General features: G+C 41.3%; 1 protein-coding gene and 1 pseudogene across 8 annotated transcripts; one reads left to right on the top strand and one right to left on the bottom strand.

Annotated features, from left to right (window-relative positions):
• Nucleotides 1-6,423: 6,423 nt before the first annotated feature.
• Nucleotides 6,424-78,725, bottom strand: FHL1 (four and a half LIM domains 1). 8 transcript variants are annotated; one of them, XM_028135975.2, is made up of 9 exons: nt 78,627-78,725; nt 71,221-71,321; nt 51,898-51,968; nt 11,118-11,299; nt 10,514-10,688; nt 9,732-9,901; nt 9,105-9,291; nt 8,313-8,512; nt 7,778-7,924 (listed from the first exon to the last, which is right to left on the bottom strand). In XM_028135975.2, exons 4-9 carry the CDS (start codon nt 11,271-11,273, stop codon nt 7,841-7,843), a joined length of 972 nt encoding a protein of 323 aa, XP_027991776.1. In that variant the 5' UTR covers nt 11,274-11,299; nt 51,898-51,968; nt 71,221-71,321; nt 78,627-78,725; the 3' UTR covers nt 7,778-7,840. The 8 variants fall into 8 exon arrangements, with proteins under 8 accessions (XP_054584441.1, XP_008157360.1, XP_027991776.1 ...); XM_054728362.1 differs by lacking the exon at nt 78,627-78,725 and adding an exon at nt 72,301-72,358; XM_054728314.1 differs by lacking the exons at nt 51,898-51,968; nt 71,221-71,321; nt 78,627-78,725 and adding exons at nt 16,327-16,368; nt 18,910-18,976.
• A 29,774-nt stretch (nt 78,726-108,499) lies between these two features.
• Nucleotides 108,500-109,027, top strand: LOC114228903 (ferritin light chain-like; annotated as a pseudogene).
• The last annotated feature ends 18,343 nt before the right edge of the window (nt 109,028-127,370 follow it).

Raw genomic sequence — 127,370 nt, forward strand, 5'->3', positions numbered from 1 at the left:
GAAGGCAGAAGGACCAGACTCACAGCCATCGAGGCTCACCGCACCATGGCCTGTTGGCGCCCTGAGACCCCGCCCCGCCATGGGACCCGCCCCGCACGTTTTGAAGACCTGCCCCGCAAGTCTTGCAGGCACACCTGCGCCCCAAGCAACGGTTTATGCATGTGGGTGGCCTGCCCTCTGGCAGCGGCCCAGATGATCTGCTGTTCTAGTCGGACTGCTCCAGGGCCACTCAGACAGGAGGAAGAAACTACAGTTTTTGCTGTAATCCTTGCTGAGTGCCTAAGGCAGTAGCTGATCTACACCCCATTGGAGACCCAGAAACGAGGGCATCTAGTGGTCTGTGGGAGATGACACCAGATTTCAACCACGTGCATAAGGGACACATTCAACGGGAATATTCAGTGAGCGCCAAAGCTTTGCTGCACCAAGACCCAGCCCATAAACGTGTCTCCTGCACAGCAACTCTTCCTTTATAGACAAAGAGAGCCCCCCCAGTGACACCAACAACAATCAAGACTTAACTATACAAAGGAGGACCAAGATGGAGGCATAGGGCGGAAGCCTGATTGTTGCCTACCACAACAACTTTGAGACTACGACAAGAGAGCAGAGCAGACACCATCCAAGACCACCATAGGGCTGGCTGAGTAGATGCTCTACAACTAGAATAAAAGAGGGGTATGTGGGATGATGCTGATGCCGGTGACCCAAAGACCACACTTTAAGAACTACAGCTCAGGCGACACAAAAGAACTATGGCTCAGGCGATACAACAGCGGCCTGGAACGTGCTCGGTGCAGTTCCCCCGGCGGTCTCCGGCTGAGGGGACAGCTCCACTGGCAGCCAAGCACGGACAGACGAGCCCCTATGAGACATGGGGTGGGAGACTCCGTGCTTGCTGACCTCTGAGTCCGTCAAGAATCTCAACGCCCCGGAAGCAGCCAGGTGCGCATGCTCGGCGACCGGCCACCGATGCAGACCCAAGGGCCGACGCAGCGACGCCAGACTGGCCCACCGCCATGCATCGGGTGCACCGGAGCTTCGCCGAGCCGCTGCCCGACGAGTTCTGCAGCAGCCATACTGGAGCTCTGGAAGGATGGCCAGGGGAATTGCTGAGGGGGGATTGACCGGCAGGAATTGGGATCGGGAAGACGGGGCCCCGCTGAGACCCGGGTGCGGGCGGGGTTGTGCGCCTCTGGGCTCGGGTGTGGTCACACGCCTCTGGGTATAAGTGAGGCCTCACGTCCCTGGGTCCAGGTGAGGCCGGACTCCGGGTCCGGGTGAGGCCATGTGCCCCTGGACCCGGATGACGCTGGATCCCGTGCCCGGGCGAGGCCAAGCGCCCCTGGGTCTGGGAGAGCCCACACACCCCTGGGTCCAGGCGAGACCATGTGTCCCTGGATCCGGGGGAGGCCTCGTGCACCTAGGCCCGGGTGAGGCCACGTGCCCCTGGGTCTGGGAGAGGCCAAGCGTCCCTGGGTCCGGGCGAGACCATGTGTCCCTGGATCCGGAAGAGGCCTCGTGCATCTAGGCCCGGGTGAGCCCAAGTGGCCCTGGGTCTGGGAGAGGCCAAGCGTCCCTGGGTCCGGGTGAGACCATGTGTCCCTGGATCCGGGTGAGGCCTTGTGCACCTAGGCCCGGGTGAGCCCAAGTGGCCCTGGGTCTGGGAGAGGCCAAGCGTCCCTGGGTCCGGGTGAGACCATGCGTCCCTGGATCCGGATGAGGCCTCGTGCACCTAGGCCCGGGTGAGCCCAAGTGGCCCTGGGTCTGGGAGAGGCCAAGCGTCCATGGGTCCGGGTGAGACCATGCGTCCCTGGATCCGGATGAGGCCTCGTGCACCTAGGCCCGGGTGAGCCCAAGTGGCCCTGGGTCTGGGAGAGGCCAAGCGTCCCTGGGTCCGGGTGAGACCATGTGTCCCAGGATCTGGGTGAGGCCTCGTGCACCTAGGCCCGGGTGAGCCCAAGTGGCCCTGGGTCTGGGAGAGGCCAAGCGTCCCTGGGTCCGGGTGAGACCATGTGTCCCTGGATCCGGGTGAGGCCTCGTGCACCTAGGCCTGGGTGAGCCCAAGTGGCCCTGGGTCTGGGAGAGGCCAAGCATCCCTGGGTCCGGGTGAGACCATGTGTCCCAGGATCCGGGTGAGGCCTCGTGCACCTAGTCCCGGGTGAGCCCAAGTGGCCCTGGGTCGGGGAGAGGCCAAGCGTCCCTGGGTCCGGGTGAGACCATGTGTCCCAGGATCCGGGTGAGGCCTCGTGCACCTAGGCCCGGGTGAGCCCAAGTGGCCCTGGGTCTGGGAGAGGCCAAGCATCCCTGGTTCCGGGTGAGACCATGTGTCCCTGGATCCGGGTGAGGCCTCGTGCACCTAGGCCCGGGTGAGCCCAAGTGGCCCTGGGTCGGGGAGAGGCCAAGCGTCCCTGGGTCCGGGTGAGACCAGGTGTCCCAGGATCCGGGTGAGGCCTCATGCACCTAGGCCCGGGTGAGCCCAAGTGGCCCTGGGTCTGGGAGAGGCTAAGCGTCCCTGGGTCCGGGTGAGACCATGCGTCCCTGGATCTGGATGAGGCCTCGTGCACCTAGGCCCGGGTGAGCCCAAGTGGCCCTGGGTCTGGGAGAGGCCAGCGTCCCTGGATCCGGGTGAGACCATGTGTCCCTGGATCCGGATGAGGCCTCGTGCACCTAGGCCCGGGTGAGCCCAAGTGGCCCTGGGTCTGGGAGTGGCCAAACGTTCCTGGGTCTGGGTGAGACCATGTGTCCCTCGATCAGGGTGAGGCCTCGTGCACCTAGGCCCGGGTGAGGCCACGTGCCCCTGGGTCTGGGAGAGGTCAAGCGTCCCTGGGTTCGGGTGAGACCATGCGTCCCTGGATCCGCATGAGGCCTCGTGCACCTAGGCCCGGGTGAGCCCAAGTGGCCCTGGGTCTGGGAGAGGCCAAGCATCCCTGGGTCCGGGAGAGACCATGTGTCCCTGGATCCAGGTGAGGCCTTGTGCAACTAAGCCCGGGTGAGGCCACGTGCCCCTGGGTCTGGGAGAGGCCAAGCATCCCTGGGTACGGGTGAAGCCAGATCCTGGGTCCGGGCGAGGCCGTGCGCCCCTGGATCCATCCGGGTGAGGCTGGGTCCCAGGCCCGGGTGAGACCACGCGCCCCTTGGGTATGGGTGAGGCCACGTGCCCCTTAGTCCAGGTGACGCCGTGCCCCTGGGTTCGGCCGAGACCAAACCAGAGGGAGTCGGACCTCCATTACCACCATTTGTCCACCATCCAGAGCTGAGGGGTCAGTGCTGACATGTACACATAAGGAACTACTGGACATTGAAATTGGGTCTCAAAAGAACTGTTGGTCCAGGGGGAAGCTCGCTACAGATTGATTCATTTGCCTGTCAGCATAAATATTATTGCTCGTCTCACATTCAGTTCTTATTAGTATATATCTAGATTAGTATATATCTATATAACGACATTTGATCTCGTTCATCTAGAGGAAATGATGAACAACATAGACTGAGGAACAAGAACAGAACCAGAAGCAAGGAGGCATCGATCGGACTATCGGGCCTCAGAGGGAGGATAGGGGAGGGTAGGGGGAGGGTGGGGGGGAGGGGGAGTGTTCAACCAAAGGACCTGTATGCATGCATATAAGCCTATCCAACGGTTAAGTTCAACAGGGGATTGGGGCATGCGTGGGGAGAGGGGTGGGATGGGAATGGGGGGATGAGGACAAATATGTGACACCTTAATCAATAAAGAAATTTAAAAAAAAAATTTCTATTGGAAGTTCATTCCATGGTAAAATTGCTTAACATGCAATGAACCTAAAACAGTCATATTTTTGTACAAAAAAATTAAAATTTAAAGTGATCAAGACTGCATTATAAAAATTTTCCAAAAGCCTCCCAATAATTATATCAAAAAGGGGGGATAGTGGAAAAATATTATGTAAGGAAAAATATCCAGAAAACTGTTTTTTCTTTGAAAACTAATTTTCATTTGTAATACTAAAAGCAGGACACCTATGAAAAAACACACATGGTGACAGAATAAGCCAAAGGAAAATCATTTGGGCTCAAATAAAAAGGATCCCAAGTAAAATTTATAGAAAAGATTCCTTTAACTTTTGGTCGAGAATATGTTTGTATATTTTCAGAAAACAACTCCAAGACCATGTGGATTCCTGCAACAGAGAGGAATTGACAAGAATGCTCCAGCCATAGACAGAAGAGAAGCAGTCCAGAGATGAAAGACACTGACGACACCTTGCCATGCTAGCAGTCAGCGGCTGTGTGTTGCTGCAGGTTGCCCAGGACCAAACCAGAGGTTGGACCTGCATTGCCACCATTTGTCCACCATCCAGATACCATTGCTGACATGTTCTCAAAAAACTGTTGGACATTGAAACTGGGATTCAAAAACTGTTGGACCAGAAAAAAACTTACTGCAGACTGATTTCATTTGACTCAGCATAGCCATTGTTGCTTGTCTCATTTTTTGTTCTTATATGTTTATTTCTAGTCTGCATATGCAAGATTTTTTAAGAAAAGAAAAGAAAACGGGGGAGATGCCGGAAACAAATCAGTTTCACTAAAAGAGAGATGTTGACAGGAAGCCAGGAAGGCTGGTCAACAACCTTAATTGCTCTAACCACTCACCCTTTAGTTGAGACATTGTTAGCTGAAGCAGCCTCCACCTTTGTTTTTCCCATGTAAATTTCTGTTTATCCTGGCTAAGATGTTTTCCCGAAAGCCTCAATAAAAGGGATGGCAGGGCCAGAGCAAGTAGTAGTTCTCCCACTAGAGTTGGACTACCGCCTGGCCCCCCATATCGCCAAATTGAATTTCTTCAAGTCTCCTTTCATTTGTGTGCAGCCCTTCTCCAGAATTCGAACCCTGAACTGGAACTCTGAGCCACGCGGGATGTGGAAAGGGATTCCTACAGAGAAGTCTGTTAGGAAGTAGAGGAAGTGGTGCAGAGGCGATACAGGGCTGAGGGCCTGGCAGAAGTACATGCAACTGGTGGCTGCAGTCTGTAATTGTGTGGCTTTTCTCATCAGAGCTTTTTGGCCCTGATGTGGGCTGGAGTTTTGCAGGCCAAGTGGAAAAGGAAAGCAAAAGGGTAACAGGATTGAGGGGATGGGGATGAAGAATGGTTGAAGTGACAGCATAAAATCTAAGGCAGATACAGAGGAAGGGCCAGGAGAGAATAACCTGGAGTAGTCAGTGGACTGAAAGGCAAAGAATGAACTCGGTGAGAATATGTAGGACTAAGAAGAAGGCATCATTAGAGGACAGGTGAGTCTAGATGCTGCAAAGGTCCAGGCTTTGCTGAAGTGGAGCAAGCAGAGGAGGAGGGTATTAGAGATGTGTCATGGTCTCTTCCTATGGAGAAAAACATACAAGCCCACATCTTGAGTGAATTGGGAGGCTTGTCCCCTCAGGGCTCTATCCTTTGCCCAGGTTTCAGGAAGCAGAGGGGTGCCATCTGAATTCCCCACCCCACCCACTTCCTTGGGACCCCAGATGACCAGATAGACTCTTCATTGTTTTAAGGGTTGCTCATTTTCCCAGGGAAACACAAGGGGATGTTCCCTATTCATAAAAGTGATCATAATTTCTTGCTGAGAAGTTCTGGTTCCCTTATGGCATAGTAAATATTAGAACCCAAGGGGTTCTGCTCTTTGCTTGTATTGCCCTGGGCCTGAGGCTCATCGACTACTGCCCTCTCCTCCCAACTCTGCCTTTAGCTGAAATGTGGTTTGACCAAGTGCCCTTATGTCCTGGTGACCCTTCCGTTATGTGGGAGCCTGCAAAAGGCACCCGCCTCACTGGACCTTCAGTGCTGTCTTGCAATGACCATGTGTGGGTGGGTAGGTTGAATAGCTCCAGAACATGAGCCCCAGAGATGTGTAGCAATGATATAGAAGTTGCAGCCTCTGCCCACCCCATCCCCCTCACTAAATGAAGTCCATGGGCCCTAATGTGCAGCCTTCCGAATAATCACTGTCCCCAAGGAGGGAGGCCCAATGTTGGAGATCAGCGGGTGAGGATATAGCAGTATTCAACAGGGGCCCGGGGTTCCAGGAGGCACAAGGTAAGGGTAGCCAACAAAATAGAGATTGTGATGATTTCTCAATTGATATCTTTCAGCCACAGTGCCCTTCATACCCTGTCCCTCTGGCCCAAGATGATCAATTTGCCCCTTGTAAGGGATGGCAACATCTGGGAAGTGCTATTTTGGGTCAGAATGGGTTTTTGTTGTTTTTAATTGGATCCAAGCACTGTTATAGGTCTGTTTTGTCTTGTTTATAATTTCTGTGTTCCATGCAATTGCATGGAACTGAGTATGTCCTTGAAGGAAGAAAAGAAGTCATTCAGGTTTTAGGATCAGTAGTGACACCTTATAGCAATTACACTGGGTAGAATAAAATGACAGGAGGCAAGTTATTTATATGCTACTTTTATTTCTGTCAGGATACACTGAAACGTTAGATGATATTAGCTAATGACAAAATGTAGAAATGAGGCATCAGCTTCTCTAACCATAGCTACAAGAATGTTAATATGTATTGTCATTACATGTTCACTTTGATATCATCTCATTCTATTATGTAATATAACAATTAGATAGAATACATAAGTAGGTGATCAGGCATCTCAGATAAGCACTACATGGAAATCTGCCTGTGAGGATAGTGACCTCCCCACTCCCCCAGAAATCGAGCGAAGCTCTTGAGGAACAGTCCTAAGAATCACAAGAGACACTGGTGAGCCTCTTTAACAAATCAACAAAAGAGCAACAACTACTATGTTACAAGGGATTCAACTTGCCACTGTTTGGAAATGTCACATCCATGTCAATGACAGTCCTGATGCCTGCTCAGCTACCCCTCTAGAGATTTATGGTTACTTCTATAGGATGATTTCAAACTGCAGGAACGTTTGAGGGGGCTAAAATATTTTCATGCAAGTCTCCAAACCCATAATCTATGTTGCTATTAAAACAAAATATTATTAATTAAAAAACACACCCGACAGCTGGGTTAGTTTTGTTAAGCTTCCAGAACTATTCACTGTGACAATGTTCCTCTGAAACAGGCTCGTTCTCTCATATCTGCCTACACTTTCCACATCACCTGCATGTTCCATGCTTGAAAGTAGGAACGTTCAGAAAACACGGCACACGGGGAACTCAAATGTTAGTACGGGGGGAAGGTCAATCTAGAATCACAGCTAAGTTCAAATGTTAATTTTCTAGAAGTTCGTATTAGTAGATCAAAAGCACAAAAGAACAGAAGGGAGGTTTTGATGAGGAAGTTAAACCATGCATTTCGGTAAATTCCCTTTCTGCTCACAGAACACAGGGTGAGCAGCGAGTTGAAGCAGCCGCTACAACTCTTGTGTGTCGTGTGATGACACGGTGGGTCCCAGCTGAGTCACGAAGGGCATCTCAGTGGGGGCTTTATTTCTTAGGCTTGTTGCTTACATCACCAAGCAGCTAAATGGTTAGCACTTTTCTGCTCTATGATAAGCATGCAGAAGAGTCGATCTAAGTGTTCATTTTTTAATGCAGCCATTGCAAAATTAACTTTGCTGTGGAGCTGGTTTTGCTAAATTCTAGAATGATCACTGTGCCCTTATTTGAGTAATACTGTAAAATGGGAGAAAAGACAGGAACAACTTTGAAGAGGTGAAAGGCCGCTCTTTCCCGATGGATGGTATAGGGCAGAGGGTGAGGACACAAATAACAAGACTCAATTCCATTTTACAGGACAGGAGCCCCTGTCACTTTACAGCTTTTTGGCACAGTCGGGACAATACACATGCTCCTGATGGAAAACAAAGCGCTTGTTGGCCAGATTCACGGAGCATTTTTTGCAGTGGAAGCAGTAGTCGTGCCAGGATTGTCCTTCATAGGCCACCACACTGGAGCCTTTACCAAACCCTGTGGAAAACACAAAAGAGAACAAAAGAAAAAATTGAGTGAATACCAGTAAGAGATACACTGCTGCCTTGCCCGTTTACAGAGCTAATAAGCACGCAGGGCAGGATCTGATCTGCCCAGCTCCCAGGCCACCCCTCTCCACCGTGATCTGTCCCCTATGCCATGCCGCCGTGACCCTGCTACAGCTCTCAAGGACCTCAGAAGATGCCAGAGCTCAGCCAAAGGCTTCTGTGATTTAAAGAACCCAAAATCCCATGCCACTGCAATCGCCCTGTAACACTTGCACCGACCTCCCAGCATAACCAGTTTCTTTGATTTAGGTCAGGGCCATGGCATCAAAGTGGCCACCAGGAGGCAAACTTGGGCTGTTCGTGGGGTATGCACTTACCGGGCCTCGAGGAGCTGCTAAGCTTCGATTTTTTCTATAAAGAACCACCACCCACGAGGGACAAGTCCTCTCTCCACCCGGATGCCTGCCCCGGAGGTTGGCGCTGGGAAACAGGGTGAGAGGCAAGCGTTTCCCGTGGCACACTGGGGGCTTCCTAGCTTTAGAGACTGGGTGGCTCACTCTTGACACAGTCCTTTTCCCTGAGGATGGCAAAAGTCTTCTCAAATGTACATTTCAAGGCTCCCCGGGGAGATGGGAACAGTGGAGGCGGGGAAAGGGCCCAGGGCACGTGGATCGCGGCCGCGAAATGAGGAATGAAATGATTAGCTCGGGTGGCAACAAAGCTGCCCACAGGCACCTCTGAGCTAGCCTTCAGCTATGGGGTGTTATGATCCCAGCCTATCACTCTTCAGCCTCCCTCCCCTTCCCCTAACCTCTACCCCACCCCCACCACCCCATCTTCCCCTCCCCTCCCCTCCCCGCCCCCACCCCCAGAATCCCACGCGTGCGCAGTGCCTGCCCATGGCCTGCCCATGGCGTGGGTCTCAGGCTCGTGAACTCCGCAGCACAGCATCGTTAGTCAGCAGCAGTCAGGAAGTGTTCTGTATTGCAAAGGCTAACCTGGCCTGGGGGAGAATTCAAAACTATTTGGGGGCCTTCAGGACCACAATGGCAAGGGGAGGGGGCATTCTTTAGGGCCTTTATGGATGAAACCGAAGTAGGAAAAATAAGAGTTGGTTTACCATGCGCAAAACCTAGCCTGGCCGACTTAGCAAGGACTCTTTAGCCTACCAGTGATGGGGTTCTTGCATCCAGCACACTTCTTGGCCACAAAGTTCTTGTAGCAATCCACGCAGTAATACTGGTCCTCCACAGCGGTGAAACGCTGCCCAGCCAGCTTCTTAGAGCAGGTAACACACACAAAGCACTCGGCATGCCAGGGCTGATCCTGGTAAGTGATTCCTCCAGATGTGATGGCCTAGACCAGGGAGTGTAGCACCGAATTCAGATTCAACAACCCTTTTGTTGAATGCCTACTATGTACCAGGCACTGTGCTGGGCGCTTTGGTCTACAGTATCTCATTTAATCACCACAACGGCCATGGGAGGCAGGTGCTATTATTATCCCCAAGTTACAGGTGAAGATACTGAGGCTCAGAGAAGGCGAACTAGGTGGTGGAGGCTGGCCTCTAGAGCCCTGGCTGCCTGTGCCTCCAGGGTGAGTGCCTTTCAGACAGCCTGAGTTGGCCCAGTACTGTTTTCTACTCCCAGTCTCCTCATCTGTAAAATGAGCATAATAATTCCCACGTCACAGGGCCGTCGTGGGGATGGAATGGGATAGTGTGTGTGCAAGTGCTCTGCCAACTGTCAAACGCTTCTAGAAACAATAGTCCATTCAGAACTCCCTTGACAACATACCTTGTTGCACTTCACGCAGTGCTTGGCAAATTTGGACTCATGGCAAGTCACGCAGTAGAAGTCCTCCCCTTTTGGGAAGAAGCTTCCAGAGCCGATGACTTGCTTGCAGTTGCTGCAGGTGAAGCAGTCTTTGTGCCAGACGGTCCCCTTGTATTCCACATTCTGATCTCCTGCAGGGGGAGGAAGCAATTGGATAGCCCCACTGATAGTGCTCTGCAGGGGGCTGCATCCACTCAACTCCAACCATGGACCCTCCAGAGGTGAGGGAATGCAGGCCCTGCAGTTACTGGCCTCACGCTTCTGATGAACGTACCCGTGGGGGGGGGGGTTCTCAACAATGGCCTACTTGTGGGTGTGCCAACCCAGATCTGTCGGGGAGGGGACCCAGCTGTAGTGTTTGAGGAATAGACACCCGAGACCCCACTCCCACACCCTTTGTGGACTTAGATTCTATAAGGGACTGTCTGACCCAGAGTTACACCCTAAGGAAAAAGCATGCTTCCATCACTTACTCTACCCAAATGAGAAAGTGCTACATACTTTTCAATTCCTTCTCTTGCCACAGACAGTCCTCTCCAGTGGTCTTTAGTTTCCGAATGTGTGCGTGTGTGCGAGCATATATGTGTACGCATGTATACATATATATATATATGCGTGCATATATATGCTAAAAGCTAAAAGCAGCTCCCAGCAGCATTAGCCCCATCGTCCCAAGCAACCCCACATTATGTCTGCCCACAGGCCTCCTCCCTGGCCACCCCAGGAGTGAGTATGGGCAGTACCTGCCACAATTGGCTTGAAGCAGCCCTTGCACTTGGGGGAGTCCTCCCGAGTGGTGCACTTGTTGCACAGGATCTTGTTGTCCTTGGACATAAAAGTCTCATTGGCCAAGGGGTGCAGGCACTTGGCACAGCGGAAGCAGGTGTCGTGCCAGTAGCGGTTCTTATAGTGCACCTCCTGGAAACCAAGCAGAAGGGATGGGCTGCTGTGAGTGACACAGGGGTGCTAAGAGGGGGGCAGGGGCCTACTACTGAGATGGTACCACCCCTTACACCTGGGGATGTTCTAATTGAGAAACATGAAGGACACCGAGGTGAGGATGGAAGACTCACAGTTCCTGAAACAAGAGAAAGTACAACCAACAGAGCTGGCATGGGCCTTGGCACCAGCCGCTCCAAGTCCCACACAGAGAGCTCAGGACACTGTCAAGGCAATAAGCACCAGAAGCAAGGGTGGCTGGCTCCTGGGCCAGGGCCTCCTTGTCTCTGTGCCACTGCCTGTCCTGCCTTCCACATGGGTAGCTGCAATGATGAGGAGGACTTGGGAGAGGGTGAGCTTTTGTTGTCTCAGTCGCAGGACAACCATCCTGTCCTGTCCCAATGTTACCTTGGAGTCCGCACCGATGGGCTTGCGGCATTCCACACAGGTGTTGGCGCAGAACTTGTCAAAGCACTTCAGGCAGCAGTGGTGGCCATCCTTCTCCACGTACTTCTTCCCCTGCAGGGGGTCCCTGCAGTAGTGGCAGTCAAACTTCTCAGCCATGGTGCCCACCTTGTACCTGGAGGGACCTATGGGGGCAAACAGAAAGAACAAATGACCAATGGAAAGACCAGCATGCTGTGCCACAGAGGCTTCCGGGGGACAGCTGTGCAAGGTCACATGGGGCCTGCAGGGACCAAGGCCAGAGAAACTGCATTAAGACTCCTAGGAAGAAAGAGCCCCAGGGGCCAGAAGACCAAAGGTCAGGGAAGTCCCTGGGGACTTGGGAGAAACCCCCACTGGGATATCCCACTGTGCTGCTTCACAGGACACTGAGAGGGACAAGTGGATCAGACCTTGTGTTGGACGACAGGGGCTCTGGGCAGTGATGTGAAGGAGTGCAGGGGTGTGACGGAGCAGCCAGGAGAGAAGGGAATTGTTTTACACAAAGGGACACACAGCTTTAGGCACAGTCTGCATGCAGCAGCTGCAGGGTGGGGTGGGGGTGGGGGGGAGATGCTCAGCCCAGCCACAGGCTGTCTGGCTCAGCCGGCTTGCGGAGGAGGGAGATGCCCAGACCCTCTGCTTCACGGGCTACATTCTCCGTGAGGTCCGCAAGGTTGGCGACCGCTGTTCAAGACAGTAAGCCAGAAACCTCCCAGCCAGCTTCCAGCTCCTCCTCCATAATTTCTCAGTGGGGTGGGGGGTGGGGTGGTAGAATAGCATCCTCCAGAAGCCTCACTTTCCTCCTGACTGTAAAATTCAGTTCATCTGAACAAGGACTTATTGCTGTCTCTAGACAATGCTAGGCACCCAAGCAATCCGTATTAATTTGCTTAAAATGTCTGCATTAACTTTAAATCTGGCAGAACACTTTTATATCCTACGGAGTTTTGTCCAAGGTAAATTGACTGACTTTTGAGACCTGGGCAATCAAGCAAGAGAGAATTTATTAAAGTGGCACTCTCAACTGGTACTGGCAAATTTTGCGACTGAATTACTTGTCATAGTGATGTGCAGTTTTGGGACATGCCAAAATTAAATCCCCTTTTCTTCAAGTAAGTGAGAGGATAGATATAGTCAATGAAGTGATACTATTTAGGACATTGGCTGTTTGAAAAATTGCAATTTTAAAGTAAAATCTGGGGGGGGGGATAACATATAAAAAGTGTTAAGCTGATTATTCCAAGAACTTCTTCCACTGCCTTAACATGAACAAGTCCCCTCATACCATCCTGACTGACCCCCACCCACCCCTGACTCTAGATCACCCACTTGCAATGACAAATATTGCTAAGGCACCCTGTTAATCCTATCACCAAAAAGGTACCAAATGTGAGTATCTACACGTTCCCAGCTTCTTAAACATATATTAATTAGTTTGTTTCTCCCTGAACAAGAAACTTACACAGACAAATAAATAGCAAGGACTTAATTTGCTCAGGAAACATGAGAATGGAGACTATTTTGTTCAACTACCCACAAACATGGTTATTGTGCTAGCAGATATCCCCGGCATAACTTAGAAAGAATGAGGGAAAAGCAATGAGCAGTTGCCCGATACTCACCACAGCTCTTCCACTAACTCAACAGCCCCAAACTCCCTCTTTGGGTCCCATTCCCAGCTTTTTTTTTTTATACAAACACATGTCCAATTTGTTTGGATCTTGTTGCCATAGGCAACCAAATAGCAGAGTGTGAGCTAAGGAAACCGCACCCTGTGTCTCAGACCCTGCCTCGGTGAAGGCTGGTGAACTGTCACTCAGAATTGGGTTAGTTTCTGAAGCCAGCCCAGCAAAAGAGGGAATCAGACCACTGACAAGCATCATGTTCTGAGCCAGCCCAGATCCAGCTTGTGCTGGCATACAGACAGACCCCTCATCTCCATAGAGCCGATGACTGAAGCAAGTAAGTAACATTCTTGGGCAAAGATAATTGCTCGAGACAGCTGTATCACAGCAGAGATTTATCAAGACCAGAGAATGGTTCTTAATAAAAAGGAAAGCAGGATGATCCCTTATACAATTGAGTTAGAAATGAAAAGTAGAGACATGGTGAAACCAGGGTCCATCTCCTTGAACTATGCAGTTTACATAAGGCAGCTTTGAAACTGCCTTTAGCCTCAACATATAGAAAAATGTGCCTGTCACAGTGATAGCATGTTGAAAATCACTCTTCTATCTCATTCTTGCTGGTCCTTCACATGTCACATAAAATCTTGATCTTACTGGCCTTTCCATATTGAAACTGTGCACTCAACAAAAATTTACTTTCCTCTTAAGAGCCGAGTACAGAAACCAAATAAATCTCCAGTAACAGTAAATGCCAGGAAATTAAATTATCAGTGGCTCCTAAATGCCATTTGGCAGGAAGTCAGAATCTATAAGATTAGACTACACTGGCTAGTTATCTCAGCTGGTTTAGCCCTTCAGACTATTGTCTTGGATCATATTTGAAAAATCCTTCCTCCCTTACCAAAGTCCCTATTTACAGAATAAAACTTTGAACATTACTCATTTTAATCTCACTCTCTTCTAGGCATCAAGATGATGAAATAATCCATGGTTTCCCAATGAACATGGAAGTACCAGAGTGTGTTGTATATGGAGTCACATTCAATGAAGTTGCTTAACCCAAACAAAGGGCAAATTAAATGAATCCATTCCAAGTTAATGATGCTTTGGGATACTAGCTTTAGGCATTATTTTTTTCTTTATGCAGTGTGAAAAATCCAGGGTCACCCTTTTATATATGATTTCCACAGTGGACTCAAGTTTTTTTCTTTTTTTAAAAAATCCTCACCTGAGGATATGTTTTTCACTGATTCTAAAAAGAGAAGAAGGGAGAGGAGGGTGAGAGAGAGAGAAACATTGATGTGTAAGAGAAACATCGATCAGTTCCCTCCTGTACATGCCCTGTCCAGGGATCGATCGAACCCACAACCTGGGTATGTGCCCTGACTAGAAATAGAACCCATGACCCTTTGGTGCACGGGAAGATGTCCAGCCAACTGAGCCACACCAGCCAGGGCAAGCCTCTTTGATATGTGTGGAAACACTTATTTGTCAAGATAAAATAGGCATTTCTAGGAATGTTGGCTTTATTGCCTAATAAGTGACAGGCTGGAAATACTTAAAGCAAGTTAACAATGTTGATGGCAAATTTGTGAACTTTACTACTCTTTTGCAATAAATCCAATTAAGTGGAACTCGGCAACCCGAATTAGCTTACCTCGTGTTTTTCTAACCTTATGATTATTTGGTCTCAAACTATTTCAAACTGTCACACAGTGTGCTTAGGAGAAAGCTGGAATAATACATTCCTGCTGATGAGATAGTTACCATGTCAAAACTTTGCATAAAATATGAACGATGTGTACAAGAGCAAAATATTTTGTTACCACTTATCTTCAAAGAGATTAACAACTCTAAGAGCTTATAAATGACAACACTGACAGCTTCCGAAAGACAGAAAATACCTTCCGAAAGACAGATTTGTGGGCTCCATTGAAATGAGATATAGTTAGGCGCTGACTTCATGATAAGAGAAAAGCTTTGTACTTTCCTTTCTTTCCCTTTGTTGTAAATTAAGAGAATAGACAAAAATAATGATGGAATTGATCTTTTTTCTTTGGGGCTCTCTTTAATCTTAATTAATGACATATACTGAGGTGTTTATCTCTGAGGGAACAATTTTTATCCCTTTACCAATTTCTAAGTACATGAAATCCGAAGCCTTTTAACCTCCCCAAACTTCCAGATGTTTGCCTTGACCTAGTGCAGTTATCTGGGAAAGGGCATGTTATCAATCATTAAATGAAACTTGGATACATATAACTACAGCACTGCTTCCCTTCCTGCCTGTCTCTGTCCAGGCCATGTTTGCCCTAGGGTAACTCTCTAATTTTAACCTCAGAGTGTGGCCCTCATCCGGACATGGTGATGAGGTTTCTCTATCACAGAAAAGTTTGCCAATATACTAAGAGCCCCAGGAACCTAATTCAGGGCCTTGTATACACAAGTAACACAGTACATGCCTATTGACTGACAGACGGAGATAAGTCACCACCATTAAAAGCTTTTAAAACTTATTTTATTAAAAGCATTTTATAACAAATATTTCTGTTTTGGAAAATCAGGGGCAGTTCCTGTGACCCTTAGGTGCTGACATCTAACCGACAATCCTTTATAGACTTAGTAGGTTAGAATGCAGTTGGAAATGTAACTGGACAATCAACTTTTAGATATTTATTCCAAGGTGGTAGCCTGACTTTCACGCTGTGCCTGCTTCAAGAGCCACATCATTCTTCACTTAATAAACAAGCATCCTCTTTCAAAAAATTCCTGAACAACATCCAACATGCTACGAAGTGCCTACATAAACCTCAGTATATCAATAAAAAGTTTTGGGTTTTTATTTAATCAAGCACATATATAAATAATATAACATTGCAACTTTAAAAATATATATATTTCATTGATTTTTTTTTACAGAGAGGAAGGGAGAGGGAGAGTCAGAAACATCGATGAGAGAGAAACATCGAACAGCTGCCTCCTGCACCCCCCCCACTGGGTTGTGCCCGCAACCAAGGTACATGCCCTTGACCGGAACCGAACCCGGGACCCTTGAGTCCGCAGGCCAACGCTCTATCCACTGAGCCAACCCGTTAGAACACTGCAACTTTTTTTTTTACTATAAATCTCTCATTAGACAAATTTCTATTTGTATTTAATAATCTTGCTTGCATTTTATGTGTATTTTTCTCACATATTTCATACTAATGTTCATTTTCCCCTCCTGCCTAAGTGGCTCAAAATAAGAATATTTAAGGAAAAAGTGAATATTATAACTAGGTAGCATTTTTCTAACTAAGCACTTTCCCTGAGTGGTATAATGTACAGTGTAAACAGTGAACAGCAACCCAAATGGAAAAAAAAAGTTCAGGCTATTTCTGGTCTGTTAATTGCTAAGTCCAACATACCAGTATGTTAGTCACTCTGTGTATAAATATTGGCTTCTAAAGAAACGGTATATTGCTTTCCTGAGAACATTCAACAAATGGAACGGAGCCTTAGCAAATGAATAAGACCCTTGTTTAATAGACATGCTCACGCACCTGGGGGTGTCGTCAGACATTTGGGAATAAATGCCTAAGTAGCTGGAATGAGGCGAAGTTCATGAGTCATGGTTGAAAAGTAGTCTTTCATAGAATTTCATAGAAAATCAGAAAGTGTTTTTTCCCTTAAAAACAGAATGTGTGCAGAATGATTCAATGTTATTAACAACTTCACTTGTACACTGCATTTAGGGAAAAAAAAACCATATAAATCTCTTTTGGATCACTGATAGACAGGTAACACAATTTAGATTACATCTGGTATCAGGAGGATTAGATAGAGATTATTACACCAAAAAAAAATTATGTCAATGAACTTCCACTAGGTCAGATTCTATTGTAGTGCTATTTTGTTAACATTTTTTAAAAAATTGATGAGAGAGAGGGGGACGTGGGGGGAACCTTGATCGGTTGCTTCCCACACACCCTAACCCAGGATCAAACCTGCAATCTGGGTATGTGCCCTAACCAGGAATTGAACCCACCACCTTTTGGCGCACGGGGCAACACTCCAACCAACTGAGCCACCTGGCCAGGGCGAATCTTTCCTTAATGTTGTATACATTATGTGCAGCACATTCTGTCTTCCCTATAGGAAAAAAGCACTTCCAACCTGACAGCAATAGAACATGTATTTTTAGTTTCTCTAGTTGAAGTAGTAGGCAGTCGTTTAGTGGTGATTAAAAGTACAAAACATTCAGCTTCACTCTCAACCAAATCTTCCGAGTACCATTTTTCCAGTTATTTAAAGCCAATCCAGTTTGATTATTCCCTCTCACTTCACCTTTTCATTTTCCATCCCTGCCCTGAAAATAGACTGCTGGGACTGTGTAACCTACTGGACAGTGGCTGGTGAAGGGAATTAATGGCTGCACCGTATGGCAAACAATATTACTTCCCTCTCACCCATACCCCACCCTGTTCCTCAACTTGAAAGGCCAAAGGGTATAGGATTTCAATCTACATAATTTTATAGACTGTAAGTGTTCAATAACAAAAATATAAATTCTTTTCCATGAAATGTCCTCTCAGTATGGGGATGGTCACTAAAAATGGATTCTGATCCAGTTTTGTCCACACAAAGCCCATTTCAGGGCAATGTGGATTTTCCTTCTGTGAGTACTTCACTTCCCTTTGCTTTCATGGGCCTAAGGACCCAAGGCAATACAAAACAATAGTTCCTGATTTAAAAACCCATCTAAAACGTGTCAATTAGTTTATCTAATTTAGTGACAGTTATAGCCTCCAGATTTAAGCAACAATAAAGTTGGGGTTGGGTGCAATTTAAAACATGCTTGGGTGTGCTATAATTATGTCACTTTTTAAATACAATATGTCCCTATTTTTTCACGTAATTAGCAAATAAAACGGGGAGTTACTCCACCAGTTAACATGCATTCAAGATCCATTGGAACAACTGGTACAGCTGAATAGTGTACCTACACCCAGAGAATGTGTAAACTGGCTGATTACCATAATCTCAGGCATGCGGTGCCATGTTTGTAAAATGGATCCTGGGAGGAGTGGGGAAAAACAAACAGCTCTTGAACTCTTGAACAAGGAAAACATTGCATATTAATTCATTAAAGTAGGAAGTTCTATTGCAGTACATTTGTTTTAAAACACCAAAGGAGACATTTCTAAACTTCCCGTTGTTTAAATTTTGAGAGGTAATCACAAGTTTTCAAAAACAATTTTTCTAAAAGACTGCCACTGATAATTACTTTGTCCCTTAATCTGAAAACTGGGAGACAGGACAAAGTGCCTGGTTTCTAAGAAAGGGAACCGTTACTTAGGGAGAGGGCAACAAAACAGCAACAACATTCCTGGCTTTGGAGGAGAAACAGGCAGCAGGCTGACTAGAGAGAACAGGGCATTCTGAGGAGATTGCCTGTCCTTTAGTCCTTTGACCTCTATTCCGCGATGTCTTGTCCATGGCCAAAAAGCTTCTTTAAACATCACATTACAAAACAAGAGGAAGACTTTTAGAGTAATGATGGTCTGGAGGTTCTGAAATTTTGCCCTCTTTCCAATTAATAACCTAAGTGTTATAGCAAAAGGATCATAGCTGTTTCTTCAGGAAGACTAAAAACATTGTTCAGAAAAGGTGAGGATATGTGGTAAGTTACTATGGAATTTCTTAGTTATAAATATTCCTCCTTCCAGCTCCATATTCGATTGACCTTTTCCCAAACACCTTACATTTGATTTAAAGCACTGTCAAGATAAGAATTTGTATCTTCTATATCACCAAAAATTTCTAACCAAAAAAACCTTCTGTCTTCACACAATTTTTCTTACAGTTTCATAAAATGTCCTGAAAAATGTACAATATAGTAAAATGCTTATATATTTTTAAATAAAATAAGCCACTCAAACTGCTAATTTTACTAGAACAAGAATAATATTTTGTCTTTAAAACAGCATCAGAAGGCAAGGACAGAACAGAGATGAGCAATGTCTTATTTACTATTTAGACAACACTAAATTCATTTAACCAAAAAGTATCTTTTAGGCAAATGATGGATGTACTGCCCTAGCAAACTTGTGCTCAATAGAAGATAAAGAATATGAAGCTTTTACCTGAGTGTCTATGGGAAGCCATGGCTCAGAGACCAAGTTCAGGAGCAGTACCTAGACCAGTCCTCCCTGTACCCCAGCTGATAAGGCTCTGGCTCATTTGTGAACATACATTTAAGGGGAAGCGGCTAACACAAAAATAACCGAGAGCAGATGGCCCACCCCTCCCCAGAGGATCACAACCTTAATCCCACTAGAAAATTCTTAACCATTTTAGGTGATCCAAGGGAGAAGAATAGAACCCAGTAAAAATACCAAACACTACATATAAATACCTGTGGGGCTACTCAGCATCCAAATTAGCTCCAGAGCCAGAGAGGCCACATAGAAAGTCATCCCTGTACCGGAATAAAATTTGGACTAAGCTCTGGCATAGCTTAACACTGAGCCACCCTTGTTAACCCATTTTATATGCCTAAAGAGCTTGTATTTGGCCCTACAAAGAATTCATTTTTGTGCCATTAATAATAAAACTAACTATAAGAGATAGACTTAGGTTACCAGTATAATTGAAAGGAATTAGACAGTATGAATATAGAGACCACAGGCATTATCTATGTCCTCCTTGGTATGTACCAGATTAGCAGAATTACTGAAAAGAACAATTCTAGCCACACATCTTCTTAGTGTCAGACAGAGCGAGGCAGAATAGAGACAAACACCCCTATACCCGCTATGTACACAAGGAAGAGACTTTGTCCCACAAATGAAATATCTTGCTTTTCACTGCAGGGACAATAAAAGTAAAAATATGGATGGAAATGATAATGGCAACCTATCATGCTGTAACAGCTCAACAGGCCATATGATGGCTGGAGGTTGGTCACTAGGAACAAACTCTAGGAAAAGCCACAGGATGGCTGTAAGGCCCTCGATGACCCCCTGGTCCTGTTCCTTCTCTGGCCCTATCCCTGCCCCCCCCCGCCCCCGCCCCTACGCTGTCGCTCCCTTCAACTACAGCCTCATTGGCCTCAGAGCTATCCCCTGCACCCTCCAGACACGCCCCACCTCAGGGTCTCAACACTGATTCCCTCAGCCCTAAGCCTCTCCAGTTGCTCCTCTGCTTCATGTGTCTAACCTCATTTGTAACAGCTCTTACCTTTCATAGCTGCCCTTTTCTTTGCTCTGAAACTCAGAGACCATTTGTGGAGAAAGAATTCCAGCTTTGCTTTCATTTGGATCTTGCATGAGATTGCCCCTTGGGTGGTTCTGGCGGGGCTCCCTTGTTTTACTCTGACAGATATGCCCTGAATTGTGACATTTAAGCATATGTCTTATTTGACCAACCTATTCAAAATTGTAACCATGCTCCCTGCCCTAGTGTTTCCTACCCCCTTCCTCAATTTGTTCCCACAATTATTTGTTGAAAAAATAATTAAAAGAAGCAAAAAGTGTTAATCAAGCCTCATATAAAATCAAAACTTAGTCCCACCTGGAACCCTAAAAATGGCTTTGGCCACTGGAGTTCAAGGAAGGCAGCTAACCTGCACTCTCCAACAGGCCCTGGGCTTTCCAATGGCACTTATTTGGGCGTAGTACCTTATAGACAGTCTCGTCTAGTGCATGTCATTGATTTTGTCCTATTCATACATCTCCCTTAACAGGGTGAGGGCTGGGAATATGCTTTACTTGTCTTCCTATTCCCAGCACATAGCAGGTAAGCAATACAAGCTTCATGGATAAATGTGTTTCATAATTCTTATGCTCTTCAAACGTTTAGTGAAAAATTAATCTAAAAGACAGCTGAAATTGTCAGGATCTCCTAGTTAGCTGAAAAAAATGGCCTAACAATAAAAGCCAACATGTTAAAGGCAAATTGCATGATAATGTAAAAAAATAAGCCTGGGAAAAGAAGGGAAATGACACTGCTCTCCCTCATGACTCTCTAGCCTCTTTCTTATCCAGCCTGATTGCATTATAGCTGGGAGGCTGGCCAGTCTAAACAATACCACGCCCCTAAAATAAACTTCAACTTTCCACCCTGAGGAAATTCTCTATCTTATTAGATGATTAACCTCTATGAACCCCAAATTTTAGATTTCACTGAGGTATATTTTTAGGTAGTGCCAAGGTATTTTTATGTCTCTCTTGTAGTGCTGTGAACAATAAAAGTAGAGTGCCAAATGCTTTCCTCTAAGAAGTCAATTCTAGTTTCAAGCCATGCATCAAGAGGTATATTCTTTTAGCAAGTGTGGTGGTTCCAGCCATCTGATCATTTTGAAAAGTAACAACCGAATATGGACAGAGTGACTGCCTTATGAGGTTAGCAAATCAACATAAATCTATTTTTTGCCTGAAACACAAGAGAAAACACAAAAATAAGAGCATTACTTCCTGACAATTAATTAAGTCAACTACACCAAGTCAGTGTGAGCTGGGAGCTTGGCCCTACAACAATGGCACTTATTCTATATGCAATTTACTTCAACCAGGTTAAGTCGGCCTTCCTAAAAACTTCCTGAAGCATGACCACAGCCTGCTCTTACATTTATCCCCATGCCCATGTCCTCAAATCACAAAACCACAACTTTCACAAAACCAAAACACAAAAGGCCCTTTGTGAGGTGAAACACAATTTTTCAGTAAGAATAGCTGGTAAGTTTGCCCTGTCTTGGATCAGTAGTTCAGAAACCTTGCTGGTTATTTAGCACACACCCAAACAATCACCGGTTTCATTAGCATCTGAGCCAACTTCATTACACATTAACAGTATGATGTTAATAATATCCTTAATAATCACTGTACGGTTTACAAAGCACCTTTGTATACTGTTGGTGGAGCTGTCTGGTGTTTGATTAACAACTCTCTTCAGTGTCACATTTCAGACCTTTTAGTCTTTCACACTCCAGTGTACATCAGGATGATTTTTTAGTGAGTGTTAGGCATCAAAAGTCCTAAGCTCCCTCTTGCATATGATCCTCTGAGAACCATTTACTTCAGAGGTTATATACACATTCTTGTCTTCCAACAACTCAGCAGTTACATTTTAACCCACCCTTGGGCCCCACCTGTAGATGATACCACCCCATCCATCTATGTATTTTATAAGATGAATACTTAAGGAACAGTTGTTCTACTATGTGGTGCAGGGTATTTTGCTGTTCACAGAGAGTAAGACACCGTACTTCTTTCCAAGTGTACCAAGATCAATATACAAATAACTGTCAGGCAAGGCAGAGCATGAGATAAAAAGTGGTATTTATATTTAGGTTTATCACAGGCAGCAATCACAAAAGGTTTGGGGGGTTCAGACAAGACTTGGTGAATGTGATAATATTGGACCTGGTCCCTGAAGAATGGGTAAGACTTTTAGCCCAAGGAGAAGAGGAGAGAGAATTCCAAGAAAAAGTACAGTGTGAGCAAAGGTATGAGAACAAAGGGGCTGCTCCAGAAGCAGGACACAGACCAGCATAGGAGCACACCAAGCTACAAAGGAAGGGAAAGCCAGAGTGTGAAGGGCCTTTTTGCAATTGGTGCAAGGGAAGGGTGAGATTAGGATAATGCAAGCTGTAATAAGAAGGGTGGATCCTGGAGAAGAAAGTCTGGTAGCAGGGAGAGTCAAGAAGGTATTGCAGTTGTCCAGATGAGACGTAAGGGAGGACTGAATGAATGGGAGCAACAATGGCAATGGGCATGGAAAGGAAAGAAGTGTTGTAAGGGCCACTGTGGGGCAGGACTGACAGGACAGGTTTGATGTACTGAAGGGGAAGGAGGTGGTGATCCCTCTTATTCGGTGATTCTGGGTGATCAGGGAAATAATAGGGAATCTGAGAGGTGGCACTGGTGGGGGGAAGAGTGGTGCTTTATAATGAGGTTCTTCTGAAATGTCAATAACTAAACCCCTTTAATGGGATCCAAGTTGTCAAGTCAAGAGAGAAATAGGGCTGCGGGTGAGGTTATGGTGGAATCACATTTGTGGAGATTCTCCCACTGCAATCTAATCCCAGCCTCTCTACCTCAGTAACACCACGGGGAGGATCAGACTTCCAAAGTTTAAAGTGGTTCAATCTAAGAGTGAAATGCAGAAAATTCAGTGGCCTAGTTGGCCCATGCCTCAAAAGTTCTTAGTTCACAGCTTGGCTTGTGGTCACCCTTCTCCCTTAATTATATTTTTCGTTTACCAAAGAAATTTCCAAATGCAAATTTTCTTCAGATAATTACTGGCCATTGGTCATGGCAAAGGCAAGAGGCTGATGACAATCTGGAATGGAATCTTTGTGGGTTTATCAGTGTCTGATTTCCATTTGTTTTTACATTATTCTTCTCCTCATGCCTACTATTAATAAATTAATACACTGCAAGTTTTTCCTCAACATAACTTTGTCATACTACTAGTCCCTTCGCCAACAATTTTACTGAGTGACTCCAACTACGAGATTAGGCATCTAGTCATGTACTATGATATGATGGGATCCGATGCTGAGCTCTCCCAAGTATTTCTTGTCCTATGTGCTCTTGCCATCTCATGTTCCTGTCAATCTTTAGGGTGGGAAGAGTACTTTTTCTTACTGACTAATCAAATTTTGCAAAGTCACTCTTAAATGTCACAATTCAGGGCATATCTGTCAGAGTAAAACAAGGGAGCCCCACTAGAACCACCCAAAGGACAATCTCATGCAAGATCCAAATGAAAACAAAGCTGGAATTCTTCCTCCCCAAATGGTCTCTAAGTTTCAGAGCAAAGAAAAGGGCAGCTTTGAAAGGGTAAGAGCTGTTACAAATGAGGTTAAACACATGAAACAGAGAACTCTGCAAATCGCAAAGCACCTTGAAAATGCTAATTTATTCCAGTAAAGACATGTTCATTTCACAATTAACCAGGGTTTAAAAGGTTTCTTTGTAATATTCACACAGAGATTAAGAATTCAAACGTGTACCATGGCATTTGCCACTTGATTTTTGGAAATTTCATCCCATGATGATTCATAACAGTTTCAAATGTCTCCAGTCCTCAAAGTCAGACCCTTCCTATATTGCTATGAGACTCACCAAGATGTATGAACTATCCCACCCATATCCTACAGATATGTTTATGGGCCTCTAACCAGAAATCACCATCAGAACAACACTGAACAAATGACTTTCAAAGCAAGCCACTATATGATCTCAGGGTTTTTTTTACAAAAATAAAGTGGCACTTAAGAAAGAAGATATAGCACCTAAGGGAAATAATGAACAACATAAGCTGAAGAACAGGAACAGACCCAGCGACAGGGAAGCATCGACCAGACTGTCAAACCTCAGAGAGGAGGCAGGGGAGGGTGGGGGAAAGGGGGAATGATCAACCAAAGACTTGTATGCATACATATAAGCCTAACCAGTGGTCATGGACAACAGGGGGGTGGGGGCATACGTGGGGAGGGGTTCAGGATGGGAATCAGGGGATGAGGACAATTATGTGATACCATAACCAATAAAGAAATTTAAAAAACTAAAATAAAATAAAAAAGTAAGAAGATACAGAGAAAAATGATAGAAGAAACAGAAAACAGAGAGTTTTAGGAGGAAATATATAATACACATACAGAATCTCAGATCAAGGGAAAATGAATGTATCAGGAACCTGAGAAGCTGGTAGGGATAAATCTGTCATGTTTTAGGTGTTAAAATTCTCTTCCAGTCTATTTCTACCACCCACTTGTGATATATCTGTTTTATTTCCATGTTGCCATGTGCCATGACTCAAAACACCCTTTCAATTATGCTAAGTCCTGGCATTCACCAAGCCCACCTGTTGTGGACATTTCAAGCCTCTGATAGATGCTTGAGGGCTAAATGTGCATTACACTAGTCTATGATTTACCAAGTAGATTAATATCCATTAACAGGAAAGAAAACAGCAAATCAAATCAGCTTTGATCTCTTTATTCTTTTTTTAAACCTTTATTGTTGAGGGTAGTACAGACATCCCCCCTTTTCCCCCCACTGCCCTCTCCAACTGGTTCCCACCCTGCCCTAAGCCTTAACAACCCTATTGACTCTGTCCATAGGTAATGCATATAAATTATTTGGTTAATCTCTTCCCACCTCCCTCCCCCATTCTCTCTGAGGTCCCTCAGTCTGTTCCATGTTTCCATGCCTCTGGTTCTATTTAATTCATCAATTTATTTTGTTCATTAAATTCCTTGTTCATTTATTTTGATTTTTAGATTCAATTGTTGATAAATATGCACTTATTGCCATTTTATTGTTCCTATTTTTATCTTTTATTTCTTCTCCTTTTTTCTCTTTTTCTTCAAAAATACCCTTTAACATTTCATGTAACACTGGTTTGGTGGTGGTGAACTCCTTTAGCTTTTCCTTGTCTGGAAAGTTCTTTATCAGACCTTCAATTCTAAATGATAGCTTTGCTAGGTAGACTAATCTTGGTTGTAGGTCCTTGCTTTTAATCACATTGAATATTTCTTGCCACTCCCTTCTGGCCTGCAAAGTTTCTGTTGAGAAACCAGCTGAAAGTCATATTCGCACTCCCTTGTAGGTAACTGCTTTTCTTTTGCTGCTTTTCAAATTCTGTCTTTAACCCTTGGCATTTTAATTATGATGTGACTTGGTGTGGGCCTCTTTGGGTTCCTCTTGTATGGGACTCTCTGCACTTCCTGGACTTGTATGTCTATTTCTTTCCCAAGGTAAGAAAAGTTTGTTATTATTTTTTTCAAATAGGTTTTCGATTCATTACTCCCTCTCTTCTCCTTCTGTCACCCCCGTGAGACAAATGTTGGTACACTTGAAGTTGTCCCAGAGGCTCCTTACACTATCTTCTTATCTTTGGATTCTTTTTTCTCCTTGCTGTTCTTATTGGTGTTTTTGCTTTCTTAATTCCAAATTCTTGATTTGATTCTCAGTGTCCTCTACTGTTGATCCCCATGTAAATTATTCTTTACTTCAGTTAGTGTATGTTTCATTTCTGACTGGTCTGTTTTTATGTTGTTGATATTCTCACTAAGTTCCTTAAAATTCTCACTAAGTCCCTTGAGCATCCTTATAACCATTGTTTTGAACTCAAAGGTCCCTTTACTGGGGTGGAATTGCAGAACCAACTGGTCTGTAGGCTGCACACAATATCGCACTGGCCATTAATCTACCGCTGTTTTCACATAATAGTGCCTGTCCTCGCAAACAGAATAGCTCTTTCCACAGAAAGTTATTCATGTTTGCTTTCTCAGCCATGAATCACTGCGGACCACCACCCTCCTGGAGCCTCCTTGAGTATCTGCTTCAAATCTAGATTGAGACACTGCTCAGGCAAACAAATAATGGCCCTTGGAGAAAACATGGCATTTTTATGTTTTCTTGCTTTCATTTCATTTAGTTCTTTTTCTGGAGATTTCTTCTGTTCTTTAATTTATGACATGTTGTCTCTGCATTTTGACTGCTTCCCTGTGTTTGTTTCTATGTATTAGGTAGATCGGCTATGTCTCCCAGACTTGGTAGATTGGCCTTGTGTGGTAGGTGTCGTGTAAGCCCAGTGGCTCAGCCTCCCCAGTCACCTGAGCTGGGCACTCTAGGTGCACCCTGTGTGATCTATGTGCACTGTCCTATTGTAGTTGAGCCTTGATTTATGTTGGAATCACTAGGAGGGATTGAACCTCAGGCCAATCAGTTTCAAAGATCAGCTGCATGGATCCCGGGTCCGGGTGAGGCCGTGTGCCCCTGGATCCGGGTGAGGCTGGGTCCCGGGTCCGGGTGAAGCTGGGTCCCGGGTCTGGGTGAGGCCGTGCACCCCTGGGTCCGGGTGAGGCTGGGTCCCGGGTCCGGGAGAGGCCATGCGCCCCTGGGTCCGGGTGAGGCTGGATCCTGGGACCGGGTGAGGCCATGCGCCCCTGGATCCGGGTGAGGCTGGGTCCCTGGTCTGGGTGAGGCCACGCGCCCCTGGGTCTGGGTGAAGCCATGCCCCTGGGTCCGGGCAAGACCAAACCAGAGGGAGTCGGACCTGCATTACCACCATTTGTCCACCATCCAGAGCTGAAAAGTCAGTGCTGACATGTACACATAAGGAACTGGTGGACATTGAAATTGGGTCTCAAAAGAACTGTTGGTCCAGAAAGAAACTCACTACAGACTGAATCATTTGCCTGTCAGCATAACTATTATTGCTCGTCTCACATTCGGTTCTTATAAGTATATTTCTAGTAACACATGATGTCACTCATCTAGGGGAAATGATGAACAACATAGACTGATGAACAAGAACAGACCCAGAAACAAGGAGGCATCAATCGGACTGTCGGGCCTCAGAAGGAGGGTAGGGGAGGGTGAGGGGAGGGGGGAGAGATCAACCAAAGGACTTGTGTGCATGCATACGAGCCTAACCAATGGTTAAGGACAACAGGGGCCTGGGTGCATCCGTGGGGAGGGGTGTGGGATGGGAATGGGGGAATGAGGACAAATATGTGACACCTTAATCAATAAAGAAATGTAAAAATAAATAAATAAATAAATATAAAAAATAAAAAATTCAAAAAAAAAAAAAAAAAAGATCAGCTGAATAGCTGCTGTGCAGGAGTCAACCTTATGGAGCAGTGGGGCTTGCTCACCAAATCCACCCCTTGGGTGTGTTACTTGTGGAGGTAGTAAGGTTGTAATCCTGTGTGGTTGAAGCTGACCACCTGGTGCACTGGCTCTGGAGCCACCCAGGAGGTGTAAAGTCAACCTCTTCCTGTTCCCTGCCCAGGGCCACCCAGCATGGACTACAAAGCAATCAGTAGAAGGCTGCTACTTGTGTTGAACTTGGAGGTGCCCAGGAGAGGCAACCTGTAAACCAGGGTGGGCTGCTGCTAGTTCTGGGCCTGGGGCCACTTATTGAAAGGTATGGGGCTTGCGGATGCCAACTGCTGCTTGTTTGAGAGATTTTAGGAAAGTCCAAAGCATGAGGCAAGAGAGGCCAGTTGTATAGAAAAGCCACTGGAAATGGCTTGAATGAGCCTGTAAGTAGGGATGGGTGGGGTCTCAGGGAATCACCAGGGTAGAATGAAAAGTGAGAGTCAGGTTAATGGAGATTCAGATATGGCGCAGCCTGTCAGCTCTATGGCAGGGAGGGCTCAGGAAAGGAACACTGGCCTCTGCCAGTACTTCTGTCTTGGAGAAAACAGCTCTCTAGTTCTTGCCCTGATTCCAGACAAGTTAGTTCCTTCCCTAATATCTCAGGTTCCTTTCAAGCTGCTGCTCCAGCACTGGAACTCAGAGGGTCCATGCACGGTCCCTTTAAGAGGACCTGCCTGGGACTCCTGCAGCCTCCTTGTCACTCAGCCACAATCCCCACTGGTTTTTACAGTTACAAGTTGTGGGGACTTCTCTTCCTAGGACTGGAACCCTGGGATGGGGGCCTGGTGTAGGGCAAGGACCCCTTGATCCTCAGAGAACCTCCACAGCTAAGATAACCCTCCCAATTTTAAACTGGGACCAGTTGGTTCTGCAATTCCACCCCAGTCTCTGCTCCTCTTATCAGTCTCGATGTGCTTCTTCTTTAATTCTCTAGTGTTAGGACTTTAGTTCAGCTAGATTTCAGGTGGTTCTGAATGATGGTTGTTCTGTATTTTAGTTGTAAATTTTGATGTGGTTGTGGGAGGCGGCGAGTACCATTTACTTATACCACCATCTTCAATCTCTTTATTCTTTTTTTAATCTAAACTCTTTATTGTTTAAAGTATTACATATATCTCATCCCCCCACCCACATTGACCTCTCCCCAGCCACTCCCACCCCCAGCACATGCCCTTACTTCACTGCTGTCTGTATCCATTGCAATCTCTTTATTCTTAAAGTTCTAATGGAGATAGACTGCCTTGACCAGAGGTGTTATCATAGTACCTCATGAGCGCTGCACTTCTTAGGGAGATCTCAGCTAGTAACATAAAATCTGTCCTCATTTACCAAGGGGCCATAATGAATGTTGCCTTATTATGCACTTTTTAATTCCCAAAGAGGGGATAGCCCCATAATTCTGAGTAAAGGTTGGTGAAGGTGCACAGAAGTAGGAGTGGGAGCACAGGAAAAGGAAAGAGATAAAGCAGTGATCTGGGTGTCACTTAAAGTCTACATTCTGTTAGGCAATAGGGTTAATAGCAGGGGCAATCAGATTTCTAGAGGATTGAAAATACCTAAGGTGAAAGCCTCACTTGGTCCACATATGCCATGTTTTCTCCAAGGGCCATTATTTGTTTGCCTGAGCAGTGTCTCAATCTAGATTTGAAGCAGATACTCAAGGAGGATCCGGGAGGGTGGTGGTCCACAGTGATTCATGGCTGAGAAAGCAAACATGAATAACTTTCTGTGGAAAGAGCTATTCTGTTTGCGAGGACAGGCACTATTATGTGAAAACAGCGGTAGATTAATGGCCAGTGCGATATTGTGTGCAGCCTGCAGTGAGGTCACTGCCTGAAAAGGTAGCTTGTTTTTTTCTGTCAGTCTGTGCATAGTCAGGACATAATATAATGGGTGGGGTGTGTGAGTGTTTCCATCTTCATAAAGACTGCATAATGACAGAGATGAAAGTGATCTTAAGATTCCATCTAGTCCAAACACTGCATTTTACAGATGCAGAAACTATGACACAAAGATGGGAGAGAACTTGCTTCACTGTGTTAGGAGCAGCTCCAAGTCTAGAGCCTGGGTGACTGGACTTCCAAGGCACTATTCCTTGCACCATATCAAGCTGCTTCCAGCAAGGGCTCTTTACTCATGACAATGTAAAACCTAGGAATGCAGTTTATGGTAAATGGGGTTCATGGTCCCTTGACTTTGATAATCATCAGCAGAGGCTAGATCACAGACCTCAAGACTAAGGGACAGTTGTATGATTTGTCAGTGAACACTTGGCAGATTTTCTCATGCTACAGCAAATGTCAAGTCAAAGAGACCATAAACTTCAGCTGAGATAACTGGGAAATGGCAGTTGATACAGAGCAAAGACAGATAAGGACCAGGTTGATAGAGCAGAGGTTTTGCCTAAACAGCTGACACTCAAGGAGTATTGAGTGAGTGATTTCAAAGCTCTTAAAATCAAGCAATACATTCACCACACAAAGCAGCAAGTACATGAACAGAACAATAGGAACAAAAAAATCCATCAAATAGAACATAAAAAGGAGTCTGCAGCTAGCGAGGCAGAAGCTACCAAAGGTCATGCACTTGAAAAGATTACATCACATATACCTCAAATTCCAATGCTGCTTCTTCATTTTCAAGCAGTGTGATACTCAAAGAGAACAAATATGTGAATATGTACCTAGTGTAAATAAGACCAGATTTCCTAAGGTATGGAAAACTAAACAAAGAGTGACAGTTATTGTTGTATCCAATGGAGTTCAGATAAAATAGTTTCAATTCAATCATAGCTATTTTTTATTATTTCCATGAAATAAATTAAAAAGTCTTAATTTTATATAAGATTATTTGAACAACATTGTTCTATGACAAATAATATGGAATTTGCTCTGAGTTTAATATGGCTATATCTAATTTTTTTAAAGTTACAAGGGAATACAGTATGGTGGCTAAGGTCATGGACTCTGGAGCCAGAAGGTCTAGACTCTAATCCTGCCTCCAACCACTTATTGGTTGTGTGCAAGCAAGTGTTACTTGACTTCTCTGTGACTCAATTTGCTGACCTGTAGAATGAAGATAACAATAATATCTATATTAATTGGTTTTTTGGGAGAAATAAAGTAGTAAATATCTATAACATTTAGCACAGTAGCTGGCACAGAGTAAGCACAAAATGTTTTTATTCAATTACACTCTAAAAATATGGATGTCCCAAGCAGCAGATCTCTGCAAAAGAGTAATTTATCTTCAAGTTTACCAGTTCACAAAGGATATGTAGAGAAGAGGTAAGAGCTCACTCAGGATCTTAGCCAAGAGTCCAGCTGTAAGGGTTATGGGCCTGGGAATGCTTAGAGCACTAGAGAGCAATTATAAAAGTCCTAGTAGCTCAGAGGAATCAGCCTCTGGCAGCAGAACAGCCTAAAGAAGAGAGAGCAGTATATCCCACACAGATAAAGAGGGTTCAGGAACAGATTACAGAGATCTAGGGAGAACAAAACTCTGCTCTCTTGATCCTCTAGTGCAAATAAAAAGCATGTTAGCTCTAGGTCACCTTCTCAGTCTTGGGGTAATGAAGGCTCTTCTCTACATCCCTCCTATCAAGTAAGGGCCCAGTGAGTCCAAAGGATGATTAAACTTTCTAATATAAGAACAAGATCTAAAGTTGGCCTGAAGATCAATAGCAAAAAGAGGCTTACCTATACCATCAGAACAGTAGCTCCAGCCATAATGTAAGTCAGTTTTGTACTATGTGAGTTAATTCTGAATGAATGCCAAAAATGTGGATCTGAAAGAACCTGTCTTATTAGGCCACTTACAAGAAGGACTCAGCAGCTCTGGTGAGGTATGATTGCCTGTGGGGAGACAACTTCAGTGGTCACAGTAATGACTAAGGTCTCAGGGGTGGCAAACTAAAATATGCATTGTGTAACCCACTCCTGACCAAAGATACACTGTGGTCATGTCCACCCCAAGATGAATTCAATTTAAAGCACCAGAAGTTGGAAAAACTGTCAGAAGACTGGTATCTGACCAACCTGTAGACAGGCTATATGCTATAATGGCAGTTGTTCTGTTGGATAACAATCTACAATGACCCAGAACCTATCAACAGTTAGTGACTAGGGGAAGAGAAGCTGTATTATCCACTAATCTGACCCAAGGGTCCCAAAGCTAACCCACTATCAGGAAGGGCTCCTTAAACCCTGTGACTCATCTCAATCCAGAAGAACACAGAGAAGGGAACAGGGGCAGGTCACCAGCCCAGGGAGGCAGGACAGGGGCAGGGGTCCTGGGATCCGCTGTGGGGAGAGAAAGGACAGACTGGTCCAAAAGATTCTCTGAGGTTCCTTCAAAAGTCCCATAGCCTTCTCTCCTAGTGGCAGGATTTGGGGAAGGCTTGCAGCCACAACAGCTCAATCCCATATAATTCAAACTCCTTTAAAAATTCTATCAATTAGGACTTCATTTGGGGTACCAACAAAATGAAAAGATCACTGGTGTTAGTAAAAGCAGCTAAAGGATATGAAGTCCTCTGGAGTTATCAGCGATACTATTTTACAATCGAAGTATTTCTTAGGTAGAAATTTAAGTTGTTTGTTGTTTTATGTTTACAGTGAGACTTAGTTTACATGTTCATGACTTCACTTAGTTATTTTATAGTATATTCATAAAGTTGTGCAACTATCACCCCTATCTAATTCCAGAACATTTTCATCACCAAAAGAGAAACCCTGGACCTCTCCAGTAATCACTCCCTATCCCTCTCCCCTAGCCTCGGGCAACCACTAATCTACTTTCCATCTCTATGAATTTGCCTATTCCGAGTATTTCGTATAAATGGGATCATACAAGCTGTGATCTTTTGTGGCTGGCTTTTTAACTCAGCATAATGTTTTCAGGGTTTGTGCATGTTGTAGGTGTGTCAACATATTTTTATAGCTTAATAATACTCCATTGTATGGCTATACCACATTCTATTTTATTCACTCATCAGTTAATGGACATGAGTTGTTTCTACTTTTTAGTATTAATACTGTTATGAACATTCTTTTTTGTGTGGATTTATTCCTTTTCCCCCTTTTTATTAAATATATTACGGTGGCATGGTTAACAAAATTATACAGGTTTCAGGTATACAATCACACAACACATCATCTGTTCACTGTATTGTGTGTTCATCACCCAATGTGGATTTATTTCTTAAATGTTCCTCCCCTATCGCTGCCCAGACACCCACTTCCCCCTTCCATCAGTAACAAATGATACCAGTGTCTTCTTATGTTTCCAGAGATGCTGGGCATATAAGAAACGGGTAGCTATATACATTTTTCAAAAAAAACATAATGGTGATATACTACATACATACTTGTTTATACCCTACCTTTTCTACTTAATATAATTTAGAGAATTTTCCATGTTAGTACATAGAGACTTTCTACTTAGTAACCTGTACATAGCATTCAACTGTGTAGATATACCACAATTTAATCAGTCCTTTATTTACAGACATTTAAGTTGCTTATAGTCTGTTACTACAAACAATGCTGTAAGAAATACACAAAATTTAAAAAGATGGAAAGGACCAACTAAAAAAAAATGTAGTAAGTTGATTTAATCAGACTGCCTTCCTCTCACACCCAATAGGGTCAGCTACCCTAAAAGAACAGAGTTGTGAAATTTACAAGAGAGGGGAGTGAGAAAAGGGAAAAGGATAAAAGGACCTCAAGTGGATCAGGTAGCTCCCACCAAAGCTTACTGAAATGGCAGATTATTTTTGTTCATGCAGAGAATATGCCATCTGGAAATAGTAGGCCAACTATGCTAAGGTTACCCTCAGTTAATAAACCACCCAGACAGGAAGTGGCTTTTGATTCCAAGTCTAGTGCTCTTTGCACCAAACCACAATGCCTTGCCAATAAGTTACAAAACAATAAACTCAGTAAAACACTTATCCTGACAAAATGTACGTATGCTTATACAGTGAGGGATTGTGACAGATTAATGGCAATGAAGGATTTACCTCTCAAATTTTAGTGTTCATCATATCTTTAGGCTGAAAAGCTATAAAGTACATGTGGTGTTTGATTTTCAAATATTCATGTTATCTTTCTAATTTATTTTTTTTAAATGAAAGGTGGCTTCTCAGCTGGGGATTATAATGGAGCAACCTGAGCTGGGTACAAGTCCTTTAGGACTATTAGACTGGCAGCATGTCAATGATGCGTATCACCAACCAAGTGCACAGCTCTGATTCACAGGTCTGACCTTAACTGCCTGCTGGGAGAACAAAACACCACACTCGTTTGTTATAGAAACCTGTCATGGATTTTTCAACTCTATCTGTATCAGAGTTTTAAATTAACCCTGTAAGTGTTCCTTCTCTAAAACAGAAGAGTCTGCTTAATGTCTGTAGTCTCAAAATCAGTCTTTTCTGAAATGGGCACTTATTATTTAAAGGTCACATAACTAACTGAAGCCAGGTGACTCGTGTTCTATTTGTCACTGACTTACCAACTTAGATTGTACCTCCCTGTTTCTCTCAACAAACAAGAAAAAGAAATATCACTAGCACTCTCACTCCAATCTCACAGCTAATATAAAAAATTAACTCTTTGGATTTCAAGAAAAGGGTTTAATGTTTGTAAATCAACTTAGTATATGCAAATCATTTTAAAACAGAACCAGTCAGAAATGAAGAATACTATAACTGAAATTAAGAATATATTACAGGAAATCAACAGTGGAGTAGAAGAAGCAAAGAATCAAATCAGAGATTTGGAAGATAAGGAAGCAGAAAACACCCAGTCAGAACAGCAAAAAGCAAGCCAGAAGGCAAAGAGAGAAAGCAAGAGATTTAAAACCGCCTCGCTGGTTTGGCTCAGTGGATAGAGTGTAGGCCTGCGGACTGAAGGGTCCTGGGTTCGATTCCAGTCGGGGGCACATGCCTGGGCTGCGGGCTTGATCCCCAGTGGCGGGCATGCAGAAGGCAGCCAATCAATGATTCTCTCTCATCATTGATGTTTCTATCCCTCTCTCCCTCTCCCTTCCTCTCTGAAATCAATAAAAATATATTTAAAAAAAGAAAAGAAATTTAAAACCTATGTAAAAATAGCCCTGCTAGTGTTGCTCACTGGTTGAGCATCAACCCATGAACTAGGAAGTTACAGTTTGATTCCTGGTTGTGGGCTCAATCCCCAGTAGGGGTATGAAGGAGGCAGCCAATCAATGGTTCTCTCATCAATGATGTTTCTATCTCTCTCTCCTTCTCCCTTCCTCTCTCTGAAATTAATTATATATATATACTAGAGGCCCAGTGCACAAAATTACTGCACTCGAGGAGTTCCCTCAGCCTGGCCTGTGCCCCCTCGCAGTCCGGGAGCCCTCAGGGGATTTCCAACTGACAGCTTAGGCCCACTCTTCATCAGTCGGACATCCTTAGCACTGCTGTGGAGGCAGGAGAGGCTCCCACCACTGCCACTACACTCGCCAGTCTTAAGCCCAGCTCAGGGCTTCTGGCTGAGTGGAGCTCCCCCTATGGGAGTGCACTGACCACCAGGGGGAAGCTTCTCATTGAGAGGTCTGCCCCTTGGTGGTCAGTGCACATCATAGCCACCAGTTGTTCCACCATTCAGTCGATTTGCATATTAGCCTTTTATTATATAGGATGAAAGAAAACCTATGTAAAAAATGACAGAAAATTTCCCTAACTTGGTGAAGGAAAATAGACATACAAGTCCAAGAAGTGCAGAGAATCCCAAGTAAGATGAACCCAGAGAGGCCCACACCAAGACCCATCATAATTAAAGTGCAAAAGGTTAAAGACAAAGAGAGAATCTTAAAAGCAATGAGAGAAAAGCAGTTAGTTACCTACAAGGGAGCTCCAATAAGACTGTCATCTTATTTTTCAACAGTAACTTTGCAAGCCAGAAGGGATTGGCAAGAAATATTCAAAGTGATGAAAAACAAGAGCCTACAACCAAGATTACTCTACATAACAAAGCTATCAGGTAGAATCGAAAGACATAGAAAGAACTTCCCAGGCAAAAAAAAAAAAGCTAAAGGAGTTCACCACCAGACCAGCATTATATGAAATGTTAAAGGGTCTTCTTTAAGAATAAGAAAAACAAAAATAAAACATGTGAACAACAAAATGGCTATAAATACATATCTATCATCAATTGAATCTAAAAATCAAAATAAACAGGCAGAACAGAAACAGACTCATAGATGCAGAGAACATTTTGATGGTTGTCAGTCTAGGGGGAGCTGAGGGAATGGGTGAAAAAGGTGAAGGGATTATGAAGTACAAATTGGTTGTTACAGAATAGTCATGGGGATGTAAAGTACAGCATAGGGAATATAGTCAATAATATTCTAATAACTATGTATGGTGTCAGACGGGTGCAAGATTTATCGGAAGGGTCATTTAGTAAGACATATAATGGCTAATCACTGGGGTGTGTACCTGAAACTAATACTGTATTACACTGAATACAGTATTATTAATACTGTATAATACTGAAACTAATACTAATACACACACACACACACACACACACACACACACACACCAGAGTCCTAGTGCACGAAATTCGTGCATGGGGGGTTGTGTCCCTCAGCCCAGCCTGCACCCTCTCCAATCTGGGACCCCTCAAGGGATGTTCAACTACCCGTTTAGGCCCGATCCTGGTAGGGCAGTTGTGGGCGATCAGGCCAGCAGGAGAGGGCAGTTGGGAAGGACCAGACCTGCAAGGATCAGGCCTAAACGGGCAGTCGGACATCCCTCTCACAATCCAGGACTGCTGGCTCTCAACTGCTCACCTGCCTACCTTCCTGATTGGCCCTAATAGCTTCTGCCTGCCAGCCTGATCACCCCCTAACCACTCCACTGCCAGCCTGACTGATGCCTAACTGCCCCCCTGCCAGCCTGTTTGCCCCTAACTGCCCTCCCCTGCAGGCCTGGTCCCCCATAACTGCCCTCTCCTGCAGGTCTGGCCCCTCCCAACTGCCCTACCCTGCTGGCCATCTTGTGGCGGCCTTCTTGTGTCCACATGGGGGCAGCCATCTTTGACCACATGGGGCAGCCATCTTGTGTTGGAGTGATGGTCAATCTGCATATTACTCTTCTATTAGATAGGATAGAGGCCTGGTGCAGGGGTGGGGGCCAGCTGGTTTGCCCTGAAGGGAGTCCAAGATCAGGGTGGGGATTCCCTTGGGGCATGGGGCAGCCTGGGTGAGGGGCCTGTGGTGGTATGCAGGCCAGCCATGCCCCCCAGCGACCCAAGAGTAGGCCCTGGTATCCGAGATGTATTTATCTTCTATAATTGAAACTTTGTAGCCTTGAGTGGAGACCAAGGCAGGCCAGGGTGTGCGGAAAGCTTGGCTTCCTCCATTGCTGGGGAAACCCAAGCCCCTGCTCGTTCAATGGCTGCAGCCATCTTGGTTGGGTTAATTTGCAAACTCGCTCCTGATTGGTTTCATGGGTGTGGCTTGTGGGTATAGCGGAGTGGTGGTTAATTTGCATATTGCTCTTTTATTAGATAGGATACACACACACATACATATACAGTTGATCTTTGAACAACATGGGGGTTAGGGGTGCTGACCCCCACAGTAAAAAATCCACATATGACTTTTGACTCCCTCAAAACATTGCTATTAATAACCTACTGTTGACCAGAAGCCTTACCAATAACATAAAACATCAATTAATACATTTTAAAGCTATATGTATTATATAATATATTCTTACAATAAATAAGCTAGAGAAAGGTTATTTAAAATCATAAGAAAAAATACATTTACAGTATTTATTGAAAAAATTATCTGCATGCAGTGCAAACCTGTGTTGAGTCAACTATACATAAATCAGACTTTGTACTTAAGTAAGTAGTGTCTTCTAATTTTTCAAGTGGCTTTAATTTTTTACATGACTCACACAATTTTCACACAAACACACACATTTATCATGCACCATAAAAATGTAGTAGCAGATCATTGTGAAAATACTGGCAATCTCCATGATAGGGATTCTGTCAATTTAGCCCAAGCTTTGAAGAATATAGAATTGAGAAAATGGTCATATGGGTATTTTAATTTTACTATAGCTATTAATCCTCTTGATATTTAGTTAATATTTAATTATTTGTAAAGATACAAGTAGCTGGGAACAAATGTACAATAAGCAAGCTCCACATAATCTTAGTTCTTTGCTTTGATCTAAAAATCAAAAGCATACTTCTCTACATATTTGTAGTTGGTAATTTTAGTTGCTTTAAGTAACTGACATGGTTTATCGTTCATTCTTCACAAAGGGAATAACTTGGAAAGCTCTCAACGAAAGAAAAAAATAAGCTAAGATAGTTAGAAGACTTTTATTCCAGAAAAATTAAGTAAAACAAGGAGCACTTTTTGTGTATGTTGTCAAAAGGGCTGGAGATTTAGTAACAACTTGAAGAAGTGAGTTAATCCCTTTGTAACGCAGCCAAAACAGAGTTTATTTTCCTACTGTTATGATGGTAACTTAGAACACAGAGGAAAACAATATCAAATATCAATTCCCTCCAGAGTTGTAACTTTCTAAATGTAGTAATTACTAATTTGCCAAGATTATCATTCAACATACAAATAATTTCTGCATAATAATTTGAATCTCTATGCCACTTTCTACATCAAGTCCTCAAATGCTATCAAATAAAAATCAGTACTGTTTTCATGAAATAAGACTACAGGTGTTATAGGGTATAAACTGAGACAGTTAAAGATTAAGTGACTTGCCTTAAGAGAGGGGGGCAAGGTCAAGCTAAGAATAGAAGCTCAAGTACTGTCACCTGTCCTAATCATAAGTCTAGGACACTTTCTACCTTCCTGCTGGCAGTAAGTACGCAGTCTAATCAATTTTTATGTGCTTTAAACATGTTTTGCAGTAAAATGAATTTTCTAAACTGATTTGTCAAAATATTTAATTAAGGGTGATCCAATGTATATGGACTATAGAATATACAGTATTCAGACACAAAACAACTTATTTCAAATAATATTAATGTTAATAATATTAATGTTAATACTGTTAATATCTAAAAATTTGTAAAATAATTCCAAAGGCTTAAGGCCTAACAGCAACTAGATATAGTCTTAAACTCCTCTATTATACTATATGCAGTAAATCAGTTTTATTATAAGTGCTTATGGAACCATTACAGAACAAGTTAGTCACTTTCTGAGATCAAAGAGCAAGTAAGTAGTAGAGGAATCAACCTTTGCAACCTAATAGTCTCTTCCAAGAACAAAGTACATATTATTCCGTGGTGCCAAGGAGTTTATATGGGTTTTAAATGGTAGTGTGTTTGCCTGAGGGGGTTGGTAAAATGTTTACAACTCCTTATACATACCTCTTTTTTAAATTCATCATCTACTGACACATTTAAAATATATCTAGCCCGGCCAGTGTGTAGCCCATTTGGTTGAATGTTGTTCCATGAACCAGGAAGTTACCAGTTAGATTCCTGGTCAGGACACATGCTAGGGTTGTGGGCTCGATCCCCAGTAGGGGGCGTGGATTGATGTTTCTCTCTCATGGATGTTTCTGTCTCTCTCCTTCTCCCTTCATCTCTCTGAAATCAATAAAACCATATTAAAAATAAAGTAAAATAATATATATCAAATCATCAAGTTCCCCATCCATAGTCCCCACTTAACTCCTGCCTCTAAGATTTTCTGTTTTAATTTTATGTTGTTAAACATTAACTTTTCTTGGAAAGTCCAGAGATTGGGAAGACAGCAGAGATCTGTTTCTACCCAGGCAACAGCAGCTGAAACTTAAGTGGAAATTACAGGATTAGTCCCATAAGAGAGTGGGAAAAACAGCTTGGAAAAGATTTTAAGGGATCTCCTGCCAGCTAACTCAGGAGTGCAAGTGAACACTTCCAGAGGAAATATACAAAACCACCCAATGGGCCAAGGGAGAGTGTTTGGACATAACTCTGGGGATTGAGTATAAAGGGAACAAGGAAGCTTTGCAAGAACGCAGGGAGTGCTTGCCACATAAATAGGGCAGAAACCATACTCCAGCATCTTTAATCTCCATCCTGGTCCTGCTGTTTCAGTGGTAAGGAGAGTGTTTTTTGTTTTTAAATATCTTTATTGATTTTAGAGAGGAAGGGAGAGGGAAAGAGAGATAGAAACATTAATGATGAGAGAGAATCATTGATTGGCTGACTCCTGTATGCCCCCACTTGGGATCAAGCCCGCAACCCAGGCATGTGCCCTTGACCGGAATCGAACCTGGGACCCTTCAGTCCGCAGGCTGATGCTCCATACACTGAGCCAAACCAGGTGGGGCAAGGAGAATGTTTTTTAATACATTGCATTTAACACCTTCACACCAGGGTTTGGGATCAAATCCAGCATAGACCAATTTAGTACTCAGTTAACTTGCTCTTCTGTTTTCCAAATTCAATAGATTTTGCTGCAGTGACCAATATTGATGTTTATAACACGTTTTTTCATTTTAAATATATTTTTATTGTTGATAGTATCATATAACACTTTTAAAGATGATCCTCTCTCTGTAATAACTGGAAGTTATTTGGCTCCTGTTTAATGATGAAAAGAAAATTTACAAGTATAGCCCCCTCTTTATTAGGGGCCAGCAATGTCCGAGTCATGATAAAGTTCAGATTTAAAAATAAACTAGTATTCTTCTCCAACTCCATGCCAAAATTCCAGAAAAATCTGTTACTTTTTAAATAAGGCTCCTAACTTTTTCCCAGTAAAACCAAAATGGGCATTTATTTTACATCTTTCACAGGATTCAATGACAATTTACACAATTTGTGTAATTTTTGAAATGCCAGACTCCAAGTGTATACAACATATGAAGTTAACTAAAATCTACATTTACTTTGCAATACATCCGAAAATATAGATTGATTGATAGATGTGATAAAACAGCTATAGTAAAGTGTTTTTAATGGTATACTCTTAATGATGGGTACACAGGTGTTCATTGCAAAATAATTTCAACTTTGAACATCTTCATAATAAAATGTCATAAGAAAAATAAAGATAAGTAAGCATTTAAAATATTGACTGCAGCCCTAGCTGGTTTGGCTCAGTGGATAGAGTGTCGGGCCTGTGGACTGAAGGGTCTCAGTTTCAATTCCGGTCAAGGGTACATGCCTGGGTTGCTGGCTCAATCCCAGTAGGGAGCATGCAGAAGGCAGGGATCAATGATTCTCTCTCATCACTGATGTTTCTATCTCTCTTTCTCTCCTTCTCCCTTCCTCTCTGAAATCAATTTTAAAAGTAATAAAAAAATGACTGCAGCTACACACAAGCAGGTATTGGCTTTCAAAAGGCATTTTAGACAACAGGTACATAATGTGATACAATCCAAATAAAGGGACCAAAAGAAGCACCATGGCCTCCAAGTGAAAGTAATCTGCCAAAGCTATTGTAAAGCTTTTTAGGCATAATCAAAAGAAGCCATAAAAATCTCATAATTAACTACAATATTGCACACATACATTTTAAGACTTATGTTGAGCAATTAGGGAACCTTTCTGAAGATTCCCTAATCCATTCACACAGCCCCATCTGAGGGATGACACTGGATCCAGCCTCCAGCCTCTTAATTACCTTTCCACTTTTATGGTCATTTCAAGTTGAAAGCATATACTCATCTGTTTCCAAATTTCTAAAGGTACTAGAAAAAAAATCTAAATATAACAGACGGATAAGTGCTCATGGTAACTGGAAACCAAAATGTAACTTCAGCTTTCGCAGGCCAGTTCTTAACACCACGGCTTTAGTGTAATGGTCTTGCTGAAGACCTTTTGTCTTTATTCCCACAACAGAAACATTACCCTGGCTTTGATGGATGGCAGATAAGTGTTATTCAAAACTGTATTTTAGGCTGATATTAATAACCTTTACTTATTTTAAAGTCAATCAGTAAGTATTTACTATAAGACACAGTTGAAGTATATGTGTTGTTTTTTATTAGTTCTTTAAAATAGTTCAATACACTTTTAAAAATCTATTTCGAATGGTGGTAAAACCTCTGAAACATTTCTATGAATTCTAGGGTTCTGTGGACTATAATGAGAAAACCACTAGACTAGAAGGACCCTCTATTTGTACTGTTAGTGTTTATTTAATCCGTGACCCTTAGGTAATATAAACAGCCACTAAACCCTCTCTAGACTTATCCTATCTTATCTAATAAAGTGGGAATATGCTAATGGACCCTCACACTGTCACAAAGATGGCAGCACCCACAGCCAATAAGGAAGGAATATACTAATTGACTGCCACACCCTCAAAGATGGCCATGCCCACAGCCAGAAGATGGTGGCACCCAGTCCGCTCAGGGCGGCAGGCATGCACCTGCCTCCAGAGTCCCCTAGTCCCCACAGCCCCACAGCTGCCTATGGCCAGCCCGAGGCTCAGGTAACCAAGGTGGGCCGAGGCTTTGCGCTGCCGGCAGTGGCAGCAGCAGGGGTATAATGGGGGCATCACCTTTCCCTGATCACTGGGTCACCTCCCGCCCCTGAGGGCTTCCGGACTGTGAGAGGGGGCAGGCTGGGCTGAGGGACCCCCCCTTCAGTGCATGAATTTTCATGCACCAGGCCTCTAGTATGTACATATAAGTAAGTGGTACCCCATGGGTAACTTCCTGATTCTGAATATCTTTTTCCCTCCCTTACAGTAGCTAACTCTAACATTCTGTGCCACTATCCTCAATTCCAAATGTCCATTTTTACTCAGATAAACAAGACCATCTATTTCTTAGACTGGCCTTCCAAGTTTCAACAACACAAACAATGTGACCATATGATGTGAAAGGAAAGGGGCAGAATGTTATGTGTTTGTATACTTGTTGGTAGTTAAAAGCAAACAAAAAAAGTCTGAAAAGAGATTTTTTCACATTCAACTTACCACCTCTTCTTAGCCACCACCAAAACCAATGTGAGAATCTTAGCAAATCTGATAGCAGCTCTAAGTACGTCAAAATTTAAACTACATAATCATATGCATAGTGAAGTATTTAGAGGTGAATTATACAGATGCCTACAGTTTACTTTTAAATGCATTCAAAATATTAAAATGGACCAATGGATGAATGGATATGTGATAAAGCAAATATAGTAAAATGTTTCATTGTAGAACCTGGGTGGTGGGAATACGAGTGTTTACTTCAACTTTTCTGTTTGTAAAACTTCAAAATAAAATGTTGGAAAAAATGATGCCATGTGGTAGAAGTTACCATTCCATTCAAAAACATGCTCCAATGATGTCAGAATACTGACATTAGTGGAACAGAGTCAAACAAAGTCCCTGAGATTTTCCTGTGTAACACCACAGGAAAGCTGTGGTTTGTAATTTATAAAATGCCTTGCACTTACTTGTATCTCTAATAAATGCCTACTAAGCCTCTGGCATTAAACAATAAGTGATATAGAAGACACCAGCGAAAACATCAGTATACTTGCTCCCAAGGAAGCTTCCAGTTACCTGGAAAAAGCACAGTATAATTTAAAAAGCACAGTGATCCCAAGTAAATCCTGACTCTTAGATTATCTTAGATTTTCCCTGCAAAAAAAAAAAAAAAAAAAAAAAAGGAAAATACCCATGGGAAGACCAAAGTTTTGGTCAGTATCCTGTGTAAATCTACGAGGATTGACAATACAGAGGACATAGCTCAGAACATAAAGGATGGGCTAAAAATAACAGAACATATTGTATTGTTTTCAGGTTCAAACCCATCATGTGAGACCAATGCCAAGAGTGGAACCCATCCTCTCCAATTAGTCAGCACTTGAACCACTTTAGTGAGCAACAGACACTATGGATTATGACTCCCCTAGCCCATGTATACTGAAAACTACATATGCAAAATCTCATTAGAATCCACAGAAAATGCTCCACCAGTTCTGGGAAAGAAATACTGGGAATATCTTAAGTAAATTATTAATTTATAATCCTAAAAATGCACAAAAATGGTCATATCACATTGTTTAAGAGATTATGCCCAGACTTGCAAAGACCACAAATTCTCATCAAACTACCTCAAATCACTGCTTTAGTGCTTAGGTGAAGAAATGTTAAACTAATGGTTTATCCAATAAATGGATATCCCTCCTTGAAAGATGCTATTCAAAGTGTGAAGCTTATCTGGCTGGTAGGACAAGAGAACAAGGCTACCATTCTAAATACAGATTTATGTATTTCATCCTTTTTTATTTAAATTGATTTGATCCTTAGAGCTGTTTAAACAAAATTGAAATATTAACAGTTAAATAAATAATAAAAGAAATTATAGCTATTATTAGCACAGCTCTCCATACTGGGCTTTCAACACATAAGGTTGATAAGAAAACGATGATGACAAGGATAATGACAAAAGTGCTACTCCTTCTGCAGCATCATTAAGGGCTTCAGGCCTTAACATTTTGATGTCTGTAAAAGTTTTGACCTCAGCAATGCTTATTGTACTGACCATAATAAAATTTATATGATTTAGCTATGACCTTAACCTAATACATTTTCCAAGTTCAAATAACAAGGCACATCAGTCAAGGTTTCAAGCCCAGAACACCGTGAGTATCCCACATTCATCTTACAAATATGGATCTCTTCTACAAGTGAGCATCGGCTGTTGGCTTCACAAGTCTCTGCCCTATTAACAGAACTGACAATGGAGAAAATCTTAAAATTAACTTCCATATCCACTGAGTTTTATGATGTTAAAAATCTTAACAAGTATTCACAATTTCCTATTAGACTTGAACTGAACTTCATGACAGAGCTGAGCTCTAATATTATATTGGTGAATAAATATGCAAGGGCACTTACGTCACTTCCCTTGTCTCAGCCTTTATATAAGCCTTATCATTTACTGATTCCTTTGTTCTGGTTTTAAAGAAAATGCACATATGTGAGTTTGTTCCTGGAGAATATGAAAGGACTTGTAAATAAATAAATTATCCATGAGTAAACACAATATACACTAGCCTTAAATAAAGCAAAGCACTTTGATTTGATTTTGGATAAATTATTAAATTTCTAAAACTGGAGTATCCTTGCAAATCTCAAATGATCATATGGGAGAGGATAAAGAGTTTTAAAGGGTCATCTGAACCAACTGAAATCCAAGATGGTATGACTCTAGCTACCTTGGAGATCTTTATTTCACATCAATTGGGAATGGATGGGACACTAGATTTGAATTTCAGTGTCCAGATCTGACTTCTTCCATGGGAATACTATTCAAGCCCAACCTTTATTGTGGACTTCTATAGCACAGTTCAATACACTTGAATTCTGAAATATGGTTTGAACATATATATGCAAGCAAATTTATAGCCCTGTAATCTATAAAGGAGATACTTCTTAAAAATAAAATTGTAATATAAGTCAATGTTCCCATTGATTTAATATTCTTATAAAAGTTTATCTTATAAAAAGTTCTTATATGCAGTTCATTCACATTAACTAAATATTTTATTTCATTGAAAAGAAAATTACTTCCTGGGGCCATTAGAAATGTTGTGTGCATGTGTGTATAAGTTTATCTAAAAGACTTCTCAGCTTTCTATACAAGTGCTATATGAACTCTGATCGAAGACGGCATAAGAATAGAAGACTTGGGAGATTCTACTTTTCAAGAGTCCAGTTAGGACCCTTTCTCTAAGTGGGGTGGTTTCTCTCCTAAAGTGAAAATGAATTCCTTCTAACTCAGAGGCTGGGAAAGTTAGGAGATGTACAAGAGGTCAAAATTAAGTCCATTAAATCCCAGCCCCGGATTTAGTCACCATAGAGACAGGGAAGATAAATAAACCAGTAACCTTAACAAATGTGCTGCACCTTTGCCAGACATATCTTTGACTTACCATTATTTTTACTTAAGTATCTTTCAGTCCAAACATAACTGATGATGAAGACTACAAAACCAAACAGAACTAGGCCCAAAAGAAATATGAACGCTCAAGCAGGCAAAGGGCAGGCAAGGAGTCAAGAGCTACCCCCTTTGTAATGTGCTCTCCATTCCCCTTGAAAAACGATTGCAACATGAAGCTCCAGAGGCAATGACATATGGGGAAAATATGTGGTGCTAAAGCCAGAGGAAACCATGTCAAAAAAGAAAAACAGACATGAAGTAACTGACCTAATTAAAGGAGAAAAGTATACTTACAGCAGGGAAACAAGTATATCTGAAACAGACTGCAACTGGAGGGGAGGGGATACTGAAAGAAGGCTCATGACACTAGAGTGAATTTTTGTTACTTACCTAAATGAAACCAGAAGATGAAATAAGCATTCCCTTGAATTATAGTTCCATTAAGGTTCTACCTCAGTGTACACTGAGTCTAGACATAAGATTCACTCCCTGGCACTTCTGTACATTTAATGAAAACCTCTGAGATAAATATTTATATTTTGTCATGTGGGATGCCCAGATGCCTCTGTACCAACCACAGGAATCAGAAGAAAGAAAAATGGGAGCTCAGATGATGGAACAAAGCAGCAAGTAGGAACTGCATCATCGGAACTCCATGTTTAAGCTCTGGGCATCAGTCCTCATTTTATTTCAGAATTATTTACTAAACACCCACTGTGTGACCAGTGGGAATATTGCTGCTTGTGATATGGAGCTGATTTAAGCAAGTAAAAGCTGATGATCCTCAAATCATATACTTATGGTAAAATGTATAAATAATAGGACAATAATACAAATAAGACCTCAAGTAAAGTCTTACATTTGTCCATGTGCCTTCTAGTTCTTGTCCATGTGTACATATCTCTTTACAAGGTTATAAATCACAGCACGTACACAATTTTGTGTCCTGCATTTTTAGTAAAGCTATATTACACAAATTAATATTGCTCTGCAAGTGTCAGAATTACAATTTTGAACAGATTAATGAAATTCCACTGCATAGAGTATCATAATTGCTTAACCCAAAATATCTGATGAACAAATGAACCATTATTCGTGTTGGACATTTGAATTCTTTCTAATTTTGTGTCCTTATAAATAGTACTGTGATGAATACGTACAACATATAGCTTTCTTCCTTCTTGTCTAATTTGTTTCTTAGACTATATTTCCCAAAATAAGATTACTGCATTAAGAGGTATCAAACTTTGTGACTTTTGCTATATATACTAAGCCAAATAATGTTCCAAAAGGCGTTTAAACAACTTACAATGCTCCCAGCAATGAGTCAGTGTTTATCAGCTTCAAGATAACCATATTAGCATAGGGTTTCCTTTTGGTTTTTCTTGATTTAATAGGTGAAAAATGTACTTTGTTGCCATTTGAATATGCTTGTTTTTGCATACCAGAGAGGCTGAAAAGTTCTTCCATGCATTTATTTACTTTGTGATTTAACATGAGTGTCTTTTGCCTACCTACCAAATACAGAATTCATTTAGTCGATAGTTATGCCACATCTACCCTATGTCAGGCCTGTGCCAGGCCTTATGATCTGTATGAACTCTGTGCATAATAGGGAAATTATCTTGTCAAATTCACACAAACTTTTCCTGGTGTGTTTTCCTTTTCATTAGTTATTTTCCCACCTTTATTGAAGTATAAATAACAAAATTGTACATATTTAAGGTACAATATGATGACTTGACATACATATACATTGTGAAATGATTCCCACAATCAAGTTAATTAACACATCCATCACACCTCAGTTACCAGTGTGTGTGTGTGTGTGTGTGTGGTCAGAATACGCAAGATCTATTCTCAGCACATTTTTATATATTTAAATCTGTTGATCTCTTCCTTTGTGACTTCTTCTGTAATTTTATAGCTTACAAAGTTATATTTCCAGGGATTTGATAATTATCTATTTTCTGTGGTCTTATTTATCAGTTTTGTAAGAGACTCATAAATATAGTGTCCTATAATCCTATATAATAAAAACCTAATATGCTAAGTGTCCAACCGTTCGTTCGGTCGCTATGATGGTCACTGACCACCAGGGGCCAGACGCTCCGACTGGTAGGTTAGCTTGCTGCTGGGGTCCAGCCAATCAGGACTGGGTGAGACAGACCAAACACGCCTTGGACAAATCCATGCACCAGGCTGGTTTCGGCCTGATCCCTGCAGGCCAGGCCTCTAGTTATAAAATAAAAAGCTCTAATCCCCACTTCATGATGATTGAGTTTTAACAAATCTACAATTTTTTTTTTACTAGAAGCACTTAATTTGAAACAAGTCTGAAAATGAAAGATTTATTGTGTACATGAGCTATGCTGTATTAAAGTAATTAATTTTTTTAACTTACCATGCTGCAACTAGAAGTGAACACAGGTTTATCTATAAAGATTCAACCTCAAATAGCCTGGCTAAGATCTACTTCTCTTTCTCAGGCCAAAGAAGAAGATATTTAGAGTCATCATTGCATGACTGCCTTTTCTTGGAATCACTTTAAGGTAGAGCCCCCTGCTACTCAAAGAGAGGTGAGACCTCAGACTGGTAGAGGTATAACCTGGTGCTGGTTGGAATAGCAGAATCTCATGCCTTACTCCAGACCTGCCACATCAGAATCTACACATTAAAGTCTGAGAAGCACTGGGGTAAAGACCACAGGAATCCATCAAACTCTGCTGATGCTCCTCTCAATCAGGCATCATAGGAAGGTATCCCTCCCCTTAAATGTTTACCCTCAGTCTATTTAATGCACCCCCTTAAAATGAATATTATCCAACATCATGCACCCAAAAAGTAACAAGATATTTTGAGAGAAAGAACAGATCTAAGTTTGCAGCCTCAATTTCATCTAGACCTGAGGTTGAAAACATACATGCCTGTGAGAGCTAAGTTTTTTCTTATAAATGAGTAAAACAGTCAGATAATGGCAACTGCCCTTGTCCTTAGTGTCAAGGAGATAACAGTGATGAAGACTGTGGGCAAATTTCAGAGTTCATGTTCCATCTAAAGATACAGCAGCTATTTGGCTCCAGCCCAGTGTTACCAAATAGGAATGCAGGCTCAATGTTGCCAGATCTTCTAATATTTCAGAAGAGAAGCTGAAAATCTGGATTTTTGAAAATGTGAAATCTCTCAGTTTTTAAACGCTGGCAATTCACATAAAAATTTAAAAACCTTTGTGTGCCAGATCCAGCCCAGCAGTTTGAGACCTTGGCCCTGGACTGATTATTTCCAAACTCTTTAATTTTGTGCAAGACATCTGGGCTGATTTTCATGCTTACTGCTAGAGCACCAAGGAGAGAAGTCACATCAATATAAATGATATAAATCAAATCACTATGACTACTATATTTTAAAATTTTGTGTTTTGTTATTGTTAAAAACTGCCAAATCAGTAATGAAAGTGACCATATATCAGTGATATAAATATTTCCTAGACGTGAAATAAATGTTTAATTAACAGTCTTGTCCCTAGCACAGAAACCAATAACGTGTATAATTGCATGATACATGATCTATATATTGAAGTTTTCTACTGATGAAGTTTGTCAAACTGGAAGATTGCTCATGGATGCATTAAGAATTATACTGTGTTCAAGAATAATTCCATAACTAAAAGACAGCCAAATGGAATAATTTCAAACTCTTGGGTTATAAACTTTACCTGTGATAAATGCTATGCTAAACATAAAATAGGAAACATCATTTAAAAAACCAAAATATCTACCTGTGGAAACTGCAAAGTACATTTTCCTAAACTGTCTAATTATTCCAAACAAACTTTTAAAAAATAGACTGTGAAATATACCCTTTACATTTGTTTTCATTTGGGGGGGGGCATTTGCGTCCCAGGCACAGCCACATCTCCAGCAATTACTGCATACTTTATTATTTTCACATGCATCTATGGGGGTGGCATAAATCATAGACTTAAAGAGCATATTGGATACAGGGATTTTGAATTGCACTCATGAACCCAAACTAGTCTACTTAATACTGGGCAATTTAACTTAAAAAGGGAAATCAGTTTTCAGTTATCTCATCTGCAAAAGGGAAAATAATCTAGGAATGTCCTACCCTTGAAGAATATCAGACCAAAATGTATTACTCTTTTTGTTTTTGCTCACTCATACACTCCTGACCTGGTACATAGTAGGGCTGAATGAATGAATGAAAGGAAGAAAGATCACAAGATACAACTGCATCGTGACTCGAACTGTTTTACATCAATCCTATATATTTCTGTCGTAGTGCAAAATAATTTAACAGGTTATATTTAATAATTCAGCTGAGAAACTCAGTACACTAAAAGAAAACCCAAATTTTGGTCAAAATGCTTCAATTAAAAGGTTCCATTTTAAGAGTACAGTCCTGTACACATAGTTTCTAATAGTTTTTGTTTCCATAAAAATTTTAAATTTTATTGATTTTTTAGAAAGAGAAAGGGAGGGGGGAACATCGACATGAGAGGGAAACATCGATCTGTTACCTCCTGCGCACGCTCCAACTGGGAATTGAACTCACAACATGGGTATGTGCCCTGACTGGGAATCAAACCCACCACCTTTTGGTGTATGGGACAACGCTCCAACCAACTGAGCCACACAGGCCAGGACTAAAAAAACTTTTAAATTAAATTTATTGGGTGATAATGGTTAATAAAATTATATAGGTTTTCAAGTGTATAATTCTGATACATGACCTGTATATTGAAGTTTTCTACTGATGAAGTTGGTCAAACTGGCAGACTGCTGTGGAATGCCTAAGGGCAAACAATGCATATGAATGGCTAAGTTTCACCTAGCCAGCACTTCCAACTAAACTGTTGGGAAGATGCTTTCCCCTTCTGTAAATCTCCTTGAATAATCTAGTCTCTGTTTCTGTGGGAAAATAAAAATAAGAGCTGTGAAAGGGCTCAGAGCTAAAATTTCTGCTCTTAGGCAGAGCACAGTGCTTTCCACCTGCCCTGGGAATGGTTCCTCAGAGGAGGGTGAGAGACTCACAACCTCCTACTTGAGCCAAAGCAGTTTTGCTTTGGTGTTCTCTATTGGGGTTAATCCTAAGATTTTTAAAAATATATATTTTATTAAATTTTTACAGAGAGAAAGGGAGAGGGATAGCGTGTTAGAAACATTGGTGAGAGAGAAACACCCATCAGCTGCCTCCTGCACACGTCCTACCGGGGATGTGCCCGCAACCAAGGTACATGCCCTTGACCGGAATCGAACCTGGGACCCTTCAGTCTGCAGGTCGACGCTCTATCCACTGAGCCAAACCGGTTAGGGCAATCCTAAGATTTATTTGGAAAACAAGTTTCTATCATTAAAAAAAAAGTTTGAAAACAACATTTTTAAGTAAAGGCCAAGGATGATAGGGCTTAGACTTGAAGATGGAAGCATCCATCTCTGGCAGCTAAGAGAAACTCAGTCCTACTTTTTTTTTTTTTTTTTTTTTTTTTTTTACTCTTTAAGGTTTAATATATTTAGGTATTTGACTGTTTTTTAATCTGTGAATTATTATGCAGCAACAGATGTAACAAATGCAACTATTGCCACCTAGTGAGCATCTACCCTAATTGAAACACAGGGAGCTACACTAGATGTGGAACTGTGCATGGAGGCAGGGCAAGGTGGAGGGGAAGACAAAACCTGTTGATGGATGAAACTGGAAATCCTGGCTGGTCTGGTGCTGGCAAATGTTACATCCTCTCTCATAAATGCATAGAGACGGGCAGAAAAGCAGAAAACTGGGGCCCCTTCCATTGTGCCTGGATGAACCATCTTTGAGATTCCCTCCTTTTATTATTTTCAAAAGTGAGTTTTCCAGTCTCTCAAAGAGAGAAATGGGTAACCCTGGATTATCACGAAGAAGACATAAGCCACCATAGCTAAATGAAGAGGACAGAGAATGCCTACCCAATGTATTAAATGAAAAGGCTGGTCAATCTGGCCGCTCCCACCAGTGTAGCAGTGCTGAGAACTTTAGTACTAATCAGAAAAAAAAATCTTCTGGCCCATGTTAATGTAAGCCAATGGAAACATTCTTTGGCATTTGTACCATCAGATTGTACAGAGGCATCCTGCACCTTGGCTCCTTTCATTGACAGTTGACTGGGTCAGTCCAACTCCTTCCAGTTGTCAGTAAGAATCTTTGCCCTTCATCCCAGTATTTGCTCCACGCAGCTTTCCTGCTCTCTACTGTTCATGCTGTGACATGGGCAGATCTTCATTTTCAAACAGACCTAACAGTTCTGCTGTACTTGACACATTCGCTTTTCATGCCCCCAAATTAAAAGCGAATGAGTTTTTTTTTTTCCTTGAAAAGGCATTCCCCAGAGAGCTAATATTTAGAAAGCAGTGATAATGGTTGGCTGGGTCAATTAAAATGAACCCTTTTAAATCTACTGTACAAATAAAGCTCTTCATACAATGTCAACCATAACACTACAAATTGGAAGGCTGGAGATCAGTGTAAAAACAATTAGTAGTACTTACCTCACACTGGATGTGTGGACAATGGGATGTATTTGGCAAGGACTGGATATAGTTGTCAAGTTCCAATGTGCCTAGTTAGGAAAAAATGAAAATCAAGACACAAAATTACCTTTTCAGAAGAAAAGTATGAAATTCTAAAAAAAAAAAAAAAAAGTTCAACTTCCTTTGAAATGGCTCATGGTAACGCATTCTACTTTGTATTTATTACCCTTAAAGTTAAAGGAAAACTGCCAAGATGTTCTGCATATTTCCCGAAATGTCTGTTTATCATATAACATTCACACTGGCAGTGGATCTGGCCACCTCATTATCAAGCTGTATTAGCACAAACACTCAGCATTGTTAGTGGAGTGAGCTCATGGCCTATTTCAGTTTTAAATTAACATTTGGCAATCACCCGGGTAATCAAAACAAATGACTCAGTCATTTAGAATAGATTTATTAGTTGAGCCTTTCCCCCTCTTTTTAACATCTTTAGAATATTCTGCCACAGGAGGGCTCAGATCCAGACAAAATGTAGAGCACAAGTCACCAGAGGAATATTTAGAGGTGTTGCCATGGAGATGAGGTGCCCAGTGACCACTGAAGTTATCTCCAATCAACAACAGGATTAGGATGCAGGCTAATGGACAGGCTCATCTCAGTGCGGATGGTTCCACATCACATCGCTAGGAAACAGGTGTGCCCTGGTCTTTTCCTATCACAGCACAAAGACAGTACACCCTGATCTGCTGCCCTCTCCACAGACACAGTCATCCCCCTTATTACCCGCCTCTCATTATTCAGAAAGGACTGGCTAGGGCTAAGGAGAGAGGAAGTGTGATCACTGTATTATCCCTAATATGTGAAATATTGAAATTCATACCAAGAACACTTTCATATCAACTGTGAAATTTACACACAGCAAAAAATCTGAAGAAAAGACAGCTTCCTGAGAGAAAGGCCCTGTCTGTTCTATTCACTGCTCTAATCCCATGCCCAGAACAGTGCTTGGCATACAGAAGTATCTACCAAATGAAATAGGGCAAACATAAATCAAGGATTATAACCAAGCTCCTAATAGCCCCCACCCACCCCCAACCGTTTCCAGGGTGACCATCAAACAAGCAGTGGTTAGTGATTTTTACTTTTATTTATTCATTTTTTTAATCCTCACCTGAGCATATGTTCATTGGTTTTTAGGGAGGGAGAAAGGGAAACTTTAATGTGAGAAACAGAAAGAAACATCGATTGGTTGCCTCCTATATGTGTCCCAACTAGGGATCAAACCCGCAACCTAGGTATATGCCCTGACTGGGAATCGAATCCACAACCTTTTGGTGTATGGGACATTGCTCCAACTAACTGAGCCACCTGACCAGGGCTATAGATTTTTAAAAATGTTAATGTACTGGAAAATAAATAGCTGGTCCAGTTAGCTCAATAGGCTAATGGGATCATCTGTTTAGAGATCTTAATGGCAACTGTCATAGTTGAACTCTTCTGAACTCAAAATGGACAAGTCTGCTGACTATAGAGTTAGGGTTCTTGTATACCAGGTCAAAAGCCCAGAGGAAAGCAAATTTGTGCCAGCAGTGAAGCGCTAACTTTCACAAGCAAATATTTGAAAGGAACACCTTCTAGTCCTCTTCCAGCCTATACTTAAGTAGAGAGAAGATTTTCAGTCTATCATATGAATATGTATTACTTGTTTCACGTTATGTCTCCTTTGTCCTACAGGACTTCAACTTTCTTGGTTGCGGGGGCAGAATTCCTTATTTCTTTTCTATCTCCCATTACTTAGCATGGTTTGTATATACAAAACACTTTGCTCAGTCTCACCTCCCACCACCCACATCTATTCATATGGAAATCAAGGTGCCACACCCTTTCCTCAGCTGCAGCAAGAATGCAGCATGGCACAGCTGTTCACAGCAAAGGTGCCAAAGTCAATGCCTAGGTTCAAATGCTGGTCCCCACCTCATATTGGCTGTATAACCTCACTCAGCTGCACAATGGTAACCTATGTCACAGAGGTTCAGTAAAGTGGCAAGAGGGCACTGCATGTAAAGCACTTAAAAGTTCTTCACACATAAAAGGTACTCAATGAATATTGGATAAGTATCATTATAATTATAGCAGGTGTCGAGTAAAAATTTTATCAAACTTGGATAATGATTTCATATGCTACCACAAATGCTTGGGGCCAAATATATCCCTCTTTAGATTCTACCAAACTTGAACTTCCAACCTGAATCCACCACACTCTAGATTTAGTATACCTTTCATTTTATGCACTCTCTGGAATAGATTTTTTTCCTGGAGATGGATTTGATACATACTGGGTTCAACTTGAAGGAATCCAGTTCTCTACTTAAAGAACCAGAATAGCTTCTTCCCTAAGACCCTAACCCTACCAGTACTTTCCCTGCCTTATCTGTCTGCTCTCCACCTCTACATGTTCAGGCTTTGAAGGGCTCCTGGCAGGTGGGGTACCAGAGAACTTGTCTTCTAGTAACTACACAAAGACTGGTTCTCCCTTTCACAGGAAGTCGTTTCATGTCATGCTCCATGACATCCCCCAGAGGGCAGGAGGGAGAAAGGCTCAAAGGCTGAGTAGGCAGAGCTCTCACGTTGGGTCCAACTTGGGGCCCTGTCAGGGGAGGTTCCATAGTTAATAGCTTCTTCATCAAGAACTAGACCACAAGAATGACAAAAATAGACAGCAAGATTTTAACAGCATGTTCAGTTCTGTTTCACTTCATTGTCTGTGCTAGTGTGCCCCACTTAACATTTAGTTGGGTTGGGAGAATGAAAACACTCATAGCAGGTAGTATTGTATATACTTTTGAATCTGCAGTGTGTAACTGTATGCCTCTGACCAGACATAATACAAACTGTGTTGACAATATTGTGCAAGTCAAAGAATAAAAACAAAACAGCAGCCAAGTACACTGGGTAAAATGTGATGACAGCAAAAAAATCCAAAATAAAACCCAAACACTTTAGGGGTCAGTCATGCTTTTAAATAAATCATGTTAATCTTATCCCACCCTGACAGAATAAGTGAAATTAGACATTTATATCATTCTAGAAGAAGCCAGTAGCTATGTTCTTGTCACATTTCACATACACAATCATTCTCCTTCAGGTTTAACAATAGTATTGTGGTCTCGGCCACTGGCGACTCTATCACTACTGTCAGCCAAACTTTAATGGTCCCCATATCACCAATCAATTGGGTGAATTATGTGAAAAAAATGCAATCCAGAGACCATGGCTGTTTGAATGAGCCTAAAAGACCAGCTGAATCAATCAAAGTGGATGAGCCCCACAAATGCATTGTCTTCCTTTAAATTCTTTGAAAGTGACTGTCATGGCAACCATTCCTTAATATTGTCCTTCACAATATTCTCTCCCACCTAGAAACCAGAGAGTGGTGAACACCGAATATATTCTTTTTTTTTTAAATATATTTTATTGATTTTTTACAGAGAGAAAGGGAGAGGGATAGAGAGCCAGAAACATCGATGAGAGAGAAACATCGACCAGCTGCCTCCTGCACACCCCCCACCGGGGATGTGCCTGCAACCAAGGCACATGCCCCTGACCGGAATTGAACCTGGGACCCTCCAGTCCGCAGGCTGACGCTCTATCCACTGAGCCAAACCGGCCTCGGCTGAATATATTCTTAATTAGATATATTTGTGATGATACCAGGTGGGCTTAGACTTCTCATTGATCAATATACTGTTACTCAAATGTTTACACTGTGGTAGTCAGAAACACAGCCATATGTACCTTTCAAAACACATTTTAAATGTTACCATAAAACCCAGTAATAAATACACATGAGATATCCACTGGTTCATTTCTTTTAGCAGAACTAATAAACTGGCTCTCATTTAGCAAAATAATTTATTGGTATAAATAAATGGTCTGCTCAGAGGAAATATGCTTCATTTTTAATAATTTCAACATAATCAAGATCTGCAAAATAATCAAATATTTAATATCTCAATAAATAAACAAAACCCAAAAGGCTATTATGATATAAAATATGATAAAATCTAATTTTGCTTAAAAATGAAATTTCCATTTGACCCAGTGATCCCACTTCTAGGAATATATCCTAAGAAGCCTGAAACACCAATCAGAAATAACATATGCACCCCTATGTTCATAGCAGCATTATTTACAACAGCTAAGATCTGGAAACAGTCCAAGTGCCCACCAGTAGATGAATGGATAAAAATGCTGTGGTACATTTACACAATGGAATACTATGCAGCTATAAAAAAGAGGTTCCATAGTTCATAGCATAGAGGGACCTGGTGAGTATTTTTTTTATATTTCTTTATTGATTAAGGTGTCACATATTTGTCCTCATCCTCCCATTCCCATCCCACACCCCTCCCCACGGATGCACCCAGGCCCCTGTTGTCCTTAACCATTGGTTAGGCTCGTATGCATGCACACAAGTCCTTTGGTTGATCTCTCCCCCCTACCCCCACCTTCCCCTACCCTCCCTCTGAGGCCCGACAGTCCGATCGATGCCTCCTTGTTTCTGGGTCTGTTCTTGTTCATCAGTCTATGTTGTTCATCATTTCCCCTAGATGAGTGAGATCATGTGTTACTAGAAATATACTTATAAGAACCGAATGTGAGACGAGCAATAATAGTTATGCTGACAGGCAAATGAATCAGTCTGTAGTGAGTTTCTTCTGGACCAACAGTTCTTTTGAGACCCAATTTCAATGTCCACCAGTTCCTTATGTGTACGTGTCGGCACTGACTTTTCAGCTCTGGATGGTGGACAAATAGTGGTAATGCAGGTCCGACTCCCTCTGGTTTGGTCTCGCCTGGACCCAGGGGCACAGCTTCACCCGGACTCAGGGGCGCGTGGCCTCACCCGGACCCAGGGGCACGTGGCCTCACCCGGACCCAGGAGGGCGGCCTCACCCAGACCCAAGACCCAGCCTCACTTGGATCCAGGGGCACACGGCCTCACCCGGACCCGGGGGCACTTGGCCTCACCCGGACCCAGGGGCACATGGCCTCACCCGGACCCGGGATCCAGTTTCACCCGGACCCAGGGGCGCGTGGCCTCACCCGGACCCAGGGGTGCGTGGCCTTTCCCGGACCCAGGGGCGCGCCTGTGAGTATTATACTAAGCTAAATAAGCTAGTCAGAGGAAGACAAGTATCACATGTTCTCACTCATATGTGTGGAATCTAATGGACAAAATAAACTGACAAGCAAAATGAACACAGACAACAGTGGGGTGAAAGCCTGAAGAGGGGATAGGACTGTGAAGTAGGGGTTCAATGGGGGGATAAAATGGGATACCTGTAATACTTTCAACAATAAAGATAAAATCTAATTCTGTGTCCTTAAATTAAGATTTAGCATAGAGTATATCTGGTAATGTGTATCAGGTGATATACTCTATACCAGTGGTTCTCAACCTTTCTAATGCCGTGACCCTTTAATACAGCTCCTTATGTTGTGGTGACCCCCAACCATAAAATTATTTTCGTTGCTATTTCATAACTGTAATTTTGCTACTGTTATGAATCATAATGTAAATATCTGTGTTTTCCGATGGTCTTAGGTGACCCTGCTAGCGGTTCTTAACCTGTGGGTCACGACGCATAGGTTGAGAACCGCTGCTGTAGAGCCTAAGACCATCGGAAAACACAGATATTTACATTACAATTCATTAACAATTTGTAAGAGAAAGGTTTATACTTGTGCAGTTTGGGAAAAGATAAGTTATACTTTTAACAGTTATATCTACTAGATATACTACATGTTTAAAATCGTGACCACTCTGTATTTTCCCTATATTTTTACAGTTTCTTCAGGAAACTAAAAAGTGCACAGCTTTACCAAATTAGAGTGGTGAACCATTTTTAAACCTTGCATTAGAATATAGATAACCCTTTAAAATATGGACTTTGCTTTTATAGGCTTCCAAACTAGTAAATAAAAGCTGTTTTTCCTCCTGGATATGGCACAACCTATAAACTCACTAAAGGTGCAAACACGAGCAGTACCCCCACCATGCCCCAAATACACACGAAGGAGCTCTTTTTTTTCTTTTTCTTTTCTAAAATATATTTTTATTGATTTCAGAGAGAAGGGAGAGGGAGAGAGAGAGCTAGAAACATCAATGATGAAAGAGAATTATTGATTGACTGCCTCCTGCACATCCTCCACTGGGGATCGAGCCTGCAACCCGGGCATGTGCCCTAGACCAGAATCGAACCTGGGACTCTTCAGTACACAGGCCAATGCTCTCTCTATTGAGCCAAAACAGCTAGGGTTGAGGAGCTCTTTTGATGGGCCATTTTTGGATGCAAATTTAAAGAAATTTGTGGTCAAAAGGGGGGATAAGCAATAAAATACATGTTTGTTTTTTGACTGGAGTAATAAAACTTTGAGAGAACTTTTGCACCAACAGGAACTACATCTTATTAAAAACTTCTGCACAGCAAAGGAAACCATCAATAAAAAGAAAAGGCAGCCGGCCGGTGTGGCTCAGTGGTTGAGCGTGGACCTATGAACCAGGGAGTCACAGTTCCATTCCCAGTCAGGGCACATGCCTGGGTTGCAGGCTCGATCCCCAGTAGGGGGCGTGCAGAAGGCAGCCAATCAATAATTCTCTCTCATCATTGATATTTCTATCTCCCTCTCCCTTCCTCTCTGAAATAAATAAAAATATATTTAAAAAGGAAAGACAAACTACTGAATGGAAGAAAATATTTGCAAATCATGTATCTGATAAAGGGCTAAAATCCAAAATAAAGATTTGGGCAAAAGTAGGTTTACAACTGTTCATATGGAAAATAATACAATAATTAATAAGTAATAATACAAGAATAAATTGTATTTCGGGTACTCACAAATGTAAACTTACTTTTGCACCACCCTGTATATAAAGAATTCATATAAAAACAAAGAAAACCAATTTGATTATAAAATGGGCAGAAGGTCTGAAGAGATAATTTAAAAAAAACATACAGGTGACCAATAAACATATGAAAAGATGCTCAACATCATTAGTCAATGCAAATTAAAACCACAGTGTGATAGGAGAGCACTTCACATCTATCAGAATAGCTATTAACAATAAATCAAACAAGTGTTGGCGAGGATGTGGAGAAAAGGGAACCCTCGGGTACTGTTGGTGGGAATGCATATTGGTACAGCCACTGTGGAAAACATTATGGAGGTTCCTCAAAAAATTAAAACTAGAACTACCATATAACCTAGCTATTCCACTTCTGGGTTTTTATCCAAAGAAAATGAAAATACTAACTTGACAAGATATATATACCCCCATGTTTATTGAAGCATTATTTACAATAGCCAAGGCACAGAAACAACTTAAGTGTCCATTGGTGGACAAGTGGATTACAAAATTGTGACACACACACACACACACACACACACACACACACACACACAATGGAAGTATTGCTTAACTATAAAAAGGAATAAAAATCTTGCCATTTTCGATAACATGGATGGACTTCAAGGGCATACGACCTCTCTTACATGTGGAATCCTATATAATAAAAGCCTAATATGCTAAGTGTCCAGTTGTCCATTCAATCAATCAAAGCGTAATATGCTAATGATATGCTAAGGCCACTCAACCACTCCATATGATGTGCACTGACCACCAGAGGGCAGACGTTCTGACTAATAAGTTAGCTTGCTGCTGGGGTCTGGACAATGGGACTGAGCAAGATGGGCTGGACACTCCCTGAAGCCCTCCTGTGGTCCCTCCCCAGCTGGCCAACTTCCCTCACCCCTCCCCGGCCTCGATCATGCACCAGTGGGGTCCCTCGGCCTGACCTGTACCCTCTCGCAATCTGGGACCCCTCAGGGGATGTCGGAGAGCTGGTTTTGGCCTGATCCCCAGGCCAGGCCAAGGGACCCCACTGGTGCATGAATTCGTGCACTGGGCTTCTAGTATAAAACAAAACAAAACAAAAACCAAGTGCATATATACAAAGAAAGGACTGGTGATTGCTAGAAGCATGAGGGTGGAAGAAATAGATGAAGGGGGGTCAAAACCTTTTTTAAATGACTATTTTTCTGTGTATATTGTTGCATAATTGCTGGCTAATGAGCTTTATGAGACTAAAATAAAATTGAAAAGTAAAAAAAAATAATAAACATTAAGAATACTTTAAAAAGCTGTCAATAACAGATGAGAGGAAACTAAAATCATCAGGCGTTAGGAACAAATGGGAATAATGCAAAAAAAAAAAAAAAAGAAAAAGACAAAATACAGCAAAAATAATGGAGAAGCAAATGTTTGCTAAAGTCAAAAGGTGAAAAAACACACCTTGAAATTCTTGTCCTTTGCCCTAATATTCAATGGCATTTTTGTTTTGTTTTTAAAATAGGGAGATTGATGTCCTTTTAATGGCAATTACAACAGCTCCCAAATCAAACAAATGATAAAATAAAAATTCACTTAATTGACTGATAGGTTTGAATTAGTCATTGCCAAGTTTACAACTTTCCCACAACTCCAAGCATTCTTTCCTTAAGAGAGACAGGGTTTTTGCCCCCCTGCCATGATGACCCTGAGTAGCTTTCTGGATGACTACAATTCTGTCTTTTTGTGTAACTCACTCAGGAACACCCATTCCCCAAATCAGAACTCTTAAATCAAAGCAATGGAGGACAAAAAAATAAGTACATATCCGTAAGACCTGACAATTCTGATAGCACTGGCTGTCCCAGAAGTCTGAGAGGAACTCCTGAGTTAAAGACATTCAAACCTGCCTCTCACTCCCACAACCTTCACCAAATCCTATTTTGTCCTCTAAACGAGCATTCATACTTTTTTCTTCCTTATAATCTCAGTTCTACAATACTAATTTATCCCATCATCACTTCACACCTAGACTACTTCATCAGACTTAATTCTAGACATGCTCCCTCCTTCTATATGCTGCCAGAATAATCTTTCAAATGGACCACCTTGCAAGTATCACTCCTTTTCCCCAAGAACTTCCTTTACTGTAACCTAAAGGCCATTTTTTCTAGCATGAAATGCAAGGTCTTCCAATCAGATTCCAACCCCCTTTTCACCTTCCCCAAACTCAACGCTGGTTTTGGCTGACTCCTTTCCTCTGATGTTTGTCACGTCTGGAGAATAACAGGTGCTCATGCCACCCTCCCCTAAACCAATGATTCCAAAATGGGCTGCATTAGGGACCCAGAGCAACTAGTTATGTTTTGGGAACCTGAAGTTCCCCCAGATGAAACCAATGTGCATCCAAGTTTGAGAACTGCCCTAAAATTCCTACAGCACAGCTGTCAAAGTATAATGAACATCAGAATTCCCTGGGGGCAAATGGGGGGGGAAGAAAAACAGATTGCCGGGCCCCACCCCTAGTGTTTCTGATTCAGCAGGTCTGGGGTGGGCCCATCAATTGGCATTTCTAACAAGTTCCCAGGTTATGCTGATGCTGCTGGTCCAAGGACACCACTTTTAGAACTGCAGCTCTACAGTTTTAATTAACATAATTATATAGTGTAAATATACTGGTATGTATCAAATAACATTTCATTCAACGTCACTTTGTCATATGCGCTGCTGTAGGAATGAACTCTTTTGTTTATCAATTAGCCTATGGTAAAACTGGTTTCTTTACATGTTGTTTCGCTTAAAGTCTCAGAACCTATCAACGATATTAAGGACTTATTGGACATATAATAATAATATGTACATACAATAGTTAAATTATTATATGTACAATTTTTTTAGCAAAAAAGAATGTAGCATGTTCTGCTAGTTTAATTTTTTAACACATCTGTTTATGAACCAATCCTCAGAATGTTTTAGAAATTATCTAGTCCAATTTCCTTTTTATAAATAGACTCCGAGAGGGGAAGTGATTTGTCCAAAGGATCATAGGGTTATTGGCAGAACTTGGGCTAAGATTCAAAACTCTCAATTCCTCCTCCCACTCAGTTCAATACTCTTTCCACCACATCCTTAATACATCTCTAAGAACTTCTCCAATTAGAATGGACGTTCCTTGCTTGAAGAGATCACTTTTGTTTTTGATATTCCCCACAGCATCTAGCAAGCCTAGCAAAGTGCTTAGCACATAGAGTAAGCATTCAATAAACATTTACTGATTTCATTTTATGAAGTACTTGGCCTCATACTTTGTGAGCTGGGTTTGGCATAGTGCTGGCAATTGGGCAGCTCTGCTCCAATCACTTAGCCATAGTGTAAATCCTTCACATCAGCATCATTGCTGGTATCTGCTATGGGGACAATAATAAGCACATAAACACAAATAAATTATAGGGGTTTTAACAATGGAAGGAATGATAAGTTTATAAGGTGACACTTCAGTTCTCAAGTTGGGTTCAGAAAAATGTTTACAGCGTACCCTTTTTATACCTAACAAACCAGAACAGCAGTAAAAACCTGGCAGTTAAGGAAGTCTAAAATACACTGCTTTGGTAGTTAGAATACTTAGGCCAGTGGTCGGCAAACCGCGGCTCGCGAGCCACATGCGGCTCTTTGGCCCCTTGAGTGTGGCTCTTGCGCACGTACAGTGCGATTGAAACTTCGTGGCCCACGCACAGAAGTCGGTTTTCGGCCTGGGCGAGTCTGTTTTGAAGTGGTTCTAACGCTGAGCCACACTCAAGAGGCTAAAGAGCCGCATGTGGCTCACGAGCCGCGGTTTGCCGACCACTGACTTAGGCCAATGGTCCCTCAACTTTTTTGTGGTGAGGCCCTCCTTGTTCCTTAACAGAAATTCCAAAAGCAACTGAATTAAAGGTAAAGAAAAGAGAGGGATGGAAGGAGATGAAGAAAAGCTAAAGCTCAGTGGGAAGCAGCTGGGTGAGCCCAAGGGGCAAAAGGATGTTGTCACACACCTGGCCTTGTATGCCATTGCCATTACACCTCCCCAGACCATCCAACTATTCCCAGCAGCTTCACTGGGAGGTGGATGACTATGCTAGGTCTTATGACTCACTGAGCCCATTTATACCTTATGATGTGGACAGAGTGATCATTTTGCCATTGCTACAGTGCAGAACTTGGTATTAATTGTGACAATGACCACAGGAAAGCACTGGCTGTGCCACTATTTGGTTCACCACTGGCACAGAGTAACCCACAATCTTGGCAACTGAACAGGAATCCCCAGCCTCCATCATGGATTGTACCTCTAGGGCAGTGATGGTGAACCTATGACACGCGTGTCAGCACTGACACGCGTAGCCATTTCTGATGACACGCAGCCGCTGAGGCGGCCGCATGCCGAGGATGAAACATTTGCTGCTCCTGAGGATGAAACATTTGCGAAATAATGTTTTTTCCTCAAAGTGACACACTACCCAAGTTATGCTCAGTTTTTTTGGCGAAGTTTGACACACCAAGCTCAAAAGGTTGCCCATCACTGCTCTAGGGAGAGGTTTCCAGTCTAGTCTCTTTCTCCTTCCCCATTAAAATTTGCTGCTTATAACAGATGTAGGCCAGTATAGTAAATCAGGCAAGCAGTGAAGCCGAGAAAAAAAATATGTATTTTTCTAATAACAGGTGTAACAGGTGTAAAAGATCCATACCTAAAAAATTACTTCTGATATACAAAATAAATTGTTAATGCCCTGGACAGTGTGGCTCAGTTGGTTAGAGTGTTGTCCCTTACATCATAAGGTGGAAGGTTCAATTCCTGGTCCGGGCACTTACCCAGGTTTCAGGTTGTGGGGTTTGATTGTTTTCTCTCTCTCTCTTTCTCCCCGCCCTCCCCCTTCCTCTCTCTATAACCAATAAAAATTATCCTCGGGTGAGGATTAAAATTTTTTAATAAGTTACATAGGTCAATTCTATAAACAATTCCCTCCTTTATTAGTATTTTTTCAGGTAATTGTATAAAGTTTTTCACTCTGGGTCTAATTACACACCTGATGGATACATTCCATGCACAACTGTATCCCCAAGATATCTAACCCTTGAGTGATCACTCTAATTTATGTTCTTTTTTAAAATATATTTTATTTATTTTTACAGAGAGGAAGGGAGAGGGATAGAGAGTTAGAAACATTGATGAGAGAGAAACATCGATCAGCTGCCTCCTGCACACCCCCTACTGGGGATGTGCCCGCAACCAAGGTACATGCCCTTGACCGGAATCGAACCTGGAACCCTTCAGTCTGCAGGCCGACGCTCTATCCACTGAGAAAACTGGTTAGGGCTAATTTATATTCTAATTCTCGATGCCTTGTCAGTTTTTTTCTCTTCCGATGACTTTATCATCACCATAACATTTGCTTATCCTCTCAGTCTTAATGTCCTTCTCAGCCCCAATCTTCCACTCTTGCTCCCTTCCTTATTACTTACTGCATACCATAGAATGATCTGTTTCACAGCCAATTCAAGAAAGCAACACATACTTGCAGTTGCTCATAATAAGCACCCAGTTCCAATATATAGAAACCATTTACAATAAGCCTTTTAAAAACCGAATCTTTTCACACAGGTTTAGTGTAGAGCTGGCTACACTGAGTAACTGCATGGAGGTTCTGGTGTTAGAGGTCAATGCTTCTAAGAGGCCTGCAATAGCCTTTGGCCCAAAGCAATCAAACTCTAACCTGGATATTGGCTTAAAGAAGGCATGAACTCACAAACTGTCACTGTTGCTAGTGACACCACAAATGCAAGGGTGAAAAGGGGCTCATTGGGTTGTAGGGCAGGGGATTTTTCAAGTCTGGAAATCCACTTGCAAAGATGGCACAATGTCCCAATGGTGGCAAAGTCCCAACCCAATACTCACAATGACCTGTCCAATAACTACTGCGCAACCAGATGGTACTGGGCAGCTCTTCCACAAGCTCATACTCTCACTTTTCAGGAGACCCATGATACAAAGTTATGTCACTCAAGAAGCACTTCTCTTATTTTAATAGTACTTAAAAATAAACAGTGCACATTCAATTACAAGTTAATAATAAAAAATTGCCTGATATATTCTTTGTATTTCTGAGTCCAAAATGTACAAAGGTTTTTTAAGATTAATATATATATTTTTAGCAGTTTTAGGATTACAGAAAAATTGAGTGAAAAATAGTTTCCATACACTCAACATCCTCTCTTAGTTTCCTCTATTATTAACATCTTGCATTACTGGAGTATATATTTGTCACAACTGATAAGCCAATATTGATATATTGTTATTAACTAAAGTCCATAGTTTACATTAGGGTTCACTCTTTATGTTGTGCATTCCACAAATTTTGACAAATGTTGAAGTTTTTTTTTAATCCTTCACAATACATTGAGGAATAATAAATCACCTTACCTAAAGACAATTTTAATTGCTTTAGCTTTGTAAAAGGAAGTTTCATAGTGATATTATAATGTAAATCATTCGTTTCTCTTTGATGATTCATGGTTTCAAAGACTGTCTATAACATAACCCTGCAAACATATTTGACTTTGATTATCAGAAAACCAACCATTCACAACTCTCAAACATCGAGCTTGGCTCTAAACATGAAAGGAGTTTGAAGAAATTATTGGACCACAAAAGGAAAAATGATAAAACAGCCTCCAAGACGGTATCTGACAAGGGGCATTAGTCTGCTGATGACTCAGTCTGGATATGTTTATAAAAACAGCTGTGTCATTAAATTTTTTAAAAATTTAAATGAAATTGGGTTGAAGTGAACATGATTTTGTGGACCATGTTCATGAATTATAGATGCAACATGCATTGGTAGACTTGTATGATGTACCTGCATAGACAAAGAAAAACCAAACTCCTGCTTTTTTATTGAAGGGTTTCTAGGGCTGTGTATCTGCTCCTGAGCTTTTTTTTTTTTTTAAGTATGTGTAACCTTTGCTTGTATTTTGTATTAAAAATAAGAAAAGCAACCCTTTATTGTTGAACATGTTGCATTGTCCCCTTTATTCTGCCCCCCGCCCCCACTCTTTCTGGGACATTTGAAGCAAGTTATTTTTTTTTCTGTATATTTTCTGCTTTTGTAAGATTTTGTTTTGTTTCAAAATAGCGTTATAAAAGGGCTTGCACCCTCAAAACCAGTTGTATCATAAGAATGCGGAGCAGTGTAAGGAGTGGCATTAGGACAAAAAGATGAGGAAGAAAATTGGGGAAGGAAGACAGAAGTCAGGAGTAGCAGATGGAGACTAGATGCAGGACAGAGTGATAGCAACAGAACAGAGAGCCAGCTAGACATGAAAGCACAATGACATGAAATTTTTGTGAGGGTAAATAAGGAAGGACAATAGTATGGCCCTTAAATTGCTTAATAATTGTTTGTTCAATTGACTATATCAATGAGAAAGTAATATTGAGCATATTAAAAGTTTGTGTAAGTACATAAAGATGATACACCAATGCACAGAAAATTCACTTTGAATCTGGTTGAAATCTTTTGTAAAGCTCAAGGGATAGGATTATTCCTGAGTAATAATAAAGATACGTTAGCTGGAGGTACTGATATACATATACATACACATACACACACACACACACACACACACACACACACACACACTAGTATATATGCATACCGATGTAAAATATTTACCCTCATTTTTCATTTACAAATAAACATGAAATACATTTCAAATTATTTTATTTGTCCTGTTCTTGAGGAATTTGACATCTCACTACAACTACTTCAGAAGAACATACACCACTTTCCATTTCATCAGAGTTATTTTTCTCTTGGCTATAATTTCCCTTCGATGTAATGAAGCTATTTAATAAGGATGCTGTAGTTTACTTGCAGGCAAATTTGTTAAGAACTAATATTTAGAAAATTGGGATAGCATTATTTTCTTAAACATAGAAAAGAAATTGCATTTTGGATATAAATATAGTCTTTGGATAGAGAAGGCTCCAAAAATTTTCAAGTCTAAGTTTAGAAAGTGGCTCTCACACAAAGCAGCTCAGTGGTTGCTTGGGGACATGGGCAGAGGGAAGAATGTACTGCAAAAGGGGCCTAAGGAAACTTTTGTGTGAGTGATAAAAATATTCTATATCCTGATTGTGGCAGTGGTTTCATGGGTACATACATTTGCCAAAACAGCAAATTATATGCTTTAAGTAGTAAATGCAGTTTATTTTATGTAAATGATACTCAATAAACTTGATAGTAACATTCCACAATGTGTATGTATATCAAATCCTCACATTGTACCCTTTAAATATGTCCAATTATATTTGTTAATTATTCCTTAATAAAGTGGGGAGGAGTGGATATTTTTAAAGTAACTTTAAGAAAGGCTGACTGCTTATTTATATAGATCATTGATTTTCAACCAGTGTTCTGCAAAAATTTTTAAAACATGCAATACCTGACTATTTAGTCAGGGGCACTGACTTCTTTCCCTTAGACTATCAAATAAAAAAAAAGAGACAACAGCCAACACAAAAAATAGCCATTCGGGGTGCATGAATCAAAATTAAACTTTTTTTTCCAGATCAGCAAAAATATATTTTTTGGTGTGCCACAGAATTTTAGTAATTATGTGTGCCATGAGATGAAAAGATTTGAAAATTGCTGCTATATATGCAAGTATAAACTTTCACCACCTATTAGCTTAGCTGCTTAGTTTCTTTCCTAAGTATGGTTAGGTGCGCTTACTACACTGGAAATTCCTTCCAAGTTCCTTCCTTAAAAAGAGGCAGAGCTTAAGGGGAAAAGGTTACTGAAGCTCTGCCTCTTTTAAGGCACATTGTTGGACCCTTTCACTTACATGTTTATTTCTCAATCTGGTTAAGTACAGTATTTCTAAATATCAACCTTCTGTTTTTAGAGTACCCTTTAGTGAAGCAGGTGAAAAGCAAGGTTGTATGAAAATCCTAAGCCATGTTGCAGTTGGATGTGCTTAGCACAGTCCCAAGGGACCACACATGAAATGAAGAATTGCTGTTTATCTGTAGCCAGAATTTGAAAGAATACTAAATGCATGACCATCATTACTTTTGTTTTTGGCTTTGAAGCTCAAGAGACTTTGAATAACAATACAAGTTGTCTAACAACCAAATTCAATTTCAGCTCATAAAAATTTTGAACCCAGCCAGCTGGCTCAGTGGTTGAGCGTCAACTTATGAACCAGGAGGCCCCGGTTCGATTCCGGGTCAGGACAAATGCTGGGGTTGTGGGTTCAATGATCTCCAGTATGGGGCGTTCGGGGGATGGGGAGAGGGGGAGTGGCAGCCTATCAATGATCCTCTCTCATCATTGATGTTTCTGTCTCTCCTTCTCCCTTCTTCTCTGAAATCAATAACACAATATTTTTTAACATTGTTTTGAAGAAACACACAAAAAATAGAGCCACAACTTCTTGTGGCCTAGAAGAAAATGGTCCTAGGATCTTAAAACTTGAATTAACCCTGGCATCTGGAGATGTGGAATCTTTGACAAGGAACTTACAGTGTCTCCTTAGTTTCCAAAAGCTATCTGGCTAGGAACTTTATTATTTCAAGTATTTAAAGCTATAATTTTTTACAGGACAATTCTTAGAATATGTTGAAAAATAAAATTTTGTTAATTTATATGTCTAAATCCACTACTATGGCTTAGGGATATAACATTTTTGAGACTTTATAGTCCATGTGTATGTATCTTTGTGTCTATGTGTACTCTTTAGTCTCTTAGAAACCTGGGTGGGCAGGGGACACCTGTTACTTCAGCTCACCTGGACACATGAGAAGCCATATGATTGATCATGTCTATAGGCAGATGCTAACAGTTTCACAGGCAATAATGATATGTAAAACTAGACCCCACAATCACTGACAAACCAATGCTTAATTTCGTCCTAATAAAAGCACACATTTAAAAAATGTTTTTATTGATTTTAGAGAGAGAGAAAGGAAGAGGAAGAGGGAGAGGGAGAGGGAAAGGGAGGGAGGGAGGGAGAAACACCAATTGGTTTCCAACCGCAACAACCCTGACACACCCCAATTGAGGACTGAACCTGAAACCTGGGCATGTGCCCTGGCTAGGAATCAAACTGGTGACCCTTCAGTGTACAGGATGATGCTCAACCAACTGACCCACACCGGCCAGGGCATAAAGCACACATTTTTAAACTTGACAGGAGTCAAGCAGCCTTATCCACACTCTAAAACTGAAAGTGAATGACAAAAAGTATAGATATTTAGTTTTGTATCATCCTTGTCAAAACAACCTTGATAAGGCCTGGCCAGTGTGGCTCAGTTGGATGGGCATCAAAAAGTTTCTGGTTGATTCCTGGTCAGGACACATGCCTGGGTTGTGGTCTCAATTCCCATTAGGGAATTGTGTAGGATGCAGCCAATCTATGTTCCACTCTCACATTGATGTCTGTCTGTCTGTCTGTCTCTCTCATTTTCTCTGTCTCCCTTCCTCTCTCTAAAAATCAATTTAAAAAATCTTGATGATAAAATCTAAGTATCCTTAGCTATCACTACCTTAGTATTGAAAAGTATATGTAAAACCTTGCGGATACTATAAATTCTTGTGATTAGACTATGGATGGATCATTTTGTGTCTTGGAATATATATAAAATCCAGAGTTTTATGTGTATAATTAAAATATAAATTCTACAAGAAGTAATGTGCTGACCACAAAGACTTATTTTGATTTTGCTTTTCTTTTTAAAAAATGTTTTTTAAAAATATATTTTTATTGATTTCAGAGAGGAGGGAGAGGGAGAGAGAGATAGAAACATCAATGACGAGAGATAATCATCAATGGACAACATCATGCACACCCCCTAACAAGGGATTGAGCTTGCAACCTGGGCATGTGGCCTGACCAGGAATCAAACTGTGATCTCCTGGTTCATGGATTGATGTTCAACCACTGAGCCACACGGGCCAGGCAATTGTTCTTTTCTTTTTATAGGTTTCACTGCATTTAAAAAAAAAGTACACACGGATCTTCTATCTATCTGTGCATTTCCACCTACAGAAGTTCAAAAATAAAGTACAATAAATCTCATTGTTTAAATACAGAAGAAAACCCATTTTCTACTAGGCATACAGTGTGCTACTTGGAAGAGCTGACAATGCACACATTCATTAACAGGCATGAATGAGAAACAGGAGCAAAAACTCTTTAAGAACACACCCCTAGGCAAGGGTAAAATTTCCTCATTTGTTCAAATAGTAAGCCCTTAGCACTGAGTATTCATATGCATTATTTCACACAGGGTTAGCATTTGCTGGGGTCCTGGCTATAGAGAAGGGATGATTTTGTGTTCACAAGTTTATAAGTATAGGGGTAAAAGAAAGTTTACAGTTGTTCATATGAAAAATAATACAACACCAAACTGTTTCTTGTACTCACAACTGTAATCCTACTTTTGTCCCACTCTGTATATGCGGCCTATGTTATTTCTGAACATATTTTTGTTTAATTCTATTCTATCAGTGACATTCTGCACTGAATGACACCAGCTCTTCTTAGCCCAGATTTGCTCCCAACAGCAGCTTCCCTGCCCATCTTAGGCTGAAAAAAAGGACCTGGCCCAGTCCGGGTTGGTAACTATAATACTGGTAACTATAACACAGTAGAACGTGAAAATGATGATGTGGATACACTGAGAACCAAAGGGGAAAAAAAGAAAGTGGGTAGAGTCAACTGTACTAAAAAAAAGTCACCCTAAGAGTGAAAAGGACACAGGCAAAGGAAACACAAAGAGAGAGTGAGCCACACAGCTACAAAGAGAGACAAAGAGAGCAGGGGACAGAGAGGGAGGAAAGCTGAAAAACTTTTTTAATAGTGCCAAATTCAAACAACAATTATGTCTGTTAATGATGCCACATTGCCAGCATTTGCTATAATTTCTTAACTTCTTACCTAAATTTGGAAGCAGATGCAATCTTTAAAATTTCTTTCCCACAATTTTAACAGATATCTCATTCTATAAAGGAAACAAATAATTTTGTACAGCAACAGCTTTAATTGTGTTCTTCTGGCTTCCATGTGTAAAGACTCATAAAAGTTGTTTTCTGTTCCTCTTGTTTGGCATGTTTGATATGCCTTGGTCCTTGCCCCATAGGCCAGGGAAAATTAAACCAAGGGCCAGATGCACAAAAGAGGTTCCCGACCACTGATACTCAATTTCAATAAAGTAAACTATATGAAAAATTCTTGTACTACTCACAACTGTTTTGATAATTTTCTGAAATTAGGAAACACTTGGTCTTTTTTTTGTATCTTTTAGTATAGTTAATATACTTCCACCATAAAAGCCTGTTATTTTGAGGGACAGGCTAACAAAAAGTTCTTGGCTATGAGAAGTTTGTAATTAGAAAATAAAAACTTACCTAATATGGAGGAATTAGAACTTCATACTGGAACTCCAACATTAACACATTATATGATCTTCGAACAGGTGCTTGACCTCTTTGAGCCTCCTTTTCCTCACCTGAAAAATGAAGGGGGGCGGGTATTGATAGTCCCTTCTAGCACTGAAATTCTATCACTCAAGTTTGAGGAGGAGATATTTTAAGGGGATTGCATGAACAGGCCACAGGACAGTCCTCCAACTCCCTGGCAGCTTTCTCATTTCACTCCTTATGCCCATGAGTTCTATCTAGAGATGCAACAATAATTCAGAAATTTTGTTAAAATTAAAAAAAATTAATTTAGACTACACTTATAGGTTGGAGATTTTACAAAGAACTTGAGTTCACAATTTAAAAAAAATCACTGCATTTTAAAAAGAAATACAGCCCTGCTGGTGTGCTCAGTGGTTGAGCAGCAATCCATGAACCAGGAGGTCATGGTTCAATTCCAGTCAGGGCACATGCTGCAATCATCCAGTAGAGGGCACGCAGGAGGCAGCCGATCAATGATTCTCTGACATCATTGATGTTTCTATCTCTCCCTCTCTCTCTAAAATCAATAAAAAACATATCCTATATAATAAAGAGTTAATATGCAAATTAACCCTCATACCCTCACAAGATGGCCGCCTACAACCAGGCCAGCAGGGGGGTTAGTGAGGGACAACCAAACGACTGAACACCAGGCTGCATAGGGCGACCAGGCTGAAGGGGGGGGGGGGGGGGCCGTGAGGGGCGACCAGGTTGGCAGGGGGGCAGTTGGGGGTGACCAGGCCAGCACGCAGAGGAAGTGAGCAGAGATCAGGCCAGCAGGAGGGGGCAGTTAGGGGCGACCAGGCAAGCAGGCAGGTGAGTGATTAAGAGCCAGCGGTCTAGGATTGTGAGAGGGATGTCTGACTGCCAGTATCAGGCCTAAACCGGCAGTCAGATATCCCCCAAAGGGTCCCAGATTGGAAAGGGTGCAGGCTGGGCTGAGGGGAACCCCCACCCATGCATGAATTTCGTGCACCGGGCCTCTAGTTAAAATAATAAAAAGAAATACAAAACATTGTCACTAACTTCTGGGTGGTGAATTGTAACTCGTTTTTATTTTCTTCTTTAGACTTTTCTGTATTTTCTGAATTTACCTACAATGAAAAAGTACTACTCTTACAATTTAAAAAATTAGATTTTCAAAAGGACTAGTGTGTTCTTACAAGTTTGATCTGATCTCTCAAGTCTATTCTAAAATCAATGGGAGGGGGGCACAAAATCAGACAGTATCACAATGAGTATCCATACATAGTGGTTGATTACCAAAGTAGCTGATTGCTGTAGTCAGAATCAGGACATTATTATTACAATCAAAATCTCCAGTTCACAGTCCTAAGTGGAAATCAAAACGTGCATTTTATCTAAATAATATTTCTTTTCTCCCCAGCATACTGGCCCTTGAGAATCATGGTTAAAATTCCTTTCCAATTTAAAGTAAAAGAAATGAAACACGAGGTTCTTCTTCTACCCACAAAAAAGCTTGCCAGATAAAATAAGATTGCTAATGGCTGTTTCTTATTTTTTCTCTTTTTATGCTCTAAAACACAACATATCAAAAGTGAAATATTTAGCTGTCAAAACAAAACACACCCTCATATGAAAAACGAGTATGAATTTGATGCAATTTTTTTATAAAAACAACTTTCAACAACTTTCATAGAAAAAACACAAATGCTTAAATTGTGTAAAAAGATGACAAACCAAACATTGCATTACTACATTTTATATGGCAGTCTTAGAGAAGGTAGAAGGTAAGCTGCAGAAAGGATCTAAATACAATTTAGTAACTTCCAGTTGTACAATTATCAAGTTTTCCAAAAATTCAAGTAAGATAGAAAATGAAGTTTCTAAAATGATGACAGGCTTAGTTTGGGTAGATCTCCAGAACAAATACCACGTTGCACTCAGTTCTTATCTGTTGAGGAAGGTACAGCAATTGACCTCTCCATTCTCTACCTGAATATAATCCAGCAACTACAACACATTACCACTTAAATTACTTTTTATAGGACTGGTTACTCACCTCTCTGCAGCTTGCTCCTCAACTCACTCCTTTCATCAACCCCAAACTTTAGATCAAGCAGCAGGGGAAGTGGCTTAGTCGTGGGACTTAAGTTCAAACCCCAACTCTGCTAATTATTAGTTGTGCAATCTTAGACAAGTTACTTCACTAATCTTATCTGTGAAATGTGAATAACTACTTTGCAGAGTTGCTAGAAGATAAAATTACATAATGGGTGTAAATTCAACTCATGGATTTTCTAGAATTATAATAGGCCTTCAAGTAATATTGGTTCCCTTTCCCCCCCTACTCCTGGCTACTTATTCCAAGTATGATCAAATTTAGGGTTCATGGTTTTAATTACTCTCAAGCAAGTTCAATGATATAGAGAACATGTAGTAATTTTAATTTTGTTAAGTAAGATTTTGAATAGAGCACATGCCCCAGGGAAGACAGTATGATATTGTGCTTAAAACCATGAACTTCTGAGGAATAAACAATATTTTGATGTCTACTTCCAACCTCGATCAGCTGTGAGACCTAAAGCAAGTTACTTTACCACTCTGAGCCTGATTCCTTATTTATTAAATGAAGAGGATATACCATGCATACCAAGTGCCTGGCACAGAGTAATTACCATCAATGGTAGCTGTTATTGGTCTTTTAATTATTCAGGTCCATGCATGGGAATCAGTCACTTTTAAGACTAGTAAAGTGAGCTCAACAAACTACCAAGTCACATCAAGAAACTGTCATTGTTCTCTACTCTCCTGAAGTTACATTTTATAGCATTTTATAGAGGAAATTACATCAACCTCAACACTATTGACTTTTTGGTTTAGATCACACTTTGTTGCGGGGGGTGGGGTGGTGAGAGCCAGCTCTGTGTGCTATAGAATGTTAAAGCAGCATTCTTGGCCTCTCAGAGGCATGCCAAGCCCCAAGTTGGAATAGCTAAAAATGTCTCTGGACAATGTTCAATGTTTCCTGGGGGCAAAACTGCCCTTGATAGAAATCACTGGTCTTGCATTCTTCACAAAAAAGGGGAATTCTCAAAGATCTCAGGAGGTAGCCCTTCAGCGGGGCAAGGGCTTACTGGAGCTACTATTTAGTATTAACCATTCTTCTGGGCTCCATCATCTATTATTATCCACTAGAGGCCCGGTGCATAAAATTCATGCACTTGGTGGGGTGGGAGGGGGTCCCTCAGCCCAGCCTGCACCCTCTCGCAGTCTAGAAGCCATCCTGGGAGCCCTCGGGGTGTGTCAGACATCCTTAGCACTGCCACGGAGGTGGGAGCCCAGCTTCTGGCTGAGGGGCGCTCCCCCTGTGGGAGTGCACTGACCACCAGGGGGCAGCTTCTGCGTTGAGCGTCTGCCCCTTGGTGGTCAGTGCACATCATAGTGACCTGTTGTTTCGCCGTTTGGTCTATTTGCATATTAGCCTTTTATTATATAGGATAGGATAATTCTAAGTTGATCACAGAAAAATAAATTTTTTGGCCCAATATGCTGTCAGAAGATGCTTTAAGTCACAGGAAGGAATGCTGGCCTGGCCATCTTCTCACTACTCTATAAAGAGATACAAAATGCTGAATCTAAATATCAAGAATTTTACTATGTCTTATTTGTTTTACATAAAACTTATCTTTTAAAAAAGACCATAAAGCTTAAGAAGACTTAAAAATTATATTATTACTCAAAATGAAAAGTATTATTAGCTGGGGAGGTGAGATAAAATTTATGCAGTGAACAATTCTCTGGAAAGAAATGACTCCACTGTTTGCATGGCTAAAGCATATTTAATATATCTAATAAAGTGCCATGCTAATGTCCAAAAGACTGGACAACTCTCAATTATTCACAACAAATTTATTGTCTATCTTTCATTTAGTAACTGCACCAGAAGGCAGAAGTCATTTCTTATCCACTGTGCATCGCTGCACCTAGCACACAGCCCCCAACAGAGAAGGTAACCCAGTAATGTTTGTTGAATAAACGAATGGTCAGATACTCTGCTTAATTAAGTATTCCATTGACAAAAAAAAAAAAAACACACCCAACCCTACCCTTTCTTTTCTCTTATCCAACAGGAACTGAAAGAAAAGCTCTTTTAAGAGAAAATAATTACAGTTGACTCCCTTTTACCCCAAATCCCAACAACTGGAAAGTTCAATTAACAAAAAAAATTTTGTAGGCAAAAGTTGGGGAAAGCAGCCAAAGAGTTAAGTTCAAGCAAGTGCCAACATTTGTTCAACTCCCACAAGGTTATAAAAGCCAATGCTACTGACACCGGAGGTGAGAAAGGGAAGGGTGTGGGGAAGAAGGGAACCAGGAAGTGGAGGGCAGGAAAACAGGGATCAGTCTGGGGATGTTAGCTTCCATTCCTTCAACAAACTTATTTTTTTAAAAAATGGTGTGGGGCAATTTCTTACACAAAGTCTTGATTCACAAATTACTTTTCAAATGGGTGTTAACAAAATCTTTAAGGCTATTTAGAAAGATATTTGATCATATATTTGTTAATTTCTGAAATGTCATCTTTTTTTCCCCTCCTAGTCCCACAGGGCAAACAACAGGTTCTCAAAAAGCTGGGTAAAAGTCACTCAATTTACACTTTCTTAAATACAGAAACTTGAGACCCACCACCCATCAACATTCTCCTCTCTTTAAAAAATTTTTACCTCTCAGGATTCTATTCCTAAGAGAAAAAACAATCAGAGTTAAATCCCCAAGGCCAAAAAAAAAAAAAAAGTTTAACTTTTCACTTCCTAAGGGCTGTTCCTGGTTATCCTCAAGGGATTGGTTCCAGGACCCCCACAGATACTCAAATCTGTGCATGTTCAAGTTGCCTGTATAAAACTGTGTAGATCAATGCAGACAGTCGGCCCTCCATATCTGTGGACTCTCGAGGCAAATGGAAAACAGTACAGGTATTTACTGAAAAAAAAAAATCACCTTGTAAGTGTACCCTTGAAGTTCAAACCTGTGATGTTTAAGTGTCAACTGTACTATTTTTAGACTGCAGCTTATGCATAGAATTCGTATCACATTAACATTAGAAATGGTGCATATAATAATGTTTATTTAAATGTAGTTGCATTAATCTTTGAGATGCAAATCTCTACTTCTACTTAAACATTTTCAAGTTAGCATTCCCAGTAAACAAATACTTATCTTATTTCAGGGTTCACTAATTTGACACTTATCAAATTAGCTCCAAATACACTGGTATCATACAAGAGAAAATTTTAACAATTTAAATCTTATACAAATTTTGTTAATGTTTCAGGCAAAATCTAGACTTGGTTAATAAGAAAACACACAACTCCTTCCTTCTCCAAAAACTCAATAGGGGAATGGTAGCTTAGAATTTCAAAAACAAGATATGGCTACAAAACCTATATGGTAGTATTAGACTGTAATTGTTGGGAGGTGGTTTGTACAAATCATGGCCTATCTGACCAATTTCCTGTTGCATAAAGATTGTATTCGCTCTTCAAAATGTTAAATAAGCATTTTAAAGACTGAAGGTAAAGACTAGATTGGAACCTTATGTAACCAAAATGGGAAAGCAGTAAATAGCCTCACCACATTAAAGGCCTTAGCCTCTTTAATATGTATTCTTCTTAAGCAAATAAAAGCATGAGTTTCCAAAGGCAAAGCTACCATCCCAGAAGCCCTTGCTTCTTCAGTGTAAAGAATGGGGTGGGGGGGGGGGGGTTCTGTTCCCAGAGAAGAAGAGCTGGGGATGGAAAGGCTTTGCAAAATTCCAAGGGGCCCATAATTTAAATTTATGCTATTCTGCAAATGTTCACATTTCCAAGTAACAACATAAAACTTACATTAAAACTGTCTTAATCAAGATAACAGAAAAAAAAAATTATTCCTGCTGCTCTATAAGCTTGCCATAGATTTGATAACCCAGGGAAGAATTACAGGCAAAATGATGGCTCCAATTAGGAAAACAGGATCTATTCCAAATTCAAATCAAAGGGGGCTTGGATAATCCCGATGGAATAATTTAAATGAATATAGGGGACTCCCAGCAAAGACATTCGATGTTTATTCTATTTCTACCTCTTCTGAAAGCCAAGCAAAAATGCTACGACAGCCCTTCAGGATATTCAAAATCCAAACCTGGAGTCCCCTTAATAAACTGTATTCTCTTTTTTTCCCAAGGGGTCTCCCTGGTACAGGGTTTTTATTGTAAAGGGCAAAATCAAAACAAACCCGAGAGACTCGCCCAGCCCCAAAATGCAGAAAATAATGTAGCACTGAACCCGAACCACACACAGCCTTCCTTTGCAGATTTCCACAAGTCCACCTCGACCTGGAGGATAAGAGGCCTTGAGGAATGGAAAAAGAAACTTCGAAAGCACAAAGCGCTCCCCCAGAGCCTAGAACAGAAGGCACCTTGTAGGGATTTCAAGCATTTTGAGGCGGAAAGGTTACACCCTGCAGTTTTGAAAATCCACCTTCTAAGGCTCAACCCACGTGATAGAACCTTCCTCTAGCTTCTCTGGGTTCCACGCTGGAGCTGAAATCCACCACTCTCCTCACCTCCATTCGCCAATCCCCCGCCCTTCCCTTATAGTGAAGCGCAGCGGGCTCTCCCCTCCCTCCCCATTCTCCCTGCACCCTCCCCCACTCCTCCAACCCCTCTGCATCTCCATGGAGAAAACCCAGGCAAGCCTTTTACCTCCACTCCCTCGAGTCCCCACCCCCACCACCCTTATTGAGGCAGGTCCCCCTCCACTGCCTCCCCAATCCCCACCATCCTTGATTAGAAAACCAAGGGGAGCCCCCCCACTTCACCCGCTCCCCACAAACCCTGCTAACTCTCCTTGTGGAGAAAACCAAGAGGTGCCCCCAACTCGCCCCACACCCACTGCCGACATCCTGGGTGGGAAAACCTAGAGCCCTGTTCTCTCCCTCCTTCCTCCCCATCATTCCGCATAGGAGAGCGCGGAGAGCCCCCCTTTCGCTCCTGCCCCTCCCCCCATCTCCACCTTCTCCCTCCCCAGTCGCTCCCCAGCCCCACCGCCCACCCTCTCCCACCAGCTTCGCGAAAGCCCCAGGGAGGCCGAAGCCTACACCAGAGGGGAGCCCCGTGTGGGGGTCCTGCAGCGTGCAGCCCGTTGCACGCTGATATCATACAAGATACCCGCCCCCTCCCCCGGCCTAGCGGCTGGGGCCAGAGGCCGCAGGTAGCCGGCCCCCGAAAGGCCGGGCAGACCAGAGCGACAGCAGCGGAGGCGGCGGGGCAAGAGGGCAGTGGCTCCCGGGGGACCCGAGCCGGTGGGCGGGAGGCGCACAGGCACGCACTCGCGGTGAGAAAGCGGGCTTACTGCCTGGGGATGCTCGGCCGCGTAGTTGTCCTGGCGGCAGCCGCTACCTGCACCGAGACCGAAGCTCGGTGGCGGCGGCAGCGGTGGCGGCGGCGGCGAATTGAGCCCCCTCAGCCGGGCGCGAGATGTAGGGCGCGGGAGGGACGCGAGGGGAGGGGCGCGGGAGGGGGCGGGGAGGGGAGGGAGCGCGCGCAGGGGCGGACGCCGCTGGCCCGGGGCGGGGCGCACGCCAGCCTTGGGGGGCTGTGGTGCGGAGCGAGCGCTTGGGGGCTGGTCCGGCGGGGGGCTGGGGGCGGGAGCACCGCGCACTCCGCGCGTCCACGTGCCCCGCTCTCAGTAGCCGCGGTGCTGCCTAAATGGCGTGGGCGCGCGGAGAAGGTGGCTTCGGGGTGGTGGTGGCGAGCGCTTCTCCGAAGGGCCGACCCTAGCCTGGAGAGGAGGGCGGGCTAGGGGCTCCCGGGGCCCTCCTCCCTCGCGCTGCAGCCTTCGAGCGTGGTGGGGAGTCACGAGTCACTGCAGGCAGCCTCGCCCAGGGCTGGGGAGGTGGGAGTAACAAAGAGAGTAGAGAGAAGGTGGCCTGGCCAGGGGCCTCCGCTAACCTGCGTACTCCCTGCAAAGCGACCGGGACCCGGAACGTACCTCGTTTCGCCCCGACTGCATAACTCCGTGGTTCGGAGTGGCGCTGAGGGACCCACCAGCGACCCTTCCCCTTAGTAACAAGCAGGAAAGGGACGAAAGGAGCCTCATCCATAGTCCAAAGCCACCATCCAGAGGGCTTTACATCACGCAGAAAAACACTGATGGCAGCCGCACGTGGTCACTCATTCATTCACTTAATATTCAGTTTACTGAGCCCTCACTTATGTGCCAAGAACTATGCCAGGCGCTGGAGAGACAGCGCAGAGTCCTAGAACACTCTCCACCCTGCCCTGGGTGCCTGCAATCTGGTCGGGGAGACAGATGATAAAGAAGTGATAAAATAATCAAATCTGGGATAAGACCCGTGCAGGAAAAGAACAGGGTGCAAATTGTGTGGTTAGGAAGGAGTAGGTGGCATTTAAGCTGAGCCCTGAAAGTTATGAAAGGAGCGACCATAAAAACAGCCAGGGAAAAACCTTCCAGAAATAAGGAGCAGATGTACAAAAGCCAGAAAGAGAGGACAAACCCCGATGCCTTGGTGGTGATTATGATGGACACCAAAAGAGCTGGGGAGAGTAGCATAATAAAATGTTGGACAAGTTGCCAGGGACCAGATCATGAACTGCATCTAGTCAATGGGCAGACCGTTTTATTCCAAAATAAACGGGAGGCCATTGAATGAATGGTTTTACCTTGGGGTATGACATGACCTGATTTATAATTCTTTTTTCTTTTGGAGTAATTGTAGGTTCGCATTCAGTTTTAAGAAATAAAACAGAGATCCTATGTACCCTTTACACATTCCTGCTCCCATGCAAAACTAAAATACATGATCACAACCAGAATATTGACATTAGTACAATCTATCAATCTTACTCAGATTTACCTGGATTTACTTGTGTGTGTTTAATTCTATACAATTTTATCACGTGTAGGCTCATGTATCCACCACCACAATCAAGATATAAAATAGTTCCATCATTACAAGGATCCATCCTGTTGCTTTTATAGCCACAGCCTCCTGCCCAGTTCTCCCAGTCCCTCGCCATTGGTGACCATTAATCTGTCCTCCGTTTCTACAGTTTTGTCATTTCAAGACTGTTATGTAAATGAATCATACAGTATGTAACCTTTGGGGGTTATTTTTTTTCCACTCATCTTCATTACTTTTTATTGCTGAGTAGTATTACAGGTCTGACTTATATTTTTCAAAGACCACCTTGACTATCAGAAAGGTTTAGAGGAGATTGAGAATCAAAGGACTAGTTAGAAGGCTTTCCCAATGGTCTTTGTCAAAACTGATGGTGGTTCAGTTGAAGATGGTGCCTTTGGAGGGAAGTTTAAGGGTTTGATGGAACAGGTCTGAAGAGGGAATTGGAGTTGAAGTCGACACAACATAGTGTAGACATTTCACTGTAAAGGGAAACCGAAGTAGAGTAGAACAGAGGGACAAGTAGGGACAAAAGAAGGTTAAGTTCTTCCTTTTTAATTTCAGAGATGAGAGTGAGTTTAGGAATAAATCAGTAGGGAGGGGTTGCCGATGAGAAGGAAGGGCTTACTAAAGTAGTCCCTGCCTAGGTGAGAGCTGGATTGCACTGGGAGGATGGGCCCTCCACCTGCTGAAGGGCATCCTCCTTTGTAAAGACCAGGAAGGTATATGCTGATCAGGGGATGGAGTGGAGGCAGTGTGCTGTGTACTTCCAATCTGATGACTTCTGTTCCCCACCACCCACTAGGTTCACAAACTGGGCGCTGGCCTCCTTTAGGAGAGAGCATAAGCCCTTGCAAAGTTCCCTTCTCTCTCCTAGGCACCAGGGATCTGGGCCTTCCCCTTTTCCCATTTCAAGCCCTGTGAAACACTGAAGTTTGGTCTTTCTGGATGGTAAGAGAGACTCTCCTTCACCCTTTTAGGAAAAGAAGGAGCTGATCTGCCCCACCCTGATCCTGGGAACAATTAACTCCAAAGCAGGGACTCCCCAAATAGAATACCAGCCCAGTGTGCAGCCCCAAATAGCCAAGAGGCACCCAAACTGGAGGGCTCCAGATGAAAGGCCCTCTCCCAGGGAACCATCTGGCCATCCTTTGGCACTCAATCAGTGTTAGTTGTGGGTCATTTCTCACAAGACCCCTTTCTTTCTCCATCTTTCCTTTCCTCTTCTTTCTGCCCCACCTTCTTTCCCACCCACCCCCTTCTTCCCTTCCTTCCTCCCTTCTTCAGATATTTGTAATGTTCTACTAGGTGCCAGTCAGCGATCTCCCACATTTCTAAGGATTGGTCCATCCTGCCTGCCTCTTGACACTTCATCTCTTTGGATTTGAACTCAACTATTGTGGGTCATGTGGCCACATTATTCCACTTAAAATATGTGGGGGACTCTGCTGCAGAACAAGCAAAATGGATAAAAGGAAAGAGGCTGCCCAAATTGAGAACTTGTGTGTTACATTCTGGTAATGTTTCCAGCACCAAGAAGGAAAAAGAAATTTGTTTAATTTATTTCAGGATGACTAAATTCAGAGGGTATAGTCTCAGAGCTGATCTTTTCCGTTTCTTTTTGAGTAAGGAGACAGGCGTGAGGAGAAGGGTCTTAGATTTCAACAGAATTTAAACTACCCTTGAAATATGAAGCATAGAATCCTTTGTCTCCCTTGGGTATAGTCAGAGGACCATAGGCTTTGGAATCTTGCAGACATGGGTTCAAGTTTGAGCTTGGCCCCTTATTGGTTGTGTGGCCCAGGGCAAGTTATAAACTCAAGTGTCTTCAAACTTTTGCTGGTGACTATAGCAAAAAGGGGTGGGGGGAGATTTTTTAAAAGATTAAAAACAAGAAGTGTTGCTCCCATACTCCCTAAAACAATGTTTACCCCCTCACATATTGTAAGTTGATAGCTAAACGTTTTCCTCCCATGCTTAAATAGTTACAAAGTAAGTTATTTCTGGATATAGCCAATATGGACATTCTAAAATAAAGTGGTTGCCTTACCTTATTTAGTCTGTCCAATTGAATATTAATATAATAGCCTTTTCATGCCCACCATGAGCTATTTAAAAAATACATTAATATATTTTTAAGAGTTGGAAATTTTACATTGTTCCTTTTTTTTCTCCCTAAACTCATTTCCATTCCAATTCTCCCACAGAATTTCATCCTAATGTAATATATTTTATGCCTGTAAGTCTGCTTTTGATCACTCTATATACTTCTCTGCAACAAAAATCCTATATAATAAAAGCCTAATATGCAAATTGACCAAATGGCAGAATGACTGGTCGCTATGACACGCACTGACCACCAGGGGGCAGACGCTCAACACAGGAGCTGCCCCCTGGTGGTCAGTGAGCTCCCACAGGGGGATTGCTGCTCAGCCAGAAGCTGGGCTCACAGCTGGCAAGCGCAGCAGCATTGGCAGGAGCCTCTATAGGCGGGCAGTAAGGAGCAAGGTGTCCTGGACTATGGGAGGGATGTCCGATTGCTGGCTTAGGTGGACATCACCTGAGGGGTCCCAGACTGTGAGAGGGTGCAAGTGGGGCTGAGGGACCCCACCCCCTCAATGCACAAATTTCATGCACCATGCCTGAAGTATGAACATAAGTTAAAATTAATTTTTTTGATCTTTTGACCCCTTTCACACATTTCTCTCATCCCCAATCCCCTGGTCCTGACAACCACCTATCCACTCTCTGTGTTTAGGAGCTTGGTTTTTATTTTATTTATTTTTTTTAGATTCCATATATGAGAAATCATATGGTATTTGTCTTTCTTGGTTTGACTTACTTTACTTAGCATAATGCCCTCAAGGTCCATCCATTGTTGTCTCAAATTGCAGGATTTCATTCTTTTTAATGGCTGAATAATATTCTATTGTGTATATATATCGCACATCTTTTTGTTGTTGTTATTGTTGTTAATACCCAAAGATAATTTTCCATTGATGTTTAGAGAGAGTAGGAGGGAGAGGGAGAGAGAAACATTGATGTGAGAGAGACGCGTCAATTGGTTGCCTTCTGCACCAGCCCTGACCAGGTTTGGGAGGAGCCTGTAACCAAGTTATGTGCCCTTGACTGGAATGAACCCGGGACCCTTTGGTCCGTGGGCTGATGCTCTATCCACTGAGCAAAACTGGCTAGGACTATATTTCACATCTTTATCCATTCATCTGTGGATGGACATTTAGGTTGTTTTCATATCTTGGCTATTGTAAATAATGAACGTAGGGATGCATATATCCTTTTGAATTAGTGTTTTGGGTTTCTTTGGATAAATACCCAGGAGTTGGAGTGCTGGGTCATATGATAGTTCTAATTTTTTTAGAACACTCCATACTATTTTCCATAGTGGCTGCATCAGTTTACATCCCACCAATAGCCATAGCAGTTAAAATTAATTTTAAAAATTTCTTATCACCGTAAGGCTCCATGTGTTTAAAAACAAATTTTCTAGATCAAATTATGCTTAGTACACAATTAGTAAAAAGAACTTAAAATTTTATTAAAATTAAAAATAATTTAAATATACAATATAAAACTGTTTTGGAACTGAATCTCTTAAAGATGGATGAGGTGTTTTTCAGTTAGTTCATGCATTTGGAATTTAATATTATTTATTGCTAGAATGAGACAGGGTTCGTATTGATTCAGTTTTGATTCTCTTTTTTTACTTTTAAAATGTAAATGCTAAGAAACTTTGTTCACAGAAATGGGTAGAATTAAATGAAAAAATTTCTCACAGCATTGTCAAACAATTCTTTGCATTTCTTCTGAATTGTGTATCAAAAATCTGATTGTAATCTATCGTCAAACATTAATTTTAATGATTTATTTGCTGGCAATTCCCTTAGATCCTTCAGCAATTTTCTTGAAAGAAAAGCAAAAGGTCTTACTAAGCAGTGATTAGGGTCATTCATTTTTTTCCACACCATCACCCTTATTTTGGCTCGTGCTTTTGTTTGGAACTCCCGCACCTCCATACCACCCCCAGGAGAGGGGGAGGGTCAATGCTACAAAGTAAGATTAGGGAAGGAGGGGTAGAGGGAGATGATTGTCTCTTGTAAAATGAAAGAAGGGCTATTTAGAAAGAGGAGGTGGGGAAGGAGAACCCACCTGCCAGAGACTCTGTGTTCTCAGGAGATCAATTTTAGGAAGTTGAGAGTCTAGAAATTGATGTCTTCACAACTGAACGTGCCCACCAACTCCTGGCCATTTTATTTCGTGTATCCCCAATGATATTCATAACCCAGTTTGACTTAATTTACCTCATTCCAGTTTTCACATCTGTAATTTGCAACTGGCATTCTCTAAATTACAGCATTAATATGAGGATGAAATTAAATCACATACCACATGTATAGCACCTAGCACAATGTCAGACATATAGTATGCATTCAGCAAATATTACATTCTCTCCTCACTTTTCCACCTTGACATGCTCATTTTTACACAAATATGATTGCTAATCCTTTTTATTTACAGGCTAAAAAGTGTGTTAAATAGAGGTATGACTTGGCCAGGATTACACATATCAATAAAAGTGGGCTGAAAATCTAACAGAGGACATTTTTATGTATTATTTTTAAACTTTTAGACATTTTAAAAAAGAAAAGTACAAAGAATAATATAATGAACACTCGTACTCCCACCACTCAGAATTAACAGCTGTTAACAGTCTATATTTACTTTAAGTCTTCTTTTTGGAAAATAAAAAAATAAATATTAGAGATAAATATTTAATATTGACCACTGTCTTCAGTCCTACCCTCTTCTCTCTTCTGAGCCAACCACTATTATGAGTTGGTTTTCTTTCATGATTTTATGTCTAATATACATTAGTGACACCCTTAGTATTCATTATACTGCAACTTATTTTTATCTATTTGACTCAACATCATGGCTTTATTTATTCCCCCCTTTCTCGGCCATTTTAGAAGTTATAGATTCTATTTATATTATTTACTCCATGTAATGAGTATCTCTATTCTTCTCCCAAACAATTTATCCCACCCCACCCTGGTGTTTTTGTTAAACATGATTTTAGTTTCACTTTGGGGTTGATTTGATACATTTATATATTGCAATATGATTGCCATTGCAGCTTTAGCTAACACCAGTTTGTTTTTAAATTGAGATATAATTCACCTACCCAAAAGTCATAATTTTAAATTGTATGTTTCATTGGTTTGTAGCATATTCAGAGTTGTACAGCCATCACCACTATCCAGGACATTTTCACCATGCAAAAACAAGTCCCACTAGCAATCACCCCTCAGTCATTTCCCATTTCACCCTTCCTCTAGCTCCTGTCAATCACTGGTCTACTTTTTTTCTCCATGCATTTGTCTATTCTAGATGCTTCATATAAATGAACTAATACAATATGTGGCCTCTTGTGTATGGCTCCTTTCACTTAGCATAATGTTTTCAAGGTTCATCCTTTATATTGCTGAATAATAGGCCATTGTATGGATATTTTGTTTGTCAGTTTCATTTTGTTTATCCATTCATCAGTTGAAGGGCATTTGTGTTGTTTCCCCCTTGGGCTGTTATGAATAATGCTGCTGTGGATATTTGTGCACAAGTTTTTGTATGGACATATGTTTTCAGTTCTCTTGGATGTATACCTAGGAGTAGAATGCCTGAATCAAATGGTAACTGTATGCTTAAGCTTTGGGAAACTGCCAAACTGTTTCCAAGGCAGCTGTACCATTTTACACTCCTAAAAGGAATGTATGAGGGTTCCAATTTCTCCACATTCTTGCCAACACTTGCTATTGTCTGTCTTTTTAAATATAGCCATGCTGGTGTGTGTGAAGTGGTATCTCATTGTGGTTTTGACTCGCATTTCTCCGATGACTAATGATGTTTGTCAATTTCTGCAAACAAACAAACAACAACAAAAATACCAAACAGCTGGGATTTTGATAGGGATTGCATTGCATTTGTAGATCAATTAGGAAAGTATTGCCATCTTCACAAATGAAGTCTTTTAATTCATGAACAATAGATGTCTTTCAATTTATTTAGGCCTTCTTTAAACAATATTTAATAGTTTTTAAGAGTATAGGTTTTATACTTTTTGTTAAATTTATTCCTGATTATTTTTTTTTGATGCTGTTATAACTGGAATTGTTTTCTTAACTTCATCATTGGATTGCTCATTGCTGGTGTGTAGAATTATAATTGCTTTTTACATATTGATCTTGTACCCTGCAACTTTGTGGACCTCATTTATTCATTCTAATAGGTTTGTTTGTGAGTTTTGTAGGCTCTTTCCTATATAAGATCATGTAATCTGCACGTAGTGATAGTTTTCCTTCTTTCTTTTTACTCTGGTTTCCTTATTTCTTTTTCTTGCCTGATTACACTGGCTAGAGCCTCCAGTACAATGTTGAGTAAAAGTGATAAGAATGAACATCATTTTCCTATACCTGATCTTAGAGGGAAAGCTTTCAGGTTTTCATTGTTAAGTGTAATGTTAGCTGTGTTTTTTTTTAAAAAAAATAGAGGAAGATCCTCTTTATCGCTAGTTTATTGAGTGATTTTTATCATGAAAGAACGTTGGATCTTGTCAAATGGTTTTTCTGAGTGTATTGAGATGACCATGTATCCTTTATTCTATTAGTATAGATAGTCTCTATCAATTCTATAGATTATATAGATTTGTTGTATTGCATTAATTGTTTTTCTCATGTTAAATTAACCGTGCATTCCTGAGATAAATTCCATTTTATTGGGTATATAATACTTGTTATATGTTGCTGGATTCAGTTTACTAGCATTTTCTTGAAGATTTTTGCATCTATATTCATCAGAGACATTGGTGTATGATTATATTTTCTTGTGATGTCTTCATTTGACTTTGGTATCAGGGTAATACTGGCCTTATAAGAATGACTTACTCTTCTACTTTTTGGAAGAGTTTGTGAGGAATTAATTCTTCTTTAAATGTTTGATAAAATTCACCAATAGTTTCAATAGTTTGTGTCTTACGATGAATTTTTCTATTTCATCAACGTTATCTAATTTGTTGGTATATATTTGCTCATAGTATTCACTTATAATTCTTTTAATTTCTGTAAGGTTAGTAGTTATGTACCTTCTTTCATTTCTGATGTTAGTAATTTGAGTCTTCTCTATTTTCCCTTGGTCAATCTAACTAAAGTTAGATTCAGTTTTGTTGATTTTTCAAAGAAACATCTTTTTTATTTTGTTATATTTGTCTTTCTATTCTTCATCCATTGGTTTCTTGTTTCAAAAAATTGATTTTATAATCTATTATTATGATTTATGTACTATAACTTCCCTTTCTTATCTCTTAAAATTTTAGGGTTTTCTTGTTTGTATTTTTGTTTGTTTTTCTCAAATTTTTTTAAAAAATATATTTTATTGATTTTTTACAGAGAGGAAGAGAGAGGGATAGAGAGTTAGAAACATCGATGATAGAGAGACATCGATCAGCTGCCTCTTGCACAACCCCCACTGGGGATGCGCCCGCAACCAAGGTACATGCCCCTGACCGGAATCGAAACTGGGACCCTTCAGTCCACAGGCCGACGCTCTATCCACTGAGCCAAACCGGTTTCGGCATGTTTTTCTCAAATTTTTATTTAAAAATATTTCAAACCTTTAGAAATGTTGCAAGAACAGTATAATGAAAACCCATATGCTCTTCACCTAGATTCACGATTTGTTAATATTTATTCACATTTGCTTTATCTGTGTGTAATTGTGCCTATCTATCTAAACTACTTGATTGTTGTAGTTGAAAATGACATGATAATTCTCTCCTAAATACTTGAATATGAATTTCCTAAAAACTAGGGCATATGCCTACATAACTACTGTACAATGATCACACCTGGGAAATTTACCATTGAGATAATAATATCATTGAATTTGTATCCATAATCAAATTTCTCCAGTTTTTCCTATAATATTCTGTATAGCTGTTTTAAATCCAGAATCCAATAAAAAATCAAGCATTGCATGTCATGTCTCTTTAGTTGCCTTTGATCTAGAATATTTCTCAGTCATTTTTGCTTTCATGATACTGACATTTTGAAGAGCAGGTCAGTTTTTCTTTAGAATTTCCCTAATTTAGATTTGTCTGTTTATATATTTGACAAGAGTACACTATAACTTTTTCTTAGCTCATCACATCAGAAGGCACACGATGGCCCTGACTGGTGTTGCCCAGTGGTTAGAGTGTTGGCCTGTGCACTGAAGGTCAAAGGTCGAGGGTTCGATTCCCAGTCAAGGGCACATACCTGGGTTGCAAGTTCTACCCCTGGCCCGGTTGGAGCTTGTGCAGAAGGCAACCAATTGATGTGTCTCTCTCACATCAATGTTTCTCTCTCTCCCTCCCTCCCTCCCTCCCACTCTCTCTAAAACATCAATGGAAAAAATATCCTTGGGAAAAAAATATCCTTGGGTGAGGATTAAAAAAAAAAAAAGACACATGATGTCAGTTTGTTCCATTATTGTAATGTGAGGTTTGATCACTTGGTTCAGGTAGTTTCTACCAAACTTTTCCATTCAAAGGTTTCCTTTTACCTTTGTAATTAATTAATAAGAAATCTATGAAGCGACATTTTGAGACTATGTGAATGTTTTACTCTTCAACATGATAGTTTTAGCAGCTATTGATAATTTTTGCCTGAATCAGTTATTACTATGGTAGTTCTAAAATGATTTTTTATTTCTGTCATTTCTTCTACATTTACTAGTTGGAATTTTCCTATAAATAAGAGCTTTCCCATTCCTCCCACCATTTTTGAACTTTTTTTCTACATCAGTATGTACCCATGGTTTCTTTGTTATTATTCAATGAATTATAATTCATTCCTGTCTGTACTCATTTTGATGCTGAAATTATCCTAAATTTGGCTAGTGGGGATCTCTTCTAGCTAGCTCCTGTGTCTTTTTTACACGAGTCTATTAATTTTGGAGCATTTCCCTGCTTTATCATATAACTAGATATTGCAGGCTCACTTTAGTGTTTTTCTCTGTGCCCTGGATATGGAATGAGCTGCTTCTCCTAGGAGATCTAGCTACTTTTAGTGGGAACAGAAGTAGACATGGAGATGTGCTATCCAGATCACCCTATAGGAAAGGACTTGCTGCCCAAATGTGGGAAGTGTGGTCAGTGGACAGCCTCCTGCTGTCAGCTCCTTTAGGGCCTGCTTCAGCTGGAAAACCACTTCACCTAGTTGCATGCTCTTCCTGGGACAGCTCACATCCAGCGATTAGTGAAACAGGGGTATAAAGGCCCAGCTTCTCACTTGATGTGGGACACTCTCTGCTAGGTTGACTGAAACTTTTGCAGGCCTGGAATCTTCTTTTTATTCTCAATCCTCCACCATTGTTACACTTTTGTTGATTCCTAGTAAATATCTTATACCTCAGATTCCATCCCAGTGTCTGTTCCCAGAAGCTTGTAATACAGTTCAAGATCTAGGTGCTGTGTGCTCATTGCTTTTAGGCTAAGGTGACCAGGTTTTAACATTGGTAAAGCGGGACACCATTGACCGGGGGGGGGGGGGGGGGGGGGGGGAAGGGGGGTGTTTTTTTTTTAAATATATTTTATTGATTTTTTACAGAGAGGAAGAGAGAGGGATAGAGAGTTAGAAACATCGATGAGAGAGAAACATCGATCAGCTGCCTCTTGCACACTCCCCACTGGGGATGTGCCCACAACCAAGGTACATGCCCTTGACCGGAATCGAACCTGGGACCCTTCAGTCCGCAGGCCGACGCTCTATCCACTGAGCCAAACCGGTTTCGGCCCGGGGTGGTTCTTGATTAAAAATTTGGTCTATATTGTAATCTTTTTTGTTTTTTTTAATAAAAGGAAATTCACTTCTTAGATCATCGTTGAATTTGCATCCTCTTTTCTTACTCATTATGTTAAAAATCTAAAAATAATAATTTAAAATTATATTATAAATTATTATCTACATATTGCTTAAAAACACAGTAAGTAGGTACATAATTACATGAACATATTTTATTGTTAGTTTATAAATTAAATTAATTTGATTGTTATAAAGTAACTATATTTTAAAAATTATTTTAATCCTATATTTCTTTCTAAATAATAACAATACTAAGTTGTATCATTTTTCCTCTGAATTTGCCGTAATGTAAGTCGTAAGTGTCACTTTCAAGGCCAGCGCTAGACTTTTTGCCGCCACTATAAAATATAAATAATACGAGTACTGTCTGCTAAATTCAAGAAAATTTATGTATTTATGAAATAAATAAATAAATAACTTACCTAAATTATCTGAATAGCTGATTTGTAATGACATCACTTGTTTAACTAGCTTACTAGCACGCAGTATGATGTGTATCGTCTGAGAGACAGTTACAAAATGTTTTCCTCGTTGCCAATCCCAAAAAATGCCATTGTTCATTAAGTCCAAACAATGGTGGTCAAATTCTAACAACTGATCAACAATGCGAACTTTGATAAGCAGTTCTCGATAATCAGTTCTCAACAATTATTTGTTATTATTAAAGTTTAACATAAAATTAACAAAAATAATATAAAACTCATATCCTGGCTAAATAGCCACATGTCCGCCGAAAACCATATATTCCCTTCCTGTTCTCCCGCCGTTCCCTAGCTTGTCGTGCATTCTTTCCAAAAATCGGAACTTTTTTAAAAATCGGGGCTGTCCCGCCAAAAGCGGGAGGTCTGGTCACCTTATTTTAGGCCCTTTTAGTAGACAGATGTATATATTTAAATCATGAGTTCATACTAATAGATATTTTCCAATCCAACATCACATGGTTCTTCATCTCCATCCCCCATAACGTACTAGTAGTTTTTATTTCATTTTACAATATATTTACTTATTTGGTCAATCCAATGATACGCACAAAATCCTTCAGAATTACTACAGCAGTATATTACCAATAATAAAACTACTAAAATGTTCAAGGTTGCTTTGCAACTATTTTTACTTATATACTGTATCCCTTTGAGGGTATACAGTGGAAATACTGTGTCAAAATTTATTGGACTAATTATTCTGCTGCATATTTATGTTTTCAATGTGGTATGCAGTTAATTTATTTGTTTATATTGAATTTTAATTTTTCTCATATTAATTAAATTTTATTTTTTGAATATGTAAAATATTAGTGTAATTAACTGACAAAATATACAAAAATATACTTATAGAAGTCCCATTGCCCTCCTTTGAATCCCACTCACACCCACTCACTTTAGTCAATCCATTTTCTTAATTTATGGTTTATTGTTTCTGTCAAATATATTCTGCAGACATTAGCAGATACAAATATAAGAATTTTCCTTTCTTTCTTACACAAAAGTAGCATACTATATATATTATTTCATGTTTTGCAAACACAATATAATCTTTGAAAATTTTATACAAGCTTGCTTGAAAGTGCTTTTTAGATTGTTCTATCTTCATTTCCTCAGATATTGGGTCTGTTGACAACTTTTTATGGTGATTAACTTCCCATAAATCTTACAGTTTTGTTTGGGCGTTAATCTATAGATTTTCTAGGTATGCCCATCTCTGTGGGAATGATTTCTCAGTTGCCTCAGGTCTGGCTCCTCAAGATACTAGCAGCTCATCTCAGGGCTTCTATCTGCAATAGTTAGCAGTTAGAATGCACATACACACACGGCAAAACCCAGGTGTAGGTCTCATGTTAGTTAGAGTTCTCTGCTTCAGCTGCCACCTAAGGCAAGCAGGAGATCCTGGCCCAATCCTGGTACATAAGTAGAGCTCTTTCGGCCACTGCTTCCAGGGAGAAACCATGGTCCTAGGTGATGGCTTACACATACTGGGAAAGTATGGCTCCATTCCCCTATGGACTTGAAGCCATGGCCCCAACTACTTGTGACTTACTAGTCAGTTTCTCTCTCTGTTTAGGTTCATGCCTATTTTCCTCTCACAATTGTTTATGTACTTTCAACTATATCTTTAAAGGCCTTATAAATAATTCCTATATGTTTTATTTTTTAAAATATATTATTGATTTCAGAGAGGAACAGAGAGGGAGAAAGAGATAGAAACATCAATGATGAGCGAGAATCTTCGATCGGCTGCCTCCTGTGCGCCCCACACTGGGGATCTAGCCTGCAACCCAGGCATATGCTCTGACCAGGAATCGAACCATGACCTCCTGGTTCATAGGTCAATGCTCAAGCACTGAGCCACTCTGGCCGGGCCCTATGTGTTTTAAATAGTACAGGGAGAATTATGTATATACTCACTTCTCCATCTTGACATGAAACCATTCATTCATTTATTCAACAAATATTTTTTGAGACCTACTATGTGCCAACCATTGTTCCAGGGCCTTGGAACATCAAAATAAATCAAAGTTCACATTTCTTTCTTTTTACACATTATTAAGAATGTGCACCATGTCTTCATAATACAATAAAACCTTTTAAATATATTAGGGTTGCTAGGCTCTCTTGAAGGACTACTCATCTCACCTACTTCCTTTCCCTGCCCCACTCCTATACCTGGATATCACTCTCAAAATAAAAGGAGCTTTTCTAATAGAAAATAAAAACTCACCCTGAAAAGAAAGCGTTTCGTTTATTCCTTTAATCATTCCCTTCAATTGCACTGATGAAACTCTAGAGCCTTTAAATGCTAACATAGACCACATGAAACTGCTTCTAGAAAAAAAAAACAACCTGCCACCTACTCAATACTCTGTGTTACTCCCTTGGACCTCTTGTATAGATGAGAGTCTTGGCTTTTTTTAAATGGTAAATTCTTTTAAAGAATTCACTTGTGATGAATTCTGGTTTCCAGGCAGACCTCTTACTTGCTGCCACCCTCCCAGCATTTCTCCTCTGATGAATGTGTACTTGGACTGTGCGTGACATTTTTCTTGATTATTGTGTTTCACATCTTTTCATCCTCCTCTGGAAATGCTAAAATTAGATGCATTTTCAGTCTCTGGTTCAAGGCTGAGACAAAAGTCCTCCTCTGCTCTTTGATATTTAACAGGCTGATGTGCTGACTAATTCTGCAGCAGCTTTCTCTGTTAGTTCATTTGCTAAATATAGCAGTTGGACATGGTGTTTGATAAGAGCAAGTTAATTAAATATTACTTTTCATCCATTAATTTTTCAGTTGTTCACTGTTTAAGCGCCAACAATATCATTGAAGACAACGCAATTCAAGACAAAAGTACATACATTTTCAGAATATTTAAATGTAATACGGAGCCGTTTTCTGTTACTTCAGAACTGAAAGCCACTGATTATAGAATTATGAGTGCTGAGGGAAGCCAGAGAAACCCACTGAGGTAGAGCCCACTTAGGCTTGGGAGGTTTTTTCTGTTTAGGGTTAAATCACATGAATGTAATTATTTTCTTAGTCCAGATTGCCACAGGCAGACTTCTGCCATATATGCTTATGGTATGAATATGCACAGCTCCTCTCAGCCTGAGTTTAAATTGAGCTTAGAGTCAGCTGAATATTAACAGTTGTTAAATTCTAAAGAGCTAGACACTTTATGTTGTTTATGGATTGATGGCTTTGGCAAAATGGAATAAAAATGGAGGCAAATAAATTCTTGACTTGTTTTCTAGACTGTAATGTTTTAGGAGTATGAGCCATTCTCCGTTGAGATTAGGCCTATATTTGGGAATTGGGTAAGAGGTTCTTCTCTATAAAGGACAGCATAGGGACTAGAGTCAATAATATTGTAATAACTATGTACTAGTATGGTGTCAGATGGGTACTAGACTTATCAGGAGGGGATCATTTCATAAATTACATAAATATCTAATCACTAGGTTGTATACCTAAAACTAATATAATATTGTATGTCAACTGTAATTTAAGAAAAAATAAAAAATTTAAAGCTCATTTTGAAGACAGCCACAAAGTAGAAGGCAGCAACTGAAATTACCATCAGTTTAAGGAGTCACTTTTTCTTTTCTGTCTCCCCCCTTCAAATTTCTTAGCTCAGATAAACACATTGTTAATTGCTGCCAATTCAGTGCAAATGTCAACTGCTCTATGTGCTTTTACAAACAATGCAGGAATTAAGAAATAAATAAAAATAGTTAATGTTTGTTGATCACTCTTTGCCTGGCACTGTTTTAAGAGCTTTATATGTATAGTCTCATTGAATCCTTACAATAACCCTGGTTTAAAATAGGAACCAGGGAGTCATGGTTCAATTCCAGTCAGGACACATGCCTGGGTTGCAGGCTTGATCCCCAGTAGGGGGCATGCAGGAGGCAGCTGATCAGTGATTCTCTATCATCATTGATGTTTCTCTCTCTTTCTCCCTTCCTCTCTGAAATCAATAAAAATATTTTTAAAATAGGATAATATGCATAACACATGGACACAGACAATAGAGTGGTGAAGGCCTGGGGTGGTAGGAGATGGGTAGAGGGGAGTAGGGACGGGGGAGAAATGGGGGACACTTGTAATACTCTCAACAATAAAGATAAATTAAAAAATAAAATAGGGCTGAAGCCGGTTTGGCTCAGTGGATAGAGCGTCAGCCTGCGGACTCAAGGGTCCCAGGTTCGATTCCGGTCAAGGGCATGTACCTTGGTTGCGGGCACATCCCCAGTAGGGGGTGTGTAGGAGGCAGCTGATCGATGTTTCTCTCTCATTGATGTTTCTAACTCTCTATCCCTCTCTCTTCCTCTCTGTAAAAAATCAATAAAATATATTAAAATAAAATAAAATAAAATAAAATAGGATAGTATAGTACTTTTCATAGATGAGGAAACTAAAGGTTCAGAGAGGTTAAGCAACTTGCCAGTCACACAGTTATTAAGAAGGGTTACTAATATCCAAGCCCAGGTACTCGGACCTCTATGCTTGCATAGACAGACTTCTTTTCATATATGTGTTCCTCACCATTTTGTGTGTGTGTGTGTGTGTGTGTGTGTGTGTGTGTGTGTGTGGAGAGAGAGAGAGAGAGAGAGAGAGAGAGAGAGAGAGAGAGAGAGAGAAAGAGAGAGAGAGAGAGAGAGAGAGAGAGAGAGAGAGAGAGAGATTGGATTTGGATCATGATTTGCCATTGACTTACATTATTGTTTGAGAGGAATTTTTGATCATAGATCAGCAAGATTCCCTTCTCCTTGTCACTTTTAATAAATCAGTGAATGGAAAGTTTAGAACTCACAGAATGCAACCAGAAGGAGCTCAGTGGAACACCTTTGGTTTTTACTCGATACTATTTAATAATCATATATGACCAGCACTGGTTTCTCTTACTTCTGTTGCTAGTTTTGTCTAAACTATTTCAAAAGGTCTGAGCAGATTCCAGAGCCAAATCCCCTTCACACAACAACAACCACCACCACTGTCAGTTGCAGTTCTCCAAGGGCCACAGGATAAGAGGCTTGTCCACAGCCAAACACTTGAGCCCCACCTAACCACTGCTCTTCCTCTTTGAGGAGACCTGTTTTCATCGTTCATACACAAGAGGATAGACACTGATGACATCCAGTTACAGTTTCTCCTTTCTCATTTGAGGATCTGAGTTGCAGGTTTGTTCTCTTCTCCACAGAGGCATTACAGAGTTATCATGACATCATACAAGATGCAGACTAAAGAACTCCTCAAGCTTACTTCTATTCCCCATGAGTTATCCTAGGGAAATTATCTCTTGCAAATGGAGCGTTCTTAACCCTACCACACCAGGTTCTCATAGTGACAGCCTGCTTTGAAGAGATTGGCATATCATAATCAATTAATATTTATTCACTGCCTAACACTGTGCAGTCTGCTATGGAAGACTCAGAATAAATAGAAGGCATGGCCAATATAATGGAAACCCCACCAATGGCTTCTAAAGCAGAATAAAATCTAAACATTTTTGTTATGGCTTACAACCCACAAGGCCCTGCATGCCCCCCTCCCCCATCTCAGCTCCTACCAGTCTCCTCCTCTTTTCCTTTGCTCCAGCGACACTGGCTGAACATATTGAGTTTATTTCCACTTTAGGGCCATTGTGCTTGCTTTTCTCTTTGCTTAGAACAGGGATGGGCAACTTCTGGCCCTTGGGCCCTATAAGGAAGGCCTGAGAAATCATTTGGTCTGGCCCTGCCAAGCCATTAGGGGTGACTTAATTAAATGTTTTACCAAATATAGCAGGCTAATTTTTAAGTTGATAATTTTTATGATTTTTTAAATTTTCTTTATTGATTAAAATATTACATATGTGTCCTTACCCCCCCTTTGCTCCCCCCCTCATGCCCTCACCCCTCCCCCCCGGTGTCTGTGTCCATTGGTTAGGCTTATATGCATGCATACAAGTCCTTTGGTTGATCTCTCCCCCTTACCCCCACCCTCCCCTACCTTCCCTCTGAGGTTTGATGGTCTGATTAATGCTTCTCTGTCTCTGGATCTGTTTTTGTTCATCAGTTTATGTTGTTCATTATATTTCACAAATGAGTGAGATCGTGTGATATTTACCTTTCTCTGACTGACTTATTTCACCTAGCATAATTCTCTCCAGGTCCATCCATGCTGTTGCAAATGCTAGGAGTTCCTTCCTTTTTACAGCAGCGTAGTATTCCATTGTGTAGATGTACCACTGTTTTTTAATCCACTCATCTGCTGATGGGCATTTAGGCTGTTCCCAAACCTTAGCTTTGGTGAATTGTGCTGCTATGAACATAGGGGTGCATATATCCTTTCTGATTGGTGTTTCTAGTTTCTTGGGATATATTCCTAAAAGTGGAATCACTGGGTCAAATTGCAGTTCCATTTTTAGTTTTTTGAGGAAACTCCATACTGTTCTCCACAGTGGCTACACCAGTCTGCATTCCCACCAGCAGTGCATGAGGGTTCCTTTTTCTCCACATCTTCCCCGCACTTGTCATTTGTTGATTTGTTGATGATAACCATTCTGACAGGTGTGAAATGGTACCGCATTGTCGTTTTGATTTGCATTTCACAGATGATTAGTGACTTTGAGCATGTTTTCATATGTTTTTTGGCCTTCTGTATATTGTCTTTCAAAAAGTATCCATTTAGGTCCGTTGCCCATTTTTTGATTGAGTTGTTTATCTTCCTTTTATTAAGTTGTATGAGTTCCCTGTAAATGTTAGAGATTAAACCCTTATCGGAGATTAAGTTGATAATTTTATATGGCCCAATAATCCTATATAATAAAAGCTTAATATGCTAAGTGTCCGGTCTTCCAGTCGGCCGTTCAACCAATCAAAGTGTAATATGCTAATGATATGCTAAGGACGCTCAACCACTTGCTATAATGTGCAGGGGGCAGATGCTCCGACTGGTAGGTTAGCTTGCTGCTGGGGTCCAGCCGATCAGGACTGAGCAAGACAGATTGGGACTGAGCAAGACTGCCTGGACACACCCTGGAGCCCTCCCTGGCTGGCCAACCTCCCACGTCCCTCCCCGGTCTCATTTGTGCATCAGTGGGTTTCCTCGGCTGGGCCTGCACCCTCTCGCAATCTGGGACCCCTTGGGGGATGCTAGAGAGCTGGTTTTGGCCTGATCCTGCAGGCCAGGCTGAGTGACCTCACTGGTGCACGAATTCATGCTCCGGGCCTCTAGTGGTGTAATAAATATCCAAATGGCCCTTGGCAGAAAAAAGGTTCCCCACCCCTGGCCTGGAACAATCTTCCCCCATACCTTCCTATGGTTGTTCCTTGTCATTAAGTATTCTTCTCTAATCACTCTATATAAATAACATTCAATTCCAGGTTACCTTCACATTATCCTATAATGGAAACCCCACCAATGGGGAATTCATGCATGGGGGGGTTCCCGAGAGGGGTAGGGGGGCCCAGGACACGATCAGACCTCCAGGCAGGCTGTGGGACGCCCTTGTCGGCCCAGGATCCAGATTCGTCCTACTGACATTTGCACTGGTTATCAGGAGCCACCTGGCTGCCGCTTTTATATTGTTTCTTCCTTGCAGAGAATCTAGGGAGGGGAAGCAGCTGCAGTGCCCGAGGCTGACTTCCAGGAGGCTGACAGCGCTGTTGGGATCATGCCAGCGGCGCTGGTACATCGGTGCCTGGTCCGTTCTCCAGAGATTGGACCTGCAGGACTACTGAGGGAGTGAATGGGCCACCGGGATGGGTCTCAGCTGAGCAGCGCTCCCGCTGTGGGAACGCACTGACCATCAGGGGGCAGCTCCTGCATTGAGCATCTGCCCCGTTGTGGTCAGTGTGCATCTTAGCGACTGGTCATTCCAGTCATTCAGTTGCTTAGGCTTTTATATATATAGACTAGGGGCCCAGTGCACGAATTTGTGCACATTGAAAGGAACTGTGGGCTGCAAGACTCTGATGGTCCCATCCTCCATGCCCCTGCCTAGCCCCACCCACTGTGGCCCCCAGTCCCCTGTCTGCCGGCAGCCCCGCTCCCACCACCATAGCTGATGGGCACTGGCCCCGCTGGCACCTGACGGTGCAGAGCGATTGTGGCCGGGCAGCACCAGCGCCGTCAGTGGGTGCGAGTGGCGGCTGTTGCCCCAATTGCCCCTCAGGAGCAAGGTGAGGTGGAGAAGCCCTGAGGAATGATCAGGGCTGGCAGCTGCCGCTCGCACCCATTGATGGTGCTAAACGATTGAGACCGGCGCCAGGCACTGGCAGCTGGTACAAGTGGTGGCTCCAGCGCCAGCTGTGGGTGTGAGCAGGGCCGGCGCCAGCAGTGGATGTGAACGGCAGCTCCAGCGCCAGCAGTGGGTGTGAGCGGGGCGGTCACTGGCAACAGGTGGGAGAGGCAGCCGCCAGCCCCGATCGCCCTCAGGAGCAGGGGGAGGTGGAGAAGCCCTGACGGGTGATTGGGGCTGGCAGCTGCCACTTGCACCTGCTGATGGCACTGAGTGATTGGGGCCGGTGCCAGGCACTGGCAACGGGTGCAAGTGGCAGCTCCAGTGCTGGCAGCAGGTGAGAGCGGCGCCAGTGCCAGCAGCAGGTGCAAGTGCCAGGTGGGACCTTGGCATGCGGGAGCAAAGAATTTTCAGTAACCACCAGAGGTTCGCCCTGATGACAGCGACCAGCGCCCCACCTTGGTCTGGTGCCCCCACTCACCTGCTCCACCATCCCACCACGGCCAACACTCACCATGTTCCGCGCGTGCCCCCTGATGGTCAGCACATGACATAGCAACTGGTTGTTCGGTTGTTTGGTTGCTCCGCTGTTTGGTCTATTTGCATATTAGGGTTTTATATATAGAGAGAGTTCCTTTAATTAGCAGAACTGGGTTTTCTGTTTTTTGTTTTTTAGAACTGGTTTTCTTTACTTATTATCTTTTTCTGCTTCTGGCATAGAAGCTACACAAAATTTTTCTTTTTCTCTGTATTATCCAAAGTGCCCAGAACAGCACTTGGCATCTAGCAAGTGCTCAAATAAATATTTACTGAATAAATGAATGATTAAGTGCTAACTTGTTACCTAGCTAGGTAAATAAAATCATAGAGGTTCAGAAGAAGAGAAGAGAACTGAAATAAAATGTTTTAAAATATATAATTTTAGTTATTTCAGAGAGGAAGAGAGAGGAAGAGAGAGGGAGAGAGAGATAGAAACATCAATGATGAGAGAGAATCATTGATCGGCTGCCTCTTGCACACCTCCTAATGGGGATTGAGCCCACAACCCAGGCATGTGCCCTGACTGGGAATTGAACCATGACCACCTGGTTTATAGGTCGACACTCAGCCATGGAGCCACTGGCCAGGCAAAAGAAAAATTTAAATAGGAAATGAGAGTTAAACTGAGAGATAGATTTTGAAAAATGATTATTCAGAGCACATTTTATTGTTTTTAGATGTGATTGATCTTTATTTAGCTGTGGTTCTTTTAACTCCTATCAGTTAATTATATTTAAAAAGTCTAAGTTCACCAATAAGAACACCATTCAGGCAAGAAAAGCCTTTGAACATTTAGAATAATTGGCCCTTTCCTAACTTTATTTGTTTACAAATAATACTCTTGGTATTTGAGTTGAAACAAATTGAGAAAATGATAACTAATCAGCTGTTGACTAATTTTGAGCAGTAATGATTTCTCTGAACCTCAGGAGGAGATTGAATTAGCTCAGGAGTCACAGACACAAGGCTTCCTGGGGCCAGGTGGGAAATGCAGGGAGGATTTTAACAAATTGGAGCATGCATGGCACCATTATGTGCCATACAGCATTCTGGCCATGACATGGCTAGGCTTATCCTTTTTTTTTTCAGGATAAGCCAGAAATCCAGATTTTTAAAAACATTTTTAAATTTTATTGAATTTATTGGGGTGACACTAGTTAATATAACCATACAGGTTTCAAGTATACAACTCAATAAAACACCATCTGCATACTACATTGTGTGCTCACCACCCAAAGTCAATTCTCTCTATCCCTATTTATCTCTCCTTTGCCCACCTCCATCTCCCCCACCCCCTTTTTTATTGCTATCACCATACTGTTGTCTGTGTCCACGTGTCACATCTTTTACCTAGCTCCCCAGCCCCTTCCCTTCTGACAGCTGTCAGTCTGTTCCATATAGCCATACCTCTGTTTCTATTTTGTTCATAAGTTTATTCTGTTAATTAGATTCCACACATAAGTGAGATCATATGGTATTTATCTTTCTCTGACTGCCTTATTTCACTTAGCATAATAATCTTCAGGTCACCCATAGTGTTGCAAAAGGTAAGATTTCCTTCTTTTTTATAGTTGAGTAGTATTCTATTGTGTAAACGTACCACAGCTTTTTTATCCACTAATCTATTGATGGGCACTTGGGTTGCTTCCAAATCTTGGCTATCCTCTCTAATAAAATGGTAATATGCAAATTAACCATCACTCCGCTACATAAGCCATGCCCACCAGCCAATCAGGGCAAGTATGCAAATTAACCCAAGCCAAGATGGCTACAGCCACAGAGAGCAAGGTTTCCCAGGTAACAGAGGAAGCCAAGCTTTCCATAGCCGTTACAGGCCTAAGCCTCCACTCAAGCTACAAAGTTTCAATTATAGAAGGTAAACAAATTCAAACAAACGGCGGCAGAATGGAGCTTGAGAGATCAGGCCAGGGTTGCTGGTGGCAACAGGGGAAGCAAAGCTTTCCGCACACCCTGGCCGGGCTCACCTGCTTAAGGCTACGAAGTTTCAATTGTAGAAGGTGAATTAACTGCCACAGAAATGGCTGCCACCCCAGAGGTAGCAGCAGGCTCCACTCCAGGCTACAAAGTTTCAATTGTAGAAGGAAAATAAATCCCAGATACCAGGGCCTCTGCTTGGGTTGCCAGGGGGCTTGGCCGGCCTGCAAACCACCACAGGCCCCTCGCTCAGGCCACCCCATGCCCCAAGGGAACCCCACCCTGATCCGGGACACCCTTCAGGGCAAACCAGCTGGCCCCCACCCATGCACCAGGCCTCTATCCTATCTAATAAAAGAGTAATATACAGATTGATCATCACTGCAACACACAATATAGCTGCCCCCATGTGGTCAAAGATCCTGCCCCCATGTGGACACAGGATGGCCACTACAAGATGGCCAGCAGGGGAGGGCAATTGGGAGGCACCCGGCCTGCAAGGGAGGGCAGTTGAGAGGGACCAGGCTTGCAAGGGAGGGCAGTTGGAGGTGATCAACCCTGCAGGGGAGGGCAGTTAGGGGTGACCAGGCCGGCAGAGAAGGGCAGTTGGAGGTGATCAACCATGCAGGAGAGGGCAGTTAGGGGTGACCAGGCTGGCAGAGGAGGGAAGTTGGGGGCAAACAGGCTGGCAGGGGAGCAGGTAAGCATCAACCAGGCTGGCAGCGGAGTCGTTAGGGGGTGATCAGGCTGGCAGGCAGAAGTGGTTAGGGGCAATCAGGAAGGCAGGCAGGCAAGCAGTTGGGAGCCAGCAGTCCTGGATTGTGAGAGGGATGTCTGACTGCTTGTTTAGGCCTATAGGATCAGGCCTAAACGGGCAGTCGGACATCCCTCGAGGGGTCCCAGATTGGAGAGGGTGCAGGCTGGGCTGAGGGACAACCCCCCACCGTGCACGAATTTCGTGCACCGGGCTTCTAGTTGTAAATAATGCTGAAATGGACATTGGGGTGCATATATTTTTTCAAATGAGTGTTTCCAGTTTCTTCAGATATATTTCTAAAAATGGGATCTCTGGGTCAAAAGGCAGGTCCATTTTTAATGTTTTGAGTAAACTCCATACTGTTTTCCACAGTGGCTGAACCAGTCTGCATTCCCACCAACAGTGCACGAGGGTTCCCTTTTCAAATCCAGATTTTTATGTGAAACTGCATGATTTTTCAATGTTGGCAACTAATCTAAATAGTTTTAAAATACCACAGGGGCCAAATAAAACATGTCTACAGGCTGAACTTGGCTCACAGACCACTGCCCTGGCTTTGTAATGTTCCTTCCAACTTCTCAAATGCCTCTAGTCTATGAAATATTTTAAAGTTGACACAAAATCTGAGTACACAGTTTAAAACACTTATTAGCAAGGAATCCTTTTTTAGGATCAAAAGAAGACATTGTTTCAAGTCAAATACATTAATATTCAATGTTGTACTTAAGTTCTGACCAATTATACTAGATATTTCGATAAAGTTGTTCACTATTTAATTAAGCGCATAAGAAGGGGAGTCAGCAATCTAAAGAGAGGAGAGTATGCTAGCTATGAAGTTTCAAGGCCTGAATGGTGAAGAAATAAACAAACTAACCTCTGTAGGTGAAGGGTTGGTGTGAATTTATGTCTAATGCAAAAAACAAAATTCATCCAGAGCTTTTTAAAATATATATATATTTTATTGATTTTTTACAGAGAGGAAAGGAGAGGGAGAGAGAGTTAGAAACATTGATGAGAGAAAAACATCAATCAGCTGCTTCCTGCACACCTCCCACTGGGGATGTGCCTGCATGCCCTTGACCAGAATTGAACCTGGGACCCTTGATCTGCAGGCCAACGCTCTATCCACTGAGCCAAACCAGTTAGGGCACCATCCAGAGGTTTAACAGCTAAGTCTTATCTTGATATTTGAGAAAATATTCATCCATTGGATCAGATTCTCAGTTCATTAAAGAAAGTAAGAGGTTTAATTGCAATGGCTAATACTTCCAGTACTATGTCGAACAGGAGTGGTGAGAATGAACATCCCTGTCTTGTTCCTGTTCTTAGGGGAAATGGTTTTAGTTTTTGCCCATTGAGTATGATGTTGGCTGTGGGTTTATCATATATGGCTTTTATTATGTTGAGGTATGATCCTTCTATTCCCACCTTGCTGAGAGTTTTTATCAAGAAAGGGTGTTGGATTTTGTCAAATGCCTTTTCTGCATCAATTGATATGACTATGTGATTTTTATCTCTCAATTTGTTTATGTGATGTATCAAGTTTATTGATTTGTGGATATTGTACCATCCTTGCATCTCTGGGATAAATCCTAATTGGTCATGGTGTATGATCTTTCTGATGTACTGCTGGATCCAATTTGCTAGAATTTTGTTGAGGATTTTGGCATCTATGTTCATGAGGGATATTGGCCTGTAATTCTCTTTCATTGTGTTGTCTTTATCTGGTTTTGGAATTAGGGTGATGCTGGCTTCATAGAACGATCTTGGAAGTGTTCCTTCCTCTTGAATTTTTTGGAATAGTCTGAGGAGGATAGGTTTTAGTTCTTCCTTGAATGTTTGGTAACACTCTCCTGTGAAGCCATCTGGCCCTGGGCTTTTGTTTGCTGGAAGCTTTTTGATGACTGCTTCAATTTCTTCCATAGTTATTGGCCTGTTGAGATGTTTAGATTCTTCCTGATTGAGTTTTGGAAGGTTGTATTTTTCTAGGAATATGTCCATTTCCTCCAGGTTGTCCATTTTGTTGGAATAGAGTTGTTCATAGTATTTTTTAACAATCCTTTGTATTTCGGTGGGGTCTGTTGTTATTTCTCCTCTTTCATTTCTGATTTTGTTTATTTGGGTCCTCTCTCTTTGCTTCTTGGTGAGTCTGGCTAGAGGTTCATCAAACCAGCTCTTGGTTTTGTTGATCTTTTGTATTGTTTTTTTGGTCTCTATGTCGTTTATCTCCACTCTGATCTTTATTATTTCCTTTCTTCTGCTTACACTGGGCTTTTCTTGTTGCTCTCTTTCTAACTCTTTGAGTTGTAGGGTTAGGTAATTTATTGCCATTGTTTCTTGTTTTTTGCAGTAGGCTTGTAGAGTTATGAACTTCCCTCTCAAGACTGCTTTCGCTGTGTCCCATAGATTTTGGATTGTTGTGTTTTCATTGTCGTTTGTTGCCATGATGCTTTTCATTTCTTCTTTGATCTCTCTGGTAACCCAGTCATTGCTTAATATCATGCTATTTAGTCTCCATGTGTTTGAGTTTTTGGAGTGTTTTTATTGTAGTTGATTTCCAGTTTTATGCCACTGTGATGTGAGAAGATGCTTGATATGATTTCTATCTTCTTGAATTTGAAGAGAATTTGCCTGTGACCCAATATATTGTCCATCTTTGAAAATGACCCATGTGCACTTGAGAAGAATGTATATTCTGTGGCTTTGGGGAGACAAGAAGAAGAAATAAAAGGCATCCAAATTGGAAAAGAAGTAAAGCTATTCTTATTCGCAGATGACATGATATTGTACATAAAAAACCTTAAAGACGCCATCAAGAAACTATTAGACTTAATAAATGAATTCGGCAATGTAGGAGGATATAAAATTAACGCCAAGAAATCTATGGCATTTCTATACACCAATAGTGAACTTACAGAAAGAGAGACTAAAAAAGCAATCCCATTTACCATCGTACCAAAAAAATTAAGATACCTAGGAATAAACTTAACTAAGGAGGTAAAAGGCCTATACATGGAAAACTACAGGACACTGAAAAAAGAGATAGAGGAAGACGTAAACAGATGGAAGAACATACTGTGTTCATGGATTGGTAGAATCAACATCATTAAAATGTACATACTACCCAAAGCAATCTATAGATTCAATGCACTCCTCATTAAAATACCAATGGCATATTTCACAGACCTAGAAAGAACTCTCCAAAAATTCATCTGGAATAAAAAAAGACCCCGAATATCCACAGCAATCCTGAGAAAGGAGAAGAAAGTAAGTGGGATCTCAGTACCAACTATCAAGCTGTATTACAAAGCCCCTATTCTCAAAACAGCCTGGTACTGGCACAAGAACAGACATATAGACCAATGGAATAGAATAGAGAACCCAGAAATCAACCCAAATCACTATGCTCAATTAATATTTGACAAAGGAGGCATGAACATACAATGGAGTCAAGACAGTCTCTTCAATAAATGGTGTTGGGAAAATTGGACAGATACATGCAAAAAAATGAAACTAGATCACAAACTTACACCATACACAAAAATAAACTCAAAGTGGATAAAGGACTTAAACATAAGATGGGAAACCATAAAAATACTAGAGGAATCCACAGGTAGCGAAATCTCAGAAATATGCCAAAGCAATTTCTTCACCGATACTGCTCCTAGGGCAATGGAAGCAAAAGAGAAAATAAACAAATGAGACTTCATCAAAATAAAAAGCTTTTGCACAGCAAAAGAAACATCAACAAAACAACAAGAAAGCACTGTGTGGGAGCACATATTTGCAAATGTTATCACTGATAAAGGTTTAATCTCCAACATCTACAGGGAACTCATACAACTTAATAAAAGGAAGATAAATGATCCAATAAAAAATGGGCAATGGACCTAAATAGAATCTTTTCAAAAGAAGACAGAAGGAAGGCCAAAAGGCATATGAAAACATGCTCAAAAGTCACTAATCATCAGAGAGATGCAAATCAAAACGACTATGCGGTACCATCTCACACCTGTCAGAATGGCAATCATCAACAAATCAACAAACGACAAGTGCTGGCGAGGATGCGGAGAACAGTATGGAGCTTCCTCAAAAAAACTAAAAATAGAACTCCCATTTGACCTAGTAATCCCACTTCCAGGAATATATCCCAAGAAACTAGAAACACCAATCAGAAAGGAGATATGCACCCCTATGTTCATAGCAGCACAATTCACCAAAGCTAAGGTTTGGGAACAGCCTAAATGCCCATCAGCAGATGAGTGGATTATAAAACAGTGGTACATCTACACAATGGAATACTAAGCTGCTATAAAAAAGAAGGAATTCTTACCATTTGCAGCAGCATGGATGGACCTGGAGATCACTATGTTAAGTGAAATAAGCCAGGCAATGAAAGAAAAATACCACATGATCTCACTCATTTATGGAAAATAAAGAACATTATAACCTGATGAACAAAAAGATAGATACAGAGGCAGTAAAGCATGGAACAGACTGTCAAATTACAGCGTGAAGGCTGAGGAGTGTTGGGGAGGGGTGAAAGAGATCAACCAAAGGACTTGTATGCATGCATATAAGCACAACCAATGGACACAAGACACTGGGGTGGGTGGGATGAGGGCATGCGACAGGGGTAGGGAGGCTGGGGGAAGGTCAATGGGGGGGAAAAGGAGATATAAAGAAAGTAGGAGGTTAATACCAGCACCCAAGAATTTTCCATGTCCTTTAGACAAGGAACTATATAGTACTACCCACTCATCCAAGAAGAATATTAAATACTTTCACTATTATCCAACAAGTTTCTGGAAGAACCAAAGTAAGCAGTTTTCACATTAACTTTTCTCAGATAGGATGGGATTAGCTTGAAATTTTTATGATAGTATTACATCCATTAGTGAAGTCAATTGTTTCTACATTACCGAAAATGCTAATGGAATAATTTTTAATGGGATAAATTTTAAACTTTATTTCCATGAAGACCATTGTAAAACATTGGGACCATTGAAAACAACAACCTAAAAATATTAACACCCTTTGATTTTAAACCTAAAATTTGATCATGGTGATTTAAAAAAAATGTTTTCATTGATTTTAGAGAGAGAGAGGAAGGGAGTGGGATAGAGAAACAGAAACATCAATGGGCTGCCTCCTACATGACCCCTACTGGGGATCAAGTCCACAACCTGGAGATGTGAACTGGTGACTTCCTGGTTCATGGGTCTATGCTTAACCACTGAGCAATACTGGCCAGACTGATCAAGGTGAATTTTAACCTCTTATTCAAGAGTTTACAGTAATAATCTGAAAATAAAATTAAGAAGAGTTCCACTTATGATAGCATAAAAAATAAAATGCTTAGGAATAAATTTAATAAAAGAGGTGTAAAACTTGTACTCTGTAAAGTACAAAAAATTGTACAAAGAAATTAAAAAATACCTAAATAAATGAAAAGACATTCCACTTTCATGGAGCAGAAGGTTTAATATGGTAATAATATTTAAGATGGCAGTACTCCCCAACCAATCTACAAATTCAATGTAATCCTTGCCAAATGTCCAACTGCCTTGTTTGTAGAAATAGCAAAGCCCATTCTCAAATTCATATGGAATGACAATGGGTCCCAAATAGCCAAAACAATACTGTAAAAAGAAGAAAGTTGGAAGACTCACACTTCCCAGTATCAAAACTTGCTACAAAGCTACTGTTAGGTCTGTACCAAAAGGAGCTAGGACAAGAGACTCTGTGAGAGTTTAAGACATTTTATTGCATTCTCTCACAGCGGGCTGAGACCATTGTGTCAGTGTCAGCCCCAAGGGTTTAGTTAGGTTCTCTTATATAAGGTAAAAGTATGCCATATAGGGTCAAGGTGTGGGTGTGCAAGTTGGTCAAGTGGGGGGGAGGGCACAAGTTGGTCAGGTGGAAGGGGGTTCATCTCATCTTGAGTCAGCAGGCACCATCTGCCTGCCCCAAACTAAGAGAAAATGCTTATAACACTACATATTTCAGAAAACATGTCCAAGCAGGAGAGATGTCCACCAGAAAAAATGTTTGTAGCAACATTATTCATAATAGCCAAAAAGTGGGGGGGAAAACCACTAAATGTCATTTGACTGATGAATGGATAAATAAAATGTGGTATGTTCATACAATGGAATATTTTTTTCAATGAAAAGGAATGAAGTACTGATACATGGTATAATATAGATTAACCTGAAAACATGCTAAGTGAAAGAAACCAGTTGTGGGCAGCACACTCAGAGGTCCCAGATCTGTCTCTTGCTTCAACAGTGTTTGGATGGAACAGACCCAGGGACGCTCGTTCTTCCAGCCTCTGGTCACTCTCCTGCATCTCATCCTGTCACCACCTTCAGAACCACCTCTGGGACCAGTCAACACACCGGGTTTTCTTCTACCTTAACTCCTCATTGCTGAACAACCATGAGCTCCCAAATTCGTCAGAATTATTCCACCGAGGTGAAGGCTGCAGTCAATCGCCTGGCCAACCTGCATCTGCGGGCCTCCTCCACCTACCTCTCTTGGGGCTACTATTTCGACCACGACTATGTGGCTCTGGAGGGTGTGGGCCACTTCTTCTGCAAGTTTGCGGAAAAGAAGCACGAGGGTGCGGGGCATTTCTTAAAGTTGCAAAACAAGTGAGGCGGCCGCATTCTCTTCCAGGACATGCAGAAACCTTCCCAGGATGACTGGGCCAAAACTCAGGACACCATGGAAGCCACCCTGGCCTTGGAGAAGAGCCTGAACCAGGCCCTTTTGGAGCTGCATGCCCTGGCTTCTACCTGTGCAGACCCTCATGTCTGCGACTTCCTGGAGAACCGCTTCCTGGATGAGGAGGTGAAACTGATCAAGAAGATGGGCGACCACCTGACTAACATCCACAGGCTGGCCGGCCCCCAGGCTGGGCTTGGTGAGTATCTCTTCAAAAGGCTCACCCTCAAGCACAACTAGGAGCCTTTGGAGCCCAGAAACCTTTCAGAGCCTGCCCCCTCCCCCCCCCCCGCATCCTTGTGTCTCTGGCTTTTACCTGAGCCTCTTCCCGAAACTACTAGCCATTCTTTTAACCATCCTGGAGCCCTCTCCCATGCATTGGACCAAATGAAACAATAAAGCTTTTTGCAGACAAAAAGAAAAAGAAAGAAAGATGCCGAAACTGGTTTGGCTCAGTGGATAGAGCGTCGGTCTGCGGACTGAAAGGTCCCAGGTTCGATTCCGGTCAAGGGCACGTACATTGGTTGCGGGCACATCCCCGGTAGGGGGTGTGCAGGAGGCAGCTGGTCGATGTTTCTCTCACATCGATGTTTCTAGCTCTCTATCCCTCTCCCTTCCTCTCTGTAAAAAATCAATAAAATATATTTAAAAAAAAATAAAAAAGAAAGAAAGAAAGAAACCAGTTGTGAAAAACATATTTATGGTTCCATTTGCATGAAATATCCAAAATAAGCTAATCTATAGAAACAGAATGTAGGTGTTTGCCTCACACTGGGGGTTTGGGAGGAAATGGGGAGTGTCTGCTAAATGGCTACCAACTTTCCTTTTGGGGTGATGAAAATGTTCTAAAACTGACTGTGGTGATGGTTTCTTAATTCTGTGAATATTAAATTAAAGATAAATACCATTGAACTGTACACTTTAAGTGGGTGAATTGTCTGGTATGAGAGTTATCCTATATAATAAAAGGCTAATATGCAAATTGACCAGTCACTATGATGTGCATTGACCACCAGGGGGCAGACGCTCAATGCAGGAGCTGCCCCCTGGTGGTCAGTGCATTTCCATTGGTGGTCAGTGCGCTCCCATAGGGGGAGTGTCGCTTAGCCAGAAGTCGGGCTCAAGGCTGGTGAGCACACCGGCAGTGGCAGGAGCCTCTCCTGCCTTTGCGGCAGTGCTAAGGATGTCCTATTGATGGCTTAGGCCCACTTCCCGTGTGGGACATCCCCTGAGGGCTCTTGGACTGTGAGAGGGCTCAGGCTGGGCTGAGAGAACCCTCCCCGAGTGCACGAATTTTGTGCACCAGGCCTCTAGTATCTAAATAAAGCTGTTATAATGTGATGGTGTTCTTCCACATTTACACAAATAGCAGACTTATTTACTTCACAAACATTGTATCTACTATATGCCATATGCTGTGCTAAGTTCTTTTGGAGCCAAAACACTACACTTAGTCAAATTTGTCTCAAAGAGCTTTCATTACAGTACCTGTGCATCAATGACTACAATACATGAAAGAAAGTGAGAACTGAACCCAAAGAGGTACCAAAGGTTATGATGAGTATAAGATCTATTCTAAATGGGGGGTGCCATTCGGGGTGCTGAAGAGTACTGAGATTTTGACAGGTATAGTTCAGTGAGAAAGGCATTCTAGCTGTGTGTGGTGGGGTGAGGGCAGGATCCAGTAGCAATGCACAGCAGAAACAATGGAAGTGAAAAGCATTGATTGCATTTAGGAAATGTCAATTACTTGAGTTAGCCTGAAGGTAAAAACTTGGGGATAGTTACCCCCTAAAACAGGAAAGGCAGATTAGGCCATATCCTGGAGGGCATTGAATGCCATGCTAAAAAGTTCGGATTTGCTTCACTGGGCAAGGGAGTAACATGAAGGCTTTTGAGAAAGAGAGTTAAATGATCAGAACTGTGCTTTAGACATATACCCTTGCCACCTGACCCTACATCCACCCCACTCTCACCCTTATCCTGAATCACACAGTAGGGATTACAAAAAAACTCTTAAACCTGCTGAAAAACTAGTCACATATGATACAAAGGAGAATCAGAACAGTATCAAGTTTCTCGAGAGCAACACTAGCTAGAAGATAATTGAGCAATGCCATAAAAATGTGACAGAAAATAATATTCAACCATGAATTCAATGAAATAAATTCAAGGGATCAAAAGCATTGTCTTTTATGCTTCTTTCCTAGAAACTTCTGGAAGATGCACTCTAGCAAAACGAGGGAATAAAACAAGACTAGAGAAGCAATAGGATTTGGGAAACTTGATCCCACCTAGGAGAGTGGTGTAGGGAAGTTTCAGGATGACAACTGTGCAGCAAACCTGAAAAGCAACCAGCTTAGATTGGTGCAGGAAGATGGGAGACCCTAAGAAGGTGATTTCTGAGTCGGGGAGGGGGAAAGAGGATTTGATGGAATATCTAATGGAGAAGATTTAGGGTATGTGGATGATAACTTCAGGCGAAAGAAAATGAAACAAAACATAATTAGAAGTTCCAGAAAAAAAATATACTACAAGAAAAAGAATATATTACTCAACTCTATAGTAAATGATATTAACATAATTGTAATAGTGTCAACACTTGTTTTATTTTAAACTATAATTACAATACAACTATATAGTGTCAGATGGTTAGATTTTCATCTATTTGGTAATTTTCTAGCCTAACAAAAAGTCAATAGGTGATGTCTGAAACTGATGAATCTAAGAATACCAGTAAAATCATACTGTAAAGAAACTCAGTTATAATTATTAGAAGAAACAGCTAAAAGTATTTAAGTGGTTGCTTCTGTGGAACAGAATTAGGGTGTAGAAAAAGGTGGATAGGGGAACTGTAGTTTGTCATTATGTGATATTTGATTCTGAATTCTTTGGTTTTTATAATATTCATATGTTATATTAATACATATTTTCAATTATACATTTATACAAATTCTAACTCTGGGTATGCTGTGAAGATTATCCTGCAGAGGATTGAAACTTAATTAGATCCTGACCAGTTTGGCTTAGTGGATAGAGTGTCGGCCTGCGGGCTGAAGGGTCCCAGGTTCGATTCCAGCAAAGAGGTTCAATTCCAGTCAAGAGCTTTGATTCCAGTCAAGAGTACATTCTGGTCAAGAGCACATTCAGATCAAGAGCACTTACCTCAGTTGCAGGTTCCTCCTGGCCCAGGCCCTGGTCGGGGCTCATGCAGGAGGCAACCAATCGATGTGTTTCTCTCACATTGATATTTCTCTCTGTCTTTCTCTCTCTCTTCCACTCCCTCTAAAAATCAATGGAAAAAATATCCTTGGGTAAGGATTAGAAAAAAAAAAGAAACTTAATTGGAAGGATAGCGTAATATTCCTAAGATAATAAGGGTCTGAACTAGGCTGGTCAAACAAATGTTCAACCAGCTTTATTCAATTTATATTCACAAATACATTTTTCTGTTAGGAGTCTCATTAGAATATCTTCAGAGTGGGGACCTTGTCTAATTTGTTCATTGCTGTATCCCCAGAATCTATCATAGTTCCTGGCACTTGTAAAATCTTGATAAATATTTGTTGAATAAATGAATGAATAAATCTTGACACATTTTTGCAAGGCCAAATTGCATTCTTTCGGATTCCTAAAATGGTGCTCAGTTATAAAATGAAAGCCTCCTTAGATGGCAACAAAACAATAGCTACATCACTCTTGTCTTTCCTTTCCCTAGAAAAGGCAGAATAGAGTGAGATTCAATCTTATGGGAAGCAGGGCAACAGCTCACTTCAGCACAGACAAAATCTGTAATCCTGATGTGTGCATTCCCAGGTAAAGGGGTAGAGGGAACGGAGGGCAAGGCTTGTTCTATTTGGACCTAAGAGCTTTAGGGTTTCCAAGATTTCATTCTCTTTATCTCTAACAAATAGACCCTGATCAAATGCAGAGTTGAAAAACCATGATCCGGATATTTTCAAACAAAGTGTTTGAAGAGAATTTTGTATAATCCCCACGGGCTTAATTGGAATTTGAGAAAGAAATATTCCAAGAGTCTAAGCACCTGAGAAGTATTAGATCAAGCTATACAACTGTTTATAAGCCGTGCCAATGGAATTGTGAGTCATTATATTTAGAAAATAAAAAAGAGATGTTGGTTACCCCCTAGATGAAAACAGCTGAGTGTATATTTCATCTGCAAGCTCACTTCCTGAATCCTCTCTGAACTCTGACACTTTAACTTTTAAGCAGAAGTTCTAGTAAGACACAAGCAAGGCTGGATTCTATATAAACCCCACCATCTCAGCAATTATAAGGCAGGTTATAGACTAAATTATTTCATCTATGTGTAGTGGCTTCACATCCCTAGACATTTAAGTTTAGAATCTTATTTGAGCATGACACTGTATTGTATCTATAAAATAAAACATATCTGCACAAAATCAAGTTACCAAGGCAAGAAGACACATGCAGGGGAGGAAGACAAGAATCATGTTAGTGGCAGAGGGGTGCAAGTTGGGGATTGCACTTGCTTTCTCTCTGCCTACTTGGCCTCATTGATTTCTTAATATCCCTAGCCAGGTCCATTCCACCACAACTCTCAGTGGCTGCTTCACCTCAAAACATAGCTCCTTCAAAATTTGGGACCCTCGCAATTTGCTTCAACTTATAGCAGTTAACACTTAATTCCTGTTAACCCCTGGAATTTCTAAGCTAGTCAATGTAACTTGTATTATATTATTTGGTTTCATTACTACTTTTGTAATATGAAAAAGATTTTTAAAATTAAAAATTGGCAATTTACAATAGGTAAGATTTGGAAACAGCCTAGGTGCCCGTCAGCAGATGACTGGATCAGAAAACTGTGGTACATCTACACAATGGAATACTATGCTGCCATAAAAAAGAAGGAATTCTCATCATTTGCAGCAACCTGGATGGAATTGGAGAACATTATGCTAAGTGAAATAAGCCAGTCAATGAAAGAAAAATACCACATGATCTCACTCATTTATGGATAATAAAGAACATTATAAACTGATGAACAAAAAGATAGATACAGAGACAGTAAAGCATCAAACAGACTTTCAAATTACAGGGGGAAAGTTAGGGAGAGGTGGGAGAGATAAGAAATCAAACGAAGGACTTGTATGCATGCATATAAGCATAACCAATGGACGCAAAACTCTGGGGGGTGAGGGAATGTATGAGTGTGGGGGGGCAATGGTAAGATATGTACACATATAATACCTCAATAAAAAAAATGTCAAAAAAAACCCAACTAATTCTTTGCTCTCATTAAAAAAAAAAAAAGAATTGGGAGAGTGCTAAGAAATGAAAGACTATTTGTACTGTCTCAGTGCCCACAAGGCATAAAATGTTTCTCGACATTGCAGCTGCTAAGTAACACAAATAGTTGTCCAATCTCCTAAACATGTGCTATGTACTTTAGCATTCCTATGATACCATTCCAAAGCTGTGCTAAGTCCTCCATGATTTCAGTGCACTACAGGGATAGGAAAGATAACATCTCATTTCTTATTATTTTGCTATATACTGAATGTTTATATCTCCCTCTCCCCCATTTGTATGTAGAAATCTTAACCCCCAATGTGATGCTATTAGGAGGTGAGGCCTTTGGGAAGTGACTAGATCATGGGAGTGGAGCCCTCATGAATGTGATTAGTGCCCTTATAAAAGCAACTGCGGAGAGCTCCCCTGTCCCTTCTGCCATGTGAGGACACAGCTAGAAGAAGCTGTCTATGAATCAGGAAGAGGCTTCTCACCAGACACCAAATCTATCAGCATGTTGACCTTGGACCTCCAGCCTGTGAGAAATAAGTTTCTGTTGTTCATAAGCCACCTAGTCTATGGCAATTTGTTATAGCAGCCCAAATAGACTAAAACACCTTTGGAATCAACAGCCAACACCATGGCAATTCTAAACTGGACAGTTACAAGCAGGCAGTGTTTACTCAGGAAGGTGTCTGATGTTTTTTTCCTATATACAAACACTAGGGCTCTGTCATTCATCCAGTGTCAAGGCCTGTGCTGGGTACTAAAATACAGAAGGGGAATAAGACAGACCTTCTCCCTGCCCTCATGATGCTCACAATTTAGTAGGGAGAGTAAAACCATAAACAAGAAAACAAAAAGAGAACATTTCAAGTTGTGAGTAGAGCTATGATGGAAATAAACAGTGAGGTGTGGCAAAAGTCACTGGAGGGGAGAAGACTACTATGAGGTTCAACATCTCTCATATGAATAAGACAGCCTTGCCCTGAGAAGTTTTCAGTCTAGTGATGGAGACAGACAAAAAACAAGTAGACAAAAAAAAATTAACCTAATTAAGAAATAAACAAAGAAACAAATGGTGGTCAGTGAAGGCCTCTCCCAGGAGGTGCTATTTCAGCTGAGGCCTCCTGGGTGAGAGGGAACTAGCTGGCCCACAGCTAGGGAAACAACATTCAAAGCAGTGGGAACAGAAAATCTAACGTATCCAAGATGGGAAAATACTGGTCATTTCCAGTGTGGCCTAGTAAACAAAATGTAGACTGGAAGGAAACGAAGGTGGAGAGACAGACAAGGGCCAGCTCTAGTCAACAGGGAGGAGTGCGGTTCTTATTCTAAGTGCACTGAGAAAATGAAAAAGTTGCTTATAGTCTACTGTTCTTTGACCTTCTGTTCTAGACTGGCTCTTTCTCCATAAACTTTCATTTGGCAGAAGGGTACAGGTAAAATGTCTGAAATGTGAAATGTCTGAAAGCATAATAAATTAGCCTTGGTTTTAAATATTTAACAGATAGCCTACTGAATCTTTGAGTACAGTGGTTATATGCAAACCTATTCTTGTAGATCATTATGGCCAAGTAACCTGGTAAAGCCAAGTCCGTTCCTCCTTCACTTTCTCTAAAATGATTAGCAGGGATGGTGCTTTCAACATGGAGTAATATTCTTTGTGCTCATACTGCCTTCTTCTGTTATTAAGTAACTAAGTGGTAGTTTGGTCAGTTACATACTTCCTACTTCCAAAGAGGATGTGAAGTTGGTCACATAAATTCATGTAATATAACAGGATAAAAAAGTAATCAATAGATAAAGGAAAATATGGGTAGGAAAAGAAAACTGAAAGTTAGGTTAAAACAGTATGCTGAAATGCTACAAAAGAATCACAAACCTAGATATGGGATGCCTGGTGGATAAAGGAAAGAAGTAAACAAGACCAAGCTCGTATTGCCTATAAGACTGTCAACCAATGGTCATTGGTGCCAATTCAATGCCAACAGGAATCCCCAATTTGGGGTGCGGTAACAAAGGAAATTTTACTCAGTTCAAACAGCTCAATTGTGGTACAGCACAGCTGTAGAACAGCATGGCTGCGAAATAGCTCAATAGTGTTACAGCTTATGAAACAGCACAGCTGTGGAAAAACATGTCTTCAGGCAGTTGCCTCTCTGGCTAGACAGACATGTCTGCTTCCCTATTCTCTAGGCTTGTCTGCTCTGCCCTACTCTGGTCTGCTCCACCTGTTCTACTCTGCTCTGTTCATTCTACCTACTCTGCTGTGCTCTGTTCCTGTCTACACACTCTGCTCTGGCAAGATGTCTTTGATGTTTCAGCTCCAGCTGGAAAACGCAGTCTTCAGTTTCCTATGGAAAGGGAAAATGTGCTCCCCAGGGAGCTGACTTATACAGAAAGAAGTCCCTGTTCCTGGTCTCTGATTGGTCCATCCTCATGCCAATGAGGACTCCAAATTCTCACAGTTCAATTGGTCCAAAAGCCACTGTCCTGTTTGGTCAAAATGGAGCCACTCTGATTGGTCTGTGAAGATATTGATGAGGATATAGCCACACAGCTCTGATTGGATGGGGAAAGTTTCCGTCCATTTGGTTGAAATACAATTGCAGGAACTCCTTTTTGTTTTTTTTAAATTACCTTTATTGTTGAAAATATTACAGATGCCCACCTTTTCCCCCCATTGACCCCGCTCTAACCCTCATCCACTCCCAGCAGGCCTACTGCACTATTGTCTGTGTCCATGGGTTATGCATCTACACATGTAAGTTCTTTGGTTAATCTCTTTCTGCCCTCTCCCACTTCCCTCTGAGATTCCACAGTCTGTTCCATACTTCCATATCTCTGGATTTGTTTATTATATTTCCACATATAAGTGAGATCATGTGATACTTGTCTTTCTCTGTCTGGCTTATTTCACTTAGCATAAGAGTCTCCAGGTCCCTCTATGCTGACTCAAAGGGTAAGAGATCCTTCTTTGTTACAGCTGCATAGTATTCCATTGTGTAAATGTAACACAGGAACTCCTTTCTTAAGAGCTGGCTCAGATGACAGGAACAGAGTGCAGTCAGGTAATTCAGTGGGGGAGGCAGGCATCTTAGTGCAGTTTTCTTCCTGAAGCATGACTTTGGTGAGAAGCTCCTGTTTATAAATTACTAGTAGGCTCTGCTTTTAAATTTGATCCCAGTTAGCCACCAATAGCCCTTTTTGGTGGGTATATTTTTCTCAGGGTCAATATGATAAACCATAGTATTGCTCAGTATAAGAGTAGTTATTCAAAGGACTTGTATGCATGCATATAAACCTAAGCAATGGACACAAACAACAGGGGGTGAGGGCATGAGTGGGGAGATGGGGGAGGTAATAAGGACATATATGTAACACCTTAATCAATAAAGAAATTTTAAAAAGAGTAGTTATTTCTGGTATAGAAACCTGAGAGAAATTTCTCTTGTGGGTCCTATTATATTGGGGACATTGTACTCAAATGGACCTATATCTTTTTTAAAAAGCAGCTTTATTGAAGTATCATTAACATGCCATAAAACTAACCTGTTTTAAGTGTACAATTCCCTATGCCCCTATGTTTTCTTAAAGATTTCTACATAAAAACACCTAAGGAGGTTTTGTAGTTGGAGGACAGAATTATTATCTTTCCTTCAGATAAAGTGATTCATACTTTTTCTTAGCAAACAGCTCTATAATTGTTAGTATATACTTTCTAATTACTAATCTTAAAGATCATAGTATTAGTTCCATTTTATAAGCTAGAGAGCCTAAGAAAAAGGGAAATTGAACAATTTAGCTGAAGTCAGACATTTAGCCAGAATTAGGCTTCTAACTGGACTGTTACACAAACCACATTCTGATTCTAATGGCTTAATATGGGTTGATTTTCCCTGTGTATAGACTACTACTCTTGTAGTGTGTTCATCTCACTCAATTGATGTCTGGAAATTTGAAAGGGCTCCAGGAGTTCAAATACCCTTAAGGCCCCATTTCAAATTGCTAAATACAGATTAAGTGTGAGTAATATACTCCAATGCTACAAATAAAGAAACACTATGTTTGCTTCTTTATTTTTAGTGAAACATATGAAAAATTTATTTCGAACCTTTAAAAAGTACGTAGAACATTCCATTACATTGGTGCAAAAATCAGTTTCTCAGAATTTTGTTATTATAGGTTAATTGCATGTGGTCCAACAGGAATTTATGGATAATCATTCACAAGCAGAATATGAAATATGAATATATTATGGAAAAAGATCTTGCCATTTTCCAGAATATACTAACAGAAGTAGAGCATGCAGTCCAAACATTTATAAATTTATCTTCTTTGTTTATCCAGTATTTTTGAACTCCTTGTAAATTATACTACAGAGCCAAGCAAGAATTTGACCATTCTGGAGAACACAGTCCTAGAAGCAAGACATGTTTATAATTTTTCCAGACTCCAGCCAGCATAGACTAAGAGCTAGAGAAAGACAGGGAGGCTGGGGTCATCTAAGTACCTAGCCTAGTGCTGGGAGCAAAGTAGATATTCAGTAATTGGATTTTAACGTAAAGAACAATGGGTAGGGAAACAGTTTTTCATTTTCTTATTTTTGTGCATTTAAAAAGCTTTTTGTTTGGTCTAAGTGTAGAGATTGATGGATTTTCACAAGCTAAGCACTCCTGCCCTCTGTGCTGGAGGAAAAGATCCTATCAGGTGGTGAAGTGTGGAGTAATTTTACATGTGGAAAGAATAGTATGGAGAGAGGCAAGTTGGGGAGAACTATTAGAAGGACAGTGTGGCAGGAACACTAGGTCATGCAGATTCCTTCATTGATCCCACAGCTCTCTCCATCTGATATTCTTTTTTCTGCATTCTTCACAGCTGAACTTTTCCAAAGATTCATCCACTTACACTACCTCTTTTTCCTCAGCTCCCATCCATGCCTCAAATCACCCCAATCTGTCTTCCAGTTTCTCTACTACACTGAAACTACTCTTGCTGAGGCAGCCAACTCCATGTTGGCAAATCAAAGGAACGTTATTCTGTCCTTATATTATTTAGCCTCTCAGCAATATCCAGAAGTCAGTCATTCTTTCTTTTTTTTAAGTTTTATTTTGTTGTTTAAAGTATTACACATAGTAGTACACATATCTCCTTTTTCCCCCATTGACCTTCCCCCAGCTTCCCCTACCCACTCTCTCATGCCCTCATCCCACCCACCCAGTGTCTTGTGTCCATTGGTTATGCTTATATGCATGCATACAAGTCTTTCTGTTGATCTTTCCCCCCTCTCCCCAACACTCCCCAACCTTCACGCTGTAATTTGACAGTCTGTTCCATGCTTTACTGCCTCTGTATCTATCTTTTTGTTCATCAGGTTATAATGTTCTTTATTTTCCATAAATGAGTGAGATCATGTGGTATTTTTCTTTCATTGCCTGGCTTATTTCACTTAACATAGTGATCTCCAGGTCCATCCATGCTGCTGCAAATGGTAAGAATTCCTTCTTTTTTATAGCATCTTAGTATTCCATTGTGTAGATGTACCACTGTTTTATAATCCACTCATCTGCTGATGGGCATTTAGGCTGTTCCCAAACCTTAGCTTTGGTGAATTGTGCTGCTATGAACATAGGGGTGCATATATCCTTTCTGATTGGTGTTTCTAGTTTCTTGGGATATATTCCTGGAAGTGGGATTACTGGGTCAAATGGGAGTTCTATTTTTAGTTTTTTTGAGGAAACTCCATACTGTTCTCCACAATGGCTGCACCAGTCTGCATTCCCACCAGCAGTGCAGGAGTGTTCCTTTTTCTCCGCATCCTCGCCAGCACTTGTCGTTTGTTGATTTGTTGATGATTGCCATTCTGACAGGTGTGAGATGATACCGCATAGTCATTTTGATTTGCATCTCTCGGATAATTAGTGACTTTGAGCATGTTTTCATATGTCTCTTGGCCTTCCTTCTGTCTTCTTTCGAAAAGATTCTATTTAGGTCCGTTGCCCATTTTTTTATTGGAACATTTATCTCCCTTTTATTAAGTTGTATGAGTTCCCTGTAAATGTTGGAGATTAAACCTTTATCAGTGATAACATTTGCAAATATGTGCTCCCATACAGTGGGCTTTCTTGTTGTTTTGTTGATGGTTTCTTTTGCTGTAAAAAAGCTTTTTATTTTGATGTAGATCCATTTGTTTATTTTCTCTTTAGCTTCCATTGCCCTAGGAGCAGTATCGGTGAAGAAATTGCTTTGGCATATGTCTCAGATTTCACTGCCTGTGGATTCCTCTAGTATTTTTATGGTTTCCTGTCTTATGTTTAAGTCCTTTAACCATTTTGAGTTTATTTTGTGTATGGTATAAGTTGGTGGTCTAGTTTCATTTTTTGCATGTATCTGTCCAATTTTCCCAACACCATTTATTGAAGAGACTGTCTTGACTCCATTGTATGTTCATGCCTCCTTTGTCGAATATTAATTGAGCATAGTGGTTTAGGTTGATTTCTGGGTTCTCTATTCTACTCCATTGATCTATATGTCTGTTCTTGTGCCAGTACCAGGCTGTTTTGTAACAGTGGCTTTGTAATACAGCTTGAAATCTGGTATTGAGATCCCACTTACTTTCTTCTTCTTTCTCAGGATTGCTGTGGCTATTCAGGTTTTTTTTTTTTTATTCCAGATGAATTTTGGAGAGTTCTTTCTAGGTCTGTGAAATATGCCATTGGTATTTTAATGGGGAGTGCACTGAATCTATAGATTGCTTTGGGTAGTATGGACATTTTAATGATGTTGATTCTACCAATCCATGAACACAGTATGTTCTTCCATCTGTTTACGTCTTCCTCTATCTCTTTTTTTCAGTGTCCTGTAGTTTTCTGTGTATAGGTCTTTTACTTCCTTAGTTAAGTTTAGTCCTAGGTATCTTAATTTTTTTGGTGCGATGGTAAATGGGATTGCTTTTTTAGTCTCTCTTTCTGTAAGTTCACTATTGGTGTATATAAATGCCATAGATTTCTTGGCATTAATTTTGTATCCTACTACATTGCCGAATTCATTTATTAAGTCTAATAGTTTTTTGATGGAGTCTTTAAGGTTTTTTATGTACAATATCATGTCACCTGCGAATAAGGATAGCTTTACTTCTTTGCCAACTTGGATGCCTTTTATTTCTTCTTCTTGTCTAATTGCAATGGCTAATACTTCCAGTACTATGTCGAACAGGAGTGGTGAGAATGAACATCCCTGTCTTGTTCCTGTTCTTAGGGGAAACGGTTTTAGTTTTTGCCCATTGAGTATGATGTTGGCTGTGGGTTTATCATATATGGCTTTTATTATGTTGAGGTATGATCCTTCTATTCCCACTTTGCTGAGAGTTTTTATCAAGAAAGGGTGTTGGATTTTGTCAAATGCTTTTTCTGCATCAATTGATAATGACTATATGGTTTTTAATCTCTCAATTTGTTTATGTGATGTATCACGTTTATTGATTTGTGGATATTGTACCATCCTTGCATCCCTGGGATAAATCCTACTTGGTCATGGTGTATGATCTTTCTGATGTACTGCTGGATCCGATTTGCTAGAATTTTGTTGAGGATTTTGGCATCTATGTTCATGAGGGATATTGGCCTGTAATTCACTTTCATTGTGTTGTCTTTATCTGGTTTGGTATTAGGGTGATGCTGGCTTCATAGAATGAGCTTAGAAGTGTTCCTTCCTCTTGAATTTTTTGGAATAGTCTGAGGAGGATAGGTTTTAGTTCTTCCTTGAATGTTTGGTACAACTCCCCTGAGAAGCCTTCTGGCCCTGGGATTTTGTTTGCTGGAATCTTTTTGATGACTGCTTCAATTTCTTCCATAGTTATTGGCCTATTGAGATTTTTAGATTCTTCCTAATTGATACTGCTCCGAGGGCAATGGAAACTAAAGAGAAAATAAACAAATGGGACTACATAAAAATAAAAAGCTTTTCCACAGTAAAAGAAACCATCAACAAAACAACAAGAAAGCCCACTGCATGGGAGAACTTATTTGCCAATGTTATCACCGATAAGGGTTTAATCTCCAACATTTACAGGGAACTCATACAACTTAACAAAAGGAAGATAAACAACCGAAATTAAAAAATGGGCAATGGACCTAAATAGAATCTTTTCAAAAGAAGACAGAAAGAAGGCCAAGAGACATATGAAAACATGCTCAAAGTCACTAATCATCCACGAAATCCAAATCAAAACAACAGTGCCATACCATCTCACACCTGTCAGAATGGCTATCATCAACAAATCAACAAATGACAAGTGCTGGCGAGGATGCTGAGAAAAAGGAACCCTCATGCACTGCTGGTGGGAATGCCGACTGGTGCAGCCACTCTGGAGGACAGTATGGAGTTTCCTCAAAAAAACTAAAAATGGAACTCCTATTTGGCCCAGTAATCCCACTTCTAGGAATATATCCCAAGAAACTAGAAACACCAATCAGAAAGGATATACGCACCCTTATGTTCATAGCAGCACAATTCACCATAGCTAAGATTTGTAAACAGCCTAAGTGCCCATCAGCAGATGAGTGGATTAAAAAACTGTGGTACATCTACACAATGGAATACTATGCTGCGGTAAAAAAGAAGGAATTCTTACCATTTGCAGCAGCATGGATGGAACTGGAGAGCATTATGCTAAGTGAAATAAGACAGTCAGAGAAAGATAAATATCACATGATCTCACTCATTTGTGGAATATAATGAACAACATAAACTGATGAACAAAAACAGATCCAGAGACAGAGAAACATTGATCAGACGGTTACACCTCAGAGGGAAGGTAGGGGAGGGTGGGGGTAAGGGGGAGAAATCAACCAAAGGACTTGTATGCATGCATATAAGTCTAACCAATGGACACAGACAACAGAGGGGTGAAGGCATGAGTGGGGTGTGGGGAGCAATGGGGCGATAAGGACACATATGTAATACCTTAATCAATAAAGAAAAATTAAAACAAATATTTCACCAGTAAATATGGTGATACATATGTTCAAAATGATACTCTTGTCTGCTGTGTGAAAAAGGCATCAGAATTAGGGCTGACCCCAAAATGTGCAAGCCAGAGTCCATGCATGTCATTGCTGCATTATCCTGTTTTTTTCAGTGTTAGAGTAGCCTTGCCAAGTTTTAATTTTTAAATAAAACAGACTGTTCCCAATATATAGAGTAGGGTCCCTAAACCTGGCCAGTTATAGGTGCCATCTTTGGGGTGATCAGCGGGAGGGGCTATTGGGGGGGCACCTGCCTTGGCTGGAGGCCTGGCGCCACCCACCAGCTGGCCCCGCCCCCTGATCACTGCCACTGGCAGATCACCTCCCTCTTGGGGGGCAGACACTCAACGCAGTGTGTCATAGTGACCAGTCGTTCTGCTGGTTGTTCCGCCATTCGGTCAATTTGCATATTAGGGTTTTATTATATAGGATAATATATAATGGTTTATAGTTAATAGTTATTACACTCTTTTTGGTTAAACCATTTGTTTCATACTGGTGCCCTGAATGGCATAAGTGACTTATGCAGGCAAAAAGATGCTTATGGCTTGAACCACAGTATTAGAAGTATGAGAAGAGGGCAGATACGAGGTATGTTTTGGAGGTAGAAACCATAGGATGTCCTTATGGATTGGATGTGGAGGATAGGAGAAAGAAAAGAATGGAATGAAATTCCTACGATGTTGGCTTGAGTGTTGGTGGTGCTGTTTACTAAGGAAGGAAAATATGGGGGAGATGCAGGCTTATATGGGGTGGAGATGGGTGAATCAAGAAATTTTTGTCTGCCATGATGAATTCAATTTGTCAATAAGATATCCGAATGGAGATACCATGTGGGCATGCAGACATGAGTCTGGAGCTCATAGAGATGTTTGATAGAGATAGAAATTTGGGAGCCATCAGTATGCTGCAGTATTTAAAGCCAAGGGGCAGGATGAGATCACTGAGGGAGAGAGTGTGTTGGGGAATCCCCATTGTGTGAATCGTGATAGGAGGCAGGGCCCACCATCCACTGAAGAAACTGAAAGTGCTACACATTCACTGTCTCTGACCCCTAGCAGCCTAAGCATAGACATGTGATCTAAGCTCAACCAACCTAATAATACTGTGTAAGACTTTGAATCTGGAGTCAGTGTTGCAAAGAAGCAAGGGACAATTCCAAATTCATTCTGATGGCAGCAGCTGGGGCATCAAAGTAGTCATTGGCAGTGGTTGGTAGTGACAGTGTCAGCATGCAGTGTCCAGTGAGGATGACAGAAGCACTGAACCAGTCTGTTCCTGTGATGTGAGCTTGACTGGGACCCTTACCCCAAGCTCCCCTTAGCCTTAGACTGTTTCCAAGCCTGGTTCAGCAGCCTTCCTATCAATTTCTTTGCTATCTGATTTTGTGCCAGTGAATTCCTTTTCTCCTTAGTTTAACCAGAGTTGGTTTCTTTAGTCTAGACTGCAACTACAAACCCTTTAAACACAAGTTCTTGAACTTCGTAGGCATTCAATAAGTTTTTGCTGAATAAGTTTCTGATTAAGTTTCCTCCTAACTTGAAATTACTCAGCAAGGAGTCTCATGCGTTTCCACCATGGCTGCTGTGGACTAGTGGCGAGTACTCTTTTTCGTTGACAACTTTCCTTGGAGGTTTTGAAGGACAGAGAAAAGGTCAACAACTGAAGTAACTGTCATCCTAATCTCACAGGAATAAACGTATTGACTCATGAAGGGATTCAATGTCCTTCTAAAACTGGCATATGGTAATTATTATTCACGGGGAGGGATCCTACCTGGATGCTCTGGGCCAAGCTACCCACCATTCTCCCTGTTTTAAATAGCAGTTAAAGAGCCCCAGCCAGTGTGTTCGGTGATTAGAGCATGGTACCTGGACCCACACACTGAAGGTTTGTGGGTTTGATTCCCGGTCAAGGGCACATACCTGGGTTGCAGGTTTGATACGCAGCCCTGGTCCAGACGGGTTCTGGAGGCAACCAATCGACATCTCTCTTACATCAATGTTTCTCTCTCTCTCTCTCTCTCTCTCTCTCTCTCTCTCTCTCTCTCTCTCTCCCTTCCCTCCTTCCCTACCTCCCTTCAACTCTCTCTAAAAAAATCAATGGAAAAATATGCTCAGGTGAGGTTTAAAAAAATAGTTACAGAAACCCATGAACTCCTGATTTTAAGATATGTATTCACAATGAAAGCAAGGATGCATTTTGTCCTTTGCAACTCAAATAAAGAGATTACATTTTACTTTTCAAAACTTCTCAAGGTAATTCAATTTCTCCCACCCCTCCAATGCTTTTAAATGAAAGTCAACTGTTGTCTTTGAAGAAACTTAAAGAAATTACTGAAACAGCTGAAGTCTAAATCTGCTTTGGCAAAAACAGAAAATATGTGGAAATATCCTGCATTGTTCTCTTTTATATTTTATTGATTTTGAGCTGCATAAGGGTCCATCTGCTGGGGCCCCTGAAAAGAAACCAACGTTCTGTCTACAGATAGCTCTAACCCAAAAGAGAAGGCCAGCTCCTCAGCTGTGGTGTGAACACAATCCAGGAGAGTGTGTGGTCAGTTGGAACTCTAGTTGATGAAAAAGTGGATATGTCAGCAGATGGAGAAATAAGTTAATTTATAAAGGATCACTACATGTGATGCTAAATCCTGTCAGTTCCACCTTAATAGTTCTCTCATATCTATAATTTCCTCTCTATTCCCATTTAGTCTTGGCAAATGCTTCTCCAGTTTTAATATGGGCACCAATCACCTGAGGATCTTATAATGCAGATTCCGATTTAGCAGGTGTGTAGTGGACCTGAGATTTTGCATGTGTCACAAGCTAGCTGGTGATGCACTTGCTGCTGGTCTTCTTTCCTTTCTTTCTTCCTTCCCTCTTCTCTCCCTAGTTGGTTTCTAGTTTGATTTCATTGTGGCTAAAGAACACACTCTATATGATTTGAATTCTTTTAAATTTGTTCAGGTTTGTTTTATGGCTAAAGATAGAGTCTATCTTGGTGAATGTTATATATAAACTAGAGGCCCAGTGCACAAAATTCATGCACGGGTAGGGTTCTTAGGCATGGCTTGCCATCAGGGCCAATCATGTTCCCTGCCTCCGCACCTCCTCCTCCCCTCACAGCCTGTGGGCCGCCACCACGCCATTCCCCACCTCCTGGCCTCCCACCTCCTCTTCCCCTCACTCCCTCACCGCCTGGTCACCACCGCTGGTTGCCCACCATGTTTCGCATTGCCTGCTGGTGGTCAGAACATGTCATAACAAGCGATTGAACTCCCAAGGGGACAATTGGCATATTAGCCTTTTATTATAAAGGATGCTTGAAAAGAATGTTATTGGGTGGAGTGTTCTAAAATGTCAATTAGATACTCTTTTGTAAAAATTTTTAAAATATATCTTTATTGATTTCAGAGAGGAAGGGAGAGTTAGAAATATTGATGAGAGAGAAACATTGATCAACTGCCTCCTGCACACCCCTCACTGGGGATGTGCCCGCAACCAAGGTACATGCCCTTGACTGGAATCGAACCTTGAGTCCACAGGCTGACGCTCTATCCACTGAGCCAAACCAGTTAGGGCAATTAGATACTCTTGATACACGGTTTTGTTGAATTATTCTATAGCATTGCTGATTTTCTAATTGTTCTATCAACTGTTGAAAGCAGGGTGTTGAATTCCCCAACTATAATTGTGGATTTTCTATTTCTCCTTTCAGCTCTGTCAGTTTTTGCTTTATGCATTTTGAAGCTTTGTTTTTTGATAAATACACTTTTAGAATCACTGTGTCTTCTTGGTGGATTGATCTTTTTATCATTGTGTAATTTCTCTCTTTTACCTGGAAAGTTTTTGGTTTTGGTCTGAAGCCTACTCTATATAATATTAATATAGTCACTCTTTTTAAAAAAATTAATGATTGGACAATACAAAATTTTCTGTCCTTTTACTTCGTTGTTACAGTGGAAGAGTTTCTTGTAGAGAGGACATAGTTACTAGTACCATATTTTCTGGCGTATAAGACAACTGGGCGTATAAGATTTTCCTGGGTTAAAAAGTTGTTTTATACGCCGGAAAATACAGTATATTGGACTATATTGATTGGATTAGATATAATGGATTAGATATATTGACTACCGTATTTTCTGGCGTATAAAATGGCTTTTTAACCCAGGAAAATCTTATACACCCAGTCGTCTTATACACCGGAAAATACGGTAGATTATGCTTTTTAATTCACTCTTCATTTTCCCTCTTTTAATTGATATATTTAGACTCTTTACA

The sequence above is a fragment of the Eptesicus fuscus genome, chromosome 1, assembly GCF_027574615.1.
Source record: "Eptesicus fuscus isolate TK198812 chromosome 1, DD_ASM_mEF_20220401, whole genome shotgun sequence".
NCBI lineage: Eukaryota > Metazoa > Chordata > Mammalia > Chiroptera > Vespertilionidae > Eptesicus > Eptesicus fuscus.

Coding starts and splice junctions, on each gene's coding strand:
- FHL1 (XM_008159136.3), bottom strand. CDS start 18,931: ATGGCTTCCCATAGACACTCAG. Junction 10,689..11,117: donor CCATCGGTGCGGACTCCAAG/GTAACATTGGGA, acceptor CTTGGTTTCCAG/GAGGTGCACTATAAGAACCG. Junction 7,925..8,312: donor TAGCAGCTCCTCGAGGCCCG/GTAAGTGCATAC, acceptor TGTTTTCCACAG/GGTTTGGTAAAGGCTCCAGT.